Genomic DNA, 113323 nt, shown 5'->3' on the forward strand with positions numbered 1-113323 from the left:
TATGTAGTGTAGAAATTGTTTTAATCCAGCAGTATTACATAAAGAAGAGTAAAAGAAATACTTCAAATTAGTGTGTATTTACTTACACAGCAAAGCCACATCGGGCTATCTACTGTGTCTATCAAGGGGAACCGAACCCCTGATGTTAGCGTTGTAAATTTGAAAACTTAATGCTGTCCCAGCGAGGGACTATTTTGTAGATAAATTAGCCCTGCAAAAACATAAATACTACTTATTCCTCACATTTTAACCATAAAGAAATCTTTGTTTTATCATAGTTTGCGTTTTTAATTTTTTTTTATATTTATGACATAGCTAAAAAGCTGCATCCCTAATTTTGAATTATTGACCGGACAAAAGGCAAGAAAAACACGTAGGTTCAAAAAGTCTCAATAGAAATGAAACAGATATCCTCTAACCCGAACGCTTTTGAATGGTTGACCTTTCTTTATCAGGGCAAATTGGTGGTGTAATCGAACGAGTGATATATATAAAGAGAGAGAGAAAGAGGGAGTTTAATAGCATCATGAGGGTCATCTGGTTTTCCAGAAAATAAGAGTGTTGAGACAAGAGGATCCATTAAGCACTTTATGGAAGCAAAGGCAGAAATCAAACTTACAACTGCTGATGTAATAATTAAAAGAAATATAACAATATCTTACAAATATAAAAACTTTGCGTTCAAATGAGAAAATGAATGACGGGCTCGTCCGGGATTTGAGCCAGGTACATCTCGCACCCTAAGCGAGCATTATACCCCATAAGTTTTATCTCTCTTTAAATCCCTGTTGTAGTTTTTCTATTTCCGTTTGAAGAGTCCTCCGCTGGAACAGCACTGAGTCTACGGATTTACAACGCTAAAATCAGATGTTCGATTCCCTATAAAATAACACACCTATACTCACACATCTACAAAAATGTTTTACCGATTCTTTTCTGATACAGAATGTTGTTGCTGTTCGTTCATTCAAATCAATATTATTATGAACTCTCTCATTTCATTCTCGCAAATTTAACTTGTATACTTCAAACAGTCATCTCCAGGTAATCCACCCGATAAATAACATTTAAAGGGACTTGAAAGCATATGGTTACAATGAACGCACATACCGTGTTTCTCCGATAAGACCTACCCATAAAATAAGACCTAGTGTGATTTTTGGGGATAGTTTTAATATAAGCCCTACCCTTAAAATAAGCCCTAGTTAAGAGTGGCAGGAAGAGGAAAGAAATAAAAAATAATAATTTATTAATTAGTTTAATAGTTAGTTAATTAGTTTAAGTATTAATCAGTTAGTTTAATAATAGTTTATTTTAAATGGTTAGTTTAATAGTTTTACATTGTAACTTCATTTTTTTAATATATCAAAATAAGACATCCCCCGAAAATAAACCCTAGTGTCATATTTTGGAGTGAAAATTAATATAAGCCCTGTCTTATTTTCGGAGAAACACGGTATCTGACATAAGCATGAAGTGCTAGTCTGATTATAGCAAAACTTGTTCAATTGAGTCAGCATTAACTCACTATTATATTCCAAGAGAACTGGAATATTCGTTAATAAGCAAGTTTGAATGACAACACTTCATTTAGACATTATTACTTTTAAATACCTTGTATTTGTTTTGTGGATAAATTTTCAGCTGTTTAGAATTTGTGGAATTAATTACTTTGAAAAATGACATTTCTTTACATTCTTTTGTCATTTCTATAAATGATACACTTTTTGTAATTTGTATTTACTTATTTTTCTTTAGGAATATGTATATCTTCCAGGCCTGGCATGGCCGAGCTTGTTAAGGCCTGCGACTCGTAATCCGAGGGTCGCGGGTTCGCGCCCGCGTCGCGCTAAACATGCTCGCTCTCCCAGCCGTGGCGGTGTATAATGTGACGGTCAATCCCACTATTCGTTGGTAAAAGAGTAGCCCAAGAGTTGGCGGTAGGTGGTGGTGACTAGCTGCCTTCCCTCTAGTCTTACACTGCTAAATTAGGGACGGCTAGCACAGATAGCCCTCGAGTAGCTTTGTGCGAAATTCCAAAACAAAAAAGTATATCTTGCTCTCAGATTTTACAAAATCTTCCGAGGATCCGAGACTGTCTATTGTTACGCTATCTGTGACTGGAAAGCTGAAATATTTTATCCTATATATTTGTTTATTTTGATACACATTATTTTGCACGTGCGTAATTATACAATTTATTATACAAGCACATATCTATTACGTGAAATTCTGTGGTGGTAAATAAAAAATTAATAACATTAGTTTACAGAGATATGTTATCATAGGTATGTACCTTTAACGCGTATACTACATATATATTTTCTCCATATAAAATTCTCGACTAGCAAGAATAGACTTATGTTGTAAATTTTTCCAGAGAAAGGTATTTATCAAAGTGAAACTTAAATAATGTAGAATCAAAGAACTGGTGAATAAATTTTAATTTTAATCATGGAACTGGTTTGATTTGTTTTGAATTTCGCGCAAAGTTACACGAAGGCTATCTGCGCTAGCCGTCCCTAAGTGTAAGACTAGAGGGAAAACAGCTGATCATCACCACCCACCGCCAACTTTTGGGCTACTCTTTTGCCAACGAATAGTGGGATTAACCGTAACATTATAATACCACCACGGCTGAAAGGGTGAGATGTTTGGTGTGAATGGATTATGAAACTGAAAAAAAAATCACTCAGCAGAGCAGTTAAAGCAGCAATGGGTCCAATATCACGCCTCAAGTCAATCTAGAGTAATAATTAATACAGTTTTATAAAAGTGAAGGATATAATTATGAAAAAGTCCTTAGGTCCAAAAAATCACTTCAATTAACTTCAGCATACGCATCTCAGAACAACTGGTATGGGTACTAACACTTTTATTGTTAAGAAGAGAACAACATTTCAACCTTCCTAGGTCATCTTCAGGTTGACAAATATTTTGCAACTGACCATTGCGAGGCACATGTTTTAAGGACGAGAGTGAAAAGGTTAGGGGATTGTAGGGGTCGTTGCGGTGGGATGTTAGGTTAAAAAGAAAACTAAAAAACAACCTCACAAAAAATATATTAATTATATAAGCAACTCGCAACATGACAGCAACATCAAAATTCTAAAAACAGATAAAGTCAATACTATATTTATAATATAGTAAATTAGTACATTCAGAAAATTGACAACATCCTATTAGATACAAATTTACATAAATCTAACAAAACACTTGAACACCGATTACACAAACTACTAACACAAATTTAAAAAAAAAACTACACAATCTCAGAAAACTTTTATTCTTACCTACGAAAGATCGACTCACGCACATCACAACTATACGGCACCCCCAAGTCTCAGAAAGCCTATTGTCCACTGCGACTCATAATGTCGACCTATGAATGATTTAACTACAACCTCAGCAGATATATAGCGTTGAAATTTACCAAATATGTAGCATCAGCTGGCTCTTTTTTTCAAAGACTCTTTCAATTTTAAATTTATTTTTAATCAACTAAACCATGAAGCCTTACTGGCCAGTTTTGATTTAATCTCCCTGTTCACAGAAGTCCTAACCACTGAAGCCTGCAAGGTAGTTTTAGAACTATATATTCAATACCCCAACCCATTAAAACATATTCCCAGCAACCAATTAGCAACTCTGATAGAATTAACTACCACCAAAAATAACTTTATATTCAATAACCAAAATTATCTACAAATAAAAGGCCGAAGTATGGGGTATCCTGTGTCACCAGTTTTAACCAACATTTTTATGACATAGATTGAATCTCAAGTTATCAGTTTATCCTTACACCCACCACTATACTGGTACAGGTATGTTGATACAATTTCTGGCTTCACATCTACAGAACACACACCTAGTTGTTTTTTTTCAATCACGTTAACTCGATACACCCCAACATCAAGTTTACCTGTGAACAGATTACAAAATAACCAAATAGCATTTCTTAACCTCAATATCACTAGAATTGATACACAATTCAAAGCAGAAATCCACAGAAAAATCACTCATACTGGATCATATATTCCCTGGGACTCAGCACATGAAACAAAACAAAAACTCAACATATTAAGAAACCAAATAAACACCACCACAAAACTATGTTCACCAGATAAAATTAACGACGAAAATCAATAAAATAAAATAACACTTCATCAACATCAACAAATTTTCTCCAAAAACTGTGGAAAAAAATTATACGCACATACCTAAACCAACAACAAACAAACAACAATAAAACCCAAGATACAACAAACTACAAAACCTTATACTGCTGCATACCATATATTTCCGAGATCAGCGAAAAAATAACCAACATTTGGAAAAACTCGTAATAAAATATAGCACTTCATTAAACACCAAATTTATTAAAATACCAGGTACAAAACTAAAGTTTATGCTACGTAAAAATTACACTGACAAACACACCAATATAATTTATAAAATACAATGCAAAAACTGCCACAATTTCTATATTAGAGGGCCTGGTATGGCCAGGTGGTTAAGGCACTCGACTCGTAATCCGAGGGTCGCGGTTACGAATCCCCGTCACACGAAACATGCTCGCCCTTTCAGTCGTAGGGGCGTTATAATGTCACAGCCAATTCCTCTATTCATTGGTAAAAGAGTAGCCCAGGAGTTGGCGGTGGGTGGTGATGACTAGCTGCCATTCCTCTAGTCTTGCACTGCTAAATTAGGGACGGCTAGCGCAGATAGCCCTTGAGTGGCTTGCGCAAAATTCAAAACAAACCCATTTATATTCTCGTCCCTAAGACGTGTGTCCGGCAACAGTCAGTTGCAAACTCTCTCTTTGTTAATCTGAAGACGACCTAGGAAGATCGAAACGTTGTTCTTTCCTTAATAAATAAGTGTTAATACCCATACCAAACGTTCTGAGATGCATTTTTATTTCAAGTGGGTTTCTCGTAATCAAGAATAACCTCAGCATATGTACTCGTACTGTAAACAAAATAATAAATAATTTGTTATTGGTGAACGCTCAGCTCTACAGTTCACAAACTTCAAATTATTGAAAAAAAGTTCGAACCACAGAACTCTGGCTCATTTCACAACATATCTGTTACAGTTCCCACTACAGCTCTAGTTGATCTTGTGTTCTTAATTGTCTTAGAAACGAAAGCTCACATGCAATGGAGATTGGAAAGATTTTTCAAAACATCTGGTCTAAGATTGACGTTATCTTTTGCAGAAGCTAAAAGTTACAGTAAAAGTTGAGGCATCAGTAGTAATACTTAATTGCGGATAGCTGAATAAGTGGAGGTAGTTTAAGAGTACCACGAGATCTGGAACACTGGTCTCACAAAGGATGGTTGTAGCTCAGTTGGAGAATGCAAATCTTCTATTTTCCTTAGGTATCTGCCATAAAATTTGCTGTTTTCGTCTTCTTTTTTTTTTTCGCGGGGGGGACATTTAGAAAATAGAGAAATTTCTTATACTATACAATTTTGTTTTAATACGTTATCGTAATACAACGTCAAAATAAAAGGCAACTTTATACAAGATTATATGTGTTGATCAAAATCATATATTTCCTAAAAAAATTAATTCACCTTTATTGAAATTGTCAAAGTTTATATTTGCACAAAATAACTTGTTTATTGCCACATCAGTATTATCCCATATACACTAAATCCTATTAAATAACTTTAGCCTTTGGTATTTCGTTTATCATTGTCAGTTCTTTTTGTTTGGTTGTAGTTAACAATAGTTATACAGTAGGCCATCCCAGTTGTCTCCACCACACGTATTAGACGCCGTTTTTTATTTGTTTTAGTGTTATAAGCCTTCCGGCTTACCACTGAGCCACGGGAATGAGGAAGGCAAAAATTATAAGATGGGATGAATATTAAAATATTTCTTTTTGCAATAGTACAGGCTTCTTTATCACAAAACCTATAGTTTAAATTAAAGTCGTGTTTTGAAGTGTTTACAATTTTTGTGGTACGAATAACAACATAAAATATTGATTACTAAACGAATCTACAGTAATACTATGTACATCCGATATATCAGTCAAAAAAGCCAATCACATTACTGTAGATCAGAAGCAACAATATACAATGAAATCGAGGCAGGTTTGTAATTGTGGAATCAATATTTTGCTACATTGCATAATAAGTAGTTTATAAAGTTCATTCTGACACAATGCTAACAACATATTGCTCAATAATGCTAAAAGGCTAAAAATGCTACTTATGTCATGTAAATCTCACCTCATTAGAAAAATGTGGATATTACTGTGTAACAGTAGAATAAGAAGATAAATTTAAAGAGGAAAAAAACAAACAAACTGAATATAGTATTTTGTAGCAAGTGCCATCAACAGTACTATTGTTTATATCACGGGTATCTGATTATCCCCATTCATATGACACTGAAGATGACAGAAGAGACAAGTTTTGCTTCTCTTCTATAACTAGCAGGCACCAAGAAAATGTTTCTTCATTAACCTGACATTCAGAACCACATAAAGTGAAAGGCACCATTACATATAATGCCAAAGAAGTAACATTACAATAAATGAAATATTCTATTCAGATTCTTGCAGTATACTTTATAATCTCACCTATAAAACAGTATAATCTTATCCATTCTTATGAAACACACATATACAAATGTGGTGAAATATAAATCTAATTAGACAAACACTGTGATACTCCCATGGCTCAATAAATTGCAATTTTGGTCAAATATAATTTACTTGATGTGAAGAACTACACTGAAGGTACAATGCAGTGGAGGCAGGGTTGACTGAATGATGACTATCTTGCAACAAATAACTTAAGTTCATTTTTCTGGACAAGACGGTTGAGAACACAAAGTTTGACAGACACGACTGTGTTTATATGCTATTTAAAGAGTTAAACTCTGTTTTGCTTACAAATCAGTTGCTACATAGATTAAGGAAGAAAATATATTTATTGTCATAGTTCTTTTCTACATATGTTAAAATAATGAAATAACTCTATGAAAAAGTAGGATTATCACACTTTATGACGTTGCATGACTGCCTTACTCGCCAAGAATGCAACTGTAAGTTGTGACTGGTCTCAGTAAAGAGTAATTTTAAGCATTTCTTTCTAGGGATGTAATTTAAATTACCATTCTTATACCTAGTGATACTGCAACTGAAAACAAACAACTACATTATTAAGAACCCAGTGACCCCAAAATAAACCTGTTCAACTAACAATTACCTACCAGGTTGATTAATAAATTCCTTATTGGTATTTTATTACTAACTAATCAAGCACTGCCACATTATATTTGTTATTTACCATTTAGATATATCTAGCACACTGTAAAAGGTATGTGCACTCACCAATTGTCCTTATCGATTTTTCTATCTATTTTCTTATTTCACATGCTCCCATCTCTCACTTGTTTTCTTAAATTATCTCTCCTTTCTTTCATAAGTTTTGTTTTAGTCTATTTGACTACTGATTCTGATTCATGCACATATGTATGCATCTTCTCATCTGTCATAGTTTGTTGTGGTCCTGCAGTTGTTTGTCACGACTTAAAAACATCATATGACAAGTATTTGCACAATATTCTACAAAGAACATTTAAGAATTCTGGCTAAAATTTCTCTCAAATGGTAGACTTTAATAATCAATATTTTTATAAAATAAACTTGACTTTTTAAAATACTTATCTTGGCACTTCCTACTCTTCATTAACAATTACAAATTTGATTATATGTAATATTCCTCTAAGTATGCTTTTAACATACAATATTTCTAAAACAAATAACAAAAGAAAAAAACACCTGAAAACTTGAATGATTATGTCATATTCACAGCCTCTGCAACATTTCTACACTTTTCAATGAATAATCAATTAAATTTTAAGACAAGTTTACTGAGCAATATATATATACCACCATATTTTAACCTAAGATACAATTAAAACAACGCTTGTAAAACTATGTAGAAATTAACTTTACTGCAATGTCTGGGAAAAAATTATTACATGTAACATTGAGAAATGAATATTTTTTAAAAGGCTAGAGAGATAAAACGAACCCTTAAATTGCAAAGGGGTTTGTTTATCAAGTTCAAATAAATACAGCCATTAATATACTTATAAATAAAATCTAAAAACAGGATAAGAAATAATAAAAACTCTAATTTATCTGATTATATAAATTATGTCTTTTTTGTTTTCCTTCATTTGTCATAGTTTGTTGGGGTTCTGCAAATATTTGGGCAGGGTTTAAAAATCACAACAATACGAGCACGATGTTTTACAAGATACATTTAAAAATTTTAGCTAACATTTTCTTAAAGTAGCAATCAATACTTCAGAAACTATTTTGCTTCAACAGTCATTAACCTCTAAGAAACAAATGAAAGGGGTTTTATTGTGTTATATCATTTGATCTGCAGTAAAATATATTTTGAAACTGAAATTTTGCAATTGCAATGAGATTTGTACTATAAGATACAGCTATATTCCAAAAGCTGTCTATATTTTTTGTTTAATTTAGAACTTGTACACATAAAAGGGCAGTAATAGTCAACAACTAACAAACTATAAACATCAGATACTGTACACAACTATTAAAGTTGCAGAACAAACAATAATGGTATTTGAAATTAAACAGAATCATAAGAACACAGAACATTGCATGTAGCAGATACAGACAAACCACTTCTCCATCAACAGAAATTGTGCAATTTGATAATAGACAAAACAACAAGTACTCTATCAACTGACTTAAAGGGATTAAATCCCTAACTACTTGTAATGAATGAATTAATAAATCACAACATTATTTACATATCCGTATTCCATAACAAACAAGTATTGACTTCAGGCCTAATTCTCAAGGCTATTGGATGACCCATATGGGTGCTAATCTTGCACATGCAAGTATAAAAATGGGATTATCAAACACAGAGCTAATAGAGTTAAACTAATCCTTTTGCATAAAGATCTAGAACAAACAAAATACATTTCACTGACAAAACACCACAGTAAGTGCTGTAAATTTGTAAATATGAAGAAACTATCTAACAGTAACAATATCAAAATAAATGCAGTCTGTGCTGGTTTACAGGCAATATGCAATAATGTAAAGTTCAATAAATATCTACCCAAAGTCACTGGTATGTTCTCAGAAAAAAAAGAAAGTTACACGATTCCAATCTAATAACAAATGTTGCAAATGTTACTATATTTATTTATGTAACTATTACTCACACAATAAAGCATGAGTGCTTGAAAAATACACTTTAAAGACCAGTCACACCCTCAGTTGGGAGTGTTTGGAGCTACATGCTTTGACAACCAGTCACAACCTTAGAAGCAAGTATTTGAAACTACACTTGAAGGGAGTATGTTTGATTTTGCCAAATATGATAGTCAATTACATCCTCAAGGGTGGGACTAAGAACTATGAGTCACTATTCTCTGTAATTATCTATAAAAGAAACACACTCACCATATTTTTTGTGGAAAATTTTATTTAGAGGATCTCTTGGCTTGGAGAAATAATTCAATAAACATGATCTTGATTGTTTAAATATCAATATAATACAACTGAAGATTACAATTAATTATTTTGATATACAAGATAATCTGATATAATTAGACACAACTATTCTGATGATCAACTGCAATAATCAGACTGGCATATCATGCTCTCCATGTAATTATATATATCTTTTACATATTATTAATGGAATTTATAGTACTTTTAACTAAGAATTCTCATAATATGTGCCATTACAAACTTTATACCAGATTTATAGTGTCAGTGTTTATTTTTCATGTAATATGTGTACCATTCCAAAGCACATGAACCAATCTACTAATCAGCAGATCAATAGAAGAAAGCACTGTAATGTAAATATTACTTGTATCCCTTACCACGAATTTATCTAACCCTTCAGACCAAAATCACAAATCTCTAACTAAAAACTACCCTGTGACTCAGACAATCAGTGATATAACAAAGCAAATTATTACCTGTACAAAACCACTTTTAACAATCAGCTCATTAACACAGGAAACTAATGTACATGCAAGTACTACTTGACTGCTCCTAGTATAAGCTATGCTGCTGCTTAGCAAACAGCAGAGAAAATACAATGTAAATGAACCTACTACTTGTACCCTTCTATTACTCTAATATTTAGTTCTCCACCATAGGAAGCCAATACAAGTGCAAACTAATACTTGTTACATTCACAAACTGACTGCTTCAAAATACATGGAAAAAATGTCTTTATTGTAATATGGCATAAATTTATAATGTTTTTTTCCTCAAAGAAGTTGTAAATAATTAACCAAAAAAACACAACACATGAAAGAAATGGAGGCTAAACTTTTAATAAAACAACTCTAGCAATGCCAGGATTAATGTAAATAGTTTCACAATCCATGTTAAATGTTAAACTTCAATCTCCATAACACAGACTTAAAAACTTTCCCATTTCTCATGTAAACTTTTATGTATTTTATTATTAAATCTAAAAAACAAACAAACTTTTTATATTTCCAATATAATACACAAAGAAAGCACACTTAATTTTAATAAACATTTAAAATGCTAAACAATAAACTACAAAGATATACAAGAATATAGACCTAAAACTATTTCTATAATACAACTGTGCTTATTGTTCAACAAGTACTAGTGCAACACATTCTACTCTTGATCTAGTTATCTATGAAAGTTCTCCAATAGGAGCATTCTCTAGCCATAAATTGTGCATGAAGTGGTACAGGTCATCAGAAACAGAGACCTGAAAAGATTGAATAATCAATATCATCCAGCTGAAGTATAAAAAAATATCACTAAAAATCTAGATACATTTTAAAAATATATTTGTAGCCACTTTATTTACAGCACACTACACCACTTACTTCATAGTGATATCTTATACTGATATCAGATGCAATGTTTTTGCATTTTCTAATTTCATTTTTTTTTACAAATTGTTTTTTTTAATATATTTACTTGTAAAAACATGCATTCCATTTATACCATACCTAAAAACAACATTAAATAATATTTTAAATATGTGGTTCCCAACAGCCAGTTCATAAATGTATTTTAGCTGGTCTGCAACAACATCATATAAAAATGAGAGAAAGGAAAAAAAATCTTGAAGAATAAATTTTGCAAAATGTATGAATTTTATTTGTGTATTTATTTCATCAAAGTTCATTGTCAAACAAGTCAGCTTTATGAAATATAACTAACTTCAAAGCTTCTTGAAGAAGTTAATATAAGATACAATACTACAGACCTATACTTCTACAGGTTTCTAAATCTTTTATAAAGGCTTTGCTGGTCTGTGGAGTAACATGTTGTGAATCATGTTTTAGGTGTTATACACTGTATGATAAAATACAAAGGGTTGAATAAATTATATTAAAATGATTCTGATGATGCAAATGAAGAAGTCATGTGACAACCACAATTAACACACAGTCATGGTAGAATGGAATATATAAGAATTACATTTTGACATTATTTGGTGTGGCTTGGGTAACATGATGCCACCAAAAATATTTGGGAAGGGTATGTACCAGCTACTTCTGAATAAAAATATTGATCCATTTAGAATTTCTAATATGGGAATATTCCCCATGCTTAATGGTATCAGAAAAAGTAATGTAGATCAATTTGGAAACTAGGACCAAACACAAATATTCTGCACCAAATCATACTCTAGCTGTGATGAGCAATGTATGGTGTTTTGTAACAAATAATCATCCACAAATGCAAAAGACAATGACAAAAGTCATCTACATACCACAGGTAACAGTGCAAAACATAAAACAAATCTCCATTTGAAGAACAAGGCCAATAGGGTAGGCAATCATCAAAACGTGTCTTCCAGTGATACCTCTGTTTCAACAATTAGGCAACATAAGTAGTTGGGGAACAAAACATGTATTTATGCCCTTCTATATGAATATACAATGGTCAAGATACAGAGACAATGGATTTATATGAAACTGAACTATAAATAGCTGTGAGAAACATCATACTTGTACATAACGTGAATGATGGAAGGCAAACAGGAAGAAGTGGTGTGCTTTGGACATCTCATCCTAATGATACAGCCCTAGTAATGGAAATTATGGTGCAGGGCTATTGTCTAAATCTATGATTGTAAGATAGAGCATGACTAGATGAAGCAAAAAGGATTACAACAAAGTGGTGATATTCTAAAATCATTTTAATATAATAGTGTACATGGCTAGTAATATCTAAAGAGACATTAAAAAGATCTTAAAGGATTTACAATTACATAAACGAATAACACATGCAACATATAATTCTAAAAAGAAACAAATAAAATGAAGCATTTAGTCATGAAAAGATGCACAAAATATACTGGTTGGTTTTTAACAGACGTAACATTCTATCATTTATTTTGTAGCACATCAAGTGGTACCTTAATATGAAGAAATACAGTTATTTCATTTTATTGTAAAAGAAAGATCCTCAATGCTCACCCTGCCCATCAACATTTATAATTATTTTATAATTTTGCCAATTACTAAAAAAAACCCAAAAACTAATAAAATTTGTTAATTAGTTTATTTTTTAATTTCATTTTCTCACAAAATCTTGCTTGAAACTTTAATTGCTGTATATTACTTATTCAGAGTTATTACTGCCAGTCTTATAATCACTAAAACTGGCCATTGCATATGTGACAAAAACATGCCATTAAATTGCTACAAATTTCATTTGTCATGCTTTAGCATTATTGCTACAAGGTTCTTTAAATTATGTCCAATTATTGGATCAATCACAATTTTGCACTATTATTTTAGCAATCATAATTACTGATATTGTGTGAATATGCAACCAGTTATTCATTCATTCAATCAAATATTTTGTAGAGTCAAGCTTGATACTGTAACTAATCATTTAAAAAAAAGAATATTGAACAGTGTAATGTGAACAGGTTTGTTTTTCATAAACTCTCAAGGAGATGAGGAAGTTAGTTATTGTAAACATCAAAAACAGCTGATCACATTGTGTTAAATATAGATACATTCTTTGTTATTAAAACCTCAACTGGAGAACTATTGAATTGGAATTGGTTTATAAGGAATTAAACATGGGTATGAATAAAACATGTTTGAACCTTAACATAGCTCTCACTTTATTTCAACCTCAAATTAGAACTGGTTTTTCATTTACTTACAGAAAATAAAATACACATTGACTGCTAACAAAATGTGCTTCAGATAGTATTTAATTTGGTTAATCAAATAAAATTGTATTACGTGTCTATATATATAAAGAACAATGAATTATACTGTTATGGAAAAAAATCATTTAACTTTTTTGATGTGTACTTTTTTAGTTCATAATTATTTGCTCACTCCATGCTTAAATCATATGTAAGGTTTGATTAGTAAATGTTTTGCACAGGAAGCAGTAAATGTATAAATCAAAAGTGCTCAGAATGAGAAATGATTTTGTAAAGTATTATGTAGGTCTGAAAGGAAATGTCCAATAAATTATGAAGGCTTCATATAACAAGCTGTTAAAGAAAAACAACTGTATTACAAAAATACACACAAAATACATTTCTTATGTGCAACATACCATTTACTACCAAGTAATGTGTAATAGTTTAGTTCTCAAAGAACACATTTTATGCAGAACATATTTAAAGGCAATGACTTTATGCATGTTTCTTTTATGCAATAAGATCCTTAAATTTTATTTTGACTTCAAGAAGAAATAGCAATATTAACTTGTCAATCACTACTATAATTCACTGTGTAACAAAATTTTTATTTTTTCTTGTTCCTCGGCAGAAAGTGTTATTCACCAATTGCTTATTCCTAAAGTAAATGGAAAAGACCTATTTTTCTCTTCAAATTTTGCTTTTGTGACCTGGGTAATGAAGTTTTCAAATTTACCCATTTTCCAGGTAGATTCAGTTAAGTGTCTAGACCTTACAGCTCTTTGTTTCAACATGGATGGGGTAAAACATGATGACAGATATTTATAAATTATTGCTCTGTTGTAAAATTATGCCATATAGGAGGTTTTTGCACAATACACTGAGTTCAGTGTTAATCAATTTTTCTTCACAAGCATTCTAAAGTCCACCATTTTTGCAGGTACAATGGTTTTTGAGGGCATGTTGAGCAAGTCCAAAGCATAGAAACCATGGAAGATATTGGTAAATAATAGGGCATGAATTCCTGTTTTAACTTGCATTTTGTAGAGGAACTGGCATGTTTGCTTAGACATCTGGCTGGATGCTTTGTCAAGAATCATAACTTACTGAAATGTACTCCATACATGAATGGCATTTAGTTTGGGCATATTAGCCTTACAGTTAACCTTAGCATTTTATTTAATTCTTCAGATGTTTAACTTACTATTTTAGCTGTAACCTGTAATCATTATAAATTACTTCAAAAACTAGACACACAAATTCTGCATAATTTCTTTGGTGTTTCAACAAGATAAGTTCTTTGGAGTTTTTTCAAACACATAGGTAGATATACTTGCTTCTTTGTGTGATGATATTCTTATAGTTGTCATGTGACAGATATTGCTCATACTGGTCTTACTATATGCTTTAACCCTTTTTTGAAGGGTCATGAATCAGAGGCTACATCAATGCATTTGTTGACTTGCATTCAAAATTTCATTGAAGTATTATTTTATGAATTTGTGTCAAGTTTGGTAGCAAATTGTAGATTATAATTCAAACATTAATACTATATATGAGTTAATTTCTTAATTTAAAAGTAAATATTAAAAGAACAAATCCAAATATAGAGTTTAGTGAGTCATGTAGTATGTTGAATGCAGCAATTTTAAAATTAAAAGTTTGTGATGTCCAAATACTACGTCTATAGTTTTGTACAAATTAGGTTCTCAAACTACTAACATTATAAAACTAAAATAAAATAAGAACCTCACATTTTAATTTTGCTAAGATATGGCTTATGTACTGAAACAAACACAGTGGCTTTGTTCACCTCTTTCTATGGTCATTTATATACATTTACTTCAATGTATACACCCTTGTGCAAATTAATTGAAACAAATGGTCATTTTACAATATTTTCAGCATGGCAGCCAGTGTAGGCTCGCTGGACCCGCTGATTTCCTTTAATAGTCATTTTTACACACAGATGGCATCATTAGCTGTGTTTTGCAGTATGGTCGATCTATTTTTGGGATCTATTACGAAATTTTGAAGAATATTACATCATTCAAAATTGCATTAGAAGGGCAAGGAGACCAGTCAAAAAACAACTTCTTACCAACTCAATGAAGAAAAAAGGGTATCAATGGGGTCTGTAATACAAGAACTGGATGCAAGAACAATGGAGGAAGGTTTTATTCAGTGACAAGACTCATTTCTTAGTACAGGGTCAAAGAAGTCTGCATGTTCACAGATCTCCAGGTGAGAAACTTTGAGAATCTTACATCAATCAGTTTGTAAAACATCCCTTGAAGATGTTTTGGGGCTTTTTCAGCTACTATGGCATCGGAGGCTTATATATCATAGAAGGTATGATGCAAGGACCACAGTACATCGAAGTTTTGCAGAGAAGAGTTGTTCCAGAATTGAAAAAGAGATTTCCAGATGGATCTGGCATTTTTCAGCAAGATCTGGCTCCGTGCCACACATCGAAACTTGTGAAGAATTTTATGACTACAACGAGAATAAAGGTGCTGGACTGGCCTGGAAACTCTCCGGACTTAAATCCTATTGAAAATCTTTGGACAATTTGTAAAGAAAGACTTTGGGGAAAAGACTGTACTATGTAAGATAAGCTAAATGAGGCAACAATTTTGGTGTGGTACCACAATCCAAAAATTAATAAAGATTGCAGTTGACTTGTGGACTTGACGTCATAGCGGATTAATGATCTTCTGAAAAATAAAGGAGGTCATATCATGTATTAAGGCCAAAAGGAACAATGGCAAACCACCTATTCTGATAAAGCACAGTCAACTGCAGAAGGAAAACACAACCCCAGTTGAGATGCTGTGATAAGGATCGAAGTTTTGAAGCATACTGTAAAGACAATTGCAAATGATGGAGGTGTAGCAGAGTTTTATGAGATTCAGTGTAAAGACTCTGAACTGGAGAATTGCAGAGAACCCAAGATGGTGAATGAGGTCCAACATCTTCAATACTGAGGTCTAGGCAGAGCCATAAACCAGTTTCAATATGATGGAGAGCATAATAAATCTTTGGTATAGAACATCAATCTGCTTTGCAAGAAGTGGAAGAGAAGACATTGAGGATGTTTAGTGTCTTTGTACACTTGATGCAAAGCTACTTGATGTGTGGAATGAACATCGGCCTATGGTAAAAAATAAACCCCAAGAACTGCCTCAAGGACCACAGGAAGCACAACTTCATTGAGATGGAGCTCAGGATTGGGGCAAATGTCCCATTGATGGTAAAAGTGTATGCAAATGGTTTCAGAGAGAAAAATGTTTGAACAATCTGCTGTGGTTCACTTCAGTAAACAATTGAGAGTAGTCTGTAGCTCCCCTCAACAAACCTCATGCTTAACAACTGACACGAGGTGTTGATGTCATCAAATTGTTTGCAACTGTAGGAAAGAGTTGTCCAGTGATGGCATTAGTCTTTATAATGAAAAGTCTGACACTCAAGATACAGTCCTAAGGAATTCCAAGTTCCTATGGGCAAAAATGGGAAAGTGTTGAACCCACATGGACTTGGAATCACCAGTACATTACAAAATATTTAATAAAAATGGGTAAATGACCATGCAACCCACATGAGTGGAAATCTTGCACTCATGTGGTCAAAAATACAGAAACAAGAAGTTGGCACTTTAAAAAGGCTTCCCTGATTGAATTCACAAGTTAAATAAATCAGCTGGTCCATGCTAGAAAGCTGTCATTGGAACCTACACAGAGTTGGCAAAAGTAGGTTGTTTGATTTGAGGAACCAAACAAGATGAGCATTAACCATCCTCTCCAAGATCTTACAGAGACAGTTCATCAAAGCAACTGGATGGTAGTTTGAAGGAACCTTGGGATCCTTTCCAGGCTTAGAATAAGGGAAGACTAAAGTCTGGTGCTAAGCATCAAGAAAAGCATTCTCCTACCAGATCTGGTTTAAACAACCAGAATAATAGCATGAATGGTACAGCATCTTGTAGTAAATATCATCAGGTCCAACCAATGTACTTCCAGACTGATTTAGAGGTGTTCGTTCCACCCAAGTCTTGATGGCTTAATAGGTAGGGGGATGAAGAAGTGATAGATGCATAAGAAAAGTTTTTGCAAATACTCTTGGCAATACTCTGAGCATCAGCATCTTTCTGGCCATCTGAGACCAACATTGAAAGGGGGCAGAAGTATACTGCCCACTGACCTTTTAAATTTTGTTTCATATAACTTTGGAACTAGTAGTAGAAGAAATGATAGTTGTGAACTTAATCCAAGATTCCTTCTGGCTTTGAGCATGTGCATGGGCCCATTAAAAAGCAATGCAGTTTGAAAGTGGAAGATACATATAAAAGGTATCCCAGGCCTATTTTTAACCTTCCATGACACGTGGCAGGAAGGATTCCACCACAAACAATGATACTGTTGAGCAGCTGCCTGGATAATACAGTTAGTTGCTGCTGCCACACAGTCATCTATTGATGGCTTACAGATGATGGAAAGATTAAGTTTGAAGAGAGCAATTTAGCTGATTCAGCTTCCACTGAGGCATGTGGCATTGACCACAGCCAATCTCTCGCAAAATGATAGGAAAATGATCACTCTCCTATGGATCATTGTCAACCACCCACGAGAAATGAGAGAAAAGTGAGGGGAGCAGATAGAGATCAATAGCAGTAAGGTACTGACTAGGTGCATAACAATAAGTATTGAAAAGAGAATGGTTGTGATTTGAGCACATAAGATCTATGGAAAGACCCCTGCTCCATCAATACAGTAACACCACAGAGGGGATTATGTCTATTTAAATCTGCTAGGATTAAAAAGGGAGATGGAAACTGTTCAATGAGAGCAAAGTCTGACTGATCATAGGCCTCTCCAGAAGACAGGTAGAAAGAACAAACAGTGATCGTATGGCCCAAGTAAACATAGATTGCTACAGCCTCCAAGGATGTATTGAGTGGCAAAGATAGAGCAGGCACATGCAACTTATTGGTAGTGCCACCCCTCCATGCACTCATCCATCACACAACTTTTCATTGCAGTATAAAGAAAACTGACATAGGATGATAGAAATCAATCAGCACCTCGATATCATCTAAATTAGAATAGAAACCTCAAAAGTTCCATTGTATCAATTCGGTCATTTTTACTGACGTGGAGGAGAATTAGGTAGACAGCCCTTCTGTTTTCAACCACATCTTTTCTCTTTATTCTCTTTAATAGAAAGAGGTCTATCAACCTCTATGGATCCTGACTTGATCATGATCAACCAGCAGTGTCACCCCTCCATCACATAACCTATCAATTCTGTACCAAAAAAACTGCCAAAAGGTGACTGCATCAGCAGGTTTCAGAAACGTTTCCTGTAAGAAGAGACACAGGATGACGAGAATCAACAAAATCTTTAATGTCATCTATATTTGAAAAGAAACCTTAACAGTTCCAATGAATCAATGTGGCCATTTTTATTTAGCTAGAGAACTGGGTGGAGAAACTTTTGGTTTATGACCATGTCGTTTTTCTTTATTACAAGGAGGTTTTTCAATCTCTATGGATTCTGCCCTGAATTGAGTGGGCAGATCAACATTTATAGGAATCCACCTCAATGGGTTTATAAAAATGAATAAAATTTCAAATTAAACATAATAGTAAATATATAATTTAAAATTACACTTGTTTAAAACCTCTATTTACATAATTAAAACAATACAGTGAAAAAATTATAACACAATAAATATTATGCAATGATTTTAATGTATTATTTCTTTTAATTGTGCATTTGTTTAAATATATATATTTTTTTGTTTCTTCTGATTTGCATGCAATAATTTATGTTACTATATTAAAACATGCATTTTAAGGTAACAAAGATGAATGGAATAACATATGATGAAAACCTTGTGGTATACGAGAAATTCAAGGAGCTTCCTTCTTAGAGTTAACGTTTGATATCATAAGGTTATTTTATGTATAGCAAGTTTCATGTCTAAATATTTAATTTTTTTTAAATGAAGAAATATTAATTCTGAACAAATTTAAGATAAAATTTATTTTTATATGCAAGGTTACACCATGCTTACACAACAATACCTTAAGTCTTTATAAAAACTAAAATTTCAGTAACCAGCAATATTTATTTTTTGAAAACAAAGGCCCTACCTTGTATGGTGTGGGATTCAGGCTGCGTTTAATGTCCTGGCGAAGATGAAAGAGTGACTGGCGTACATGTTCACGCACTTCTTGAAGTGTTGGTAAAGGTTCACAAATCTAAGATAAACAAGATGGAGAAGAAAAATAAGTAAAAGATAATTCACATGTAATATACATAAGAACACAGGTAACCAGTAAGATATGGATAAAATACCATGATTCACTTTGAGAGAAAACAAATGTACATAAACTTCTATTAGAAGTACAGTGTTAATGAATAAATAACGTTTATTATTGACGAACTATTTCTAAAAGATTTTTAAAATTATGATACTTTCCTTATTTCAATGTGTGGTGTTTACTGAAACTTCAAATGAACTGAACTACATTTTAAACATAAAAAAATAAAAGTCAGATAAATGAAATCTTTTGAATATATTGTTATTGCACTGTACCTTTCCTTTATCCCAGTAAATTTTGTACAAAGGTTCCACCTTACTAGGAAGAACATAAGCTCGTTTTGATTCCTGTAATAAAGTAAAAAGAACATTAAAAAACACAATTAGCCACATAACAATCAAATGCAAGTCTAAGAAATATAAAAATTTATATACTCCCAAATGAAGCTTTTACTCCACTGTAAATTACACAACAGTCAATAACTAAAAAAAAAAAGGACAACAAGTAAATCTCAATTGTTTTCCATGTTCTCTCAAATTACTTATTTATGATACTTTACACACTTTACTTTGAATACAATAAATAGTGAAGTAATGAAAGAAAATAATAAAATACATAGTTAAAACAACTATTACTGATATACTTTATCAAAATTCTGAAACTTATTTGGCTTGTATCAATACAACCATATTACTGAACAAGTAAAGCTGATATTAATATAACCATTGAGGTACAAATATTAACCATACTAACAAAAATACATGAAGGAATATCTGTGAGTGATACTGATACATTTATACTGAAGAAATTTCAAGTGTTGTTGATAAAACTGGGAATGTTATGATATTACTAAAAATGTGATAAAAATATAAATACTTCCTTTTGTTATAACAACTGTAATGACATAACTATAATCTTCATATTATCAAGTCAATATAGCATTCACAGTAATGCAATATTGACTAATACAACTACCATAATTATGAAATGGTAGGTGCAGCTGATGCAACAATCTTAGTTGCACAACTGTGGTGCTGAAAACACTAAAACAATACATCCAAGTACATCTGAGACTGGTATTTATTAATTGTACAAGATTTCTGTTTAGTAGTGATTAAACAATTAAACCCTGACAACATTTGTATGTAAATAAAATATTTGTACAAGAATATTGACCTAAATAATATTTTGATGCAATCACAGCTGGTACTGAATGAAATCAGTCATATAATAGCATTAGAACACAAATATTAATATTTTATGAATAGTAGTCATGTTTGGTTAATTTCATATCAGTAGCATTGACATAGATCATATCTATTTTCATTATAAATGTCACCTTAAGGTTAGGAATATGTTGAATAATTGTTTTGATAGTAAGTAAGTAATTTACCAACTATAAATAAGCAATCAGAATTGGCCATTGTTACTTAAATAATTAGTCAATCTGACAAAAAACATTTTTTGGATCTCTCCTTTCACGTACAAAATTTTTAGTAAAAGTGACAGGCTAAAACTATTTTCATGCCATATTTGTTTATGTGGTTATTGTTGACTATGTAACTGCTACAAATACACTAGTGCTCCAGTAGAGCCATTGATGGAAGTAGAGTTTGTTTTGCAGAAATTGTAATATGATCAATCTTCCCTACAACTACACACATGATAAACATGGGCAAACCAAAGTTCAAGTCTGGAGATTTAAAGATGTGCTCAGTCTACCATCGTCTTACTCATTTTTAATTTGTCTAACACAGAAACAAATAACAGAATAGATATCACCCAAGTTTCTGCTTTCAGTAATACGCTATTTGGTTTTTTGAAAAGAAATAAACTATTAAAATTAAACAAGTTTTTGCCTGTTTTCAGGGTTCACATTAGACATGTTTAATTCTATTTGTATTATAAATTAGTGGGTAAAATCTTCAAATCATTTCTAATATTTGTTTTTATTCCATAATGTAAAGCATGACTAAGTCTATTTGAATCTAATTTATCATGACAAGCAGAACACTTTCATTTGCAGTACTAATAGAAATATATCTATTTTTGTTTGCAATTTTTTAGCATGTATATCATTTCAAAAGTAATTAGTAAATCAGCATAAGTAATTCATGGAAAGCTTAGTTTGTAAGCTAATATTACTTAAGATAAGATTATAGAAAAGTAACAACAAAAACCACCATACTGATAAAGTTATACTTAGTGTTAATACATGCACTACTGCTTTGTTTGTAGATGATTATTCAAATATCATACTGTTTTAACTGTTCCTAGTATTAATGCACTTATCAAAATGAAAATAATACTGGAATCTATTACATTATTTTCCTACAGATTTTAATTTCTAAAATAAAATCTATACATGGATTGTATTATTTACTTTACACATTTTAACTTTAGCTTATTATTAATAACAGATTTTTCACAAAAAACCTCTCATTTTGTGATTGTTTTCCTGAAAAAGTTATAATTTTCCTATAATAAAAATAAATTTCTGAAAGGTACTTACCTTTCCTCACAACATTATCTATTATTATTCAGTGCTGTACTCTGTATAAAATTTTTTTCTTTATGTGTGCCCCAAACCTTGTGCTCCCCCTTTGTTAAAATTAGTATATTTGCATGTATCTCTCATACAAATCAGTCACCTTCCAAGCAACAACAGTAGAACATGCTCGTGTGAAATGTGATTCACTCTACACTCTTCTACCATACCTTCACTTCAAAGTTTATCAGAAGGTGTGAGCACTGCAGAAGTGGGGAGGAAGGGTGGGAAATGTTTGGTTGGTTGATTTGGTGTGTTATGGCACAAAGTAGTTAGGCTATCTTCAGTCACCTGAAGTTGGCACTTCCAGCCCTGGTTCCAAGTTATTTGATATTATGGCCATTTTCAAAAACGTTTTAAAAGATGTGTAGCAAAATTATAATAATAATTCACCAGGATGACTAATGGGTAGTTCAAACAGCAGCATTAGTCACCTGAAGTTGGCCTTTCCAGGACTGGAAAGTTTCGAGTTAGTTAATGTTACGGCTAGTCTCTAATTTCAAACTGAACTAGAACTGTGATTTTTAAAAGGAAGCCACATTAAAAAGGTGTAATGTATAAATTAAAACACTTAAATGGCATTAAAAAGATTAATGGCCTTTAAAAAACAAAAATATTAACAAGGTGGACAGTGTCACTATCACCAATAACACTGTCTAACGATATGGACAAACCTCAGGACAGAACATGTTTAAAATGGTGCCTTCGTTGAAAGTCACAACAACGACAAGAAGTAAAATGTGGCTTATTGTGATCTGAGTCCATCACTATGCACTGGCCCATCAGTTCCAGATAAAAGAAAATGAGTTATAAAACTGTGACCAATGTGTAGTCAAGTTAGAAAAACTTCCTCTTTCCAATCCTTATGGAAGCAAGATAGCCAAAGTCCAATATAGGATTTTATTTGCTAAAGCTTGTTTTTGTGTTGTTCACTCCAAGTCGACTGCCAGCTGGCATGGAGCCAAGCCTTAAATACAGGACAATAGTCCATGAATGGGACAGGCACAGCAGTGATAGTGCCAGAGCAGATAGACTTAGCTGAGGTGTTAGCAAGCTCATTCCTGCGAATACCAACATGGTCCGGTATCCACAAAAACAGGATAGAAATAGATGTTAAAAAGAAATGGGCCAGTCAGTTTTGAATATTGGTGAGAACAGGGTGTGAACCAACATGAAGCAATTCCAGAGCCAGTAGATAACTAAGTGAGTCAGTATAAATAATGCAGTTTGAGTACTGCTTAGCTTCTATGTGATCCAGGGCAAGAAAAATGGTGTACAGTTCAGCAGTGAACACAGAAGCTGTAAAGAGGATTCTGCACACAACAATCAAACCACAACAAACCATGGCAGAGCCCACACAGTCACATGATTTCGAACCATCTGTATAAATAGGAATGGAAGGATAGTTCAAAATGTTCAGCAAATAGCAGAAAGTATTTCCAATCAGATAGGTCACAATTGAGGACTGTAAGAAGTCATGGTGGAATGGTCTGACCAGTAGATACAACGTTATCCAAGGATAGACCCAATTCATCCAACTGCACCTGGATACAAAGGCCAAAAGGAGCAATGGCAGACTGTCTGTTCTGAAAAAGCATGGCCCACTAAGGAAGGAAAACACAACCCCAGGTGGGATGCATTGGTAGGGAACAAAGTTTCGAAGCATATAGTAAATACAGTTGCAAACGGTGGAGGTGAAAAGAAGGTTCATGAGACTCCATGTATAAGCTTTGAACTGTGAAAGTGCAGAAAACCCCAATGCAGAGCTGAAGTCCTTGATGATGAATATGGTGTAGCATCTTTAAGGCCAATGGTCTAGCAGAACCATAGACCAGTGATCCATAGTCGAGTTTTGATCAAATAAGAGCACGATATATCTTTAGCATAGAACATCAATCCGCTTCCCAAGTGGTGGAAGAGAGGGCATGGAGGATGTTCAGTGCTCTTGTACATTTGACCCATAGCTGCTTGACATGTGGTATAAAGGTCAGCTTACGGTCAAAGATAAGCCCCAAGAACTTTGCCTCAGGGACAACAGGCAGCACAACTTCACTGACAAGGAGTTCAGGATCAGGGTGAATATCCCATTGGCAACAAAGATGCATGCAAAGGGTTTTAGAGACAGCAAAGTTAAAGCCATTTGATGTGGTCCACTTCAGTAAATGATTGAGGGCAGTTTGTTGCTGCCGTTCAATATACCTCATGTTTGAGGACTGATATGAGATGTAAAAGTTGTTGACATAGGGCCCACTTGCAACAGTGATAGGAAGTTGTTCAGTGAAGGCATTAATTTTCATACTGAAAAGTGACACTCAGAACACAGCTCTGAGGGACTCCAAGTTCCTGTAGAAAAGAACGGGAAAGTGTTGAACCCACATGAACTTGGAATCTCCTGTCCATAAAACATTTTTAATAAAAATAGGCAAATGGGCATGTAACCCATTTATATGGAGGTCTCGCAAAATGCCATACCTCAATGTCAAAGAATACTGATACAAGAAGTTGTCATTTGAGAAAGGCTTCTCTGGTTGGCATTACAAGTCAAATCAGGTGGTCCATGGTAAAATGCTGTTATTGGAACCTACAGTGTGTGGGCAAGAGGAGATTGTTTAATTTGAGGAACCAAACAAGATGAGTATTAACCATCTTCTCTAAGGTCTTATAGAGACAGCTCTTCAAAGCAATTGAATGGTATTTTGAAGGAATCTTGGGATCCCTCCCAGGCTTAGAGAAAGGCAGGACAATAGCCTAGTGCCAGGCATCAGGAAAAACATTCTTCTGCCAGATCCGGGTTAAAAGCAATCAGAAGAATAGCAAGAAAAGAAGGAGACAGATAGCACAGCATGTCATAGTGAATATCATCAGGCCCAACTGATGTACTGCCAGTTTGAATTCCACCAGTGTAAAGGGGTGATTATAGTCACAGAGACAATCAGCTCGAAAGGAAAGAGGTGATTGCTCTGCTTGTGTCTTGATGGCTAAGAAGGTGGAAAAAGAAGCAGAAGTGCTAGATACCTGGCAAAAGCTCTCACCTAGAGTATTGGCAATGCTCTGGGTATCAGCTACTTTCTGGCCATAAGAGAGCAAGAGCAAAAGGGGGGCAGAATTATATTGCCCAATGATTTTACTGATCTTGTCCCATATAACTTTGAAACTAATGGTAGAAGATATGCTGGTTGTGAACTTAATCCAAGATTCCTTCTGGCTTTGACGTCATACCCACGAAGCATGTGCATGGGCCTGCTGAAAAGTAACATTGTTCAAGAGTGAGTGATATCTACGGAAAGTTTCCCAGGCCTGTTTTTTAGCCTTCTATGCCACGTGGCAGACAGGATTCCACTATGGACGAGGATATGGTTGAAAACGTGTCAAGGTTTTAGGAATACACTAATATAATACAGTCATTTATTGCTGCCACACAGTCGTCTATTGATGGCTTACAGATGATGGCAAGTTCAAGTTCTGCAAGAGTAGTGAAAGAGGGCCAGTTTACCTGATCCAGCTTCTACAGAGGCACGCGGGTTGGGTGGCACTGACCATGGCCAGTCTCTCTCAAGATTATAGGAAAATGATCACTGCCTCGTGGATTATTGTCAACCTTCCATGAAAAATGGAAGAATAATGAAGGGGAGCAAATTGAGAGATCAACAGCAGTAAATGACTAGCCAGGTGCATGGCAATACGTAGAAGAACCAGTATTGAAAAGAGAAAGGTTGTGATCAGAGAGCATACCCTCTACGGAGTGACCCCTCCTATCAATATCAGCACTTCTCCAGAGGGGATAATGTCAATTAAAGTCCCCCAGAATGAAAAAGGGAAATGGCAACTTTCAGTGAGAGCATCAAGATCTGATTGATAATAGGTCTCTCCAGGCAACAGGTAGAGAGAACAAACAGTGATGTATGACTCAAGAAAACACGGGTGACTACGGCCTCCAAGGGTGTGTCAAGTGGCAAGACAGGGTGGGCACATGCTAATAAACCAACAGCAAGCACCACCTCTCTATGCACTTGTATATTACACAGCCTGTCATTTTTGTACAAAGAACACCACTGAAAGGTAACTGTATTGACTGGTTTCAGAAATGTTTCCTGTTAGGAAAGACATTCAGGATGGTAAGAAGCAATCAGTGTTTTCATGTCATCCAGATTAGAACGTAAACCTCAACAGTACCATTGTATCAAAGCATCCATTTTTATTTATGTGTAGGCAAACTGGGTGTTTAAGGCCACATCTTTTTTCTTTACCGTCTTTATTCTAGGGAGAGCTATCAACCTCCATGAATCCTGCCCTGGGTTGATTGGGCAGGTCTTTGCTGTTTGAAGAGGATTCCAGTGACTGAGGATGTGAACGAATGATTGTTTTGCATCTTGGGGTGGGAGAAGATGTACCTGAGAAAATGCCTGTACCCAGAACCAAAGGAAGTGGATCTTGGGGTTTGCTGGAATGTATGTTATGGAGGTAAAAAAAACTTTTCATTTGGTTTGAGAATAATTCTTTTGGAGGCACAGAGAGATTTGGAATGAAATGGAGCACAGCAACTTCCAAGCCTCAGGATAAGTAATGCTTCGAAAATTGTCTTCAAATGCTGCACCTACGAGGGCTGTTAAAAAAATATGCGGACTGTTTGAATTGCGCAGCTCCAGTTGGTTCCAGGGGAATCCGCTTGGTGTTGCTAGGTTCGCACAGATCAGCTGATTACGACGCCATTTCCCGATTGCAGACATCTTCATTTGTGTATTAGCTTATGCGGTTTTAAGTGAAGTGCAATTTTTTCGTTTGGTGGATTTCAGAATGAATGATCTGAAGGAGCAACGACTTGCTGTGAAATTTTGTGTTAAACTTGGAAAATCTGCGACTGAAACTTTTGCTATGCTTAACACGGCTTACAGTGATGTTGCTATGAAGCGTACGGCATGTTTCAAGTTGCATGAATGTTTTAAGGATGGTCGACAGTCCATTGAAGATGATGAGCGTCCTGGACGTCCTTCCATGTCAACTGATGACTCACATGTTGACAAAATCAACACCCTGGTGTGGGCAAATCGATGTCTGACTGTCAGGGAGCTTGCTGAAGAGTGTGGGATATCAGTTGGATCTTGTTACGAGATGTTGACCGAAAAATTGAAGATGCACTGCGTTGCTGCGAAATTCAGCCCTCAGAACTCGTGAAGTTTTGGCCAAACACTCGATCACTGTTCTTCCCCACCCCCCCCTGGTCACCTGACCTTGCTCCTTGCAATTTTGTCTTGTTCCCCAAACTCAAAAGACCCTTGAAAGGAAGAAGATTTGAGATGATTCCCGAGATTAAGGCAAATGCGACGAAGGAGCTGGAGGACATTACAAAAGAAGCGTACCAGGACTGTTTCAACAAATGGAAACACCGTTGGGATAAGTGTGTGCATTGGGAAGGAGAGTACTTTGAATGGGCCCCAGATGTGTAACTTCTACATAAATTACATTTTGTTTTACGACGTCAGTCCGCGTATTTATTGAACAGACCTCGTATTTTCTTCCAACCATTTAGGGCAAGAACAAAAGTAGGATGCATGAAAGCCATTGAAACTGACACAATAAGGGTCCATTTCACACTCATAGGCATTGTGGTCCTTGCCACTGCAACAAGCACATGTAAAGAAATCACATCATGATGTCTTCAAGTGACCAAACCACTGGCACTAGAAACATCTGAGAGGGTTTGGAACATATGGCTGTATCTTAATTACAAGATAACCTGGCTTAATGGTAGCAGGTGGACATGACAATGTAAATCTCAAAATAAAGACATTGGTGAGCATCGTAATTCCATCTTTGTGAGTGGAGATATGCCTTAATTCAGAAACTCCTTGAGTGGAGAAATCAGCAAGAATCTCTGACTTGTTGAGGGGAATTTGAATAACATCTCCAATAATTCGTCATGATGAATTCAAAGTAGCATGAGGTGTAACCTCAATAAGTATATTCCCAATTGCCTTTGAATGCAAGAGGAGTTCACTGTGTTGAGATATGGATGTTACCACCAATATGTTACCAGATCAAATCTTCTTTACTGACTTTGGAAAGCCAGCACGTCCCTCTAGTCCTTTCTGAATGAAAAAAGGGAGACATTTGCCCCAAAAGATTTGTGTGAAAGAGAATGTAGTATAAGGAAATGAGGTACAACAGGTGTAACAACAGATGTTGAAGATTGCTGCTCAGAATCTTTAAGATGTGGTCATTTACCTATGGACTGTTTATGATGATTGTACATAACCCAGAGGGTAGCTGTATGTGCAATATAACACCATAGAACCAAATACAAATGTTATCAGGAACTGGACACTGTTAAAAGATGGGAAATAAAAGAAAAAGAGATTGAAGAAAAGGAGGAACAATCCTCTCATGTTACTGCAGTCACAGGAAGAAATAAATGATTGGGATGAAGGAGAAGGTAAGCAAGTTGATAAAGAATACGTGAAACATCAACGAATATTGAAACAGGTCTTAAGTGACAGACGAAACAAATGCATCCAACTGGAGATAGCCCGAGAAGGCATAGGTTTCTGAAAATGAATAGATCTAGTAACAATCTGTGGGACGATTCGGTAAATATGTAAAAGACAATCTATGACAAGAATGAAAGTACCAAGCATATGATATGTGATAAGATGAATGGGATGTGCATGGGCCCAGTGTAGAAGATTTAAAGTCTAAAAACAGCCATCTCTGGACTGGTTGTCCCCTTGGTTGTTAATATGATCCAATATTGCATAGCTGTATATCCAAATATGGAGAACGAAGTGGAACGTCCACTGATGTATGAGCTTTATCTAGCCACCACTGCAAATCATTTCTCAGGGAAGAAAGATTGGTTGGTTGATTTAGTGTTTTATGACACAAAACAGCTAGGCTATCTGTGCCAAATGTCCAGTAAAAAGGTAAAAATAAATTAAATGTAGTAAAATGCATACAAGGAAATGAAGGTAAAACAAAACAGAAAAAGCATAAAACCAATGTTGACACCTAGTCTATAATTTTAAGAGAGAAAGCAGAGTAAGAGAAGTTGTAAAGGACTTTCTCTAGCATAATGGTGATGATCAAAACCCACCAGGAAGACTAACAGGTAAGTACAAGAACCACTGTCAGTCACCTGAAGTTTGCCTTTCCAGTCCTGGTTCTGGGTTATGTGTCATAACAGCCATTATCAAAAGGTAAAGTAATAAAAGTGTTAAAAGACATGCAGCCAAACTGTAATAACAACTCGCCAGGACGACTAACAAGTAGTTCAAATGGATAGTTCAAACAGCAGCGTTAGTAACCTGAAGTTGGCCTTTCCAGTCCTGGTGTCAAGTTAGTTAATGTTATGGCCATTTTCCAATTTCAAATTGAACCTGAGAGACTGAGACTCTTAAAAGGGAACCACAATTAAAAAGGTGTAATGAATAAATATCAAACACTTAAATGACATTAAAAAGATTAATGGCCATTAAAAAACTAAAAACTTTATTAAGGTGGACATTGTCACCATCACCAATAACACTATGTAATGTTACAGACAAACCCTAGGACAAAACATGTTTGAAATAGTGCTGTCGTTGAGAGTTGTAACAATGGCAAGAAAGTAAAATGTAGCTTACAGTGATTTGAGTGTTACACAAACTACACACTGGTGCAACAGTTCCAGATAAAAGAAGACGATGAGTTAAAAAACTGTGACCAATGTGTAGTTTAGTTAGAACAACGGGAAGAAAGAAGAGAAATAATAGTGGAAAGGAAATCCCATGCAAGGTTCCATTATTCATGAAGTGTCCACATTCCCAAAAGCTACAGAACTTCATAAGCAGTAAATGACCAAGCAGAGAGGGCATGGTGCCATGGAACATGAGGAGAAGAAAACGAGTGATGTTGATGTTGAAGAAATTCACTAGATGTGGGCCAAGTTGAAGGACTGGCTTTTCCAATTTGAAAAAATAACCAACTTGAGCTGCCACAGAAAGGAGTTGATGAGCACAAGTGGTTGACTCCTGCTTAAAATGAGCAAGAGGGAGCCAGTTGTCCACACAGTAAGAAATTCCATCCCCTGAGCATGATGAGCAAAGACCCACATGATGCAACAAAATACTAATGAAGCTGAGGCCAGTCTGAAGAGGAGTGCCTGAAATTGGTAAACCATCCTAAAATGAACAAACTGAAAATAAAGTCAAGAGTGAAGTGTGGTCAGGATGTGAAGGTAGGCATTGGCAACAGTTATTTTTGTCATTCACAGCCCTGGGAAAGAATGCCTACCTCAGAGTGAGAAAGGACTACATACTGAACTTGGGGAGTGTTATGAAGTGACTGAGGTGTGATAAACTGATGACTCACCTCCAACCCCTGGTTCTCCTGATGACCACAAAAAGACATGATTAAAATCTCCTGAAGATGGTGAACCAGTTTGATAGCTAACTACTGAAGTTAATCTTGAGCTACCTCTAACAGATACTGGCATGTCATAGGATCTTGAGAAAAAAGGTATATGGGGAAAGAAACTTGATTGTGAAACCTTCTGAAAAAAAAAAAGAGAAGCCAGTAAGGAAAAAATTTCGTCAAGCACCCACTAGACCTGAACCCACCTGGTAGTCACCAGTACTATTGGTGACAGGTGGTACATCATCAATGACTTCAACAAAAGGAAGTACCTGGATTCATAGGAATGGGTAATGGGATTAAGGGCAGGAAACAAGAATAAGTGGCATGGCAGACTCTGATCAAGACAAGAGGCCACAGAAGTTGAAAGGGTGGACTGATTACAAACCGATGCTATCTGCAGCTTGAAGACAATGTCTAAAAACTTTCTGAGATACGTGGAGGGGGGAAATTAAAATGACCCAAAACTGAGTATTTATCTATATGGTCATATCAACAACAAAACCACATATGTAGCAGAGTTGAGGACAATACATGGGCTAATTTGGAGAAGGTAAAGGGAATCAACAGAAAATCCCACAATTTCTGTGCAGAACCTCCAAGAAAGATACGTGAGAAGATTAGTAAAGGCAAGTCAAAGGTGAGAATATTGGGCATGTGTGAGACTAACATTACACTTGGGACCTGCTGATCCCTTGGTTGGGAGAGAAAGGAACTACCAAAGATGGTTGAGAATGATGGTCATGTCACAAAGAAGGACAAGCAGAGTAAAAAATAGGGGTCAGAGAGAAAACATCACAAACCTGACATATAAAATCCACAAATACTGATGTGACTGAGGCTGGAATTGAGAAGGAATGGCAAACTAAGGAGAAGGAAAAAGACTATCAAAATCCTCATTGTTCTTAATAATTTTAGCAGAATCATGACACGCCTAGGAGATGTCAGGGGATAAAGGTTGACCCATGTAACACTCAATTTTCTGATGACCAAAAGCAGAAAGATATACCATTGGGTCACTAGAACCTGAGGACTAAGACAAAACACACTGGACAATGGTGTGACCCCATAGGTTGTAATGTTGACTTTGTAATTCACAAGTTATGACATCTGCACAAAATTATCAAAAGCAGAAATATAACAATGATAATAAACTGGGAAAAAATATTTAAAGTATTAAAGAAAAACTTCAAGCAAAAATTAAATATGTCACATGGGAAACACTAAGCACAAAAGAAAAGATCTGTACTAAAAAGCTGTCAAACACGAAGACAAGTTTTGGTAGAGGTGTGCAGATGGAATCATGTACATCCTCTAAACATGCTGTGCTACTATTGGTTAATAGGTGATGCATAACAACTTTCATGAGACACACATTGAAATATACTAATTCCAACAGGGGGGAGCAGAGGGTGTGTGGCATTGATAAAAAAAAGTTTGTATATACAGGGCAGCACTGAATTAGAATAGCTAATCTTGTGAAAGGATGCCAATATGATATTGGATTTTTTTTTGTTACACTTCATTTCACAAAGTAGCTTGAATAGAATCTGAAATTATTATTGTTATTCTTTTTTTTTTAACAAAGCATTTACTAATCTTTTAAAATTAATCAATTTTTACTTCTTGCTGCTTCTCTTATTTGCAGTTCATTTACATTGAAAAAACAGCCATTTACAGTCATTAATAAGAATATTATTAATAACTCAAATTACCTGGAACGGATGGCGACACAAAACTCGTTTTCCTGAATCTGGTGCAGGTTCTTCAACTTTCTGAAGTAAGTCCATTAAAGCATGCCCTACAAATAAGAAAGTTTTGATTTTTCCTGTCCTAAGCTTTACTTGGGGATTGAAATGACCAAAGAAAACCAAGTTTCCAAAACCTCAAATCTCATAAAATTTGGTACAAGTTTAATGAGGTGATTATAACAGTATCTGATAATGAATAAAAAAGAAGAACAGGGTATGAAATGCATATTTGCCAATTACAAAACACAGATAACTACAGAGGATAACTTCAATTCAGCTTTTTTTTATAACATCAAAAGTATTCTTACTTTAAAGGAAATTATTTTCCTTATGTTTTGAAAACCAACTACACAGAATACTTTTTCAGATGAGTACAATTGTGGAGATTTAATTTAAAGACCTCTCTAATTAAGCTAGTTGCATATTTCACTTTTTCCTCACTGTTGGAACTTCCTTTCTTTAAAAATTATATACATCACAAATGCTATGAGATTCTAACAGTATTTTAAGGAGCTATAATTACAAGCATTTGGAAATTTAAATTTCTAAAGACTATCTAACATTCATTCTATTTCTTCTTCTAGAGATATCGTTTAAAATGAACAGGAATATTAGATAATGGGTTAGCACAAGAATCTTAACCACCATTTATTAGAATACCACAAGTCAGTGTAGTAAGATATAAGAAAGTGGTCAGAAATGATGAAAATAATTTAAAACTTATAATAAGGCACAATTATATTGGTATATTTAATGTTGTTACCACATAACTTTTTGTTTTATCACTGTTGGTAATATCTACTTAATTCTTGTATACAGTTACGACAGAAAGTGTTCGTACACCTGTGTCCTGAGTGGTTTTTTGCTCATAACTTAAAAAGTATCACAAGTAGGTTAATAGAAGTACAATATATTATAAATATTATATTTACACACATCTACATAAAATTTTATGTAAATTTAAATGACAAATAAACTGTTTATAAACAAATAACCAAAAACAGGAGGAGCAAAAAGTGTTCGTACAGTTCAGAATGTGTGAAAAAACTGATATTCCCGTAAAAATTTGCTTAGTTGGTGAACAAACTACATTATACCATTCCAAAACTAGACTAGGTTCATAATTATTGCAACTTAGCCATCAAAAAAATGGGCTTCTGACAATTTAGCTCTGTCTCCGTCATTATCTGCTTGGTCATCATGGTGAACAGGAAACAACTGTCCAGTGATTTACAAAAAATGATTTATTGTAAAATACAATTTCTGTGTGTCTCTTTCCAGTATTGCTACACAACTTAATGTGCCGAATTTTGCTGTTCAAAGCATAATTGCAAAGTTTAAGCTTACAGGATCAACTGCTAACCTCCCTCGTTCCGGACGCCTCACCAAAATTCCAGAGAGAACCAAGAGGAAGGTTCTCATAGAAGGTAGTAGGCACCCTCATTTAACACGTAATGACATACAGAAACTGGTAAGGGAAATTGGGGTTGAAGTAAGCACCTCTACAGTTACGAACATGTTACACTCTTCTGGGTTCAAAGCATGCCGTCCTCGTAGAACTCCATATTTAAAGCCTGTTCATTTAAAAGCACAATTGAGGTATGCAAGAAAGCATGTACATAAACCCTTTACCTATTGGAAGAGTATTCTTTGGTCAGATGAGACTAAAACCGAGCTTTTCGGCCACAATGATGTTCGCTATATTTTCCGTAAGAAGGGGGAACGAAATCTTCCAAAGAACACCGTCCCTATAGTTTAACATGGAGGTGATTCGATCATGCTATGGGGTTCCTTCAGCTCTTCTGGTGTAGGCAGCCTTCACCGCGTCAACGGAATCATGAAAAAAGAAAAGTACGTTGATATATTAGGCACTTATATCAAGAATGATGCTCGGAACTTGCGGCTTGGGCATCGTTTGATCTTCAAGCACGACAATGACCATAATCACACATCGAAATATGTGCAATCATGGTTGCAGAGGAACCATATAAGCGTTCTGGAGTGGCCATCGCAGCCACCCAATCTCAACCCAATTGAAAACGTTTGGCATGAGTTGAAGACCAGGGTTCATTAGCGTCATCCAAAAAACTTGCAAAAGTTGGAGGCCTTCTGCAAAGAAGAATGGAAGAAAATACCAGTCGAGTACTGTCAAATGATCATTGGGGGATATGAAGAGAGATTGTGCCAAGTAAAAGGCTACACAACTGACCATTAAAGTAGATGCACAAACACTTTCTGACCCTCCCATTTTTGGTTATTTGTTATAAACAGTTTATTTATCATTGAATTTACATAAAAATTTATGTAGGTATGTGTTAATATGATATGTATAATATACTATACTTTCATTATCCTAATCATGATACTTTTTAAGTTATGAGGAAAAAACTACTCACAATGCAGGGGTAAGAACACTTTCTGTCGTAACTGTACTTTATTCCTTTGCAGGACAACCTTGCACAGAACAAATGCTGTAGATTGTATTTTTCTGGCACCAAGCTTTGGAGGTTGCATGTACCAAACAACTTGTTTTTTAACAATAACAAAGCAGTTAAGTGTAGAAAATAAAGAGGATGAGATATTTTTCCATTTTAAAAGGTTATTAATTGAAATTAATTAAAAAGGCTTATTGTCCATGAAGGCTAAAACACTTGTAACTTGGACAGTGTCATCATTTCAAATGGCATTTCCCAGTATTTAAGGAACATCATAAGTCAAAATGTCTAAAACAGTGCTGTTGCTAAATGTCACAACAACAGAGGGAATAAAAAGTAAGCAATAGCAATATGAATGCTACACTTTTTACAAACTGGCACAACAATATCTATACAAAAAAACTGTGTGGAAAGGCTATAGTCATGCAGAATTCTGTTATCATAGCATACTCCCAACTAATCGTTTTACAAATCAGATAGCCAATTTTTGATGGTAAGCTTGATTTTGTGAAGCCTATATAGATGTTTATATCAAATCACATGCTATAAAGCTTCATCCTGATGGCTGGGTCATATGAAGATCTAGAATTGACAGGCTTCACAGTGCCAGGAATGTCATAAAATTGGACAAATAATGATGAACATTAAGTGGTTAGTTGTTCATGATTTTTTAAGACAAGAGCTAGCGTTAAGCATTCTAAAGCCTTCAGCTGAAAAAGTCTGTATAGAGAATACAGTGATCTTATTGGAATGTTTTCTATTTTCTTTGCAAATTAAATATTACGTACTGACAATTGTAAATTCTAAAGTATTTTTCAGTTTAAAATATTAAAATCTGTTGAAGTAGAGCTACAATTATTATTTTTACTTAAATTTTGAAATCTGATATGCAGGTATGCACTTGACACTTAAAAGGTATTCACCAGTCTAGTAGATAGAGCTAACTCAACTACTCAATACAGATAATATTTTGCTTATTGTTAACATAAAATATAAGTACATCTTTTGACAGATGTTATATAAAAACCTAATTTTTAACAAAACTAAACAAGAGATGGTTATCAGCATTTTAAATGTCTTACATTATATTTTATTATTCATTTAGCAGCAACATTGATCAAAAACAGTTTTAGTCACAAAAAAACTAAGGAACCAAGAATAGGCATTACATGTAAAAAATACACAACCAATTTAAACTAACACCTGTAACTCAAATTTGAAAAACCCTTTTCATTCTTTACATATAAATTTTGGCAAAATTTTTATTTTTTTAAAACATACATAAAAATAGACCAAACTGACAATTCTCAACTACGATATTCTTTGATTCCATAACATTGTAAAGATTTGACATTTTATTGTGACTCATTTATCTTCAACAAAATTTGGGTACAATAAAATGAAGAAAAAACATAAAACCCTTTTTTCTGTTCCTATCAATCATTAACTTACAGTTAAATTAGCTAACATGTTTTCTTTTTCACAAGGTATAAATGACTGCACTGACCCAGATAACATAAGAATTTATGCAAGCATGTGAAAAAGCAAAATCTCATTAGTATGCAAATCTTCAAAAAGAAGAAACAATAAAACTTACCATCTTGACCATAAAGTCGAAAAGCATTCTTTCTCCCTGGAATTGTAACTTTTTCTACATCGAGACTAAGTTTGATGCAAGGCCGCTTATTTACCTCAACTAACTGAACCATAAAATATTCATTTTTTTTAGAGAAGTTATTTGCACACAAACTAACACAAAAATATTTCTTCAATGTATTTACGGTTAATTGCGAGGTCATTTAATTTTTATACTTCTGAGAAAAAGTCCAAAAATGTTATTAAATACACATTAAATATAATTTCAAAAATCTGTCAACTGTAATGCTCTAACAAAGTAGTACAATGTCATCACAATAAAACTTGTCACAAATGCTTTAAAATGTTATTTTTGTAATATTCAGCTTATGATCCAATTTCAATCAAAACTTGTTATTACACTTAACTTCTGACAGTGAAATTACATGTCTTTTCAAATGAGCTCCCAAGAAACATGTATAATTCTTAATTCTCAATTCACAGAAACTCAGAGTAGGAAGATTAAGTTAAAAATACGTAAAATTTACAAAAGTATTTATATAAAATATGTTCTGCGATGTCATATATATGATGGATGAATATTTTTTAAAAGCAAATACTACTTCTTCCATGTAAATAATTGTGTGCATTATACCTGAACTTAAATTTGAATAAATTCTTAAACAATTTTGATAGAAAACTGTTGTTTTTTTTTACCTACCTTGTAAACGCAGCCTAAAGCTGGCTGCTTCTGGCAGGTTACCAAATGGGTTCCAATACCAAAACAGTCAATCTTGTGACCCTGTAGCAACAAAAATATAATATATATTAGGTTATTATAAATATAATATTTATACCACACACACGTTACGATATACAAAACTACAAATTTTTTTTTTCTTAAAAACAGAGCAGTCTACCAGATTTAACATATAAATAACTGTTTCCAGGTCAAAATGTTTGATTAAGTTTATATTAAAGATTACTTCAGTGCAGTGAAATAAAAATTAATGGATTCAAACAAGTCCTCATCTTTAGGTAAAATTATGTTGTGGCTGTTACAAAAAAAACAAAACAGAAGACAGTTATTCTGGCCATCAACCATACAAAAAAAAATTATACAATTAAGTACATTACACAAAAAAATCACGTACGTTGTTAGCCTACTACTAATACACACACACACACACATTTGTACAAAATCATCTTTACGTTTTAGTATAAATACACTAAATATCACTATTAGCATTTTTAGGTCGAAGAAATAAAAGGTAACAGCATATGTCCTGCCTTTCATTTCAGTACCATTACATTACATAATATGAAACACTGTTTTAATACTTTATAATATTAATAAAACAATAATTATGCATACAATCAAAACAATGTAGTTCATTAGCACAAATTAGTGTTAATGATTGAGTTACATGCTTTTATTCTGTTTTCAGATAAATCAGATGATCCAAAAAATAGCCTAATAAAGATAATTTCAAATTTCTTAACACAGAATCACACAGTGTAAACAACATGGAGAAAAACAAATAGAACTTATTCAAGTTTGAGTTGTAATTGTTTCTTAAATTATTCTTTATAGTCACTGATAATCTCTAAGTGCTCTATTAAAAGAATTTACGTAAACTAACTGCTTGGCATTACATATCTATATTTAAAACAGTCTAAGCATGTTCATCTTATACTATGTGCACCATTTCTATTTTACTTTTATTTTATACAATCAAGTTACCTTTGTGAGTGTAACACTTACATAACAATGAAAAAAAAACCTAAGATTATTATGCCTTTTCTCATTCCATTAATGAGCTCTTATCACATGCTGATACCACAATCACATTTTACATTTCTCTTGGCAATTTTCCTTACCCATTTAATTAAACTTTATGAAATCAATATTTGAAAATCAGAAAGAATATTTTATTTACAACAGGTTTGGTTGAAATACATTATTTGAAAATGTATTGATTAAAACAAATTGTCAACATTTTGTTTCCATTTTAATAAATAATTTGGAAAATGGTGACCACTACTTCCAGCTTTGTGTATGTAAACATTGGTTTAATCTATGTATAGTCATGTGAAAAAGTTAGGACACCCTATGAAAGCTAGTGAATTTTTGTAACATTTTTGGATATATAGATATTTAATCTCAGTTTTAACAATACAGAGAGATTATAGGAATATAACTAAACAATTAAAACTGAAGAAAAGACTTTTCAAGATCTTCTGTAAATGTAATTCTACAAAAATGCATATTCTAACTGAGGAAAAAGTTAGGAAACCCCCACATTTATTCCCACTTAAAATGGCTCAAATGTATCACACCAGGTGCACATGATTAGAAGATCGTTACTCAGCATTTTGAATGAGGCTTGCCCTATTTAAACCTCAGACATTTAGTTTGGTGTGCTCCTGACTGTTGAAGTGAGAGTGAGCACCAAGGTGAGAGCAAAAGAGCTGCTTGAGGCCTTCAGAAAGAAAATTGTAGCAGCTTATGAGTCAGGTAAGGGATTTAAAAAGATCCCAAAGGATTTTGAAATCTGTCATTCCACTGTCTGGAAAATAGTCAACAAGTAGAGGGCTTTCAAAATAACTGCCAACATGCCCAGGTCTGGTTGTCCAAGCAAGTTCACCCCAAGAGCAGACCACAAGATGCTGAAAGAGGTCTCCAAACACCTTAACATGTCATCAAGGGACCTTCAGCAGGCTTTGGCTATTGTTGATGTGAAAGTGCATGCCTCTACAATCAGAAAGAGACTGCACAAGTTTAACTTGCATGGGAGGTGTGCAAGGAGGAAACCTTTGCTCTCTAAGAGAAACATCAAGGCCAGACTGAAGTTTGCCAGAGAAAATGTAGACAAAGACCAGGTCTTCTGGAATAATGTTCTTTGGACAGATGACTCCAAATTTGAATTATTTGGACACCAGAACAGAGGACATGTAAACCAAATACACCATTCCAGGAAACGAACCTCATACCAACTGTGAAGCATGGAGGTGGAAGCGTCATGGGTTTGGGGCTGCTTTGCTGCAGCAGGACCTGGACAGCTCACAATCATAGAATCCACCATGCATTCTACTGTGTATCAGAGGGTGCTTAAGGAACATGGAAGTCCATCTGTAAGAAAATTAAAGCTGAAGCAGAACTGGACCCTGCAACACAACAATGACCCAAAACATACCAGTAAATCCACCAAGGACTGGCTGAAAACTAAGAAATGGAGAGTCCTGGAATGGTCGAGTCAAAGCCCAGATCTTAATCCCATTGAGATGCTGTGGGGTGATTTGAAATGGGCTGTACATGCAAGAAATCCCTCAAACATCTCACAGCTGACAAAATTCTGCATTGAAAAGTGGGACAAACTTTCTTCACACCAATGTCAGAGACTGGTAGAAAGCTACAAAAAACATCTCACTGCTGTTATTTCAGCCAAAGGGGGTAACACTAGCTATTAGGGGTTAGGGTGTCCCAACTTTTTCCTTAGAATATGCATTTTTGTAGAATTACATTAACAGAAGATCTTGAAGTCTTTTCTTCAGTTTTAATTGTTTAGTTACATTCCTATAATCTCTCAGTATTGTTAAAATTGAGATTAAATATCTATATATCCAAAAATGTTACAAAAATACACAACCTTTCATAGGGTCTCCTAACTTTTTCACATGATTGTATATAGTAAATGTTTAAAATAATAGAATACTCAAACAAAATACAAACACATTAGTTATGTCTTAGTTTACAAGCAAACTTTTAAATAAATACTAGTTTCCTTTGATATCTTTCAGTTATTTTATTACCTCAATTGAATTGCACCACTAAATTTGTTCTTACCTAAGAAAAGTTACATGTTATGAGCTCGTGTTAATTATTTGTTTGTCATATGACATACTGTTTGTTACTCTTCTATAACATTATCAGTTTAACAAGATATTTAAACTAGTCTGCACACAAAAAATTTTGATGGTTCATAACTTTTTAAAATTCCATTTACCTGTTCATTAAGAGAGAGAATAGTTTCTTCATTGATATCATTGCTGGCTACTACAGCCAAAGAACTAAACCATGGACGATCATACCTGAAACCAGCAAGTTATTAACACAACCATCAGGGTGTGCTTGCAATGATGTAGCATAAGTAAGAAACATATATAACAAAAAAAAACATATACCAGAGTAAGATAATCACAGGAATAACGTTTTAGTTCCATCCATATAAAATTAAAATGAAAAACATGTATAACTCTCTTACTGGATATCTGCATCTTAAATCTTAAAATATGTGCATGTCCTTGGGAATCTTTTTATTCCTAGCAAAGCCTTGTATGATGCATTTCCTTAAATAATTGGAATGCATGTATCATAAAATGTTAATCATTTTATTTCAATATTTTACTATTCACCAGGAAGAGGGCCTGTTATCTGTGTAAAAAACATAGATGTAATGAAGAGTACATCTTCACAGTTGTTCCCTTTTAAGATAAATTATCTAATTCAAACTCAAATGAGTAAAGCAAGAATGTAAACACTTTTTAGATTAGAAACAAAGTTATCACATTTCTTTACAAGGTATTATGATTTTTTTTAGCTTAACATTTTCTAACGCTTGTACCTTACTATCATAAATTCACTTTTAAAGACAATGAAGAGGAAAGGAGTTCTCATACACTAGAAGTACAGTTTTACCTTTGAGCTATTTTGTTGAATGTTTCTTTGGCAATAATGGAGAGGTATGCAAGGTCACCACTGTCAATACGTATTCCAAGTGCTCGATACCCTAGTTCATCCAAGCCAAGAGCAACAGCACAAAAATTTAGCAAGCCGCTTCTATTGAAAGATTAGCCTTTTAAGAAGGTAGACACATTGCTATTTAAAAGTATGACAATATTTTTGGTAACTCTCCATTTCAAATGCAATTTTCAGGACATAAACCTATCAATACATATATTTTTCCCACCTATGCTATTTATCCTAGACACTTAACCCTAGAATTACCTTAGGTCCATACAGACACCATCAGTTTTTTCACAACACTTTTCTATACAATTTGTTCATCAAATTACTTGTTGATCCACAGTTTTGTTGTTAAACGGTAATTGATGACATCAGAGCCATTAACACAAAAATTTAACAAATGCCATCAGTATTGTAAATAACTACATTTATTACTGGTGGAATGATTTCATCCAAATATTTGTTCTGTTCTTTACAGTGTGTGTTCTAACATGAGAGAAAAAAACAAACACTTTGTATTTCATCTGACCTTAATCCCCAAATTACAACTTTGCTTCTGCTGTTTATTAGGGCAACTGTAAACGTCTAAAAGTTCTGCAAAAGAAGTGAAGGCATGTGCTAACCAAAACTCAGCAGACCAAATTACTTCATCATCAGTTTATCTGATGTGTTCAATCACAGAAGTGTATATCCTACAACTCCTCCTGAATATTAGACTAAAATAAATGTTACAGAAATACATAAATTTTATGATAGTTCCACTCAAGCCACTGCTTACCAATAAAGATATAATAACCCCATTGTGAAGAGGAAAATATCTAGAATTTACCCAATTCTACATGAGGAGTATTATTCAAAAGGTAAAAAAATACAGAGCTCCAAAATATCTTGACTTGCTTAAGTTAAAGATAAAATTGCTTAAAAAAAGATATTCTTCAAATCAATAAAAACCATAATCAAACTTACAAATTAAAGCAGTTTCAAAAATATAAAGTTTAACCAACAACTTCTTAAATCAATTTAAAACATTTATTGATGGCATCATTTACACTGTTCTCCAGTTAAATGTTTAATAAAATTTGATACTTTAATTTTAACTTAGTGAGTAAACAAATTACGTTAAAAATGTTTCACTATTGTTGTAAATCTGTATATCAAATTGTATATCCCAGCTTTGTTATGATACATTCTGTATTATTATTTCCAAACAAAAAAGATAAACAAGAAAATACATAAAAACTGTTAATTGCATTTGTATATTTTTATAGAATTTTTTAAATATCTTAATTTTTTGTTCACCAGTGGGTATATTTTTACAGGATATAAATGTGTGAAATTGAGAAATTTCATAAAATGTTTCGCCCTCTGTATAATTTCAAAGTTTCTCCTATTGTCCATAGGAAACTAGTACAATATATAAATGCTAGACTGAATGAGTGAGAGTTAACTGATCAGTTAGAAATTAAATTTTGCTCATCACTTACAGATTAAGTGCATTTCTGAGTTAAGTGTACCATGCCTTAAAATTTCTACCACTGAATATAACTCATGGTTCATACAATTCAGTATGAACCAAGGTCAACTCAAGGTCAAGCTCAGGTCAACTTCAAGAACTTTCTGAGTAGCCTCAGAATGTTTTTCAAGCATTTTGTGGATGCTAAAATCTACATCAAAATTAGATTCCACTGAAATTTATAACATTCCAATACATTTGTTCAACATGTGAAAGCAGACTAAAAAGAAAAAAATATTGTGCTCAACTCTGCACACTTATTAAAGATAGACAGATTGATATATTCTGCAAATATATTTTCAAGTACTTCTGAAGAAAAAAAAAAAGTCCCATTTCACGTACTTTCAAGTTCTTGAAATTCCATTATTATTAGTTTCAAGGATGTATGCCCATCTATGGAACATTATTAAAGAAATTCATTAATTTGGTATTGTGAAGTGAATTGTATCTCATTACTCTTATCATAAAATAAAAACACCAAATGACAGAACATGATACAATGCTGCTGCCAGAAGTGGGATTACTTTGGTGATAATGAAAGTAAACATTTTCCTAAACTGAAAATTTATGTACAGAATTCTTACCTCTGCTGACACTATAGCTATTTCTCAATGTTGGCTTTACCTATCTATGCATTGTTCTTGCTTGCTCCAGTATTTTGCACCTTCACTTAAATGACCCTTAGCAGTATCTAAGTTGCATATCCCTCAATCCACATCAATATGCCCTCTGTTCTTGTACTGTATATAGACACCTCTCACTTAGGTATTGTAACCACTTCTTTGAGAATTAACATCATCCCAGTCACTAACACGAACTCTTTGTAGGGAAGAAGGACAGGAGAGTATCAGCAGAGGTAAATATTATTGGAAATGCATTTTCAGTTTAGAAAAATATTAGCTTCTAAAATATCCTTACCATCTAATAGCCCTGTAGCTAGAATCCCACATTCAGAAGATGGATAGGTTGGTGTAGACATCATCCAAATGAAAAGCATCTTCATACAACAAGGACAAACCAAGATAAGAGTGGTATACAAGTGTGGTGAAATGCAATACCTCCAGATTAGGTATGATCTTACAGGTTGCTCTTCACTTGGAACCCAATTTCTGCATTAAGAGTGTAAGAAAACATGAATAATCATCATTATAGGCCATTCCTGACCAGACAGCTGAGGTTCCACAACTCAGAGCTGGAATTAATGGGTTTGGTCCCTATATCCAACACTGGTGGGTAGGGCAATTGGAATACAATATTTTACACACAAACATACACACATGCACTTTTTAATGAAATTCACCAGAACCATAGGCAAGAAAGTAAGCAACACCTAAGTGGGCAAACTTTCTCCTCCACCTAAAGAAGTTCGAAAGGCAACACCACAGGCTTGGAATAATGGGATCGTGTGTGCCATACTTAACCATACACGTTCATCTTTACTTGCCAACCAAGTGGACAAGAAACAGTCCATTTGCCATCAGATTTATGGAGAGAACATGGAACACCATCCTCAACCAAGGACATAGGATGAGACCACTTTGTTATTGAAATTATGAAGAGATAGCAGACCTTCTTCCATGGACAATATACTGGTCCAGTATAGATCTATGAAAAGCATCATGCATACTCCAACTGGATACTGCAGTACACATATTAGCTAGTATTACAAGTAGCTTCCTACAGAGGTGAGAAATGATGACTAAATTTGATATTTCCACTTTTTACCTTCTGAAGCAGTTTGTTCTCTCCACAACCTTCTAATTGCTAAAAATTTAGGTGTTGAGCAAGTAAGAGAATTATTCTACTATATTTTGTGCTGGGAATCATTAGAGATTTGTGTGAAGCATGTGAACAATGTTGTATGTGAAAATGTCCATGAAAGAAACAGTATGTTTTAAACTTAATGTGAAACTACTCCAAATATTAGTTTAAATTACCTCTATGGAACTTTGTTTCAAATTAGTATGATATTCTAAAGTGAGCCATAATTTAAATTACTCTTTGAGTAGTGTATCTAAAGTGCAATCATCACAGAACATAACTGTTTTAAGTAGGAGTGAAATACTAGTCAATACCAAGATTAATTTCTTTTATTGAAATATACATATGTTATCTATTTGAAACTTTTAAATTTGCATAAAAGTAGAATTTAAAATGCTTACAATTGCATGGTTAATATATGACATCCTTGAAAATTATGGTTAAACAGTAGCTCAAATTACAAGAAAAAAATATTGTGTAATGTGTTCAACTTTAGTTTTTAATGTAAGATAACAGGAAACATTAATTTAAACTATAGTTTGAAGTATTAATTTATAGATGATTTAGGCACAGTGCACTTGAAGTACAAACCAAATGTGGCTCAGACAAGAAAAATGAGATAATGCATTCTCAAAGACTTTGAACAAATGTTTTACTTTTTATATTAATATTTTTTATCCTGGATGTTAAATTTATGAAAAACTTCGTATTTTTGAAGCAAAATGTTCAAAAAGCTCTGTTTTGTCCTATGCTGTTCATCAAAGTGATATTTTGCAGCATAGAGTACAGAGCACTTGTGCTTTTCAGCCCTTTTTATAAGTTGTATAAATTTTCTATGCTGCATTAGAAAGAGCTAAGCCTTCTTAATCAGTTTAAAAAGGATTTTGGAGCTGGCCATATAGCTAAGAGTCAATCAGAATATATGCTTTAAATACAAGAACAAAATTTTAATGAAACATTTGCAACCACTAGGAGCACACAAGTTTTACAAGGTCTTCAATGTGATTATTCAATTTTTTTTAAGAATACAATATCATAAATTTTCAAATCATGTGAAGTTACTTGGTTTATAAATGTGAAAGTTCAACTGGATTTGAAAAATACTTCAGTTTTACAGTTTGAACCATAATCAGGTCTTGTCTTGTATGACTATAATACCAATAAATTTATATTGTTGATGTTTTTTAAATTGAAAACATGCATAAATAAATAAAAATACTTACAATAAGTACTAGAATACCCATTTTACTGTTTTGTAATTTTATGTTTGGTTACACTTTCCTGGCCTCTTCCTTAAAACTATCTGTGAGGTGTCACTGATACAAACATAAGTACAATTGGTAGTAGTTGCCTGGTTCACATTGATACTTGTATTGCAAGTTATGGAAAACTAATCAACAGATGCAACTCACATGGAAAGAACAACATTTAAAAAGCCAGTTCAAGTTAGTTTGCACTAGATTTAAAAGGTGTTTATATGGTGTTTGAGGAGATTGAAGTGAATGTAATGGAACTGACTGATGGTTCTTGGAATGTGGTTGGAAGCATTAATGATTGTGTGATCACTGGTAGCCACAAACTGCTGATTTCCATGTTTGAGTCTTTATTTAGCAATATTTTGTGTTCATATTCCCTTTCAGCTTTGCTTATCCAATTATGTGAAGTCAGATGACCATTTTAACCTTACAGTTTAGTTCTTTAAGTAGTGGATCATGAGCATTTACACATCTATTTAGGCAACTTTTTTCTAACATGAATCTTAATGTACTTGCAACTAGATCATCAGAAAGTCATGTATCATGTACACAGCAGTTACTTAACACTGCTATTTCCACATCCAAATCTTTATTTAGAAATATTTTGTGTTAATGTAAAGTTTATTTTCATTGTTATTTTTCCCCAGAAATTTACCTTAGTCAATTGGTCTGTGAATGTCCAAGTTTATTTTACCTATAGCTAATACGGCATGTTGTGCTGGTGCAAAATTCTGTGACTTCTTCAGCTTTGAACACTCTTCATGCTCTTTTATTCTTGGCTCAAAATGTCTGTTTTCTATTCTAGGATTGTTTATTAAACAATGAACAAGTGATGACAAACAAAAATATCATTTATGAAATACTTTATATTCTTGTAAACATTTGACTGTTGTAATTCTAAGTAACATCATTAACAAAAGTGATAATTACTACTGTCCAAGTTATTTCACAGCCAGAGTTAGAGCAGCGGTGTAAAGCAGCTCCAGACCTGGAACAGGGGCTGCTGAACTATTAAAGCCAGAAAACATAAAGCACTGTCAACCCTACAGTCTTAATGTGACAGTTGTTGCACATTTTACCTATTTCTATTCACTGTCCTGAACATTTATAAAAATAATAATGTCAATGGATGACTGGAGATGTGAACATAAAGCTAGATCTGATTGTTTTTTACAAGGAAGTATTTATACATAGTGCCACATAACTTGAAGAGCCAAAAAAAAAGTAAAGACATACAAAAATAAATAATTCAAGACCAAAATAAATAACATAAGACCATTTTGGAGAATGTGAAGAATACTTGGACTGGAAGAAGATACAATATTAACAAAATACACAAACAGACAGAGTAGTATTTCAATGTGAAACTAAGTTCTAGAGAATCAACAATTTTAACAGGCAGTGAGGTGTGAAACAGATTTTAAGTGAATGGGAAGATATGTAGAGAATTATAAACAGTGTAAACTTTGTTTAACCAAAATACAATGCAGACTGGTAGTAAGCTGTGAAACCTCTTCAGAGAATCTGTACATAAAGTGCTAAAATAATTTTCCAAGAGCCTAAAAATACTGAAAAGTTTAATATGAAGAGATCTAATAAAAAATGTAAATATTCAATAAGGTAAGAGATGTAAAGATCTAAAATATGTTTACAATCAAGAAAAAGGCTAAGAGGAAGTATAAACACATAACAAGGTGACCCTTTATATATCTTAGAAAAGCATAGAGTTAACAGAGAAAAAGAACATAAATGAATATATTTAGAGTACTATCAGAAACAGATATAGTTAATAAGGTGAAAGCATATGCAAAGAATAAGAAATGTGAAAATTTATGATGGTAACATGCATGTAAAGAACTAACAAATGTCAACACTTTATGAAGTCAGTAAACATGTCTAGTACAAAGTGTAAAGAGTTAAAAAGTAATTAAAGACAATAAATGCAAAAAGCTCAGTTCAGAAGAGTATATGTAAAGAACTAACAAATTATAGAAGTTAACACAGTAAAATAATGTAGAAAACAGGAAGTGTATTGTACACAATTAACAGAACTAACAGATGGTGTGCATACATAAGAAGTTTGATAAGCACATTAAGAACAAAGTATAGTGACTTAAATTTGAAAGAACCAAAAGAAAGTGAAGACATTTCAAAAGGTGTGTGTGTGTGTAAAAGTAGAGACCTACATATATCAAAAAAGCTTAAATATTTAAACAAAAGGGATATATATAATAGAGAAACAACCGGCAAATGTGAACATATTTTAAAAGTGCTAGGTGCTGCAGTTTTGGGAGGGCAGTGCTAAGTGCTAAGTAGTGAAAAAAGTTGAATCACCTGATGCGCTGCATTGTCACATCCGGCAGTAGCACTGTCCACTGCCCTCCCCTGAAAGTTGAAGTGTGCAACAATCTATTATTTCCATACATCAGAAAAAAAGAAATTCAATCTAACTTATCCATTTTGATATGCACTTTAATGGATCACTATTTTCATATTAATGAAATTAGAACTTAAAGTAGTATTGAAGAAATATATATGTATATATACAGTACAGAAAATAATTATGGAAATGCAAAGGTGATATACATGCAGGTATCACAAACAATAAATAATTGAAATTAGATGATTAATTAATTTTAAGTATGTTACTACATTACAGAAAATTAAAATAAAACTAAACAAGTTGTAAATGCACTAGTATTTTGTGTATATTTTAAAACAGAGATGCATCTTGTTTTAAGGGTACCATAAGATTACCAAGTGAACAAAAAATGAAATTATATAGTTTATAATATTTTAAGTAATTAGTGATGATTAAGTGAATTAAAAGCTAAAGTGAAGGCAAGTTCAGTTTTACAGCATATAAAATAATGCCAAACTACTGTATTTTGGTGAATGTTTGAGATATCACCTACTGTTTCAACTAAATCAGAATTTTGTTGTTTTTTTTGCTCAAATGTTTCTCATCTATGAGTTGTAATAACCCCAAAAACTTGCACTACAATAACTGCTGTTAAAGTAGATCTTGAAAGGAAAGCAATTTATACATGTAAATAATATGCAGATCAAGATATTACTAGTATTGCACAAATTACCAAGTAGGTTATAAGATATTAGAAAAATGAATTCTATTAAAAATGACAATGAATGAAAAAAAAAAAGAGCTGGAAATAGCAGGGTGAAGATATTTTTTATTAACTGAAGTATTTTATCTTTCACAACTGAAGTGGTGTGCTTTCAAGAATATTTATTTACAATTAAAAATTAGCAGGTAACTGTTTCAGTAACTAGACACAGATTAAACTCATTGCTTTACATTACTAATGTCAGGATTATTATACATTATAAAACGTGTGTGAATATAAGGTAATGACCTACCAGATACTTGCAAGCTTTCAGACTAGCATTCTCTAGTGAAATTTGCATTTTTAGTTTTTGCAGTTGCTTTCTTTAGCAGCAAATACTCAAAATACAGGTTATTTTTAAAGCCATTTTACAGAATATTTTACACTTTTTAGGAATCAGAATTTACAAAAGTGTGGACACCAAATTTTCCTCTTCAGATTTGTATTATTAAAAAAAGAATATCTGCAATATTTTGTTACTGCTAGATAAAGAGATGAAAATCTCATTTTTTTGGAAAAATCATAACTCTTACATGAAAGTTGAGGGAAGCTGAAAAATGAAATTTTACAGACCTCATCTATAAGTACACAATGTTTAGAACAACATGAAGCATTTACCATTGTAATTCTGAAGATGAGCAATAAGATGTGCATTATGAGCAAACTACGTAAGTAGGAAGGATTACACTAATTTTGTTTCTTCTTTTCTTTTTTACCATGACTACTGTTGTGTGCAGCATTACAGCAAAAATATTATTCAACTTCTCCCTATAACTTTCCACAGTTGAGACAAGTTGTCTGGTTGACATCTGACCTTCTCAGTTTTCAAAGAAACCTATAAACACTTAATAACATTGAAACTAGGACTTGTGCAATACAAGCCATGATTGTGTTGGCCTGCTTATAACTTTCAACAGTTAGGGTATCACAAATTTTCTGTAGATTTGAGATGCAGCCCACATTTTTACTGGTTCCCAGTACACATTACTGAAAGTATGTCCAGTGATGATGTACCACTCTCCTTCCTGCTGTCAAATAAACTATTGTTGCTGTTTGCTAAAAGCAGTCACTTTGGATTTGTCTGTAAAAAGCACCCTCTTACAGTATTTTATCCAATTATGTAAAGTTCAGTGCCAATTTTAGTCTTATGGTTTAGTTCTCTCCTAAGTAGTGGCTTAAGAGCAGTTACATATCTATTGAGACCACTTTGTGTTAATATGCATTTTACTATGCTTGCAGTTAGATCATTGGAATGTCATGTATTATGTACAGAGGAAACAGTTACTTAACACCATTTTTATTAGAGTTCATGCTGTTTTCAGGTAAAAATATCCAGTACTTTTGCACAATTATTTGAAAATTTCCATAGCCAAAATTTGTTAGCTGACACTGCAGGTGCATTAATATGGTGTACCATGTGAAAGTAGAAGTTTACTTAAAAGTATCGGAAATAATTTTACACTGATACTTCTAGTGTTTATTGTGGTTATAATTTCACTCCCTACATCAACCTTGTATTGTCAGAAAGCAATGGTTTTATTGCCACACATTATCAAGATCAAAATATTTATCAGAAACCATACATCCATGCTCATTTTTAATATTCCTACTACCACTTATTAACAATGGCAAAAACAAAGTAAGTTTCAACTCATTTATTATCACAGGACTGACTTTTATAAGAAACTGCTTGATTAGTTTTTAGTGTAACTTGTGTAAAATCTCACAGACTAATGGAATGTAACATCTTCCAAACCTGAAAATATATTTACAATGTGGAAATAAAATGCAACAAAATCTTGTTGGTGCAGAAAATGTTGGAAAGCAAAAATCCAACAATAAAGACTTCCACAAAAAGCAATGTTTTTAGAGGTACTTTTCGTGTTACAAAACATTTATCTTTAAAAAACTCACAAGTGAAAAAAAGGCATGTCACTACATGCAAGTGCCAAACAGTGTTTTCTTATAGCAAAGCCACATTGGGCTATCTGCTGAGCCCATCGAGGGGAATCGAACCCCTGATTTTAGCGTTGTATATCTGTAGACATACCGCTGTACTAGCAGGGGGCATGCCAAACAGAGAAGTGATAATAGTGTTCTCTAGTGCAAAGAGAGTCAGCTGTGCTAGGAAGGTCTATCACACTCCTATTGGTGAAAGGTTGTTGCATTCTCATTTTTATGCTACAAAGCAGCTATACCACATTTAAACAAGATGTTAGATGGAAGCCTCATGGCTAGTGGCAAATGTAAATTGCACATATAAAGGGCAGCATAAATTAGGAGTGAGGGTAGGTATTACATATGAATATATATTTTTAAATGTAACATTAAAACCATTACACTTTAAGCTGTGCACTTTAATTTGCAATCAATCTTATTGCAAGATTTGTATCATATGAACACATGCTTCTCTGCCAACGTTGTACAGTTGATAGTGATTTTGTACATCTGTTACAGACTAATTTTGTCTGTATTGGTAAAATTAGTATCAGTTAATCTCTCATTTTCTTTTTCTGGAAAATGTTTTGAAATGCATTACAAAAAAGGAGGGTGCCATTTGGAAATGTAACCAAAAGATTGGTGTCATATGATATTATTTGATAAGAGACAGGAGTTTTTCCCATTAATCTTATTACACTTCTTATCATTTTATATTTTAAATTAAAAACCTTTACTGATATAGAAATTATATAATTACTTAAAACCTACAGTGTAAAAAGTTATAGAAAACTTTTTTCTGGGACCATTATAAAATATTAATTAGAAAAGTCATTTTCAATCATTATTTCTTAGTGTGTAAAAATCTTGTTTGAAGAGTTTGGTGTTCTAGCTTGACTGCTTCTATTATCAATAATACTAGGTTTAAATACTTTCTTCAGAGTTTTCATACAATTCATACCAAAACATTACATTTTGTCAACCTATTACATGAAGTAGCATTCCCCAGCAAAAACTTTGATTCCTAAATGCTTGTTATATGTCATTTATAACCTCGGAGCCAAGAAGGCAATCACCAATGTACTGCTGGGATTAATATGATTACTTGTACTTTTATAGGCATCGGACTCGTGTAACATTATTAGACTGATTAAACAACAGTCAGTACATCATGACCTATTTAACACAACTGTATTTTGTAATTTATTTTCATATCAGTGAGAAGAACCCCATAATATCTGCATTTTTATATCTATTTTATTTACAGTTTCCATAATTATTTCCAATACTTTATATTAAAACTTTTTAACATGGAATATCTCAATGGTATAACATCTAGTTCAGTGGATCAATTTTTTTTTTTTAAACATGTCCAATGATGTTCAGTATAATGAAATAGAAAAAATAATTTATCCTTTCAAGATAAAAGTAATATATTTTCATAAATCTGCACTATTAACACATAGAAGTAATTATAACATCACTATGACAAAAATACAACATTAATAAGCACTATCTTTAACATAAAAAATTAATTTCTTTGCCAAGAGTGAAATTTGCAAATAATTCCTAAAATTGATAAATATGCTGCTTACAGGGAATACTTTGTTTACTTCAACTTGAAATAGATTCAATAACAAACGGTTGTTCACCTTTTCACCAGTAACGACCAATAAATGCCATTATAAAAACTACAGTTACTCAGCTTCTCACAAATGAAAAATCACCATAATAACACACACACACACACACCTCTACATTACATAAAATATCAAATTGTTTTACATCACAAATCAGACTTACTTGTTCATAAGCAAAATCAATTAGTGCTACAACATCAACCTTGTTATATACAAAATATCAGTTCTAGAGCATGTATGTAAACAGTAATTTGTGTTTCAACATGAATCTAATCATACACAAGATTTCAACTAGTGCCAAAGTACAAATCAAACTATTCACTTCATCATATACAAAATGAAAATCATTATTGTAATACAAAGCAGAGCTACTGTACACAGCTTATACATACGAGGCACACCTTATCTCATATAAAATAAGATCAATGGTGCAATATAGTTATTCTCATGTGTGACATTGACTGGTGTCAAACAGATACATTATACACACAAACACACATCATAAACCAATACTACAACACAAATCAGACTTCCTACCTTTTTGTAAATGTTAATAAAAACTATAATAAGGATCAAAACTTACTTTATCACATCATAAGTATCGATTAGTGCTATGAAACTGTCAGGAAAAGCAGTAGCATATGAAACAAAAGCAGCTAACTCCCCACTGCTAGCTTCATCACGAAGAATGTGAAGAAACTGAGAAAGTTCCGACAACCACTTCTGGCAAATGGCCATCAAATTCTTCGTTTCCCCTGTTGTACGATGATTTAATGTCTGAAATACAAAAGTCATAAACGTGTTTGATTTCATCACATAATATTTGATGATAAACCAAATATATATTCATGCTCATAAAAAAGTAATTACTTTAAGTTATTTCAATATATAAACTTGAAGCTGTGGATTAGTAAAAACATTAAAACAAAATGGAAGGTATTGCTGAAAGAGTTTCAATATGAAGTAAAGGATATACTATACACAAGGAACAGATACTGCAGCATTTGAAATGTGAACTTACCTTCATGTTACAATCTTCAGATGAAGAGAAAGACATGACAAATGCATGGGCATGAGTGCCTTTAACTGGTATATTGTAAAGTTTGCCTGCCAAAACATTACTAGTTCCATCGAATCCTATGATAACAAAAAAAGGAGCTCTGAATGTTGTCCATTTCAACCAGTGTTGAATTTATTAGTATAAAACATCTTATTCTTGGAAACTTTTGAAGCTACTAGTACATAATATATTCATCATATTTTAAGTATTTTCTAATGATATCAACAGATTCCTTTGACAATTTATTAAATACAATGCTTTTGTGTAATACAAATTTTAAAAAATAAAGAAGCTAAGTATTAAGCATCGACTTAATTGTTTGACAAGAAAAAAAAACTGTTCCTACATGTGTCAATTACAAAAGCAGTTTTTGTTTGCTTTAAGTCCACTGGTGCAAAACATTTTATGTATTTTTGGTCCATTTAAAACAAACATTCTTTCATCTGAACTGCCACAAGTTAAATGTCCATTTAAAACATTCAAAGCCTCAACCATTCTTTTGTTTGAATTTTGACACTGAATTTAAAGTAAAGTACTTAGGCAAAAAACATTGATTTTCTTAGTCTTTCCTCTGAATACTACATCACTATAGCTCACCAACCTCTTAATTGTTTACTGATGAATACACCTTAATAACCTACAATGACCATACTTGACTTATGATAAAACATTAAGTACAAAACTTTTTAAGAAAACAAGTAATTAAATAAACATTGTACATTTCTGCTGGTAATAGTGCTGAGTAAACAGTTAGCTGACTAAAAAGCCACAAATTAAATAAAGATTTGTCTCTGTGTTGATTCCCTTAATCACATGAATAAAGAAAAATCATACGAGTAGGATAAAAAAATTAGGTGTTTAAAAAACTACTAAATATACACTTAATATGCAGAACTATCAAACCAGCTGATGGCAAGAATATTAGTTCTTATTTATTCAGAGATTTGAGTTTAAACAAAGAATCTAAAAATAAATTGCAAGTTTTGTCTTTTTTCTTTTACTAACTCAGATTTGGTAGCCTAAAACTGAAGGCAATTTAAAATTTCTTTGTCAATTAACACTATCAATAAAATGCACGTCAACTGGCTTTAAAACATCACAGTACATTACAAAAAGTACATATGGCTACAATGCTATTCTGGGTAGTTATCAGATAAAAAAACAGAGCATGATTTAACAACTTGCAACCTTTTACAAAAGAATGTCAAATTATACTCTCATATGTCATCTCAACATGGCTTGCATACCAGAAAAAGACAGTAGTTAGCCTTTTATCACATCAATCAGATGTTTTTATAACTGTTTTGCAAGTGACCTACTATCAATGCAGTGATACAGATATAATAATATTATTTACACTAAAACCTTTTCATCTCTTATGTTTGGAAGAAAACTGATGTTTTCAAAGTGCAAAATAAGTTAATCTGTCATGAAAAGAAGCATTTACTGTGCATAACTAAACATTTCTATACATGCTCAGTCATAATGATCTATTGAATATACATGTATGATGCATTCTAACATTATAAAGCAGGAATAGTTTACTTAATTAGTTAATTTCATAATTATTTAATAATGAGTACAATAATGAGTTAGCTCTCTCAGTATGGGCTTTGTCCCAGAGAATATCCTTGTAACCATTTTGTGCTTGTTATAATTTTTATGTTATAACTTAAATTTGTAAGCATATCTTCACAAAATTTCATGTATTATCAGTAAATATTACAAGGATATCTTACACAAAATAAGTTGTTTTTTTTAAACAAGGTTCTAACATTTCTGAAGTAATGTTTTTTTTATTCCATTTTTCTTTTTGAATGTTTATTATCCTACATGCAAAGTAATTTTAATTTTAAGAATTAAAAACTTTTATGGATCAGAAAATTTGAAATGGAAGTTTCACATGCAAATTCTTTACAATCTCTAGATAACTGTCAAATGTCTTAGAAAACTGTGTATATTTTATCTTGTTGTCACCACTGTATCTTTGTATGGGTTGAGTCAATTTGATCAACCTCAATACCATCATAAAAAAATTAGAAAATAAATGTAAATTATGCTTTTTTTTGTTCCAAAATGACTTGGAATTAGAAAACAAAAAAACAAATGATTAGTCTAAATAGCTTAAACCTCATAACATTACACATCTATATATATTTATTATTTTTATTATATTGACCTTTCAGCCATGCCAGGCTAACATCACAGAAGTTGCAATAATGCAGCACATTTGCACTCATTTCACAACACCCAAAAATACAAAATTGGCTTTCACAAAGTGATCTGTCTTAATTGTGCTTTAAGTGGACTAGCATTTTGTAAAATACAGTCACATTTCAATAACAATATATTATATAGGTATATACACTATTATTATTTACAAATGAGTTCTTAAACATGTTTTTAAATGTAGAAGAATAAATAAAGATGAATATCAAACAAATCTCTCCTTTTGTTATGAACTTTGTACTCATTTGATGCTTGTTGTAAGTTGCTAAGCTTTACCAAATTTCACACATGGAAGATATAAACTTTTTTTTCAAATTTTATACATACATTTTGAAATAATCAAAATCATAAATTACTATTTGAATACAACAGAATTTCATTATAATCTATCAAGCTTAGTACCTAAGCTATATTTGATTCTAATAAAAATGAAATTTAAAATTCACTTATGTCTTATCTTACCACTTGAAACCCAGCATTAAAAGAAAGAGTTTGCTGCCCAAGTACTTAGAGGTTGAGCAAACTACAAGAGGAGCATTCTGAGCTATTTATTGGTCATTCATACATCATTAGACAAAGTAGGTGTATGTCAAAAAATATTTTCAAAAATTGAAGGAGTGGGTGGAGTCACCTTGGTTGATTCAATAAATATACTGGTATCTTAGAAAATAGAAAAGATAGAAGGTTCTTATTTAACATTCTAGCTTTCTAATATCAGTAATATGAATATCTATTTCATAATAAACTATATACGTTGTATTTGAACTTAAAAAAAACATCTTACTTGAACCAATGCTGCATTCAATATAATCATGTAACATACAAAAATATATACAAGTTTTTAACACTTTTAGATTAAGAAATTAAATAATATATACAAAATACTGAAATTTCAATTATAACCTACAATTTGAAACTAAATTTATTGACATTCATTAAATAGTAGTTCAATACAATTTTGAATGCTACTGAACAAATACAATGGCATGGCCTGTGATATGTGGCAGTAGGGTTAGAGAAGTTTGCTTTGTAACTACATATCAGTAGTTCCCAACTTGAAAAACACCTTTCAAACTAGGCTTATCTACTTCAGCCTTTATTATAAGTACTGATATTTAGGATTTTCTCATGTGGAATAAACATTTAGCACCACTAGTTCTGAAGAAGAAAAAAAACAAAAAATACCAGCCTAAACAGAAAATTTGGATTAGGTAGAAGATGGAGCTCCATCTTCCTACCTAGCACTTATTTAAAAAAAAAAAAAAAAAAAAAAAAACACCATGTTGGACAGATATCTGTTATAGCCACAGATAGTTTATACAGCAAAGCTAGGGAGCAAAATTGTTGGATATTCATGGTTTCATGGAGAAACAATATTTTGCATAAAATAGTGGAGCAATGAAACTTGTCACAAGCAGTAAAAAAAATAATGCTGGAAGATGCAAATCTACGTGGATGGTAGAAAGCAAAACAACTGCATAATAGGACCAACACTGATTATTTGCCAAACCATGCATGGGTAAGCTAATTAGCTCACAGAATATGCCCCTTTATCAAATCTATTAGCAGGATATTGACCTCTTCTACATAAATAAAGTGAAAGTGGTGACCACAGAAGGTATCAAGTGAGAGGTAGAATGGAACTTCTGGAGAAAAATATACTTTATGATGTAATAGGAAAAGCAAAATACAGGAAATAAATAGAACAGTGTACAGCCAGAAAGCCAGAGGTAATATCAGTAAAAAAAATATCTATCTCCTGTGAGATAGACTGATAGCTTCTATATAAAAGGTCAGTACCTGTAAGTTCAACCCTAGGATTGTAATGTTTTAATAAGGCTAAGACAATACTATTTATAACACACACACACATTATTTGGTTAAATTTATCACTATATGTTAATATGGATCTATGTAACTGTATAATTATAATTTATCTTTTGACCCACAAGAAGCAATTTCATAAAAAACTATCCTAAATAAATATTAATTTTATTTGAAGTAACAGTAATACTTTTATTTTACCAAATAAAAGAAAAGTTTCCAAAAAAATTAAATGTTTTCAATAATGTATATCACTCAATAAATCAGGTAAATGATTCAGGATTGAAAAAAATAGCACTGGAATGTTCACGATATGAAATTTTTCATATAACAGTAATTTCAATTAGTGTTGATAGTGCCATATGAAAGTAAATTGCAGCCCAACATGTAAAAGCAATTCAAGCTGATGCATTGAAGAATAAAAATTTGATGGTTTATATACTAACCTCCCATATAGGCATACTTAGATGCAGATAGCCCACCATCTGGTCCTTGAGCCCGACGTAATCCGTACTCAAGTAGCTTGATATGTTGCCCAGCAGCTATTCTAAACCTGGCTGCATTTGTTGCTACAAGGCTGTCAGTTAAAATAATAATGAAATATGATTAAGTATATAGTTGCACAATTGAAGATCTGAAATAAATTTAAAAATAAAGGTTTACTCTAAGAAATAGGTCTGTCACTTAAGCAGTGAAGAAGTGGCAGCATTCTTTGCAAAATAAAGTGATTTGTTGGGGTTAGAACATGCAGGGCCTGCAGAATGTGATGAACAGAAAAATAAATAAATAAATAAAAATCTACCATAGTTCCAAGTCAATCAAGTCCTAAAACAAAATGGTGAAAGAATTAGAGAATCCTGGAAATGAAAGTTATAAAAGCATTAAGAACATTCAAATTAGAATAATGATGACAAGTAAGCAGAATAACAAGGACTTCATGGAGATATCCAAAACACCTGAAATAGGTAAAAACTAATGTAACATCCTCTCTGGAAGAAAGCAAAAGTGAAAACTGTTGTACATGAAAGGAATGAAGAATCGAAAAGCTAGATTATCTATAGCAGATGAGCTCAGAAGAAAAAAGGAAGTGTCCATTCAAATAACTCAGTACTTATGAATGGCAAATGTATAGAAACATTATTCAAAAAACACAAAAGGCAAAGAAACTGGTCAATTGGAGCACAAGATGATAATACTAAAAGATAATTGAATTAATGAAAAGCTTCCCAACTGATATGAAACACTTTTAAAAAGGAAAAAATTGTACATCTGGAACAAATGACAAAAACCTGCTCATCAAGCATAGGATCTGATAACAGTCAAGTGTTAAGATTGAGATGAGAACTCACAATGAAACATTAATATGAAATGTTATTACAACAGAAAATGACAAAGAAAAAAGGATTATCTTCAGTAAATGCAGAAAAGGAATTCAAAGTTGAACATGTTACACAAAGCAGTGATGTGTAAAGAAACATATCCAGAAGTTTGATATGAGATGAAAGATATGAATTAACATAAAAAATTCTGAACAAAACCATATTTGCCCAGAACAATTGGGTTTGGAAATGGTGCCCAAACATAAGAAAGCTTGTTACTGAAACTAGTGTCTACTCATCATTTACTGGATGATCAAAACAACCACAGATCCTATTAAAGCTCTCTGGATGAGAATATCATTTCATACTAAAAAACCTGCCAACAATCAGAGATGATCAGCAATGATACTCATTATAATAGAATATGGTATACAAAAAGAAAAACTGAAAAGAACTAGGTCCATAACAGAAATGTTCAGAATGAATCAACACACTAACTACTTTTAGATGTACACACAAATGAAGTTACTCAGCCAAATGATATGAGCTGCTGACACTGTTTCAAATCAGGCTAACAAGATTTTGGTCATCCAGAATTTTATATAATGAAGGAAGCCCCTGTGAATATGCGAGTTACCACAGAATTGAGAAACTGCAATTTTTAACATGGTGTAAGAATAATCCAACAACAAATATACAAAATCTCTGGATAGTCTCCCCAGGTTTACAAATGGTCACTGCAGAATACATAAATTAGCTTTTCCAAATGGAAAAATTTTCTACAGAAGTTAGTGTCTCCAAACATCTGATGAGCAAAGAAAAGACAGAATAGACAGATGCAATGAGCTTCTTCCTTTATTCAAACCTTTCAGTACAATCTACTATGTAGTTTAAGAAAAATAAGTAATTTAGATTTTTTCCCATTTCTACTAAGAATTTGTTACTTGTTAATATTATTTGCATTAAAACTGAACAGTTCATGCATAAGATGATATCTGGAGAGGTTGGGAAAAACTTTATAACCTTCATAAAAATGGGGCAGAACTAAGGAGGGAAGAAGAGACAGATATAGAACATACCTGTAAGAATATATGAATGAAGAGTAGATAGCTTGGGAGAATCCACAGGTGGAAGATGGGAATGCATGGCAAAGGAATGAGTAGACACAGGCTATGTTTACCAGAAAAAGGAATATGTGGTCTGGTAAAATGATATACAGCAGCACACATAATGGAACCAACTTCATGATGTATGAAAACACTTCTAAAACAGAAAACAATCTGCACAAAATGCATACATCAACTCAACAGTTGCTGACTACAGAAGGAGAGCATAAAGCCCAAGTAGGAATAACAACAGTAGTAGATGTTATAATTTGAAATTCAGAATTCAAACTGAGAGCAAAAGTTATAGCTTTCCTATACTGAAAATGTATTTGCAACAGGAATTTCTCTCCTCTCACAAGATTAGCTATTCTCATTCATTTTTGTCCTATATACCTGTTTTCTTTATACATGTTACAAGCCCTTTGCTCCCCCTACTAGAATCAAATGATTTCAAAATGTTTTTTATGTAAACCTTCGTCTGTTACTTCTCCACAGATAGAGTATAATGTACTTATGTGATGTATGAGACTCCCTCTACATGCCTGTACTGTATCCTCATTTGAAGGTTTTAAAGAAGATGTAAGCATCAGAGGAAAATGAAAAGTGAGAGAGAAGTACTTATTGGAAATATGTTTTCAGTATAGGAAAATTATTACTTCTAATGCCATACTTTCCTCTCCTTAAAAGATCAGGTAGAATCCCACATGGGGTAAATAGTGGGACAATAGAAAGGGAATGACAAAAGTATACCATGAAAGCATCTTAAGGATGGCCCTGGAAATGAGAGTTAGATCCAAAGATCTGATGAGAGGAACCATAACACTCCTGAAACAGGTACATTCTTTGCCTAACCGTGAAACTTGTAGCAGATAAAAATGTAGAAGGTAGACAACACATTCAAATGGAAATCAAATGTAGCATAATAGTGATCTTGACCACAAATTATAAGAGTAACTCAATCCCACAAAGTACGAAAGTGGGTAAAATAATGGAGGTGATGCAAGGTGTAGACTGGCTAAAGTGTGACGGACAATACTCAGCAACTTAACTACATCCAAAACCCATTCTGCTGGAAATCAACATCCACAAAAGGGTAAGATTAGGATCATATCTTCATCTTAAATTGAAGAGACCAAAGGCAAATCCAACTCTGGAGACCCAACATACGATACAGGGATTTGTCTATATAATACAAATCAACTTCCCCAACAGCAAAACTGACCTGAAACATCCAAGAAGCAATATCATCCTTGGAATAATATACAATGAGTTAACCAAAATGGACAAAACTGAACAATCCCCCTTATAGCCACATCTACAGTGACCCATAACACAGGAGTATGACTGAGGGAAGAATATAAAGAAATATAAACATGTGATCTGTTGAACGGTTCTACTCTAAATCCAAACTCCAGCCACAGAGTACTTACATTCCACATGGAAGGTAAGATAAGAGCTACCAAATGAAAGAATGAACAACAGCTGGATGTCTCCTTCCATAATGAGTGTATACAACTCAGTGAAGAATAGCAGATCATCTACACCTGCAAAACAACTGTCTCACTCTGCACTGAAAGGTTACAGCCATCTTTGTTTGGAACGCATTCCATAGGGTGCCTCCACGGTCAACAAGTTCCAGTAGTAGAAAAAAGGGGAGATGAGAACATGGTGGAGAGTATGGAGTAACATTAGAACCAGAGAAAATAAAACAATTGACCACAAAACTATTCTGAAAAGTAGGCCATACAGATTTTCTCAATATGTGGTATGGTATTGATGGGTAGCTATACCTTTTTTTTTTTGGTTTACCTATATAGTCCAGAACAAGTAAGTTTATGGAGCAATTACATAGCAAGTTTATTCATCTAGAAGCAATCTTGTGGTACACCCCATCTCAATAGAGAGCACTGCAAAGCCATGGACATTAAAGTACAAATCATTATAGCTGCACAGCACAGAATTCAAGTTGAAGAATACCTAGTTAGGTATCACTTGCCACACACCAAAATCCATATAATGAATAAATGGAGCACAGGCTCCTGAAAGAAAAGAATAGTATGAATATAAAACTTACCTAATCAAAGTTGCACTGAAGTCTAAGGAATGGTCACAGATGGAAGATAAAAACCAGATAACGAAGAAATCGTGATATGGCGTTAATAATTGGAAACAAATGTATCAGGTGTAGTCCACATGCCTGACTATATGATTTCTTCCAACAACCATTTAAGATAAGATGCAGGAGAAATGGTGAGGTGTCAAAGATAGTGAGAAGACATCTGGAACAAATTCTGGAAGGAATAAGTCACTGAAATTGAAGTTAAACCCAACTGGTGAGGGTAGAAGGGGAAAGGTCCTGAACAAGAAAGACTATTAAGGGAGAGAGAGGTGAGAACAGGTACCATGGAAGGAAGCTATGTAAGCAATATGTTAATGAAGAGTATGCAAAAGACATAGAAGTGTATTTGGATTGAGACTATAGTAGGGTTTAAAAGTAGAAAAAAAGGGGAGATGGGAGAAAAGGCAGAATTATCCTCCATAGTTTCAGAGCATATTGGGAGAAAGGAACAATATAGATAAAGGAGAAGATAGGTACAGCACTAAAGCATACATAAAATATCAATAGCAAATAAATCAGACCCTTGATGACTACAGGCTAAGAGAAAGATACATTTTAAGGGAAAGGTGAAATATAGAACATGAAGTGGTTTAAAATGTTTGTGGGGGGGGATCAGGAAGGCATGCATTAATATGATAAGGACAAACCATTCCATGATGGTATAGGAATGTGAAGATAAGCACTGGCTACACCCATCTCAGTCATCTACAAACCCAGAGAAAATGCCAAATGTACGGAAAGAAATGACTCCATGGTAAAACAGGACAATTGAACAAAAAGAAGTGGACAAACTGATGACAGACCTCAGTCCCCAGTTTCCTTGTGAACAAGAGAGAGTTATTAATAAAAAGAAACCTGGTGAAGGATGTAGAACAAGTTCAATAGCCTCACGAGTTAATAGTTCCTGAACTACCTGACAAAGGTATGGGAAGTAGGGAAAAAATGGGATCACAAATCCTTCTGATGAAACTTGAAAAACTCAATGAACCTTGATGAAAGGAGGCTAGTGATGAACAAAATTAGCAAGCTAAGCTTCCACCAGACCAAAACCTACCCAAGTAGTCACTGACACTGTTGGCAACAATACATACATTGTTGAAGAAAAGTATAAGATCGTATAGAGATACCATAAGAATTGTGTGATCAGAAAAACTGTGTATGGATCAGGCTTGTAGGAGATAGAGGGACCACACCCCACATAGGCAAAATGAAACCTAACAACTGTTGGTGCACTGAAGAACAGTCTGCAGAATAATATGCAAGAGTAAACTGATCAAAAAGTCAATGTCATGCTATTCCCATTACTTCATTGTGTGGCAAGCCAGTCAGCAGGTACCTGAATATCTGGGAAGGGAAGGAGACTGTTAATGTAATAAGAAAGGAGATGGTTTATAGTGAAAGGAGAAAAAGAATAAAACATCACATAACAGAGATATACATTACAGAAAGACTATATTAGTCCTAGCTGACTCTTCAGGAGGCATTGGAAGACACAGCAAAATCAGTGAGTGGAAATAAGCAATCCAGCTCCTTGTACATCTGAATGTAGTGAGTGTGAGAGAGTGAGTGTGCACGTGTGTTTTCCCCCAAAGTGGTAACAGGAACTTCAAGGTTCATTATGATGAAAAGTGAACCAATAATTGAAAATTTAAATAAAGTACAAAACTACAATAATAAACTGTGATTAAAGTAAAGATAAGAAACAAACAAACTAGAAGGGAAATAAATGGAGACCACTTTGCAAGTATACTAAAGACACACATGAAATTTTAAACAGCCAAAAAGGAACATGTCCAAGCACAATTACTACCAAATGAGAAGTGAAAGTTAAGTAGAGGTGTAAGGAGAAAGTCACGTCACTTGAATATATCATGCTTCTATTAATGGAGAAGTGATACATGAAGATTTACATGAGAGATTATGCTGAAATATTCAATTCCAATATAAACAAGTGGGAGGCTTGTAGCACACATAAAGAAAAAGGTAGCACACAGAGAGTAGCAATGAACAAGAACAGCTAATCTTGTAAGAAGAGTGAAGAATCTTAGAAATTAATTTACCAGCATTTTGTTTTACAGGAAAAAAAAAGAGCAATAATGACCAAAATTGAGGTATTGTTTTTCACTCTAGTATGCCAAATTGAGTAGTGAAGATTGGACTTATTAGTACAGAGGAAACCAGCTGCACCATGCCTCATGTGCAAATATCTGAGGACAGGTGGTAGCAACAAGGCTAATGACAAGGAAAAACTGTGAACATAGAGAACAGCATTGAATGTAAAAAGCTACTATATGTGAACAACTTTGTTTTATACGTGAAAGTAAAAATAAATGGAAAATAAAAACATTGTCTAATTCTAATTTACAAAAAACATGTTAAGGAATAATGCATGTATTTTTTATATCATCTATCTACAAATATAGTACCATTTTGCAGAATATGATGTAATGCCTTTACAAAAAAGAAATTCAAATTTGTTTTAGGTTATGTTTATATATGATGTCATATACAAGTAAAAAAATTAAGTTATACAAATACTGTAGTTATTATAAGGGATAAAGAAGTAACATTATTTTCATAAACACTTGACCTATAATTGTTTACCTTTTGTATACAAGTATTTTTTCAAATTATCTAAATATACTAAAGTTTTAATTCTTTGGCTTTACATTATGCAGCACTTGACAACTGTGGCAGTTATAAAAACTACAAATTCAGTGCACTGTTTTCTTACCTTTGTATTTTCTTTAAACATAAGAAAATCTGCATAATCTAGTATAATGCAAGTGTGTTTCTTATGAAGGTTATGAGCTATAATTTGGAAAATGTATCAGCCAAACTTAAAGTGAGATGTGATAATGAAATACACAAAAAAAATAGCCTAGCCAATAACCTAACACTGGATAAAAAGTAAACATTGGTTCAAAGGCAAAAGTAACAGAAAGTAGAGACCTTATTCATAACCAAAAGAAAAACGATAACTATAAGGAAGAGGGCATTAAACTTTTTTTTCTCTTCTCTGTGTGGCTTACTCTTCAACTTGTAAGAAGGTGCTAGCCAATGAGGCACAAAGAACCTTGACATCACTGAGTACTAACTCCTACAGCCAAAATTTCTGTACATTAAACAATTTTGAACAATGTAAAATATGATATGTTATACTACTACTGTTCCATTCTGTTATTAGAACTCTGTACTGTACTTTGTGAAATAATAATACAATGTTTACTATTACACTTGGAAAGCTGTGTGCTGTTAAGTACAATGTAATCATAACAAAAGAATATCCTTATTATAATTTGATCACATAAATACTTATAAAATTTATTATTCAGAAGTATTACATTGTATTTTCCAATTCTTAGCCTGAAACACAGTTGCTTTTACAGAAAAAACAAAACAATCTAAGAAATGTTTTTTGTAAATATTCTTATCTGTATCTTATCTTTGAACACAAAAGATATGTAACAGTACATTGGATTGTTAATCATACTGAGTCAAGATTAGATTGAAACCACATCCTACAGTTGTATTGTTTTTTGTAACAATAAAGTAATTGCATATTAAGAGGTACTCTATAAACTAATAAAACAGAGGTACAAATCAATATCACTGAAAACAACAAACCCACCTAGCGTAATTCACCAAGGTAAGAAATGTTGTTTCCAAAAGCTGGACAACAGGCAAGGGTCCCTCTACCCTAAGTAAGGGAATTTTGGGAAATACAACTGACCCTTCTGGTATGGCATAGACAGTGACATCTTTTGGAGTAAGTTTTTGTAGGTAGGTGAAAAAATCCTGTTCAACTGTTGAAGGAAATACTGACTTTAGGTATTCTATATCTGAAAAACAAAAATATACAAGGCTTAAAATTAATGCTAGAAAACTAGCAACTTGCTGATTGGTGTTGCAACTTCACTAGAAAAACTTAGAAGGCATTAAAAAATACAGTAAGCAGAAGGAAAATTCAAATTATTACAGTTCAATATCAATACACACACACATACAACATTTCAGTTAATTATAAGATCCCGAGTACAGAGGATTATTATAATTATTATTAACGAGACTTATTTGCCAATGCCATATCAGTTTTGCAGTTCCAACTATAGCTGTATGGTATAATTAGGCTAAAATCAGAAAATAGGAATAACAAAACTAACTTCAATCAACCTTCAAGTTGATAGCATGATTAGAAATATTGCATCAAAGTGGTTCCTCATTGGATTGGAGGTAATAATAAAATAGAATTCAAACTTTGTTTTTTTCACATAATTTGTTCATGGTTAACACAAATGTTATGTACACTGGCTTCTATTGCTTTGCCAGCTTTTCACATTTAAACCATATATTTCAATAACAAAAATGATTTTAAAGTATAGAATAGCCAATAGCAGTGGTGTACTGTAAACATTATAGATCCAGATGCTCGGAAACTGAACACACAAGTTTCTGCCCAATTTTGGAATTTTTAAACTTTCATGAAATAATTAAACAAAAACTTACATACACAAAACAACTGACTGCCAAACAATTACAATTAATTTTATATAAAAATAATGCTGTTGTGAATGCCTTCTTAAGTCATTGTTGAGGACTGTAGTGGCAGACATTTCCTCTTACACATACTCATGGATATTTACTTACAGAAACACATTAAAAACTACAATAAATTTCTGAAAGTTAGATGGGTGAAAAAAAAATCATTATTATTATAGCCATTTTTATGTAATGAACAGCAAATAATCTTTACACAGATATGCAATACATTTCTGACAAACACATAAATACAACCATTGCCCAACAGTTACATTTAGATAAATAAAAAATTGAGAAAAACTCAGAAAACTATTAATTCTTCAAGATTTTTTGATCACAAAAAGTGGCATGACATTGTACAGTCTCAATTCTGAAATTGCATTTCATGGTGTGCACAAGTTAGTGGCCTATCTGAACAAAAATCATACCCATTGTTTTAATTGTGACATTTAAAAAGAACTTTGTTTACAATTTATCATAAAATATATACTAATAATTGTATACAGGCCACGTAAGTACATACTGAGCTAAATCCTATAAAACAAGATAAATATGCACAAATCATGAAAGAATATCCTATTACTAGAACAAATACTCTTTTCAAGTATTGACACCCTAGCCAATTCTTCATTAAAAAACAAAAATGTTCTCCCTAAACAATTATCATCATCACAAAAAACTTACCACTATGGCTATAACTGAAACTTTTTAGAAACTTTAAACACTCCTCAAGGCCTGCAAAAACTGTATATTCACCATGGAATGGATTCTTTCGGAAGAATAAATCAAATACTGCGTAATTAGAACACATGCCATTTTTCCAATATGCATATGCCATGGTTATTTGATACAAGTCTGAAAAAAGAATGAAAATATTATACAATTAACTGGTATATATAAAAAACAAAGATAAACATTCTCTAGCTATGAATCAAAATAACCATAAAAATTCACACTGGTAAACTGAAATTACTAGTTTTGTTTTTTGGTAAAATATGATAATTACAATAAAAATGAAAATCAGACAATGATTATCAGTATAAGATAATTCTGTGAAACTTAAAAATACTTTACTTAATTCTGATAATGGTAGATTTGAAGAGTTTTCTGATTGGGGCTTGAGCCCTAATAACTCAGCTTTTAGTACACTGGTCTCAGAATACTAGTATGAAATGAGAGTCCATGGCTGAAGTCCCAAGTCAGGGTAAATTTTTTAAAATCCTGAAATATGTTGAACTCTTAATTCTATTTGGAGCTGTTCTTCTTGGTGAGGCTTAGACCTTCTATATATCTCTTTACTTTCTACCCATGTTTTAAGATTTTCAGATTATAATTTTGTAACCTTATAGAAGTTTCACTCTGAGAATTTTCATATATTATAAAACATGTCTCATGGCTCCTGTGTATCAATAATTCATCATCTTATAAATTCAACATTAAAATACTTTTACTTGACTTGCACACTGCTATGAAATTTTAATTATCCAATTCTCTTCATGAACTCACAAATAAGAGAAGAATAAAAATGAGTTACGATCTTCTACAGCAGTTCAAAAGCAATCTTTTATTAATTCTTTGAAAAGACACTGAATTATCTTAATTCTAATTACAAAGCATTTTTGCCAGTCACTCATGTACATCAGTTTTTAAGTGTGGAAAGAATAAATTACAATGATGATGCTCTCTTCCAATGACTGAAAATGTTAAGAAACATACTAGGTTGGGATTACAGTAAGAATTGCAAATTGAAATACCTTGATTGATTAATTGATTGAGAGAGAGAGAATACATGTACCTTCACAAATTTGAAAAACTTGTAATAAAGATTAAAAGTGTTTTGAGCACAAAAAATGTTTTTTTTTAATGAAATAGTTTTACTAAAGATTTGTTGGTGAAAATGTCAAGTCTGTTTGGCTACTAGTGCAAGTACAAAGTGATTTCATATTATGATTGAAAACTATTCTTTGCAAAGAGACCAAGTGTTTTGTTTATTAAATTCAGTCAGAATTTTATACTTTTAAAAATTTAAGAAAATAATATACCTTTAATTACTCTATGTGTTACCCTCTTGGGCAATATGACAAATTAGCAAAATTTAAAAATAAATATGATTCTCCACAGCAGCTGCTAAAACCAAAAACCTGCAAACATATACACCTAGCCTTGTCTTTATCAATAAGAACGGTTTAGGTTTATCCTTTTTTCAAATGCTTATTTTTTTTGTTTATCTTTTTCACTTCAGTAAGCTTGAAATGTTGCAACCTTAGCAGAGCTTTGCACCTAGGACATTCCACTAACACCACTGGTATTGGACAAAAGGCCTTATCAGCATTGGATACAGATGATGAATATGATTGATATTATTATCATACACTACTGTTTACTTTCACTCAGGTACTTTATTAATAATTCCATCAATATGCTTGTGGCTCAGTTTATAATACTGCAGTTGCAACTATTATTCATAAATGTTTACATATGTACTTTACAAAGAATATTTGTGGGTTTGAACCTGCCATCTTAGATTTCAAATCTTAAACACATTGTTCAACTTCAGAAGATAATGCACCATCCCAAAATTTTTTTAGTCAAACATTTAAAATTGTCACTTTTAACAACAAACCAGAACTTCATCCCTATTTCACTTGTTTGTTTTTGTTTATCCTCATAGCAACCATATTTTCCTTCTGACTTTCCTGCAAAAATGGTATAAAAAAGTATAAATTATCACTCACTGGGAAGTTACATGTAGCACTTCCAATGTTTGCAAAATTTCTCTGAACCCAAACTGAAACTTAAGAATTTTTCATATACATTTTAAAATATATCCATGCATGTTTAGCATGGCAGTCCAATCAATTAGTATGTGACAACTTCCACAAAAAACATTATACTTTGTATTTTTTTTCCCTTCTTATAAACCTGCAAATGTTTTTTATTCAATGTAATCAATATATTAAAAACCATGATAATGTTAGTATAAAAGTGAAAAAAAACACATCTGATTTATAATATAAAGATTATTATAAACAGTGAAATACCGTACATACAAAAGCATGACAAAGTATTTTAGCTACTCCGCCTAAAAAAGCACAGTATTTTAACAAAAACATTACCTGCAAACGAAGTAATTAATATGGACATCATAGAGATGCCAACCATCACAATTTGAGTGTAATCATTATGATTTTGGTGTATACATTATGACTATATGCTCATACAGACAAATATTGCAACTTGTTGCAACTCCCAAATTATTATATATCATATAGGCCTATACAATAAAGTGATAAATTATTCCCCCACAGCTTGAAAGGGGTGAAAAGAAAATTTCTAGTGAGATACAAATAAATTTTGATAATAAATAAAAGACATAGTCCAAATGGCTACTTGTGATAATCATGTTTGTGCTTGAAATAATAAAAAATATTTGTATCTCTGATACCTACCAATAGTTTGAATGTGGTGCTTCTCCATACTGGGTACGTGGGGGAATCCATAGTTACATCATCAGTGCTTGTCAGCCAATCAGCTCTCGAGTAGATGGGTATTTCTCATTTTCTACGTGGCATAGAAATACCAATGCATTCATTCACAAGATGGAAAAAAAGAGGCCTTGTTCACCAGATTGTCTTGTTTCTGGCAAATCTAACAGGACTAAAACTGTGAATCAAAAATTTAGGAAAGAGTATGGTGCAAAATATCTGGTCATTGTATCAAAAGTCAGTGACAGTGATGCGTTTGTCACATCGATTTTTCTGCGGCGCATGGCGGGATAAACGATTGTTCCAGACATACAAAATCGGCATCTCACCAAGAAAAGGCTGAGGCGAAGACAAAAATGATGCAGATAATGACATTTATGAATAAGAATTCAGAATATGAAAAAGAATTTCTAAAGAATTTTTTAAAAATTTATTTATTAAACACACAAAACACAGTCATAAATGAGCAATATATCACAGTAATAAATAATATAATAACAAACAGCTTAGAGACATTGGTCAGGCCTAGTAGGGGCAAATGATAAAGAGCTCTGTCTACAATTGTTACGGTCAGTCATTTGAAATAGTTGGCATCTCTGACATTATCATATTGATGAAAATAATGTATTATGACAGAGAATATGATAGTTACTGCAAGATTTATTTTTGTGTGTGTGTGATGGATAATCTTTTGCAGATGCAGTATACTGGTTTGAAGAATGGCTCAGTTTCTTGTTTTTCAAATTTTCAAGTACAAACTTTCAGCTCATACCTCCATTGAGGTATAATTAGTTGACTCAAAAGGTTAAACCCTTTTGACTGATCTATTTGATCATGCCCATGATCTCATACAATAATTTACTCCAATCTTGCCTAAAAGAATTAGTTTGAGGGTAGACTGGTAGAGATTATGATGAGTATTAAAATTGAAATAGGTGCAAAAAAAACACAACTAATAAAAGGGAAACAAAGGTCTCATGAGTTAATTTGCTCCAATCATGGCTAAAAAAATTTCAAGTGTTGTGGATATTAAGGATTTCCTCTTGTTATTTTGAACAAATAAAAAAAATTGAGATTAAAACATTAAGGTTTGAAAAATTAAACTATGAAAAAAAGCAAAACAAAAAGTTAAAAATTCCATTCAAAGTTATATACCTTAATTTTACATCAGAAAGGAGTAGAGAGATTAATAGTTGTATGAAATGTAATAAATGAAAAAGCTAGGCTTTCAAGAAAATTAAATGAACCACAAGAAAATTTTGAAAAAGCAATGAAATACACAATATACCATGTCATGCTGTTATTGTTATGAAAAATGACTGAATACATTTAGGAACATTATGAACAGCCTGAACTTTCAATCATAATGAATATCATTATGCCATGAGTAATCTTGTGAATAGTGCAAGTAACTATATGACGTCATGCAATACACAGCTGCATGGCATCCACTGTTACATATTGGTGTTTATTTGTAGAGTTGCCCAACAAATTCTTTAACAGTAGTATGCATTTACATGCACCATTAAAAACCAGAAACACTAAGTGTAAATACACAGCAATCAAATTACTTCAGATTGCATCTTCATTATGAATATTGTAACTTCACATTCTACAGATATCTAATAATTATAATAATTTTGGGGCCCTTTTAGTGACTGAATAATGTTATGCTTATGTAAAAATATACTTAACTGAAAAAATGTGTTACTGACTCAATTGCATATAAAAAGTTTAATAAAGCAACTGTGTAAAATATAATTGTAAATATTTCATATTTTGTTTTGTGGAAGTTATAAAAAAAAGTTAACACAACAATAACAAATCCAAGTTAGTGAGTATGAACAGCAGAATCAATAAATATACAATGTCCAGATTTTGCCATTTCCAGAAGGATTTCTAAGTTTGTGACTCCACATATGTTTTTCCAGGAACTACTTCCTATGTGTAAAGAGTTGCTGGACTCGGTATGAATTGATACAGAGATAATATTTTATTAATGTATTACAGGATAAAAGCTAGTTGATCTCCACTTAAATCTCTTCTATGAGGATAATATTCTTCAGAATAAACAAATGTTCTTTGTTAGTCTATGTTCATACAAACTTGCATGTTATTCAAAAATAAATGAAGATAAACAAAAAATATGTACTGCTATACCCCTTGGACTATATTATACAAGCTAATGATATTAACCCAAAAGATTGAACAGGTGTTCTCACTGTTAAACTGTAAAGGTATTTCAAACTGAAACATTGCAACTTTCTTGAATTATGTTATATTAATAACCACTTGTTTTCTTTTTTCTTTGTGTGTGTGTGTGTGTGTGTGTGTGTGTGTGTGTGTGTGTGTGTGTGTGTGTAAGAACAAGATGATGAAACTAAACCTGAATTAAAGCCAAAAGTAACTTTATCAGAATCTGTGGAAAATGTTAGTATAAAAACAAATGATAAACACCATTTTTTAATCAAATGGAAAAAAAAACAAAATCCGTGCATCATTAACAAATGTTTTTTTTTCATTGAATCATTCAATTCTCTAACAGAATTGGTACAGATTATGGAAGTTTAGTAGAAGTTCCATTTGTTTTCTGCTGTTGATTGAGAGCCTACGATGTTTAACTCAAGCTGTTAAGAACTAAAAAATAAGATACTTTGTTCCAAGTTTGTGATATTACAAAACTTAAAAAAAAATGACATACTAAAAAGACTAAAACAAAAGTGAAATAACACACAAACATGGTGATAAAAACTGTTACAAACTAACTTAAAATAAAAGGTTACCAACTCTATAAACAATTTACTTTTATAAAAACATTAAGTCCTATTATTCAACACGACATGAAAATATGAAAAAACGAACAGTACCACAGTCAACACATCAACTGTTTAACTCTATAAACAAAAACTCACTTCAGCTTGTTTTTTTACATATTACTCAGTATAGAGTACACAAACAATCTTGATATAGATTTTTATAACTTCAATAGCACATAGAAACCTTTGCTAGTTATATTACACACCATCTTTAAATCATCCCATATGAAGTGTAATCTTACATTTAATAAATAGCTTCTTCCTTAATTTCATCTTATGATATTAATGTATGAGTCTTCTCCTTCCAAACACATTTTCCTGCACTGCAAAGGTCTCTTTCTTTTCTACAAACATACCATACAATGCAGGTTTAAGTGATTTTAAATCTACCAAAATAAAACTAGTTAATATTAATGAACCTCTCATAGAATTGGATGATTTAATTGAGAATTATCACACACACACCAATCAATAACCAGAGATGCCAACTATTTCAAATGACTGAGCATAATAATTGTAGACAGAGCTCTTTATCATTTGGAGCTACTAGGCCTGACCAATGTCTCTAAGCTGTTTATTATTATATTAATATTATAACTATTATTATTTCTTACTGCTATAGATTGCTCATTTATGACTGTGTTTTGTGTATTTAAACTGTAAACACTTAGTAAGTATGCTTGAAATCATTTTGTCATGTTCACAACCCAACATTTATACAATGGCTGTAGTTTCGGTTCTAGCACAGCCATATTTTTTTGCTATATCAGAGTCTGGGAACATTTTTCTGAATAGATGTCCTGCATCATCAGCTACAGCTAGAGGTAAATTATGAGTAATAACAAATTGCATGAACATCACTTCTGCATTTATGCTTTCATATTCTGAATTCTTACTCATAAATGTTGTTATCTGCATCGTTTTTGTCTTCGCCTCACCCTTTTGTTGGTGAGATGCTAATTTTGTATGTCTGGAACAATTGTTTATCCCGCCATGCACCGCAGAAAAATTGATGTGACAAACTCATCACTGTCACTGACTTTTGATACAATGACCAGATATTTTGCACCATACTCTTTCCTAAATTTTTGATTCACAGTTTTAGTCCTGTTAGATTTGCCAGAAACAAGACAATCTGGTGAACGAGGCCTCTTTTTTTCCATCTTGTGAACGATTGCCGCTTAGAAAACGAGAAATACCCATCTACGCAAGCGCTGATTGGCTGACAAGCACTGATGATGTAACTATGGATTCCCACTCATACCCAGTGTAGAGAAGCACCACATTCAAACTATTGGTAGACATCAGAGGTACAAATATTTTTTATTATTTCAAGCACAAACATGATTATCGCAAGTAGCCATTTGGACTATGTCTTAAATTTATTATCAAAATTTATTTGTATCTCACTAGAAATTTTCTTTTCACCTCTTTCAAGCTGTGGGGGAACAATTTATCACTTTATTGTAAAGGCCTATATAATATATAATAATTTGCATAGAGTCATAATGTATACACCAAAATTGTAATGATTACACTCAAATTGTGATGGTTGGCATCTCTGCTGTTAGTAGTCCAACAACATGTAATAAATACAGCACAGTAATAATTGATCAGCCCGTTTCTCTGAAAATCTTCATTTACTATTTTAATATAAAAATTACATGTTATATTTGTTACAATACACAATGGCTTCCATAATTGTGGATCTTGGCAGAGATGGCAAAGCTCAGCATGTGATCAAATACTATATGTATAATAAAATTAAAGAGTATGTTATATATTGGGTGCATGTAAAGTAACCATGTAGAATGTGTAAATGTGCCTATAAAATAGACAATTGATAGTAACAGTATTTCTTGTAGTTATAAATATTTATTTAAGATACATGCTTTAAAATTGTTCTTTTTACCATCCTATTTAAAATGCAAGTTAAATTTAAAAAGTTTATGGTTACATAACTGGACTTATTTTATGACATACACTGAATCAAACACAATGCCCCATTCATCTCTTTTCATTTTTCAAAACAATCCCTTATATACTCTTTCATCAATATACGACATGTGAATAACTAATCAACAGTTTATGTCTCCCTAGTGGGTTTTTTTTTTTTTTTCAGCCATTTTAATATGCAAAACTGCTACCACATTTTTTGGAACCAAGATTACAAGAAGGTAGATTGTGTCTTTAGAATGCTCAAAAGTTTCATATTTTTAAACCTAAATACAGCTTAGTTTTTTTCAGCTTAATAAAATTATAATGGAATTCTATAGTATCAGCATGGTCACTTGATTTTTTTGTTATTCAATTGTACATATAAAACCTTAAAAATAAAAAAGACATTGTTTGATATCCTCCATGGTGAAATTTTAAAAGGCTTAGCACCTTATCTTCAGCAGCAACCCAGTTTAGAAATTATAGCTGGAAGAGATAACCATTTGGTTCACTTTTTTATTTATTGTTATATATTTAAAAATGTTTAATAACATTTTTAAACAGTAATAATACATAATTTTTTAATAATTGCAATGTGACTGTATATTACAAATACTAGTCCACTAAAACACAGCCAAAATATGGTTACTTGGTAAAGACTCAAGGTTAGTGTTATACTGGATATGGTCACAAGAGTGCATGTGCATCTTGTCAATGCAAGTTATGTAATGTTAGCTAGGCACAACTGGAAGATCAGTATAATAAAAAATATATAACATTATGAGACTTAAGAAACTTAGACCAAAAATTTGTATGTGTGTTATGATATGTAGTCATTCCAGCATACACACACGTATATACGAAAAAAGCATAATATATTTTATGTTTTATGATGGCTACAAAATCAGTCAATTAATAGACTCCACATGGTTAGGGTATAGAAAATAAAATATAAAAGCCTTATTGAAAAAAATACTTGAAATATATTTAGGAGGTTTTAGAGATTATGCAAATATGAGCTTTTTGGAACAAAGAATAGTTTTTTTTAATCATAACATGAAATCACTTTGTACTTGCACTGGTAACCAAACAGACTTGATGTTTTCACCATCAAATCTTTAGTAAAAATATTTCATTTAAGAATCTGATTTGTGGAGTATAAAAAACTTGTAATATTTACTGTAAGTCTATTAAATTTTGTGAAGATACATCCACTATATCAAACGTTACAGTGTAAATACTTAAACTGTGCAAGTGTTTATAGAAATGTGTTTATATTAAACTGAGCCCATTGCAAAAAAGTTAAATTGACCATCACAAAAATGATCAACTAATTAAAATTATGGTTTCAAATTATTATTATCATTATTCTTGTTTATTGTTAAGTACAAATCCACATAATAGGTTATTTGTGCTATCCTTAATATTAGGTTATGAGGAAACTACTTCAGCTAGCTGATGCTGTCACTAATACTGAACTCTATGCTGACTAAAGAAGAAAACAACTTGCTGGCAACAGCTGCAGTCATCTTTTCAATTCTCTTTTTGAAATAACCAGAGAGAAAACAACTGGCTATACAACCCAGTTATGACATTTTTCAACAGACGACTGAAGTAAAAACAGATCAATATCAGAACCTGCCACCAACTTGTTTTTACCTTATTTGTACATACCATGGCTTCAGGAGCACTATACTAATTCATTAATAAAATAGAACTACTCTGTGGGGCTCTGCTCTATGTAGAAGTACAACTTGCTAAAATGTTAACTTTTAAGTTATCCAAATATAATAGGAATTATAATTCATTTAGTGACATAAAAGCAAAAGGAATAAAATGGTAGGCTTTGGAAGGAAAGTGTTAGATTATTGTACTTCAAACAATTTAATTAGGTAAAGAAAATGTAGAGAGATGTAACTAATATTTAATTGGAATGAATACTTATCAGATAAAGTGATGACACATTAGAATGATGTGATCAGAACATCTAATTATAATTTGTTTGTAACAGATAAAAAGATTGAGTGAAATTACTTCAGTAAGACAAAATGGACAAACATTTTAATGCACAATTTCACATTCTCGTAACTTGAAACAGAAGAATTCTAAGTAAAAATTACATTTAAGCTTCAATATCTTGTAAGTTATTAGGTTCTAATTTTCACAATGTCATAAAACAGACAGGAGGATAATATAAATGTATTACAAGTTTCTTAACAATAATACATGGAAAAGGCTTTGTCAACCAATGTTTTTTTTTCTCCCAAGTCATCATTGTAATGATGATATGTACCACAGTATCACCCTCCAAATTTGTTCAAGTAACATTTTTAACTGGCGAGTTTACTAACAGTATATAGAAATGGTACAGACAACCATATTAAAGCAATACAAAAGTCATCAAAATCAAGATATGAAGAGATATCTGGTATAGTTACTCTATCTGTGGTTTACATACTGCTTTTCAACTATCCAGAGTATCTCAAGGTCAAAAACCAGTGAAAAGTCAAAATAAGATTTTTTTGCTTTCATTCATTGTCATCCTTTTTTTCCTTTTAAACAGGCATAGTGTCTAGCTAGTTCTGGCAGTAACTTTATTTTTATCATTATTTGATAAAGTGAAACAGTCTTCAGGATCTTCGAGTACCTATTTTATTATCATTCTATGCAAAACTTATAAAGACTTTGAATACATTCTATAACCTAGTAATGCACATAAGCCATCTTATAAGAAAAATAAAGAAACAAGCATTAGAAAAAAAATTGTTGCTAACTTAAAAAGCTACGTAGAACTGGGTACAGTACTGAACTTGAAAAAGGAACCAAAACAAGACAGGGATGAAAGTAGAAAAAAAATAAATCACATGACCATGCAGACTAAGCTGTCTCAACTTCACATGGAAAATAAAATTCCTATATTATTAGCCACCTCACTGGCAATACAAATAGAATCAAAATATCCAATTGCAAAATGTGACTCCATTGTAAAATAGTCATAAAAGTAGTATTCTAAAGTTAACTAAAGGAAATGTATAATGATAAAAACTAAGATTCTTCATACACAAGCTTTTAACAAACAAAGTATGGAAGCCAATAAGACAGAGATTTTATTTTCCAAGTGAAATCAAGCCAGCTTAGTGTTATGTGAGCTTAATAGATAAATTCAGTGATGTGTTCACTTCCATCCCTACCTTGTTAAAGTTGTTTGGTTCCTTTTTTGAAGTTCAGCATCAACTCTACTTACATATATATATATATATATATATATATATTTTTTTAGGAATATATTTTTTCCCCATACTTATAAGTTGTAAAAATATATTTGCTAATCACTTCTCTTACAATTGGACTAAAACGAATACTTAGCTTACCAGTCAGAAGAGGCTGCACTACACCATTTTGATTGTCAAGCCTGGTAGTAGTACCACAGCAAACATTCTTTGAAAATCCACGTGTGTCCAGACTTTGACATTGTTTGTCTGAAGAAGAGCCCATGGAAACGTCTACACAGCTTGGCGAAGAATAATCCGCCATTTTTTGTGTTTTTTTTTATACTGGATGGTAGTCCCACTATACCATATACATTTAAAGTAAATACTGCAAATAATATCTGTCCAGTATTTAAATACAGACTGGAAATTGATAATGAACTAATATATAGTTATTACAAAAAGAAAACAAAATAGCAGTTCACAAAACATTGATTATTCATTATAAACACAGTAGATTAAGATTTTCTATTAATTCGACCGATTGAATCAGTTTTTTATATTTTTGAAACGTAATTTTAGGTGTTACTTCTAGTATTATCTACTAACAGTCGCTACGTCATATTTTAATCAATAAAGAACTGTCAGTCTGTATTACACGATTACAAATTAAACACCATACGAGTTATCATATAATACAGTTATTATAGAATATCATGTATTTCAATACACCCAAGTCAACGAGTTTATGACTTCATAGTTTACGGTGAAACCAAATGTACAAGTTGCAAGTCCTACTCGGATTCGTACAATGGCTCATTGCAAAGACAAACGCTAAAAATTCAAGAAATGCTACAGTAAATTCAACAAAAAACCTTTGTGACAGAATTATACACTTACACACATAAATTGTCTATGTTTTTGCAACGAAACAAAAGGCTTGAAACATATATATAAACCTCAATAATAAGTATTACATTACCTTAGTATCTAACACGATAGCCATTCATACACACACATCTGGAAGAAACGTTTTAAAACTTGTACTAGCACTTGTACTGAACATGCGCAAGAAACATCACAAAAAATGTATGAAATGGTTCGGGGAAATGAACTGATTGTTTTTTAATTTCGCACAAAGCTATTCGAGGGCTATCTGCGGTAGCCGTCCCTAATTTAACAGTGTAAGACAAAAGGAAAGGCAGCTAATTAATACCACCCACCGCCAACTCTTGGGCTACTCTTTAACAACGTCACATGATAATGCCTCGGGGCGAAGAGTTTTTACACCCGATGGGGAGGATGCAACCACTTATGTGAACTGTTCAATTTGCAAACTGGTAAGCTCTGATTACGTGAACCTGAAAGCTGTAAACATACAGTCACAGAGTAATCTTGTTGCCACGATACTTGCATATATACTTAGGCCTACTGACTAATACTTACGAACTATCGCTTAGATCGAAAAGCTTAGAAGCACGCCTATATTAAAGATGTAAATTTCGGCAACTGAAAAAGCCTACATCTAGGCCTAATTATGTAATTCGATTGGTAAGAGCACGAGAATCACAAGAACAAACATACAATTTGTAGGCCTGTGATGCAATAAAACAATTCAACAGACCAAACTGTAGGAGGGATGATTGTATGCACCATAACTCCACCTAAAATGAAGGGTGATGTATCCCCCCCCCAGGATTTACGCCCTTGCCTCCAAGGATGAAAGGGTTTAGCATGTTTCGTGCGACGGAGACACGAACCCGCGACCCTCAGATTACACGTCGCACACCTTAACCCACTTGGCCATACTGTACCCAGAGAAATGAACTATGAAGCTGATTGTAAATTGAAAACAGAATTTTGTAAATATTAACAGCTTTATAAGCATAAATAAGTAACGAAAAACAAACGTAAATTTATAAAATATGCAGATGATTTCCCCGAGAAATTTCGATGTACGTACTACAGTGTACCTACGAAGATGGCTCACATAGTACGTCGAATCTAGTTGGGATAATAATATTTCGTAAATTTGTTTCTTCTTCGTTCCTTAATTTGTGCTTATAACGCTATTTATCTTTATAACATTTATAGACAGCAGAAAGTTCTGCTTAATTTGATTAAACATAAAATTTTTTCTGTTTTATGACAAACGAAAGGGCAGCGTTTGAATACGGTATCGTACAAAGAAAAGAAGTATATATTTAAAAACCGATACCAGCCGTTTTTAAATATATATTTCTCTACAAGTGGGTTTTCTCGTCATCACGGAATAAAGAAAAGAAGAATTAGACATGAACTATGAGGTAACAAAGAAGCATTTGGAACTGTTGCAGTCCATTTATGTTATAATACATATATTTTTGTAATTTGATCAACAGAATGACATTTTCATATTGTTAATAAACAGTACAAAACACCTAATAACTTTATACATTATTATTTGGTGCAGAATTACAGAACCATGTTGTACAAAAGCACCAAGTGACTGCAATAGTTTCAACTGTTCTCTGTTGCAGTAAAAGTTAACTTATCGCCTCCTTGCTTGTAGATAATTTTTTCAAACATTAGCATTTCGTTTGTTATAAAACAGAATTGGTTTTCTGTGTTTCCAACGTAAACCAGTATAGTGTGTATACAGTATTAAATCATTTAGAGTCAATTTTCTAGTATAGTAAAGGTACAGGTTGTTTTCAAATGTTATATGAAAAAGTAAATTATATAAAACTATACTGTCAAAATAGGATGGAACAAGTCAGCGGCCTGACCCACCCAGGCTACACGTTTAAAATACCGGCCAGGAATTAACTAACTATGTAAATTATGTTTTATAATGTGTAATATTTGACACTGAATTTAAGGTTTTAGATCTCTTTGTTTTGTTACAAAAGCGTACGTAACTCAGGTGCCTAAGTTTATATTTTTGTTAGAAATGTGTTTTATTGAATTTTGATTACTATTTCTAGAAATTTTGAAAGGATTTGTCTTTGCAGTGGGCCTTTGCAAAAATCTGAATAGGGCATATATAAAGTCAATGCAGTTATTTATAAAACTGGAACAGTTAACAGATTTAAATCTATTATCTTCTTACACAATTCCGCCACTAGTTTTATAATTGCAGTACACGATCACATCGCTCCAAGGGTGTCACTTTGATTGTTTAAAATTTAAACTTTAAATAGTTTATGACTGCACTGAACGTACCATATTTTATAGCTCTGTATGTTGTTAATCCCAAAGCAACACCATGAGCTATATGTGCTGTGCCCACCACGAATATCTAAACTCAGTTTTTAGTAGTGTGAGCTCGAAGATTTAACGCTAAGCCACTGGAAGTATAGTAACATAAATATTTAAATCAAAGATTTTCTGCAGCCATAATGTGTTAAAAAATGTTAAGCTTTTCAATAAGGTGTATTCAATCATTAGTAGAAACTTTACAGACGCACTAAATTAATTATTGAGAAAAACACAACAGGAACAAAAAACGAGAAACAAGGTAAGTAAAACAGATCAAAATAAACATTACAGAAACTGTTGCTCTTCAAGTTATTTATGGGAAAGCATCACAAACAAAAGTGTTCACACAAATTGAATAAAATATATTTAAAAATATTTTTGTTCTTACATAGTGGACACAAAACAATAATAATTATTAATGAAATGAACAATTCGTTTTCTTTACATAATACAAATATATATTTTTTTAATTTCGAGCAAAGCTACACGAGCGCTATCTGCACTAGCCGTCTCTTATTTAACAGTGTAAGACTAGAGAAAAGGCAGTTATTCATCTCTATCCACCACCAATTCTTGGGCTACTCTTTTAACAACGAATAGTGAGATTGACCGTCACATTATAACGCCTCCACGGCTAAAACGAGAAGCATGTTTGATGCGACGGGGATTCGAACTTGCCAGCCTCAGATTAGGAGTCGAGTGCCTTAATTACCTGACTATGCTGGGCGATACAAATATAAATACACAAAAGAATAAATTGCTTTCACGTGTAAACTTTCGTAATTTATCCATTTAGTCGCATACTAGACGTTTTAAGGAGGTTTTGTTTTGTCGATAATAATACTTAGCTTTTCGTTGAAAGATGTATTTTCCTATTAGTTAAACTAATTGTTTTGTTGTTTTTTTAAATGTAGAGATATACAACTTTTCCCTGACAAAAACACCATAATATTCTGGTTCAGGCTCAGAAGCCGATTAAACTTTGTGTTTAAAATACACTGCACAACATTTTATTTTTAAAAGTTTTGCTTCCTGAAAAGTTTTTGCTGATTGTGACAGGTACCTGGTGGATATGCACAAATATAGTTTTGGTTTTGCTTCATCACGTAGGAACTCTGAGAAATAGACAGTTAACTGTTTACCGCCAATAAAGTATTTAATTGCGTTTATGTTTCTAATACGCTATTAAGTTCAACATAATTAAAGTATTTTGCTCCTTATTTTCGTTTGTATTCAATGTCCGGTGCATCACGTTGCAGTGTCCAACAGTAGTCAGCAAGCATTGACGGATTCCAGTTGCCCTGATATCGTTTTTTCATTGTAGCAATGTCCTGGTGAAACCTTTCACCGTGTTCGTCACTGACAGCACCGAGATTTGCGGGGAAGAAGTCGAAGTGTGAGTGGAGGAAATAAATCTTGAGTGACATGTTGCACTTCATTGTTTTGTATGCTTTGAGAAGTTTGTCTACCAACTGAATGTAATGTGGATAAAATTGTCAACAACGTTTTTGAAGGCTTTCCAGGCAATCTTTTCCGGCCCAACTAACAGATCTTCGAACCGCTTTTCACATATAACATGTCTGATCTGAGGGCCAGCAAAAATGCCATCTTTGATTTTGGCCTCAGTTATTCTTGGGAATATCTGTCTTAAATAACGAAAACCTTCGCCTTCTTTCTTCATTGCTTTCACGAAAATCTTCATTAGTCCCAATTTTACGTGAAGAGGACACAAAAAAAATCTTTGTCGTGTTGACAAGCGATTCATGCGCCACATTGTTCTGTCCTGGAACTTAACTTTTTACGGAGTGGCCAGCTCCGTCTAGAATAATGCCGCTCTTTGGCACGACTGTCTCATTCACAGATGAAACAACAGTACTTTGTATAGCTGCAGTCTCAGTAACAGAGCAACGACTTTCAGACCTCCACAGATATTCCAGTTGTACTTGCTGTACTTGATGTGCTTCAGCAACATTTCCGCGTTCTCGTAGGTTTCTTTCATGTGTGCTGCATAGCCAACAGGTATTGAAAAGTGAACGTTGTCATTGTGTAACAGAACAGCTTTGAGCAGGGGCGTAAATTTTTTTACACCCGATGGGGGTAGGATTTTTGCAACCACTTATGTGGACTGTTCAATTTGCAAATTGGTAATCTCTGATTACGTGAACCTAAAAGCTGTAAACATGCAGTCACAGAATAATCTTGTTGCCACGATACTTCAAGGTTTCCATGTAGGTTTGTATAAGTGAGGTGTTGTGAACAGTTTTCAAAATGTTAATAGAATAAAGACAAATGTGTCGCAAATTAACTGCCACATGAATTTATTCCTGCACACTGCACAATATAAAAGATGGCCATTATATTTGACAAGGTTACTAATAACTTTCATTGGATGAATTACGTTTTCAAATATTAATAAAATTAGTAATTACCCTTGATAAGTTTATATCTACTGAAAAACTGTTCATGTTGTTTGATAACAATAATTAAAATGTCTTTGCGAACTCTTGAAAATTGCACATCAATACAATGTAGCACATAATTATTCATACTTTTCATTGAAGTAAGATTCATTTAGTCCTCTAGTCTACATGTTACCAAACGTAGACCTCCTTTGTGATGATCTGTTTATGAATTCTTTCATAAGCTCTTCTATATTTATCTTGTCGACCTCATCTTTGTGAGTGTGACAAACTGCCACATGGTTGAGGCGGCACTAAGACATAGTTGACCTTAACCACGTCTTCGACCGTCTTAATGCAGAAAAGCTGCGTTCACATTCGCAGCTGGATACTGGACATACAACCAAATTTTCATGAGAAGAAACACTTCACTAAACATCTGCTGGCTTGTTTCATGCATTTTACAGTAATCATTCTTCGCACCTTTCAGAGATACTGCTTTTGTTGTACCTTTGAACACGGGCAACTGAAACTCGAGCCGTTGTGCAGAGATTTCTGGATAGAAGTTTATAACTGAGTTGTCAATCTTGCCAGACGTGATCATGTTCTCAAGTGCCAGATATTGCCTCAAGTCATTGTTGTCTGCATTGAATCTAGCGGTAAGATATTCTATGACTGTGTCCACAAATTCAAAATATTGGCTTTTATGGTAATCTCTAGCTGTTGCAGAATGGTATGCTGAGCCATCACCTGTGATCCTTCTGGGGGGTCTGTGAATACATGGTAGTTCAATAGGCATCAGATCTAGGGAAGCTACCTTTTTCTCAGCTTCATCAAATATCTTGTTGTAATTTTCCTCTGTTCATAATACCCGCAATTGCTCAACTGTCATTGCAGATGCTTCAATCATGCCAGATACTGTCGCTGATTTTGCTTGGAACGCACGGTTTAGTTCCTCTAATGCAGCTAATGGATGCTGAGCCATCAACAATCCTAATATGTCCAGCAGACCTCATGCTTTCACTGCTACATTTGATTTTTTATTTGCTAACTCAGACAAAGAATCAACAATGTCATTGTAGTGATCATTAGCACATATAATTGCAGATAGGCGGCACAACTAGCGTGTTGGACACAGTGGGCGGATGTATTTAACTGGACCATTGTAGCTGTCTGACGATACAATATTTTCAAAGATTGTCTTGTATTTGCCTGACCTCTGAAGCAAGACACCAAGTTCATATACCCACTGGATAGAATCTCGAACACATTCACAAGCTTCAACTGCATGTTGTATTATTAAATTAGCCTTGTGTGCTCTGCAGTGAAAAAACAAAGTTGACGGTTGCTTTTCTTTTATTTTTGCCTGGCATCCACTGTACGCACCACTCGTGTTAGCGGCTACATCATAAGTTTGTGCTCTTAACCCTGCCAGTTGTAAATTGAGTCTAGTACATCAAGTATAGTCGAGGATATTGTTTTATCAGTTGTATTGGAAACACTGTACAAACCAAGAAATGCCTCATGGACGTCAAGGTTCTCATCTACGTATCGCACACGTATTGCTTCCTGCTCGGCACCTGTAACATCTTGAGTGCCATAACCATTGATGCAAAGATTTTACTTTGCTGCACTTCGTGTGCTGGCCCGGCATGGCCAAGCGTGTTAAGGCGTGCGACTCGTAAACTGAGGGTCGCGGGTTCGCATTCCCGTCGCGCCAAACATGCTCGCCCTTTCAGCCGTGGGGGCGTTATAATGTGACGGTCAATTCCACTATTCGTTGGTAAAAGAGTAGCCCAAGAGTTGGCAGTGGTTGGTGATGACTAGCTGCTTTCCCTCTAGTCTTACACTGCTAAATTAGGGACGGCTAGCACAGATAGCCCTCGAGTAGCTTTGTGCGAAATTCAAAAACAAACAAACAAACTTTGTGTGCTATGTTCCTCAGTAGTTGATTGCTGAACATCTCCATTATTTCATTCTGAGCCTGGGGTGATGTGAATGTGGCTTTCTTTGACAAGTAGGCCATCAACTCAGGATCTTCCTCTTCCAGGAGCTTCATTAACTGCAGGAAGTTCCCTTCCGCATCAGTATGTCCACGTAATGCTAAACCTTAACGCAGTAAGAAACGAAAACTTCTGAATATTTTGGCTAGACTTCTTTTGCATTCTTCCTGCTGCTTCTTTTTTCCATCATGTAGTTGGACAGTCACTGGAGTTACATTAAGTGAACCTTCTGGAGATACAGCGAATCTGTGCTGAGAGAAGGATTGGTGTTCGTTAAATTTCTGTTTTGCCTTTTTTCCAGTTGCAAAAACCAGTGGGTATGAAGGTATATTCTACTGGCCTCTCCAATTTCCCTGTAAAAAGACCTCTATTTTCCGCCTTGGCACAATGAAAGCGTTGTAATCAGACTTTTCGAGTCTGATTGTCGAAGTGCAGCCATGGAAACTCATCAAACCACTTGCCCTGGAAGTGGGTATTTTGAGATTTTGCTTTATGTTGTAGTATTAGTTGTTTTTTTCTGGATGATATGGCTTTCCACACTGCAGCTGTGAAGTGTCAGATTTTTCATTACTGCACAAACGTATTTCACAACTATCTGGTGGTTCATGATGTGCAATAGTTGCACAAACATTTTCAGACTCGTCCTCTGATGACCATGGTATTTCCTCTGTATGTGAAGTTTCTATCACTTTGCTTGAGGTTGTTGAATTATCTGCATCTGCATTGCCACTTGTAGTACTAGTAACTGGCTTGCAGAACTGTCTAATATCGGACAATTTCAGACGCTTGCTTGCTTGTCATAATTGGAATCTGTTTCTTAGATGACTAAACAAGATAAAATACAGTCTTTACTGAAAAACTCTAACGTACAACGAACGAAGATAGAACAGAATGGAAGTAGGACTGAACTGTACAATGTATTTAAGTCGACCACCGAGCCGACTGACCGCCTGGGCATCGCTGGTACAATAATGTGTGCTAGTTACAACACAAGTAATTGCAAGTTTCTCGAAAAATACTTAAACAATCACAAATATATTATATTCCTGTTAAAGCTCATCAAAAAGCAAATAAGTTGTGATATAATGTCTAAAAGCACGTCTATTAAATAAAAATACTTAAACAAAAAACTAGCAATACAATTCAAGTGGAGGCTTCAGGCCGTTGAAATCGTTCCTTTTGTGTTCTAATTATGCAAGAAAATACAATATTTTTACTATCTATGATAAGAGAATATATTGTTCTTTTACCATAAAGCACCAGCACTTTATTAGAGGGCAGTGGTAATCTGAAATTTCATGGATTAATGAGGGCCACAAACACAGGTCTAATGAGCCCTGTTGTAAAATCGAGGCTCAGACTAAAGGGAGCGGAGGGGGGGGGTGTAGGGCGCGTTTGGATCAGAGCAGCTCGAACCTGTCGTTAACTGTACACTAAACGTATACTACGGTCAGCTACTTCGGCACCTAAGGAGAGTAAGGCGTTCGACAATAAAACCGGCTAGACATGCATAAGAACAAATGGCGTAGGAAAGCCGCACAATATACACATAGGATTGATGCAGCTACAAGCTATAAATGGCCTGCCAGATCTAGATCACAGGAGTTTACGCTTGGGAGTAATATTTTCAAATTTCAAGCTCTGTTCAATCTGTTGCGATGAAAATTTTACTTAATCTTACACTACGTACAAGACGTAGGTAGATTCTGTGATAGTGCTTGCAAGCCTTGTATGTATAATTAGGCCTACTGACTAATACTTACGAACTATCAGCTTAGATGGAAAAGCTTAGAAGCATGCCTACATTAAAGATGTACATTTCGGTTACTGAAAAAGCCTACATCTAGGCCTAATTACGTAATTCGATTGGTAAGAACACGAGAATCACAAGAACAAACACACAGTTTGTAGGTTTGTGATGCAATAAAACAATTCAACAGACCAAACTGTAGGGGGGATGATTGTATGCACCATACCCCCCACCTAAAATGAAGGGGGGGATGTATCCCACCCATACTCCCAGGATCTACGCCCCTGGCTTTGAGGCTTAACATTGATGAATCAATAAAGAGATGCCACTCTTGCGGGTCATGGTCACAACCCAAAGCAGAGAACAATCCTTCGATGTCAACACAGAAACAGAGACTGTCAACTTATGCAAAGAATTTGGTTATATTATCTTGGCGGCTTCGAAAAACAAATTTTCGTACCTGGTGACAGTAAACACCATTCCTGCAGTCTCGAACCCAGCAATTTGGCTTTTGCTTTTGACAGACCAAATCTCTGACCAGATCGTTTAATTCTGACTGTGTTATGAGATGTGGATTGCCTGAGGAGCACGGTTCAAAATCCGGATCAATGTCACTGCCAGTTCCCTGCATTGCAGTTTCTTCATCTGGTTCATCTAAGATCCATTTTTCTGGTGGTTTCGGAATTGGAAGACTGTCGTCATATGGCACGGGCCTCATTGCTGAAGGCAGATTATGATATTCAATTGACTTCTTGTTTTTGGCAGAGAAACCAGAAACATTAGTCAAACAGAAGTAACAGTCCGTCATATGGTCTTTCTGTTCTCACTATATTGTCGGGACAGCAAACGACATTGTCTTTCGAGTGCCTCTGAGCCAAGCTCTCAGACAGACAACGCATGTCGCACAACAAATTTGAGGCGCCAATTCCTAGTTTTGATCACCAATTTTACAGCCGAAGTACAGATGATATGCTTTCTTCACAAGAACAGTCATTGAGTGTCTCTGATGAACAAGCGTATACTCGCCACAAATATAGCAGAATGTATTGCGGCTGTTACGACATTGACGAGACATATTGACCGACATAAAACGTCCTGTAAAACGTCTATAACATCTAACTTACTTGTTACAGTGCTACTGAAGCAATGCTGTATTCTGAAACAATACGTACACACTATAAAAATCAGTAATCATGGAGGTGAGACATCGTCCTGAATCCGCTTCCATGGCATAAGCTTAAGGCATTATTATTATTTCGTGACACATCTATAATGTGCACTGAGGAGAAAATCAGAATTTGCGTTAATGAATTTTAATAGAAAGAAAAAAGGGGACTTCTAAGATATAAACATGTAGTCAGAAATAGTATTGTTGAAATATAATTGTATTTTAAAATAAAGATATATGTATTAACCTTTTCGCTTTTCTCTTACAGATGTAACATTACATATATATTTTAACAAGTTGAATTTTACAAACAGAAAAGCTTTGTTTGCTCGTAATTAAGTACAAAACTTCACAAAGGGCTGTATATTATGCGCTCAAGACGAATATCGAAAGCCAGTTTTCAGCGGTGTAAGTCTGCGGACGTGACCGCTGAGCCACTGATGATGGAGGGTGGCAACATGTTAGCAGCACTCTCCATGAACTCTATATCATATTATTTTCCAAGTTTTTTGATGGTTAGGGCTCTCGACTCGCACGCTGAACATGTTCTACCTTCAGCCATTGAGGCAATATAATGTGTTGTCAATCTCACTAGTCATTGATTAAAGAGTAGCGAAGAGTTGGCGATAAGTGTTGTTGAACAGTTGCCTTCCGTCTAGTCCAGTATATCCCAAACTTTCTGGGTTCACGGGAATTTTAGTGTCTCAGCAATTTTTTCACGTCTCCCGAGGCAAAAAAAAAACAAACCCCAATAGTTCCCTTTATTAAGTATTTATGTCCTAACAGCTTTTGAAAGAATAATACACATAAATTGAAAGTAAAATCAATATTTTTATTTGATTTTTAAATAACCACAATTATAATGGGATGTTTGCTCCTGTTGGGAACTGCACAACTTCTCAAACCTTGGAATCAGATTGGACACCGACACCTTCATTTCCTGTTCCACATTGATTTTCACGCGGTACTTGCTATTTATCACAGCAACCGCCGAAACTTCAGCTTCGCAGAGATATGACGTCGCAAATGAAATTAGGATTCGCTGAGCTTTAGTACTTAGCAGCGGATGTTTGTCTTTTATTGATACCCAAAACTCAGTTAGTTCCATGCTGTCAAATTTTGTTTTAAAAGTCTTGTCATAAGTCAAGTAGCCCCCAGTGGCTCAGCGCTATGTCTGCGGGCTTACAACGCTAAAAACCGGGTTTCGATACCCGTAGTGGGCAGATAACACATTGTGTAGCTTTGTGCTTAATTCAAAACAACAACAACATAAGTTAGCTCAATAAGATTTTCTTCTTCTGCAGAGGTAAATTCAGATAGGACCTTAGTCTTGAATGGGTTTTGGATTCATGCAAACTTCTTCATATCTTCTGGAAAATAATTTTCAAACCAGTCATTGAGCTGTGTCAGATGCTCCTCAAAAACAGATTTTAGTTATGGATCAAATCAACTTCATTGGATGTAACAAACTGCTGTGACAGGGGAAACAGTCTTTGCCATCATCTTCATTCATTTTTTTTCTCCATAGTAATAACTTTTTTCTGAAGACTGAAACCTTCTCTGCGAGTTTCAGAATGTGCGTGCTGCAGAGATACTTTTAGAATTTTATCACCATCCACTAACCGTGTGTAGCAAATCATATGAGCATCCTTGTTACTATCGCCTCATTTAACTGTAACACGAATTCCTTCCCTTTATTTTTTCCAGTTAGCTGATCGTTGGGGTATTCGGACATATGTTTGATTCTATGACTGAAAGCATTGTAGAATCAGTTTTTCTGCGATGGTTTGAGGCTTTTTACATTTCGGGACTCCATATGCCACCTTGTAGGATGCTAGGTATTGATACTTGTTTCAAAAATGTACCTTTTTGTTCTTTCAATTGTTTTAACTTTCTGTTAAAAGAATTACGGGATTTACTAGCCATGTCAAGATGATTGGTCTCTAAGTGACGTTTTAGTTTACTTGAAAGCATGCACTCTGGAGCCAAAACTTTTAGACATAATACATACTGTAAACACTCTTCATGACTGACATCTACCGAAGTAAAACCAAAATCTAGATAACTGTTGTTATATTTCCGATATTTCCGTTTATTCACGACTTTGCCACTGGTCTGTGGTTCGCCATTCTTTTCTTCATTCTCACACTTCTTATTAATGTTCAAAATTTTCCTATTTTTATGCATAAGGACTAAAATTCAACACAATAATTCACTGAACTTCGCTAGACCTCGCACACACAACACCCTTCAGTTATTTCGATTACTGACGGTCCCGGGGAATCGAAAGGTATTTATATAAAAAATGTAAGAAACGAGAAAGTTCGAGAAGTTACTGGCGTAGCCGAAAGTAGAAGTAAACAAAACATATTTCAAACATTCGAGAACGTTACCGAAAAGAATGTAGCGTGATGTAATGTTAAAACTATGAACTACCTCGAGCTTGTAGTTCGCGCGGTTCGACAGATGTCGATATCGCTGTGTTCCCCTCGAAAATTTGAAATAACCGACGGCATCCTAGGGTGCCGCGGCGCACAGTTTGGGAGCCACTGCGCTAGTCTATTGTGTACTAAATTTGGGACGGTCTAGACAGAAAAAGTAAAGAAAAATAGCTATGAACGTACAATAGAGGTTCCCCTAAAGATTGTCAGTTCAGTTCTTTTAAGAATATATCAAAATTGGGTAAAGGTAAATGGCATGCCATTGTAAAATTGAACTTTATTTGATTTGTTTTGTTTGTTTATTGTTTAAAGTTTTCTATTATTATAATTATTACAATAGGTTTAGAGACAAGAAGAACTAATGTTACGAGAACAATTATGAAAATGGAAGGTAAAGAATCTAACTGCTCAGTTTCTTTAAAAGATTTATCATTATTCACAGGCCTCGTATGTAATGTTTATTCAAAAACAACTGAAAAGATGGTTTGGGGTTACCTGCACTGACCTTCAAACATATATTTGTCATTCTCATGTATGTGATTAGAGGCGTAGCTAGTCATACACGCGTGCACCCGTACGTAATATTGAAATTTGAAGACATGAATTTTGTTTGACATAAAATCATAACTGATTGTTTTCTCCCAACAAAAAATGTAAATTTCTATACTACTTTGTGTTGCCTACGTGACTGAGTTATCAGAATGTGCCATTTCTAGTGTACAATTAAAATCTTTCACAAGGGTGGCTACTCGAACCGTCCCCAGCGAAAGTAAAAGTACAGACCACTTTCAATACTCTCCTCGCGTGCGTAACTCAAATTTACGCCTAGATATGTCGCAGGTGATTACTAAATCAATTTCAACGTTAAAAGATTGCCTTATGCACTGATTTTGATAAATTCATGCAATAAGACTAAATAATTTTTAGAAAACCACGTATACGATAAAAGGTTGTTCCATCTGATAAGAAAGTGTAATTAATGCTTTTGATGTTGATATGTTACTGCATGGTTGCCACGGGTGTTATTGATACTACTAGTATCCGTCTGAAAGAATATATCCTAATCACGAAATTTATTCATGAGGAAGCTTGCACAAGTTCATCATATACTTCGTAAAAAAACTCAAAAACACTCAAGGTTATCATGCACCTTTCACAAACAAGGAAACCACTGTGAATCTATTCAAAATATATGATTAATCACAAGGAAACCACTGTGAATCTATTCAAGATATATGATTAATCACGTTTTTCTTTTCGATTTAAACCGTTTTTTATATTACTTTCACGGCCAGGTGGATGAGGCAATGGACTCCTAAGCTGGTTGCGGGTTGGAATCCTGATCACATCAAACAGGATCGTCCTTTCAGCCGTGGGAGCGTTATAATGTGACGGTCAATTCCATAATTTTGCAGTGTAATACTAGAGGGAAAGCAGCTAGTCATCATCACCCACGGCTAACTTTTGAATAGTGGGATTGACCGTCACATTATAACGAAGGCTAGTGCAGATAGCCTTCGTGTAGCTTTGCGCAAAATTTGAAACAAACCACTTTATATTTAATATACTTTTTTGAAGCTGTTAAACTTTAAACGAAAGAGTGTCTTGTGGCACTTTTTGAATTAAAAATGCAATGCTTTGCAATTTTGGTCAGCACTTCAGTGTTACATGTATTGCAGTACTGACGTATAAATATATACACAAATATACTATAATTAGAGTGTTTTTCATGTATTTTAACAGTTCAATGTGCAGACGTACTTACTCATTGTAATCACAAGCCTAAAATACTCGTGCTCTGTTTCGGGGTTCAAAGGTCACATCATGCCAATAGGATGACTTTTCAGTCGTGTTTTAATCCCCTTGGTATCTAAATAGATAACGGTAGGTGGGCTGTTCTATAGATAACACCTCCAAGTAATCCTGAGTTTACTAACTAAGTTTGGTCCTATTAGCTTCAAAACTATGGAAAGTGTTTGCGAGCAAACAAATTCACAACATGAATTAATATGTGATATCGAATGCATTTAATAGAAAACCACATCGTCAGATCATACGAACCAAGTGTATCCACGCTATGTATGGTGAAGACACGAGTTCAATGTTCAAATAAGATGCTTTTTATCAAGACTTGGTTTGCTCATCGAGTGTTTCTCATTTCAAATATTGCTGAGCAGACTGAAATACTGAATAGATATTAAAAAAACAGTAATAGCGATCTTTAGCTTTTGAGAAAACGAAAAGTATGTTTAGTTTGATGCGGTAAACTTTCTTATACATAATGTTAATGTGATGGAGTAGGATTTTTTATAAATGTATTCCTTGAAGAAGATGTAGAGATTGTTAAAAGTTATTTATTTTCGTATTTTTACATAATAAATTTGAGTTAATTAGTATCTTTCTAACTTACTTTTACGTTGTATTTATAGAAAGCTACACGAAGGATGTCTGCACTTGTCGTCCCCAATTTAGCAGTGTAAGACTAGAGGGAAGGCAGTTAGTCATCACCATCCGTAGTGGTCTACTCTTGTACCAATGAATAGCGGAATTGGTCGTACATTATAACGCCCTCACGGCTGAGAGGGCGAAAAGGTTTGATGGGATGCGAATTCGAACCCGAGACCCACAGATTGCTAGTCGAACGTCCTAACCACCTGGCCATGTTGCATTTTTAAGTTTTTCTGTCAAGTAAATTTTCAGAATTGTAAAGAATCAATTTAAAATGTAGGAGTGGTTTCAAACGAGCGAAAGGCATACATAAAACTATAAAAACAAAAGCCAAACATCTTAACAACTGTGGTCCGCCTATATTTTTAGTATGCTGTAATTTTTATAGACCTAACCATGTGATGGAAAACATTTATCAGCGAATATTTCAAAACGATATGCTTGTTAAAGAGATATATTTGGAACCTGTCTTAGTTAACTAACTGTTTTTTGTTGATTCTTAAATTATTTTCACCCTCGTTTTACAGTCACTTTGTATCTTCCATGTCATATAAGATGTTCATTGTTGTTAGTTGGACTTGCGAAATGAATGTTGGGGTTCAGATTTTTATCCAACTCATTCACCAGATAATTAAAGAAATTGTTCTAGCTTTTTTCTTCAGAACTCAGTTCTTCGGTATCAAATTCAGTACAATTATACACGTGGAAAAACGAATCAATCATATTTCTTCAATACCTCCCGGTGTGTACAAAAGAATTAGTAAATGTGAAATATTTATAAATATAACACGTACCTATACTAAAGATCACTCAGCTGTTTATAATGTATTTTAAAAACATTTCAAACTTACACGAGTCTCTCCGGTAATACTATACACGATTGATTCTATCACATTGAAAATTAGGCACATTGCCAAACACTTTGTAATTTAAAGTGTCAATTATTGAGACTCCAGAGATAAAATTAATGTTAAAATATCGTTTTACCTTCAACCTAATATAATCTGAAAATTTTCATGCCACATATAGTGATGGACATAAAGGACAATAAAAATATAAACTCTCTACATACGTATTCTACAGACATATTCAAGATCCTTCAAAATGTACTCAATGCACATTTCAAGGAAAAGGGCTGTTTGTAAAAACAATGACAAACAAATTGCTAACAATAAAATGAAGTAAATAATAAAGTAAATACATTATTCTCATCAAACATAAAAGTGAATAACCAAGTTGAGGTACATAATGATCGTTCTTTACAAGTGGCTTCAGTGTTGGTAATTGATTAATTATTTGCATTGTTTAACATTATTGAATTTTATCTTTATATAATTAATGAACTTTGTATCCATAACTGCGATATTACAAAGGCTCACGGTGGTTTTAGTCTCTTGAAATGTTTACATGTTCAACACTAATTCCTTACGCTGAATCCGAAAATGTTATACATTTTTCTTCATCACGTACAGATTATTTCACAAGAGGTCACATGTACTTTTACATAACTGAAAAATTTTCATTGAAATCGGGTCAAATTTTGTCATGTTAAAATGTTTACAATCAGTGGCTATATATTTCTCTAGACCAATCGCGACGTGAGAGTTTTATTGATCGTTCTACAACCCAAACATGACAAATATAACAATAAATGTTCATTGTGGTAAATGATATAATAATTTGATCTAAGTAAGAGTTTTAGTTTTTTCCTGCTTTGTAAAATCGTCCGTAAGTGATGACCCGGCATGGCCAGGTGGGCTAAGGCGTTCGACTCGTTACTTGAGGGTCGTGGTTTCGAATCCCCACTGCACCAAACATGCTCGCCCCTTCAGCCGTGGAATCGTTATAATGTGACGGTCAATTCCACTATTCGTTGGTAAAAGGGTAGCCCAAGAGGTGGCGGTGGATGGTGATGGCTAACTGCCTTCACTCTAGTCTTACACTGCTAAATTAGGGATGGCTAGCGCAGATAGCCCTGGTGTAGCTTTGCTCAAAATTCAAAATCAAACAAAAAAACATAAGTGATAGAAATAAATGAATATTATTTTCAAAAGCTGCGTGACTGTATTATGGAAAACTCATTACTAAAATCAAAATAACTTTTCTGAAGTCTAAATTCGCGGACCTATGCTATTTTTTAGTTCTGTGAAACATAATAATTCATAACTGCATATAAAAGACGAACACAGTATAATTACATCCAAAGGCGTTGAAACAGGGGATACTGGAGTGTTATAGCACTCTCACTTTTACATATTTGACTTATATAACAAATGTAGATTATATTAGTATATTAATTTTCTGGTGTCGTATGTTCAAACCTCCTCTAATTTGAGCTGTCTTTGGCAGCCTCTTATGCTTTCAATCTCATTATACAATCTGCATGTCCAGCCAAACACTATCATTTTGCGATTCCTTTTCACACCACTGACATCAACAGGATAACGCGACGTTTCTTGCATTTCTTTAGCCTAAAGTGTTCACATGTTGTTAGCTAAGGTTTTTAATAACATACTATATGACAATGCCCTTTTTATTGCTCTTCCGATAGTTCAGGAGTACCTCTAATGACCTGTAATGATAAACAATCAGGTTTTGATACTTGCAGTGGGCTTAGCATAGATAGCTCATTGTGTAGTGTTGTGCTTTACAACAAACAAACAAAATGATAATTGTTTCATGAAACTTCTTGTGACATTTTACACACACACGTTTACGCATGCGCGTCTCTTGAATTATGTTGTGTAATAGTGATATAAACGTTCTTATCCGAGTACCCACTAGAAATATGCATATCCAAACTATCATGGCGTTACTTTTTAAAGCGACTTTTTAGGTCGTTAATGTTTCACTTATGTATTATCTGTCATTCACATACTCACCGTACACAAAATTTCTATGGCCTTATTCAAACATTGATTAGAGTATGAATTTAAACACTGTGAAACCAATGAATAGGTAAATCTCTATTTGGCTTTACGCTGTTTAAATTTGCTGTAATTTTTGCTTCATTAGTTTACAGTAACACTGAGTTATTTACATGTTACAGCTGACCCAAATTGCCCCAAAACGATCGAAGAAGGCTAAAAACAAGCAAATAAACTAATATGTACCTCTAATATAATGCAAATGATAGTTTTAATTGGATGCTTCTAATGTTTGAAACAACTTATATAAAGGAAAAGAAACAAACTAATCAATAAAACTCACTGATGAGAAGTTTAAAACCAAATAATGTTTTAATTATAAAATAAAACTTTTAATTATAATTATAAAAGAAATAAATATTTTAATTTTTTGAAATTATCACTAGGGTTTGGTTTAAATTTCGCGCAAAACTATATGAGAGCTATCTTTCCTAGTTTGTTTGTTTGTTTTTTGTTTGTTTTTGGAATTTCGCACAAAGCTACTCGAGGGCTATCTGTGCTAGCCGTCCCTAATTTAGCAGTGTAAGACTAGAGGGAAGGCAGCTAGTCATCACCACCCACCGCCAACTCTTGGGCTACTCTTTTACCAACGAATAGTGGGATTGACCGTCACATTATACACCCCCACGGCTGGGAGGGCGAGCATGTTTAGCGCGACGCGGGCGCGAACCCGCGACCCTCGGATTACGAGTCGCACGCCTTACGCGCTTGGCCATGCCAGGCCATCTTTCCTAGTCGTCCGTAATTTAGCAACGTAAGACTAGAGAGAAGACAATTAGTCATCACCACCCATCGCCAACTCTTGGACTACTCTTTTACCAACGAACAGTGGATTGAATGTCACATTATAACGTCTCCCCGACTGAAAGGGGGTGCATGTTTGGTGCGATGGGGATTCGAATCCATGACCCTCGGATTACGAGTGGAGTGGCTTAATCACCTGGCCATGTCAGGCCATCACTGGGGTCACCACTTTTATTCACTTAGAGTAAATATGAACAGTTAAGGCACTAGTACAAAAAGAAATGAGAGTATTTATGTATTGTCTTCTAGGAAGTGAAATAAGTTGGAAAGGAACAAATTCCTTTGACGGTCACTTTTTTAATGGATGAAACAATACAAAACTGAGTTACAAATGCTGGTCAGAGAAACTCATTCCAGTATGCGGAATGCTATATAGCTGAGTGTTGAAAGAAATTGGTTACAGCTGTTGACCGGGAAATAAAAATATGTCGTATGAAGGAGACAATTTGATTAGCGTTTTAGCCAGATGACCTCCAGAGTGACACAGTTTTATTCACAGAATATATAACAAATTGATCATAGTATCGACAACAATTAAGGGTACTGTTCTCATTGAAAAGAAGTACGAGAAATCTAGTTAGCAATACTGTAGTTAGCCCTAGTGCTTATGGTGTTTGGAAGAATACCAGAACTAATCTAAATTCATGATTTTAGGAAAATACGTTAGCTAAGAAAGTCAATTTAACATTAAAATACGATATCTCAAGAAACAGGTCATGGCATAGTGAGCTTGAAAGTTGTTTGCAATAATGTAAAATTCGCAGCGTTATATTTCCATCTTTATGGGAAGAAGAGCTTTCAGTACATTAATGCAGTAACTCACTGCACTCACATTATCTAACATTATGTTGAAAAGCCTTACAGCTTGAGTCAACAAATCTCAATAGGATTAAGCATTTTTTTGGTTGAGCTTGAACGTTGTGTTCTATCATCATTTTTTTGTCGACAAATGGGAATCAGTTGTAGACCATTCTACCCAAAAAATAGCCATAATCGAACAACACACTTTCTGACATCTTGTGGAATCTATACAATTCCGACTCCAGGTTATTACTATACGAATATGTGGTCCAAACCAATTTAGGTGGCCCGGCATGGCCAAGCGTGTTAAGGCGCGCGACTCGTAATCTGAGGGTCGCGAGTTCGTATCCCCGTCGCGCCAAACATGCTTGCTCTTTCAGCTGTGGGGACTTTATAATGTGACGGTCAATCCCACTATTCGTTGGTAAAAGAGTAGCTCAAGAGTTGGCGGTGGGTGGTGATGACTAGCTGCCTTCCCTCTAGTCTTACATTTCTAAATTAGGGACGGCTCAAAGTTCTTTATAAACACAGCAAAGCAAAAAAACAGCGCTTGACAACATTGTAATGACTTTTAATATATATTTTTAAGGTTATAATCCTCACGTAACTGTTATTGTATTTTGTGCTAGAGTAATTATTTTTTAGTTAATCACATCTCTAAAGAACTACCTAGGATTTTAATACATGTCGTACCCTAGGGTTTATCCTTATTTAATTATTCTAATTCTAATTCCTATATACATTCGTACCTTATTGATCTTCTTGCTATTTTTAGCCATTAACGCATTCGTTGTCATGTGCCTCACCGGTGGGTCACAAACCGATTTCTAGTTATGGACTGCGTAACACGCTGGTGGATCACAACCAACGTTTTGTTATGAACCGTGTACACACCGGTGGATCATATAGAATTACATTTCAAAGCCAAATTTAGCTTGTGGCACTTGAATTTGGGATACTGTGACTATTCATTGGCACTTCTTGAGTGTTTGCTTTCATTATACTCAATTAATTTATTATTATAATTATAATTAATTTATTCTAACCTTGACTTCGTTTGACTCTTTCGTGAATATCACTGACGTCAAATAATAATACAAGTTATATATGTGTGTGTGTTTTTGTTTGTTTTTATACTTAAGCACAAAGTTACATATTTAACGATCTTATCACCACTATCTAAACCTGTAGACATCTATATATATAATTAAATGGTTGTAAGTATTCATTTATTCAGTGAGTAGTTTGTATAAATGTAGTTCTTCATTTTTATTGTTTAAAGTGTGTATGTTTATCTTAAAAATAAAATGTGTTTGTTTGTTGTTGTTGTTGTTTTTCATTTCGCGCAAAGCTACTCGAAGGCTATCTGTGCTAGCCGTCCCTAATTCAGCAGTGTAAGACTAGAGGGAAGGAAGCTAGTCATCACCACCCACCGCTAATTCTTGGGCCACTCTTTTACCAACGAATAACAGGATTGACCTACACATAATATTGCTCCCACGGCTGAAATGGTGAATATGTTTGGTGCAACAGAGATTAGAATCTGCGGCCCCTGATTGTTTAACATTATAGGTCATTAGAGGTACTCCTGAGCCATAGGAAGGGCAATGAAAAGGGCATTGTCATATACTATGATATTAAAAACCTTAGCTAACAACATGTGAACACTTTAGGCTAAAAAAAAACGCAAGGAACGCCACGTTATCCTGTTGATGTCAGTAGAGTAAAAATGAATCGCAAAATAATAGTGTTTGGCTGGACATGCAGATTTTATAATGAGAGATTGAGAGCATACGAAACTGCGAGAGACAGCTCAAATTAGAGAAGGTTTGAACATACGACCCCAGAAAATTGATATAATAATATAATCCACATTTTTTATATAAGTCAAATATTTAAAAGTGAGAGTGCTATAACGCTTCAGTATCCCCTGTTTCAACGCCTTTGGATGTAATTTAGTGTGTCCGTCTTTTATATGCAGTTATGAATTATGATATTTTACAGAACTAAAAAATAACATATGTCCGCGAATTTAAACTTCAGAAAAGTTATTTTGATTTTAGTAATGAGTTTTCTATAATACAGTCACGCAGCTTTTGAAAATAATATTCATTTATTTCTATCACTTATGTTTTTGTTTTTTTTAATTTTGCGCAAAGCTACACCAGGGCTATCTGCGCTATCTGTTCCTAATTTAGCAGTGTAAGACTAGAGGGAAGGAAGCTAGTCATCACCACCCACCGCCAACTCTTGGGCTACTCTTTTACCAACTGTTTTGAAATAATATGTCTTATTTCCACTTTCATGTTCATTCCTCTGCTACTTGTAGGAAGTTAATCATATAAACAGTTAGGAGAGTTGTCCGAAAGGTTCGAGGACTGATCTAAAAGAAAAAAACTGGATTATATGATTTTCTCTGATAAATATTGAGAGTTTGGACCTTCTTATGAACACACAACACTCACTACAACTTAACAAGCTTATTTTGTGTGTTGTGAATATATGAAGTAAAGAAGTGAATGCTGTTAGAGTCATAGAGAAGATCGAACTACGTGCCAAGATAAAACTTTTTGTTAAAAAAAGAAAACGACACCGCAAAAATTTCACCAGAACATGAAAGCAACATTAAGAGAAAGTGTTCTTGCATATTCAACAGTGAAAACGTTGTACGTTAAGTTTAAACGCGGTAGATAATCATCTGAAAATGATTCGAGGTTAGGTGGGTCTTCGATATTGATCACAATAAAAATTGTAGATAAAGTTCATAATTGGATTACATGTGGTAGAAAAATTATCGTTAGGAAGTTAGCAGAGAAAGTACGAATCGGTAAAAGTACTGTAGCAAGCGTTTTGAGTGATAGTTTGGGCACAAATACGGTTTGTGCCAGGTGGGTTTCAAATTTGTTTCTTGAACAAAAATGAATACAAATTGTTGAAAGACAACGATTACTTTGAGTCATAACTATGGATAAAACGTGGGTTCATCACTTCTACTCAATGACAAAAAATTCAAAGTTTTCAGTGGAAACATCCAAGTTCACCCACTCCAAATTAGTTCAAATCACAACCTCTTATTGGGAAGGTGGTGGCATCAGTGTTTAGGGTTGTCAAGAGCGTTTTATTAGTTGATTACTTGGAAGATATGAAACAATTACAGGGATTTACTATGGATCCTTTATCAACAATCTGTGTCAAGAAATCAAAGAAACAAACAACATTTCTCAAGAGAAGTGTGTTCTTCCAACTTACTTATTGTTTCAAACGCTATCCATACTTGATCACCCACGTACGATTTAGATTAAAGTGGATTCTTCTCTTCCCTAACCCTAAAATCTTTCTGAAAAGTCAAATATTTTAAAGTGATGGTGATCTTGGACATACCGTCTAGTCATGAATTGAGGACTAAGAGCTCTTTCAGAAGGACACAAAAACCTTAGAGCACAGTGTTTAGACGTAAGAGAAGATTATGTTGAAAAATAAATCACAATGAAACCAGTCTTTTTTCTTTATACTTCGGGCCACGAACTTTTCGGATAACCCTCGGATGTATAGGTAGTGGACAGGTCATGTATGTTTAGATTTATTAGAAATGTTACACTAAAATGACCAACAAAATGGACACATTGTAATTTATATATTATAGTTTGGTTTTTTTTGGAATCTTCCCGAAAAAGCGTGTGTTTTTTCTTATAACAAAGCCACAAAGGGTTAGCTGCTCAGCCCACCGAGGGGAATCGAACCGCTGATTTTAGCGTTGTAAATCCGGAGACATACCGCTGTACTAGCGGGGGGCCCGAAGAAGCGAAAACTAAGTCTAAACGAAACTTTCATTAAGTAATTAAACTTGTTCCTTCTTATAGTATGATGGGTAAACACAGCATATTTTAATGTGTTCATTTAAAGATATGAAGTGAGCAAGCATTTTTATACAGATCAGTATTTAATCAGTCTTTGTCGAAAACAATGTATTGGTGAAATTATTGTATTTCTAGATTTTTTTTAAACTTTAAAAACTTTTAAAACTTTAACTAAATTTTGAGTAATGAATGGATGTTACATTACTTTTTCTTAATTTTTGGAGGAATTTGGAGCTAGAAGAGTTGTTATTAAGTTTCGTTTAGGATACAACAGAAGCTCCTAAATCTAGTATAAGTCAGTACATCAGAGAACAATTAACATTAAGTGTCGTCAAAAACATCAGAGAACAATCAACATTAAGTGTAGTCAAAATACATCAGAGAACAACCAACATTAAGTGTAATCACAATACATCAGAGAACAACTAACATTAAGTGTAATCACAATACATCAGAGAACAACCAACATTAAGTGTAATCACGATACATCAGAGAACAACCAACATTAAGTGTAATCACAATACATTTGAGAACAATCAACCTTAGGTGTAACTTATCATCTACTTTTTGACTGTCGAGCAGCAAAGTTTTGTGTGATCTAACACTAGATGGAACGTGCTGCAGGTAATGTTAAAATTCATATACAGATAATTAAACAAAAGCTTAGGTAATACTTTTTTTCTAAACAACGTTCATAAAGTTTAAGGTGATGATGTCATAGTGTTTAATTTTTTATATATTTTATCATAGGTGCTGATAAAATAAAATGTATTTACACCATTAATAAGCGTTGATAAGGGTATATTATTAAGATATAATGTTATATTTTGTAGAAAGGAAAACAATACTTTAAAATCAAAAGTAGTAGAAAAAAAAACTACGGGAAAATACAACATGATATATATCATACCTAGCTGGCGTTCACAACCCCGGTTTGTCTCTCCAACAGCATACCTATGGAGAGGGTACAAGCTGCTCAGATGGATTGCATATATAGCTATAGTGGATCAATAGGTGGTCGTGTGAGGTGGTTGATTTTCCGTGATTGGGTGTCGTGGAGATGTTATTAAAGGCGCTACTCAACCTGAAATTACAAGCCTGCACCATGAAATGTGGAGGTCATTCAAGCGAAGAAACTGTTCCGTGTCGGAAACTAGGCCAATCAATAAAAGCTGCGCAAAATCATATTCAGCGAGTTTTTCCACAGGATGAAAAGGAAATTGGAAGGAAAAAATTGTTATTAGGTAAATTTCAAAATTTTCTTATTTTTATAAATCGGGAAATTAATGTAGAAGTTGTTTTGTGACTTTGGTGAACGTGAGTTATTTAATAAAACAGTTATATAATTTGTTTTCTGTAAGTTATTTTCAACGTGGGTCTATTATTTTCTTTCTCGCCTTGTGCTTCAGGATAAAACGCTGTTGTTAATGTATGGAACAGTAACATAGGTAACGAAAGGCAAAAAAAAGCTTCATTCATAAATTTAAATGTATCACTTATTGAAAACTACCAAAAATCATTTGGTAATGACTTTATTGTTTATTTGTTTTTTGAATTTCGCGCAAAGCTACATGATGTCTCTCTGCGCTAGCCATCCCTAATTTAGCAGTGCAAGGTTAGAGGGAAAACAGCTAATTATCACCACCCACCGCCAGCTCTTGGGCTACTCTTTTACCAACGTATAGTGAAATTAAGGAGACTTGTGATACTTTCTACAGAAAACAAAAACAAGGAAACAACCAAAAACAACCAACAGAAAGAAGACAACTTAGATAATTTTATTCACATCCAACAGCCAAACTTCCCAGGAAAAATTAAAAACTTATATTTTCCAGAAACACCTAAAAACAACATCTTAAACGATTTTTTTCAAAGAATTTTCTCACAAAACCATCAACATAATTTCACAAAGCACAAAGCTAAAAAACAATCTTACAAAAAGAGACATTACTTTCATTAAAAACCTAAAACAAGACAAAAATATAAAACTTCTAAAAGCAGATAAAGGTAACGCTATAATCATAATGAACACAAATGAATACATCCAAAAAATGAAGAACATTCTATCAGACACGAACAAATTTAAATCAATACGCACAAATCTAACAAAGACACACGAAACGCAACTAAACAAAATACTATTAAAAATGAAAAAAGCCAACACAATTTCACCAACACTTTATTCCTACCTACGTAAAACCGACTCACGCACGCCACAAATATACGGCATCCCCAAACCTCATAAACCAGATTATACATTACGACCAATAATGTCCACATATGAATCGTTTAATTACAATGTTGGTAAATACATAGCATGAACATTCTCCAAATATGTAACATCAGCCAGCTCATTCATCAAAGAATTTTTTAATTTCAAGTCTAATCTAAATCAACTTAATCATAAAGCCTTAATGGCCAGTTTCGATGTTATATCCCTCTTTACAGAAGTTCCAACCACTGAAACCTGCAATATAGTCTTAGAACTCTATATCCGAGACCCTAACCCATCTATAGACATTCCAAGCAACCAATTAGTAACCCTCATAGAATTCACCACGATGAAGACAAACTTCATGTTCAACAATCACAACTATATACAAACAAATGGCCTAAGCATGGGCAACCCAATATCACCAGTTCTAGCCAATATTTTTATGACACAAGTTGAAACACAAGCATTACATGCACCACAAAACTGGTACAGATATGTAGATGACACGATTGCGGGATTCACATCTACAGAACACACATTTAATTTTTTTAACCACATTAACTCTATACATCCCAACATTAACTTCACATGTGAACAGGAAGAAAACAATTAAATATCATTTTTTTAACCTCAAAATTACAAGAACCGACACACAATTTAAAACAGAAATCCACCGAAAAATCACCCATACTGGACTATACTAGACAAAATAAAACATACTTCGTCAACATCAATAAGTTTCCTCCACAAACCGTAGAAAACATTATACGCACACACCTAGACGAAAAACAAAATCAAACAACAAAAGTAAGTATATCTCACGAATCTAAAAATCACGAAACCATTCACTGCTGCATATCATATATTCCCGACATCAGCAGAAAAATAACCAACATTTGGCAAAAATTAGTAACAAAATATGACATTCCAGTTAATACCAAATTTATTCAAAAACCGGACACAAAACTGAGGTCTATACTATGTAAAAACTACACTGACAAACACCACACCAACATTATTTATAAAATACAATGTGATAACGACTTCTATATTGGAGAAACAAGTAGAAAAATGGAAACCAGATTCAAAGAACATAAAAAAGTCACCTTCACACGTTTTCGAACACTGCAAGTCAAATAAACACAACATAACCATAGAAAACACTCAAATACTAAATAAAGAAACAAACATAAACAAACGCAAAATTAAAGAAGTTTTACTTATACAACAACTTAAATCCAAAATAAACCAATACAAAGGAACACCTTTATACCTATATTAAAAATAATAAAATAAATAATATAAAATTATATATTCAAACATCTAACACCCCCTCTACATTCCGACACTCAGTTACACAACCCCTTTCAAACATGTGGTCAGCTTCCGGTCAGTTACCTCTTTCTTTGTGAACCTGACGATGACCGAAGAAGGTCGAAACGTTGTTCGCTCCTCTAGGTAAAATATTCTCTCAACCCAAACGAGCCGTTTTTACATATAGATCTCTCTACAAGTGGGTTTTCTCGACATCAATCAGTTACAATAGTGTTGTCCTTAGTGGACAGTGTCACAATACAGTTTAGTCATATTAAAAACAACAGCTTTTCTGTGCAGTTTCGACACCTAAAACCAACAGAACAGACCTATCATGTGGAGAATGAACTAAAGCAAACAGCTGTTACTGTTACCACATTCTCTCGTTTCTTTGTAATTAAGCACAAATCTACACAAAGGGCTATCTGTTCTCTGTTCACCACGGGTATCGAAAACCGGTAAGTACGTTCGCAGATTTATTGCTATGTCACTGGAGGGCAACTGAATACGTAAGCGTGCATCATAGCTTGGGCTACAATAGCAAAATACCTAGACAGAAGCTATTTTTACTCCTGGTAATATCGTACATCAACTCCACTGGGCTTCGCAGGCGATTGCTTTTTGGATGCTAAAATTTCTCATGGTAAGTTCACACTTACACGATCCTCTGGCAGTGATATCCTACCAGGAAGTTTCACTGAATTATCTAAAAGTCACGATAAAGTGCGACGATGGTTTTGCTATATTGTAAGGTATCGTTTTGGTAGCTAAATGATCGCAGTTGTAACATGCCAAGGAATGACCACTGTAGCTAGATACATCACGATTCTCTTGCAAGGTCTTTTACTTGTCTAACCACTGATAACTTGTCTTGCCACATTTATCACAACTATTAGTCCTCTGGTGGGTCAGTGGTAAGTTTACAAATTTCCAACACTAAAATACAAGGTTCGATTCCCCGCGGTGGATAAAGCTCATATATCTCATTGCACAGCTTTGAACTAAAACATTACAAACAAAACCACAGATATTAAACTTATTGGATTATAATGGTTTATGGTCTTTCAGCATTTACAATTGAACTTGCAGTTTTTTTTTTAATTATGCTACATTTGAAAAAATATATGCACAGATGAACATTAAATAGTGAAACTAATTAGATAAGAACAGCTGGGCAGAAACTAACCAGATAAAGTTAGTTTTTGCTTCATTTGTAAGTGTTCAGGTTTTTTGAGTTTGTGGTAACTGTGCATTTGTGAAACTACTTTGGTTTCACGTGACACTAACGAGATATACAACCTTTTTCCACAGTGCAAAGTTTACAACTATGAACTAAAATCTAACATTGTAAATGTTATTCTATTTGGGGTTTAAACTATTTTAAAACTATTAAAAACAAATCTAAGAGTTTTGTTGAGTATCTTAATAGCTTTGAAATAGTCGTTACTGTTCAGTACTTTTTTATTGTCGACGAGTTCGAATCCCCGTCACACAAAACATGCTCGCCCTTTCAGACGTGAGGGCGTTATAATGTGACGGTCAATCCCACTATTCGTTGGTAAAAAAGTAGCTCAAGAGTTGGCTGTGGGTGGTGATGATTAGCTGTCTTCCTTTTAGTTTTACATTGTTAAATTAGGGACGACTAGCGCAGATAGCCCTCGTGTAGCTTTGCGCGAAATTCCAACCAAACATAAACTTTTTTGATGTTGTTTACTTAGCCAGTCGTTTTTATTGTATGAAAGAGTATCAATCATTAGCTATTAAAATTCAGTTTTTGCCAACAACAATAAATATCTGTAGATGTTCAACAGTACATTTACTTTTTCACGTATCATTTGACTATCATTGAAGACAGTCTCTAATTGTGCAGTAGAAAACAAGCAACACCTCTTTGGTTCCTCAGTTATATTTTACCTTTACTAAATACTTTTTATGACAAAAGTTTTGTTTGCTGTGTTATGGCAAACATGTGCTCGTTTGCGACTGTGTGATCATTGTGCGTGTGCATCTTGTACTTTTAGACAATCACCAGTTTTGTAGAAAAGAAATATATACTAGTGTACAAAACGAAATAGCTTTGTATTTTTGGTTGAAGTTGCACGTTATATTGTCCCTTTCTCATATTGTGTCAAAATAACGTCGAACTGGCATTTATGTACGTTATTTTTACCATGATTACTCGCAATGTTCTGGTTATATGTCTTCAATATGTCACGCACGCCAGCATACTTCTATTATAGTGTGTCATTTTCATACAAAACATATCTATTTTATGATAAATTTTAACATTATATTAAAAAAGTAATGTTGGAAGCTACAAACGTTTTCAACAAACTGCTTCACAGAAACAAAAGTTCCACGAAAAGTGAAAGTATATTTTCACTGCTGTTTGTTGGTAAGCGCAAATCTGGAAAACGAGCTATCTTTGCTCTGCTAACTGCAGTAGGGTAAACCAATTTTGAACGTTCTTAGCTCTCAGAATTACCACTAAGCCAACGAGGAATACATATTTATTCAATCTAAAAAAATTTACGTATAAGAGATTTGAAAACACTTTTTTTTCTGACCAACCAGCTGTAAAGAAACTTAGCATTATTATTAGCTCAGTTATTCTGTTAGTAGCTGAAGCGAGGATATATACACGTTTGACAAACAGCGCATGGCGAACCTTGTCAGGAAAAAAAAAAGTCGTGTTTGGAAAGGTTTTGAAGATATATAGCAGTTGCCTAATTCATTGTTATTGCTGGCCCGGCATGGCCAGGTGGATTAAGGCGTTGGTCTCGTAATCTGAGTATTGCTGGTTCGACTACCCGTCGCAACAAATATGCTCGCCCTTTCAGCCGTGAGGACGTTATAAAGTTACGGTAAATCCCACTATTCGTTGGTAAAAGAGTAACCCAAGAGTTAGCGGTGGATGGTGATGACTAGCTGCCTTCCCTCTAGTTTTACACTCCTAAATTAGGGACGGCTAACGCAGGTAATCCTCTAGTATCTTTGCGCAAAATTCAAAACAAATCAAAAGTCAAATCCTTGTAAAGCTTTGCGTAAAATAAAACAACAACAAATAATTCCATAATTTTCAATTTATGTGTGATTTACTTTGTTTTATCTGTTGCATTTTGAGAAATTTTTGTTCTCTAAGGACACGACTTTAGGTTTGTGGTATTTCACTATGGAGAGGTGAGTACTTTTCTAATAGGCTTTACAGAATTGCAAATACATAAATATTTTACTTTCGCAGTATCTGATACTAACAGTTTTAGTTTCAGTAATATGAATTACTACGTAGCTTAACACATTAAAATGTATTTATGGTTGTATTAGAGAGGCAAAATATAGAATCGTGTTTATAGCTGTAATAGAAAGGAATAATCTAGTATTATACTGACAATGGATAGATGATGCAGGAAACAAAATCTAATAATAAAATGAAAACTGTTGACAAGACACAAAACATTTTATTTACAGTGTTCGACTGTTTCGGAATACACTTATTCTATCTTCAGCGAAATTTTAAATTAATGCCACAAAAACATTTATCAAATACAACTAATTACTACTTTACTTAGTTAATTAAAATAGTAAATGGTATGATAAAATAAAAACAAAAAATATGGATATATTGCGAAATATTCGAGTTTTAAGCTCATAAACGTAGAATACCTTTTGATCCATAGAAACTTGTAAGTTAAGGGTCGGGTGGTCTTTAGATAAGAATAAACTTTGTTTGGTGTAGAGGTCAAGGTCTGAAAATTCTGTAGCGATGACACAGAAATCGTTAAATTAAATATTGTGACCCGTGATTTTAACATGTGAACGAATAGATAAGTGGCTGGGTTTAAGTAGTAGAAGGCTGGCTCTGTTAGATACTCCAAAATGTTCATCAACTCTAGTTTTCAAGTGACTTATGTTTTGCCCATCTACGTGACCTTAGAGTCACCACACGTAAGGTTAAATACGTGCCATGATCACGAAAGTTTTGGTAGTTCATCTTTGTACTGAAATAAGTTTTTAATGCGGAGGCTAAGTCTGTGTATTAGTCTGAGTTGGATTTGAGGGTAGAAGTTTTATTAGAGAGGAGAGGTATTTTTAATTTGTAAGAATTGTGGATGAATCCATAAAAGGAAGGGAGGTACTGAGGGGAATTTGGGGACAGTTTGTACATTGGCTGATAATCATTATTTGACAGGTTTGTGTTCAAAAGTGTAACTAAATATATTAATGATTAATTATACCATTATTGTATTTGATAAACATTTTTGTAACTAAATTTTCAAATTTTCCTGAAGGAAGAACAAGAATACTTTAAAACGTTCGAACCTCGTCAATAATGTTTTGTGTTTTGTTAACCGTTTTCAACTTTATTAACTCGAATTGTATTTACGGCTGTTAGAGAGAGAAAAAAACAACAGAATTATATTTATAGTTGTAATGAAAAGGAAACATCTGGAATGGTATTTAAGACTGCAATAAAAAATTTGGAAATGTGTTCATGGTTTAAATAGAAGGGCAAAAACCTAGAATGATATTCATGGTTTTAATAAAAAAGCAAAATCTAGAATTGTGTTTATGGTTCTAATAGAAAGGAAAAATCTAGAACTGTATTTATGGTTGAGATAGAAAGTCAAAATCTAAAAGTTTGTTTATGGCTGTACTAGAAAGCCAGTATTTAAAACTATGGTTATGATTTTACTAGAAAGGAATACTGGTTGACACTAAGAATCTGTTTCGAATGGTTACTTAAAAACGTATCTTTGTTTTTTCGATTTACTTATGCAGTGCATGTTTTTATGTAAGAAATACAATGTAATCTTGATAGCAGTAAATGTTCCCCATCGTACCAAACATGCTTGCTCTTTCAGCCGTGGGGGCGTTATAATGTAACAGTCAATCCCACTATTCGTTGGTAGAAAAGTAGCCCAAAAGTTGGCGGTGGGTGATGATGACTAGCTGCCTTCTCTCTAGTCTTACACTGCTAAATTAGGAACGGCTAACGCAGATAGCTCTCGAGTAGCTTTGTGCCAAATTCAAAAACAAAAGAACAGTAAATGTAGTGAAATAAGTCTTAACATGTATCAACTACTACCATGTAATAACGATATTCCAAAACTTACTAGTTAGAAACTTTGATGCTAATCAAACCTATAATGTTTAACAATTAAAGGTTAAGCCGTTATCAATATATAACATTTAGCAACGTAATATAAAACGTTTATTAATTCTGAAAGGCTTAAGGATGAATAAGCAAAGACCAATTCCATTTGATTTAATCTTGAAAACTTAAGGATAATTTGATAAGTAATTATAATCCCAATGAAGTTGTTTTAACACAGAAGTTTAATAAAGATTAGATAAAAACACATTCCAGATTATTAAGTTAAGGAGATGAAGGAAACATTGATTTGATGCAGCTTTGATTATTTATCTCTGAGACTTAATATCAAACAGTTAACAAACAACTGTAGGAAATACTAAGGTTAAAAAAAATATTAATGGAATGTTTGTGTTGCGCTTAGGGGGCTAAGGCTCCAATTGATTCATCTTAAAATGCTTAAGGATATAGAACTTAAATCCAAGCCAAATGCTTCCCACTTTCCGGATGGCTCTTCAGTAAACTTAAAAGTTATAACACTAAGGGTTTGGGCTCCTACCCTACAATGACAACAACCAAGAGAGCCCATCGTTCATCTTGGTGTATACAGCAAAATAAAAAAATCAATTTAATTAACCCAACCCTCAAAGTGGAAAGCAAACAAACAAACAAAAAACGCGTGAGTTGTTTGAGTAGGAAAATTTGATAAAGTATTACTAAACTATTACAACTGATAAGGCACGGAAAATATTTGGACAATTAATTGAAAACTCGAGTTGATTCACTTGTCCTACATGGTTTAGATAAGAGATTACAGTTACACTTTAGATTCATGAGTCTCGAATTAATTAGGGTACAAAAATAAAAATCGTTCTACTTGAATAAACCTGTAAGGTATAAAGGTAAAATTTAAAACAAAACTACTTCAGTCGATGTGTATGGAAGACTGAGAAGCATCAAAATTAAACTCGCAGAGTTCTTAATAAGTTTATAAAGTTTATAAATATGATATTATAAGAGAGTATTTCATTTAAGTTACTGTTAGTTTACTAATCTACGCCAGTTGATTGGATCAGAAGAAACTTCAGAACATCGTAAAATTAGAAATATTCTTCAGTTTACCAAATTTAGAAATATTACATCTTACTTTGGCTGACTGGGTGTAAAGGCTTAGAAACATCACATTTTAAACTTAATCTGCTGATCGAGTCTGTAAGTTCGATACTACAACAAACTTTTTCCTACTGTCAGTTTCTACTGAAGCAACATTTAGTACTTTTTTATTCAAGGTTTTACAACTCGATCATAGTTCATGCCCAATTATAATTACGCACCCGATCAACTGATTAGGGCGCTCGACTCGTAGTGTGAGGGCCGTGGGTTCGAATCCTCGTTACACCAAATATGCTCGCCCTTTCAGTCGTGAGGGTGTTATAATGTTACGACCAATCCCACTATTCCTTAGTAACACTGTAGTCCAAGAGTTGGCAGTGAGCGCTGATGACTATTTATCTTCCCCCTAATCTTACACTGCTAAATTAGGGACAATCAGCGCAGATAGCCCTCGTGTAGCTTTGCGCAAGATTCAACAAACAAACAATCATGCATATTTTGAAAGAGATACACATATACATTTATATAAAAAAAAATTAACAGTTAAGATATTTTGTGTATTTCGATAATTACACCATCTACAACTAAACACACAGCTGAACTCTCATTAATCAGCAGGCGGCAAACTTCCATTTACGTACAGTAAAGTATTGGAACATGGGGCCCACATAAGTATTTGCAGGAAGGGGGCGTTGTGCTGGTTGTTTGGAATTTCGCACAAAGCTACTCGAGGGCTATCTGTGCTAGCCGTCCCTAATTTAGCAGTGTAAGACTAGAGGGAAGATAGCTAGTCATCACCACCCACCGCCAACTCTTGGATTACTCTTTTACCAACGAATAGTGGGATTGACCGTTACATTATAACGCCCCCACGGCTGGGAGGGCGAGCATGTTTTGCACGACTCGGACGCGAACCCGCGACCCTCAGATTACGAAGCGCACGCCTTAACGCGCTAGGCCATGCCGGGCCCGCGTTGTGCTGGAGATCATCTTTTATAGCGTAAGTCAACAGACTAAAAATATATGCCATGTGTGATTAGACTCAAACACAGATTTGCAGTTTTAATAAAAATTACTAAAAATATTTAGTTTAACTACGATGTTAAGCTTACATCATAATACTTACCATTTTTTGTGAAATCTAAGGGAGACGAATACTTTCTCTTGCCTCTTCCTGGGGACGCCAACGTATGGGGGTGAATTAGTACAATTGTGTAATTGTATTTCAAGTAACGGTATTGAAGACTTCCATGAAATCGAAGGAACCCTGACTGCTGATAGATATAAGCAGCATCTTATGTACTATGCTATTCACCTAGACATTTTCATTGGGCGCGGTTTTATTTTCAACATGGACCTCAAGCATACAACTAATGTACTAAAACCTAGTTGTGGAAGGTAAAAAAGCTGATAGAATACTTCAAAGATGTCGTGGTCTACACAAAAGTTTTAATATGAAGTTAATCGAGAAAATATGGACTTATATAATTTCTAAGAAAATTAAAATGCAACCAAACGATTTTAATGAATTGTAGAAATTATTACAGGATGTGTAAAACAACATTATACAGTTCTTTGTTGATAAATTGAGTGGAATCATGAAGCTATATATATATAAGGGTTGGTTTAATTTGAATTTCGCGCAAAGCTATTCGAGGGTTATCTGCGCTAACTGTCCCTAATTTAGCAGTGTAAGACTAGAGAAAAGGCAGCTAGTCATCACCACCCACCGCCAACTCTTAGGCTACTCTTTTACCAGCGAAAAGTGGGATTGACCGTCACATTATAATGCCTCTACGGCTGAAAGGACGAGCATGTTTGGTGCAAGGGGAATTCGAAATCGCGACCATCATATTACGAGTCGGGCCTGCTATATAAAAGGAAAGTGACTTACATACTGAA

General features: G+C 33.6%; 1 protein-coding gene across 3 annotated transcripts; it reads right to left on the reverse strand.

Annotated features, from left to right (window-relative positions):
* Positions 1 to 10350: 10350 nt before the first annotated feature.
* On the reverse strand, positions 10351 to 102738 carry Naprt (nicotinate phosphoribosyltransferase). 3 transcript variants are annotated; one of them, XM_076450721.1, is made up of 16 exons: positions 102598 to 102738; positions 78012 to 78210; positions 67086 to 67256; positions 65494 to 65704; positions 57765 to 57895; positions 53227 to 53342; positions 52789 to 52982; positions 47837 to 47887; positions 40925 to 41065; positions 40233 to 40317; positions 36947 to 37027; positions 36248 to 36350; positions 32180 to 32265; positions 19807 to 19878; positions 19361 to 19468; positions 10351 to 10787 (listed from the first exon to the last, which is right to left on the reverse strand). In XM_076450721.1, exons 2-16 carry the CDS (start codon positions 78172 to 78174, stop codon positions 10710 to 10712), a joined length of 1791 nt encoding a protein of 596 aa, XP_076306836.1. In that variant the 5' UTR covers positions 78175 to 78210; positions 102598 to 102738; the 3' UTR covers positions 10351 to 10709. The 3 variants fall into 3 exon arrangements, with proteins under 3 accessions (XP_076306836.1, XP_076306835.1, XP_076306837.1); XM_076450720.1 differs by lacking the exon at positions 102598 to 102738 and adding an exon at positions 78832 to 78967; XM_076450722.1 differs by lacking the exons at positions 47837 to 47887; positions 102598 to 102738 and adding an exon at positions 78832 to 78967.
* Between the last annotated feature and the right edge of the window lie 10585 nt (positions 102739 to 113323).

The sequence above is a fragment of the Tachypleus tridentatus genome, chromosome 8 (assembly GCF_004210375.1).
Source record: "Tachypleus tridentatus isolate NWPU-2018 chromosome 8, ASM421037v1, whole genome shotgun sequence".
Lineage (NCBI taxonomy): Eukaryota > Metazoa > Arthropoda > Merostomata > Xiphosura > Limulidae > Tachypleus > Tachypleus tridentatus.

Coding starts and splice junctions, on each gene's coding strand:
- Naprt (XM_076450721.1), bottom strand. CDS start 78,174: ATGGCGGATTATTCTTCGCCAAGCTGTGTAGACGTTTCCATGGGCTCT. Junction 67,257..78,011: donor AGTGCAGCCTCTTCTGACTG/GTAAGCTAAGTA, acceptor TTCTTTTTTCAG/ACTTGTATCAAATAACCATG. Junction 53,343..57,764: donor TAAGTATGCCTATATGGGAG/GTTAGTATATAA, acceptor TTGTTATCATAG/GATTCGATGGAACTAGTAAT.